The sequence below is a fragment of the Scomber scombrus genome, chromosome 1, assembly GCF_963691925.1.
Source record: "Scomber scombrus chromosome 1, fScoSco1.1, whole genome shotgun sequence".
Lineage (NCBI taxonomy): Eukaryota > Metazoa > Chordata > Actinopteri > Scombriformes > Scombridae > Scomber > Scomber scombrus.
In genome coordinates, this window is record NC_084970.1 from 13074226 (window position 1) to 13197457 (window position 123232).

At 39.2% G+C, this 123232-nt stretch overlaps 12 protein-coding genes across 12 annotated transcripts; 5 read left to right on the plus strand and 7 right to left on the minus strand.

Moving 5' to 3' along the window:
• The first annotated feature begins 5750 nt into the window (after positions 1–5750).
• On the plus strand, positions 5751–16553 carry znf710b (zinc finger protein 710b). The gene is made up of 5 exons (XM_062420761.1): positions 5751–5874; positions 7961–9535; positions 12797–12988; positions 13105–13276; positions 14851–16553. Exons 1-5 carry the CDS (start codon positions 5830–5832, stop codon positions 15030–15032), a joined length of 2166 nt encoding a protein of 721 aa, XP_062276745.1. The 5' UTR covers positions 5751–5829; the 3' UTR covers positions 15033–16553.
• A 2005-nt stretch (positions 16554–18558) lies between these two features.
• On the minus strand, positions 18559–24297 carry LOC133981901 (isocitrate dehydrogenase [NADP], mitochondrial-like). The gene is made up of 11 exons (XM_062420773.1): positions 24160–24297; positions 22887–22978; positions 22397–22562; positions 22001–22161; positions 21762–21905; positions 21499–21635; positions 21164–21315; positions 20916–21028; positions 19358–19455; positions 19172–19264; positions 18559–19036 (listed from the first exon to the last, which is right to left on the minus strand). Exons 1-11 carry the CDS (start codon positions 24260–24262, stop codon positions 18952–18954), a joined length of 1344 nt encoding a protein of 447 aa, XP_062276757.1. The 5' UTR covers positions 24263–24297; the 3' UTR covers positions 18559–18951.
• Positions 24298–25431: 1134 nt separating this feature from the next.
• tmed3 (transmembrane p24 trafficking protein 3) lies at positions 25432–28476 on the minus strand. The gene is made up of 3 exons (XM_062420786.1): positions 28288–28476; positions 27689–27934; positions 25432–26433 (listed from the first exon to the last, which is right to left on the minus strand). The coding sequence occupies exons 1-3, from the start codon at positions 28429–28431 to the stop codon at positions 26200–26202; spliced, it is 624 nt and encodes a 207-aa protein (XP_062276770.1). The 5' UTR covers positions 28432–28476; the 3' UTR covers positions 25432–26199.
• A 1101-nt stretch (positions 28477–29577) lies between these two features.
• Positions 29578–35223, minus strand: ddias (DNA damage-induced apoptosis suppressor). Its single transcript, XM_062417226.1, has 5 exons — positions 34970–35223; positions 34610–34771; positions 33155–33263; positions 32300–32613; positions 29578–32180 (listed from the first exon to the last, which is right to left on the minus strand). The coding sequence occupies exons 1-5, from the start codon at positions 35089–35091 to the stop codon at positions 30227–30229; spliced, it is 2661 nt and encodes an 886-aa protein (XP_062273210.1). The 5' UTR covers positions 35092–35223; the 3' UTR covers positions 29578–30226.
• An 8736-nt stretch (positions 35224–43959) lies between these two features.
• Positions 43960–56164, plus strand: LOC133979670 (uncharacterized). Its single transcript, XM_062418241.1, has 21 exons — positions 43960–44005; positions 44545–44618; positions 44708–44837; positions 45193–45338; positions 45582–45721; positions 45820–45967; positions 46261–46354; positions 46479–46557; positions 46829–46902; positions 46990–47383; positions 49382–49434; positions 50426–50493; positions 50591–50717; positions 50889–51034; positions 51239–51384; positions 51695–51857; positions 52608–52640; positions 52744–52837; positions 52980–53058; positions 53824–53897; positions 54002–56164. The coding sequence occupies exons 1-21, from the start codon at positions 43992–43994 to the stop codon at positions 55008–55010; spliced, it is 3285 nt and encodes a 1094-aa protein (XP_062274225.1). The 5' UTR covers positions 43960–43991; the 3' UTR covers positions 55011–56164.
• Positions 56165–57467: 1303 nt separating this feature from the next.
• On the plus strand, positions 57468–61585 carry irf1a (interferon regulatory factor 1a). Its single transcript, XM_062417628.1, has 7 exons — positions 57468–57598; positions 57780–57879; positions 60082–60261; positions 60338–60508; positions 60591–60643; positions 60892–60982; positions 61299–61585. Exons 1-7 carry the CDS (start codon positions 57509–57511, stop codon positions 61415–61417), a joined length of 804 nt encoding a protein of 267 aa, XP_062273612.1. The 5' UTR covers positions 57468–57508; the 3' UTR covers positions 61418–61585.
• Positions 61586–62960: 1375 nt separating this feature from the next.
• On the minus strand, positions 62961–70859 carry cdc42se2 (CDC42 small effector 2). The gene is made up of 5 exons (XM_062420797.1): positions 70795–70859; positions 68648–68894; positions 67926–68027; positions 67766–67844; positions 62961–65593 (listed from the first exon to the last, which is right to left on the minus strand). The coding sequence occupies exons 2-4, from the start codon at positions 68699–68701 to the stop codon at positions 67770–67772; spliced, it is 231 nt and encodes a 76-aa protein (XP_062276781.1). The 5' UTR covers positions 68702–68894; positions 70795–70859; the 3' UTR covers positions 62961–65593; positions 67766–67769.
• A 48-nt stretch (positions 70860–70907) lies between these two features.
• On the plus strand, positions 70908–73761 carry nip7 (NIP7 nucleolar pre-rRNA processing protein). Its single transcript, XM_062420885.1, has 5 exons — positions 70908–71039; positions 71764–71850; positions 71943–72081; positions 72951–73091; positions 73308–73761. Exons 1-5 carry the CDS (start codon positions 70984–70986, stop codon positions 73425–73427), a joined length of 543 nt encoding a protein of 180 aa, XP_062276869.1. The 5' UTR covers positions 70908–70983; the 3' UTR covers positions 73428–73761.
• Positions 73762–73873: 112 nt separating this feature from the next.
• terfa (telomeric repeat binding factor a) lies at positions 73874–80646 on the minus strand. Its single transcript, XM_062420873.1, has 12 exons — positions 80493–80646; positions 79818–79913; positions 79494–79624; positions 79154–79240; positions 78185–78325; positions 77266–77378; positions 76531–77070; positions 75820–75939; positions 75021–75167; positions 74508–74584; positions 74373–74416; positions 73874–74032 (listed from the first exon to the last, which is right to left on the minus strand). Exons 1-12 carry the CDS (start codon positions 80644–80646, stop codon positions 73874–73876), a joined length of 1809 nt encoding a protein of 602 aa, XP_062276857.1.
• A 1058-nt stretch (positions 80647–81704) lies between these two features.
• On the minus strand, positions 81705–95851 carry zdhhc7 (zinc finger DHHC-type palmitoyltransferase 7). The gene is made up of 8 exons (XM_062420821.1): positions 95728–95851; positions 94459–94557; positions 88688–89038; positions 87195–87319; positions 86914–87010; positions 86097–86178; positions 85444–85574; positions 81705–85153 (listed from the first exon to the last, which is right to left on the minus strand). The coding sequence occupies exons 3-8, from the start codon at positions 89030–89032 to the stop codon at positions 84971–84973; spliced, it is 963 nt and encodes a 320-aa protein (XP_062276805.1). The 5' UTR covers positions 89033–89038; positions 94459–94557; positions 95728–95851; the 3' UTR covers positions 81705–84970.
• A 13854-nt stretch (positions 95852–109705) lies between these two features.
• si:ch73-167i17.6 (regulator of G-protein signaling 9-binding protein) lies at positions 109706–110449 on the plus strand. The gene has a single exon (XM_062420949.1). It carries the CDS (start codon positions 109706–109708, stop codon positions 110447–110449), a length of 744 nt encoding a protein of 247 aa, XP_062276933.1.
• Positions 110450–114791: 4342 nt separating this feature from the next.
• Positions 114792–118225, minus strand: nudt19 (nudix (nucleoside diphosphate linked moiety X)-type motif 19). The gene is made up of 3 exons (XM_062417063.1): positions 117375–118225; positions 116659–116866; positions 114792–116514 (listed from the first exon to the last, which is right to left on the minus strand). The coding sequence occupies exons 1-3, from the start codon at positions 118143–118145 to the stop codon at positions 116297–116299; spliced, it is 1197 nt and encodes a 398-aa protein (XP_062273047.1). The 5' UTR covers positions 118146–118225; the 3' UTR covers positions 114792–116296.
• Between the last annotated feature and the right edge of the window lie 5007 nt (positions 118226–123232).

Here is a 123232-nt window from a genome sequence, read left to right on the forward strand (position 1 = left end):
TCTCTCTCTCTCTCTCTCTCTCGCTTGCTCGCTCGCTCTCGCTCTCTCTCTCTCTCTTTCTTTCTCTCTTTTTTTTCCTCTTGCTCTCGGTTTCCATCACGCTTTACCCCTCCCTCTCCTCTCTTTCTCGCTCTCTCTTTCTTTCTGTCTTCCTCTCTCACGTTGCACACTGCCCCTCCCTCCCTCTCTCTGTCTTGCTCTCACGTTGCTCCCTGCCCCATCTCTCTCTCTCTCTCTCTCTCTTTCTATCTTTTTTCTGTCTAGCTCTCCGTCTCTCTCTCTCTCTCTCTCTTTCTCTTGCTTGTTCACTCTCTTGCTCTCTCTACATCGTCCCCTCCCCCACTGCTGCCTTTCATTTTCTCTCTCCCTCTCTCTCACTCCACCATTTCACTCACTCACTCCCTCCCTCCCTCACTCACTCACTCGCTCACTCACTCCCCCTCCCGTCCCTGTTCTCTTTATCTCCTCCCCTCCCTCCCCCTTCAATCCCTCTTTCATTCCATGCAATCATCTGTTCTCTCTCTCTCTCTCTCTCTCTCTCTCTCTCTCTCTTCTCTCTCTCTCTCTCTCTCTCTCTCTGCTTCCTCTATTACGCCCCCATTTTGTCCTCTGCCATTTCCCTCTCTTCTCTCTTTCCTCCATGTTCTCTCTATCCCGTTGTTTACCACACTCCCCCATGACATTTATGATACAAACTTTATTGGAAAAAAAATCCTTTTTGTATGACAGAAAAAATAAACATGTTGGTGAAAACATTTATATTTCTAGAATAAAGCTGTATCCTGAATAAAAGCCGTCACTGCATATTTGTTTCTCATTTAACCCTACTACAGTGCCATTCACTGGCCTCTGTTATTCACATTAACCCAAATATAATCTTTTGTCTCTATTAACAGTTTGCCCCAATCCTTGACGGTTGCTCGTATTCAACAAGTGGCAAACTTCCTCTGTGACAAAACAAGCACAAATGACAGTCCTCATCCTTAAGGGAATGTAAACTAGATGAACCAGGTGATTGCCTCACCTCTCTGTGTCACAGTCAGACGGGATGATAGCCTCACTGAGCCTCTCCTGCACAGCTGGAGGCTGCTACCACGTTTCACTGCTTTTTGCTTCTGCAGTAATGCCAAAAATATACTTTCCCCCACTAGCATATGCAACTGTGAGAAATGTAAACATGGTGTCTACAAAAACACTTTTCACAAAAGTAGCCAATGCTCTGATAAGGTAATTTCTGTTAGAGGGTAAGCAGCTTCAGAGGAACTCTGCCTCAGAAAATTAGGTCTGAAATTGTCATAATTAGGATTTAAATGAGAAACTCGCTGATTAATGAACAGGTGAAAGAGGTCAGAGCAAGCGTTGACGTGCCAGTTTTCTGATAACACATTTCGCTTGGTACCAAAATAAAAGTGCAGCTTTTACCAATTAGGGCTGCAGCTAATGATTATTTTAATTATTAATTCACTCTTTGTTTCTTAATAAATTGATTAATCACTTTGTCTGTAGAATGTCAGCAAATAATGAAAACTGCTCACCATGCTTCTTCTAATTTCTTGTTTTGTCCAACAACAACAGTCAAATTCTCAAATATATTAAATCTGTTAAATTAAATAAAACAGCAGTCCTCACATTTGAGAATCTGGAATTTTAAAAAAAGAACGTATGGTCACAAAGGACATAAATATGCATAACATAACATCATCGTCTTTGAATACAAAACAAATATCTGCAGAAGAAAAGTCCAAAATGAACAGCTACATATATCAAAGTTAAAGTTCCCCTCCTCTTACAGATGTGTTTTTCTTCTTGTTTCTACAGCTGGATGTTTGAGCTTCACTGTGCAGATTGATGAATGTGAAGTTTGACACCAGAAGGATGTTTTTATATTCATCTACTGAAAATGGAAAGTTTGGGGGGTTGGTCAACAAGCAGGATTTGTGACATCATGACATAGCTTTTAAGCCAATCCTCGTCCAATATTCAACTTACACAAGTGTGTAGTAAGAGACATCTTATGTCTATCAGTTAAGCTCCTGAAATTAAATATATTTACATATTTACAAATTCTGGTTTTAAATGGGTGAGGATCAGATTCAGTTTTGAGGATTTTAACAACTTTTTTTATCTATATCTATATCTTAAAACATGTCTGAAGGGAGCCTTTAACAAAGAAAATAAAACAAAAATTAAAAACCTAAATAGACACTAAACTGATACGATCATCAAAGCGATCACCCTAACCCGAAACCATTCATTTTCTGCCACTTGATTAATCGGTTGATCATTTCAGCACCATAACAAATATTTACCCCAATACTGCAGTGGTGAGAAACCTTGTGCTTTCAGAATGATCTGGCTAGATATCAAAAGTTAATGGAGCCACAGTTACAGAACAGGAATGTGGATCTAACATGTCACTATCAGAGACTCCACATCTGTCCGGACCGCATCAACCCCTGTTCTGCTTCAGGTGTCTTTTGTCAGGATTTGTCCTTTATGTCTGGATCCAGTTGAAACAGACTGCACTTCACCCCCGACATCAGACTGTATCTTGAGTAGCCACAGTTGGTCACATTTTATGTCCTTGGTCCCACTTGATGTTACTTGTAGGAAACTGTGACTTAAATGAAACAAAGATATCACACTTGTTTTCGAGCATATAGCCAGAGCAGTGCATTGACACATGCATCCATGCTATACTGTATGTAAATGGATCTCAATTAGTGTTACGTTTAGTTTTGAAATCTCATCAGATCAGCTCAGACACGTTTGTAATGCTAAGATTATGAACAGGACTTGAGAGAGCACCTGTTAATCCAGTTGTGAAATGTAAGTCACACCTCTTGGTCTGTTGTGTAGCTGAGCCGGTGAATCATTTATTTAACTTCCTGTTAATGGAGCTTTTTGCAACTATGGATAAAATGGATAAAAAAGGTTTAAGTAGTTTTAGATGAAGTAAATCTGACTGTTTTATGTGAGAATTTAAAGGAAATACAAAATAAAGCGATTAAAAGATCAGTAGGATTGTGTACTTGTGCTTTATCATGTTGTGAGATGTGTCTCGACTTGCTCGTAATATTGTCAAATCAAGCTGCTAGATATTTCCTGATTTTATGTTATAGAGACAGTGCGGAAGCTTGTTTTGTTTTGTGCTTGTCTGACTGGGTTGTGATTGACAGGAGGGGGGGGGGGGGGGGGGGGTTGTAGAATAGCTACAGAGAGCGTTAACTATTTGTGGAAAGTTGTATCCTCTAAATGAAAACATGGAAATCAGTGAGGCTGAAAGTAGAAGAACGACAACCCCAACTGTCACGTCTAAGCTTTTGCAGTGTGTCTATATGTGCTAACAGCACATAATATAAAAAAATGAATGATGTCTAGTTGATAATGTTTACAAGTGCTATCAGATGCAGCATGCAGGATCAGGTTGTCATCAACACAAAATGAGCAAATTAGTCAAAACAGCTGTTATAATTAATAATAGAGATACTTGAAATAAGCCTTGATCTATAGTTGGAGAACAGTGATTTGACTATTGTTACATTTGAGTAATAGTAAAGAGAGACACCTGGAAACAAAGTCCACAAATCACCCCAAACACACACCTTTTGTAAAACAACCACAAATTTAAACCAGGGCTCCAAAAAGATTATTCTCGTTATTGATTAATGTAATGCTTATTTACTGAAGTTATCAAATCCAAAACCCAAAGGTTATCAGTTTATTAAAATAGAGGAGACGCGTATGAAAAGCAAACCTTATTTACATCTGGGAACCTGTAACCAGTGAATTTTAGCTCAAAAACCAGTTAAAATTTGACTGCAGTGATTAGTTGATTGAATATCTAGTTTATACAAGAGACTGATTATACTAATTGGGCAAATTTAATTTTCAGGCTTTTAAAAAAAAACTGTATTCATGATTATGACGTATTCAACATTCACATTTTATTCTTGGGTTATTGTGAATTCACACTTTTTTACACTCCTAATGACAGTTAACCTCTTTTTTCTTTCCATCTTTTCAACATTTTGATGTCACTTTATCAGATCCCAAGTGATCAGTCCTTTTTCGCTTGTTGAACATCAGGCTGTTTTTCTTCAACAGCCCTGCACCATAAGTCAAAGTGCATTCATGTATTTATCTCTAACAGGAGCTGAAACTATGATATTACTGTACTTGTGTTCTGTAACATGGGGGGCGAGGGGTGGGTGGGTGTTGTTCGATCTGAAGGGTAGACGGTCAGTTTGTGGAAATTGATGTTGTGGCTATGCAACATGCCAGAGAAGAAACCTTCAACATACCATGCATAGGCTCACACACTCATTAATAATGCACACCAGCATCTACAGTTACGATCAACTGTCCGTTCAAAATCATATCGAAAGAAATAAGGCTTTGGTTTTGTTAATCTGCACCCATCCAACAATCCACATCTGCAAAATGTTGAGTGATTCTAGGTTTTGTATGTGTGGTATTTTTAAAACTAATGCATTACTTCTTGGGAGGTGTGATTTATTTCCAATTTCCCAGTTTCCCTCCATAATGTGCAGCTTCGTTGCTGTCTCAGTGTCATCATTGGCAGGATGTGCTTGACCTTTGTGGACTCCCAGGCCGCACTGTTGGTCTCTCCACACATACATGCTCGTCTGAAAGATGACATGAAAAGATATGTAAAGGAAAAAAAAAAGAAAAGTTTTTCACACTAGGACCTCAACGTTTTCCTGAGGCGTCAATCATCACCCTGATTTGTGTGTGTGATTGAGGCGAGGACGGAGGGATTCGCAGGCCTGTTTGATGCATCATTAGCAATAGTGTTATCCTTTCGTTCTCCCTCACTCTGTCTGTTTCTTCCCTTCATCCATCTTCCATTTCTTCTTATTCATTTACCGCATTCTGCTCTACTCTTCCCATCCCCCTCCGTCTCTTCCTCTCTCTCTTTTTCTCTCTATCGCTCTCTCTCTCTCTCTCTCCACCCCTCCTCCCCCTCCCCTCTCTTTTCCTACAGTATTCTTTCCTCCTCCTCTTTCTCTCTCCATCCTCTCTCTCCTCCATTCGCTCATCTCCTTGTCAGTCACCTTCCATCGCTTTCCTCTCCTTTCTCGCCCTCTCTCTCTTTTTCTCTCTTCTTCCTCTCTTCTATCACATATTTGCATCCAAGTCTGTGCACGAAACAATCTTCCAACACTTTTCTGTACTCATAAACCTTACTTGATAGATGAGAGAGTGAAAGATACAAAGAGAGAGAGAGAGAGAGGAGAGAGACACAGAGAAGGACTCAACAATAGATGGAGACATAGGAATAAACAGATAGAGGAAGAGAGACAGACAGGGATAGGCAGAAACAAAGAGAAAGAATGACAGACGGAGATAGAAGAAAGGAGGGTGAGTGAGGAAGTGAAACAGCCTGGTGGATCCATAATTTCAAACTGATATGTTGATTTTATTTTAGTTGTCGGTGTGTGTCTTGTGACTTTGAGGTGACTTAGTCCATTTATCACCAGACTATCAAGCAGCCTTGTGCGTCAGTAATATATGAGCTGCGCTTTTCTTTTCTTTTTTTCCTTTTCTTTTTTCTTTTAAACCTTCTGCCCACATGCTCATTGGTTGGCAGATTATTTGTTTGTTTGTTTGTGTCCGCTCTGTGTTTGCGCTGGTGTGACCAGAGTCACTACTGAAACTGTGTTGAAGGAGGAGGGAGGGGAGGATAGAGGATGTGTGTGTAGAGGGGGGGGGGGGGGGGGCAGTGTTAGCTCCGCCTCCCCCCGTCCCTCACATATAAATAGGAGCAGAACATAACCTATTCTCACTCAACACTCGCACAGAAGAATGAGATCCTTAAAGCACCTGAAGCCTCACAGCAGGAGGAGCGTGGTGAGTTTATTGGCTCTCGTTCGTAGCATGTTGAGTGGTAGTTTACTGAGGTGACGGGCAACATGGGTTGATCAGCTGGGAGACAGGTAGGAAGACTGCAACCAGGGATGTTTTGGATTAGGATTTTTTGTCTTTTTTTAAAGTTGCCACCAGTATATTTCTTTCTTGTTATTTTACCCCTTCTGTCACAAATTAACAATAGTCTTTAATTGTCATTAACTCATTACTCTCCTGCAGCTACCAGAAATAACCTCTTTGAGTTTTTATTCAAACTCTTCTCTGCTCCTGTTTCACTTCACAATTTTTTAAAAATATTTTATTCTGCCTGGCTTTCATTTTGTCATTTTTCTTTCTCCCTCTGTCTCTTGGTTTGCTCACTGCCTCTCCTCTCCTCTCCCTCCCTCCCTCCCTCTTGTCTCTACATATCTTTCTTTCTCTTTCTTCCTCTTGCTCTCTTTTGCCTGCTGCCTCACACTCACCCTCTCACTCTTTCACTTAGCTCTCCCCCTCCCTCCCTCCCTCCCTCCCTCTCCACTCTCTCCACTCTCTCTCTCTCTCTCTCTCTCTCTCTCTCTCTCTCTCTCTCTCTCTATCTCTCTCTCTCTCAGCCTTCTTCCTTCCCTCCTGTCCCCCTCCCCTCCTCTCCCACCCCCCCTTTCTCCTTATCTCTCCTTCACTCTCCCTTTACCTTTCATTTCTCTCTCTCTCTTTTCCTTTTTTCCTCTCCACCCTCCCCTCCTCTAGACTCTTGCCGGCTCTAAGCTCTCTCCTCCCTCCCTCCTTCCCTTCCTCCCTCTGTCTCTGACCCCCCCCCCCCCCCCCCATTCTCTTTCTGTTTTTGTCTCCTGCTTTTCCATTCTTTTTTGTGTCTTAATCTTGCTCAGTTTTTCTTCTTTTTTCCTCTCCCCCTTGCACTGTGTGTGTGTGTGTGTGTGTGTGTGTGTGTGTGTGTGTGTGTGTGTGTGTGTGTGTGTGTGTGTGTGTGTGTGTGTGTGTGTGTGTGTGTGTGTGTGTGTGTGTGTGTGTGTGTGTGTGTGTGTGTGTGTGTGTGTGTGTGTGTGTGGATCAGTAGGCCATCTAATCCCCCACAACACACACACACAAGCCAAACCATACATGGTTAGCATGCTGGATTAGGATGGTGTCTCAGTCACCAGATCTAAAAGGTTTGCTTTTGGACAGTCTTAATGACGGTTCACTACATGTACCAGAACCATTAATTGGGGAATAGGGTAGTCCATGTAGGAGGAAATCTCCTCTGGTTTTGTGTATCCTTCACAGTGATGCAATAACATGCTTTTTAAAATCAAACCTCCGTTTCCGTTTCTCTCTTTCCCCTTTTTTCTCTCTTGACAACCGGCTCAAATGGACACTGTGATTGGATGATGAGCCTCAACACCTTTTTGTCCGTATTGGATCACTATTGATGAAGGACTCATTCTTATTGGAGCACAGAGTGCTGTGGTTCAGTTTTTGTTCCTTTTTATAACAATTTAGTTTAAACTTCTTGAAAAGGGATGTTATATTCTCAGTTGTTTCCTTAGCTTCTCCAAGCCTATTGGTTCCCTGGTTTGGGGTCAGGAACAGGCCGCTGGATTAATATAAGGGGCTGTGAGATGATTGGACAGGATAGGGCAACAAAAACATATTTCTGACCCACAAAATTGTGTTTTTTTTGCAAGCTTTCTACTAATTTGTTATATCCTCAAGCCTAAATGTCAAATGAAACAAACTCAGTCCTCTTTGGTTTACCTTGTAGACAATGCAACATGTGATGAAGAGTTCCTGGTAGACTTTGCTTTATTGTAAGGTTCCACAAGCCAAAAAGGTTGGGAACAACTGTCCTAGCCAATAAGTTGGACCTCACAAATTGCCTGACAAGACAGACAGAAGACAGACATTTACCTGAATTCAGAGACAGAGAAGCAATCCATGTTTTAATTTATTCCCTGCTGCAATACTGTGCGATAGAATGAGTCATAACAAACTTGATTTGAAGTAAAGATGTGTGCTCAGATATATATTTGTTGATTGCTTCCTTGCAGTGCCGAGGTCTTGACCGTGTGCTTGTCTCTTTCTGTTTCAGGAGGAGGCGAGCCGGCGCCTGGGTAGATGTGAGCCCAAGGTAATGGCCAGGCTGGTGGACATAGGCACACAAACAGATCCAGTTGTTGTGCTGTCCTTGGCCCAGGCTGCCGTGCTAGGTCTCATCTCCCAGAATGAAGTGTTCGGAGCTACCATAGCACCTAACGGCTTCTACACCGGTGAACCCAAAGAATCCCCTGCGCCCCCAGTAGACGGAGTCGACTACGAGTACGCAGACCAGCTTATTGGAGCCAACGGAGATTACTTAGGAGACAACTTGGGAGAAGACGGACAGATGCAACCCAGCTGCAGTCAGAGGAGGTGGCAGCAGGGGCCGCCTCAACAACATCCAGACGGGAAAATGGTTGTCCCTGAACGCCACAGCCTCCAAGCTGGTGATGTGACCTCATCTCATGTGAAAGGGGAAGGGGTGGCCTCTGCAATGTCTTCCTGTGTCCACATGCTGAACAATATGGCTCCCAGAGGGGGTTTAGTTCAGGTGGATCCGGCCAGTCTCAGAGGCACCAACAAGAACTGTGTAGAGTGTGAGCGGGAGGTATCTACCCAGCAGCAACCCAACACACACGGACACCCTCCTCCCACCCAGGTGGGCCACAGACCAGGGGAGCAGGCCCACAGAGGATTGCAAGGCCAGCGCCCTATGGGGGGTCACAGTCGAGGTGTCCGGGAGGATGAAGAAGATGTAGAACACCAGGGGAATAACATGATGAAGCCCTCACAGCAAGACGAAGCCATCAGCACCTACTTCCAAACCAGTGAAGTGGGCAGCTATGATTCGGGAGAAATGGGTATGGCGAGCGAGTATGAAGACAGCAGCCAGAATATGATGTGGACAGATGGGAGCTGTGGAGGGCAGCACCAGCAGCCTCAGCAACCCCAGCCTCCTCGTCGGCATGGCGGCCGCAGAGTCGACCGGCTAGATATCAACATTCAAATTGACGAATCTTACTGTGTAGATGTGGGGGATGGTCTGAAGCGCTGGAAATGCCGCATGTGCGATAAATCGTACACCTCCAAGTACAACCTGGTCACACACATCCTGGGTCACAACGGCATCAAACCACATGCCTGTCCCCATTGCGGGAAGCTCTTCAAGCAGCCCAGTCATCTTCAAACTCATCTGTTAACCCACCAAGGTACACGGCCCCACAAGTGCACCGTCTGTAAGAAGGGGTTTACCCAGACCAGCCACCTGAAGCGGCACATGCTCCAACACACGGACGTCAAGCCCTACAGCTGTCGCTTCTGCCGCCGTGGCTTTGCCTATCCTAGTGAGCTGCGAGCGCACGAGGTGAAGCATGAGCGTGGCCGCTGCCATGTCTGCTCACAATGTGGCATGGAGTTCCCCACCTATGCCCACCTCAAACGCCACCAGACCAGCCACCAGGGCCCCCATACCTTCCAGTGCACAGAATGCAATAAGTCATTCGCCTATCGTAGCCAACTCCAGAATCACCTCCTGAAGCACCAGAGCCCAAGACCTTACACCTGCTCCCAGTGCGGCCTGGAGTTTGTTCAGCTTCACCACCTACGTCAGCACTCGCTCACTCATAAGGTACTGACACCGTAGCCGGACACTTCCGCTCCCACCCAAAATTCCTGACCACTCTAGATTCAGACACACATATATTACCTGAATAGTTCAGTAGACTGTTGAGAGTTTTCTTTTATCATGTAAAAGAAAATGATAGAGGAGGAAAAAAGCAAACAGGCACACAAAAAAAGAGACCATCGGATCAAAGGGAGGCTGCCACACCTCTGTTGTCCAAAGGCCTCACCTCAGTTCATCTACTGTCCTTTACCCAATAAGATCTGGGTAAAGTAGACAGGTAAGAGCACTTAGCTTGGCAGGCATCTATGCTCTGTGCTTCGTGCCTCTGTGTCTTTTTAGAGCAGCAATGATTAGTTGATTAGTCAAATAATTAATTAGTTGATCAAGAGAAACTAACTATTTTGATGATGATTTTAAAGCAAAAATGTCAAACATTCCCCAGTCCTAGTAGGTCGTTTGTGAGTATTTGCTGCTATTCTTAGTCGCATTTGAAAGTAACTTGAATATCTTTGGTTTTTGGACCATAGGTCTAAAACACCAAGCAATTAGAAGATGTCACCTTTGACTTTAGTGAACTGCAATGAACAAACAATAATGAAAATTAGTCGCAGGCAACTCTAGTGTCTTTATGTCAGAGTTTTGTTGTTTTGGAGTTTCAAATTAGGACTAGAAGCATCTACAAACAGCAAAATGATGTTATTGTATGATTTTATTATAATATTATAGCAAAACTAAACTGCAGCCAGCCTGAATGTTTGATAAAGTGACATAAGCAACACAAATAGAAGGTTAAGCCTTTGTTTAACAAACACCTAAGCCTTTAAAAATGATAACCCACTCTTGAAACATCAGAACACATGCACAGTCTTTGATATCACTAAAAGGCAAAAGCTGAAGCTATTTCATCAACTATACAGTAAGGAATTCTTGGCAGGGTTTTTCCATCCACACAAGGTTTTATCATCATGCTTACAGGTGAAGAACGGGGTACTTTGCATGCAGATCACCTCTGTGTGGTTATAGTTAGTTAGGTCATCCGCAAGAGGAATGCCTTCAGGCTGCATGTCTGGGTGAAACATCTTCACATCTGATGTATGCATTAGATGAAGCAAAGAAACTGCAGAATAGATATGTCTACTCAATGTTGCATTTTCATAAAGATCCGCTGCTCTGCGTCCACAATACCAGTTGTCTTCCTCATGGCCATCCTCTTGTGAATGAGATGTGTGTAGAACAGACAGTGGGGACTGAGCAATTACAGACATGCACACTGATTATTCTCACACACACACACACACACACACACACACACACACGCACACACACATACCAGTGAGGAACAGTGAGATGATGATGCTAAGATATCACAGTTCATTTTATATAAGCACAGCACCATCTTTTTCTATATTATTAATTCTCAATGGTTTGAAAATATACAACATATGACATCTTGGCCTTTCTCAGAGTCTGTTCATTTCACCTTTAGAATGAGGCCATGTTTGGAAAGTGGCAGAGTTTAACTTCATACAGATAGATGCAGGGATAGATAGATCTGCAGCCGTATTTATAAAGCTGCTTAGTACAAAGAGTTGTTCCTAGTGTTCTTCTTTGATTTATGACCTTTTCTAAGAATTTCCTCTTGTAGTTAAGACTAGATCCAGGTGAAGATAAAAGTTATTCACAAAGTATCTTAGCCCCTAAGAGAGCTTCTAAGGTGAAAAACGGTTAAGAGTACAGAGGAGGACTTTTAAAAGGCTTAGAAGTTTCTTAAGCAGAGGAGAAAAGGGCAGGAAGACAAAAAGGTAAGAGAAATATTCTCCAAATGCTGAATGTCACTGAGTTAATGAAATGCTTCAGATTAGATCATGCAGGGATAATGTTTGTGGTCGATCTTATTAGAGATGCCCTCACATCTCCCAACCAATGCAATAACTCTATAATGCCATGAATGAAAGTGATCACAACACTAGGATATTTGGCAACTGGAAAAATTTGGAATTTGCTGGCAGCTGGAAAAAAAGATTTACATGCCAACCAATGCTGCCACTTATATAGACTGGCCAGCAGTCACAGAATTTAATGAAAGCTGAGCCATTTCCCCCCCATTAATGTCAAATAGATTAAGCACTAAAATAATACCAGCATGGCAAATAAAGCAAATAAATACAACAACTATTTGCATGTGAATAGACTGCTGCAGAAGTAGGCCCGTGCTTTCAAATATTTCATAGGCTACTTTTAAAGTATGGCTCACAATTTATTCAATAGAGATGTTCATTGCATAAAATACTTTTTATAATTACAACATGTCTTAGAGCCAGTAGACACTAAACTCTATGATTAAGGCGTATTGATTTCCCTCTCCATTCTATGCCCATTATCATTAAGACTGCATTTATTTATTTTTAATCAACCAATCACACTTTTAAAAAGTGTTGTACCTAGTAACAGGTCAACCACACCTCCTCACTAAGGCAGAATTTTCTTTCCTTTCCTTGCTCAGAGTTGCTTTGAGAATTTTTATTATTCTTAACAGAACAAATATTCTGAAAATGGGGCAGATAAGATGGACATACAGCAGTATGTATTCTCAGAGGAGTGGGAATGTTCTCCTTTGTGGTTTGTGTTCACTGTCATTGAACCTGTTGACTGCTCCCCCTGGTGGCCAGCAGTATCACACCTTGTCTGTTGTGCAGACAGTGGGTGGACTGACAGCCTGCCAGTTTTATCTGGTTATACAAACACTGTCTCTCGACCTACTCGTGACCCGTAATACATATTTGTTCTTCTCAATAACCCAGAATCCAGTCATTCAGTCCCACTCTGTGTGATGACACGGACTGCAGAGCGTTGCAGCTCATTCATTTAGACAAGCCTCAAGGCTGTGGATGCTGTGAATTGTTTACTCTTGTGACCTAATTCTCAATGTTTGTACATATCCTGTGGCATGTGGCTGAGAATATTACAGGAGTAGAATCAGGACGGCTGGACAGGGCTTTTACTTTTGTACTGTAGAAATCTCTTTTGGGTCAGCTAAAATGGCTGCCGTTGAATTGTTATAAGTTATAATGTTTAACAAATGTGTCACCATTATTCCAGAGAAACAGTTGCTTTGCAAATATAACACATTATACATACATTGTATTGAGATATTGAGATGAAATGCTAAAAAAATCCACTGTTTTCTGCCTTTGAGTAGAAAACATGGCAAGGAAATGATGCATCTGTGCGGTTGACCCCCTTCCTTCTGTTTGGACTCTGCAGGGGATGAAAGGCCACAAGTGTGACGTGTGTTCCCGAGAGTTCACTCTGTCTGCCAACCTGAAGAGACACATGCTCATCCACAACAGTGTGCGGCCCTTCCAGTGTCACGTCTGCTTCAAGAGCTTCATCCAGAAACAGACCCTCAAGACCCACATGATTGTCCACCTGCCTGTGAAGCCATTCAAATGCAAGGTAATTGAACCTGATTCATTTCAAAAGTAGAAACTACTTAAAAGCCCATACTTGGCATTACTGTATGTCTGTGGTGATTGATGTCAACATTTTGTGTTGTTTTTGTTTTTATCCAGGTATGTGGCAAGTCTTTCAACAGAATGTACAACCTGCTGGGCCACATGCATCTCCATGCTGGCAGTAAGCCCTTCAAGTGTCCTTACTGCACCAGTAAGTTCAACCTGAAGGGAAACCTCAGCAGGCACATGAAAGTCAAACATGGAATGGACGTATCACCAGAAGGACAAGGTGAGGCTTGCCACACATATTTTCACTTTTTTTTCTCCTATGTTCTTCTTTTTTTCGGCATAGACGCCTTTATTTAGCAGTAGACAGGAAACATGGGAGGGGGGTGGGGGTGACATGCAGCAAAGGACCTCCGACCGGGATTGGAACAGGGGTCGGCTGCGTATATGGCATGCGCTCTAACCACTCGACCACCTGCGCGCCTCCTATTTAACTTTTATTTTTCCATGGAAAGCAATTTCCTCACTTATTTTCACCAACCACATTTTTCCTGTTTGTAGTCTAATGGTAATCATAAAGCTGGAGTGTTGGACTTTTGGTTCCCCCCTCCTGCAATGACAGTCAAGGGATGCACTCCGCAGTGATTGTCTGACACAGGCTTGGAGCACACTCTCATGTGCACACCGAATGACAGGCACACCGAGAGGGCCGGTAAAAACCGATATGTTGCAACGGTCCACCGGTCCAAACATTTATTCATTAATGATCTACTGACCTATTGGAATTTGTCCCAGTATGCCTGTTAGCCAGTGCACCACTGGCCGTAAGTACTGTGAAATATTTGTAAAACTGTGGATAAATTGTTTGAGCGTCACATATTCCTTGCAAAATTACTTTATTTACTATCAGAATTTGATACATTTGGTCCAGTAGATACTAGAAGACTAGAAGACCCACACAATTAATGGCCACATGGCCAGCATGGGAATATCACACCAGACATTAGATTTAAAATCTGCATATACTGTGAAATACAAAGAGATTTATCTGTTGGTGATAGGCTTAATCAGCATTGTGTGAACTTGTCTGGCAACGGTTTGAATGTAAAAGAAGTTCACTATTATTATGTAAAAGTTCCACACTGTAGGTTAAATGCCACAAGTAATATTTAACAGACTAATATTACACTAATATTTCTATTTAGGCCTAAACTGGACCTAGGTCCTCAGTATGGACACAAAAATGGGCCTGAATTTATCAATATCCTTGGGCGAGTCATGCTCCGCTCGGGTTTCAGACCTCAACCAAACCCTGTTTTATAATATATGCGATTATATTTCTTGGACATGATAGCAGAGCAAATTCAGCAGAGCAAACTCGTTTTTTATGAAAATAATATTTATTGGAAATTTCACGAAAGGTTTGAAGATATAATCAGCATGTGATTTTATTTTTGTTGTTGCTTTTTATATAGGCTACAGTCATGAAAAAAAGCTAGTTGTTTGCTGCATTTTTGTATTTTGGTTGCATTTTCTCTTGCTTGTTTGTGCTTTTCACTCATTGTAATTTCCACTCCATGTTATTGAAACTTACTGACTGATACGTTATTTACTGATGTATTATTTTTACATTTACTGCTATATAGCAGAAATTTCTTAAGGGTTTTGTAGTACAATTCTATGAATTATGTAATACCTTCAATGTTTTAACTCAAAGCAAGAACTCTTATAATATTAAAGAGTAAAACAATGTTAAATGTGATGAGCTACTTTGATGGGCACTGCTCCCAGGAATTTCCTTACATCATTGGCAGCTTTGGAAATGTGCTTTGTAACCCCGTTTGTTTTATTTTCCAGAAGTTCTTCCAGAAATGGATAGCCAGGGCGAGTATGAAGGACAGAACTTCAGCTTTACATCACCAGACAATATGGACAATGGTGGCTCCCAAAACCTCACTAAACTCACTACAGCAAATATGGAGGACATGGAGGAGTATTACAATTTTGGGAAGGATACAAGCAGCTACACTACACCTTGAGTGGTGATGGACCAGAGAACATGTTTAGTTTTTTTGTGAAGGCAGAAGGAAGTAACAGATTTGTTGTCAAAGCTTTGGAAGACATGAGGGAAGCGGGTTTTCTTTAAGTTTGACCTACTTCCAGAAGAGCCAGAACTGTCCGACTCTGATGGGAAGCCAGGAAGGAGACGCACCTCAAAGGAGAAGTTTCAGCTCTGTGGCTGATAGCAGAGACACTGAAACTGTTAACATGGTCTGGAGCTCCTTTTCTGGGATTACTATGCCACCGACTCAAAGACTCTCTCTGGCAGACAGTCAAATCTGTATGTTGTGTGTATGTATCAGCTATTTGGGGGAAAAAAAGAAAAAAGTTGCAGTTGCAGAGCCATCAGTTACATTTGATGTGATAGAAATCTGTTTACCATTATGCCATTTTTTTCATTCACGACCAATGTATGCCCTTATATTTTTGACTGAAAGTGCCAGCTAGATACATTTGCAACTAAGCTTCCACCGTGTCAGCTATTTACTCACTGTATATCGAACTTTTGATACATAGTCACAACATATTCATAGGTTTGAATGCTCTTACTTAATGATTCCTAATTGTATTTACCCTTTCCTGCCCAGTCCTCAGTTCAAACAAGCCGGTCTGTCAATGCTTGTGTGTGCTTTTGCACAGGACATCGTAGCCTCTTTCATGCCAGGGCATTTACTACCAAAGTTGCTACTGTTCCATGTCGGCTGATACCAGAAAACAATGTACCTGACATGTAAAGCCCTCTCACTGTACAAATGATTCTGCAACATGCAGTATGTTTACCCATCATTTTGTTTCACAAGGTTTAGCTTTACATGAATAATCTATCCCGTGTAGTGAATATACTACTCTAGTTTTTGAATTACTGAGTGAACAATACAAAGCACTTTTTTCATTGAGACCTGTCATTTTTCTGTGAAAGCTGTCTTCAGTAAGAGTGAACTCAATTCGCCTCAAGCAGAAGAGCTGGGGGAAACATACAGATGGTAGAATCTTCCAGACCCCCCAAATGGCAATATTATCAAAAACAAATATGCTTTCTCAGTAGGTTTTTTTGTAAACTGCAGTTTTTTTGATATGGATATTTGACAGTAGTCAGTTCAAATGCGAATTGAAGAATGAGCAGTTTGTGAGGAGAATCAGCAGTTTGGGTTGTTTGTAGTTTCAGCACTCTTAAATCCAGGACTGTTTTCATTTCACCTTCAATTCAAATCATTCAGATGTCAGATATTTCCCCCCCTCATGGGAAAAAACAAACAAACATTGAAAATGGATTTAAAATCCATTCTGGAGATTAAAAAAAGATGAGTGCGCTGTCACTAGCAAATTATTTGGAGGTTGCGGTTACATTTTGAAATGACTGAATTGAAAATGGACTGATGATGGTCCTGCTATTCATAATTCTGTTTTGGGGAAGACAGTCAGCTCCCCCTGTCCTGCCATGCAGGTCAGCCTTGATATGCACACTAAACCAGAGGAATGGTCTACTAGTTCTTTTTTGAGATGAGGAATATTAAACGGAGACCTCATGGAAATTGACCATGAATTATTTAATAAAGGTTCTCTAGTTTAAATGATGGAGACTGGTGTTTTAATCTGTCACTGTGTGGGGGGTTATTAATTGGATGTTTTTTTATTCTTTAGCCACACTAGAGGCATATGGCAAAATCTTTCCATACACCGCATTGGTTCAGACTATTGGGTGGATTGGAATGAGGATGAGGATGATCACCAGTGAAGGAATCCTGCTGACTTTTCCTCTAGTGCCACCATGAGGTTCACATTCATGGGTTTTAAAGAAATGTCAAAAATTACTGAGTGTATTGGCATGAAATGTGGTTCAGAAATTCATGTTCCTTTCGGAGTATACTGTTATCTTTGATGACCCTTAGCTTTTCATTTAACATCATCATGAAGTCAAGAACTAATTACATTACCCATCAGCATTATTTGCATTAAGCATGCTTTCATGACAAACTAGGTTGTAAACATGATAAATATTATATGTAGCTAAACATCAGCATGCTAACATTATCATTTAGTTCAAAGTGCCTTTAGTCTCATAGAGCCACTAGCATGACTGTAGTCTGTGAGTCTATGTATGCAGTCAGCTGACAGTGTCTTGGGTGAAAACACACTGGCTGTTGTGGGACTTTGGGGTTGCTGCTGTCCCTCTGAACAGCTAAGTGTAAACATGAACTCATGGATTGGTCCTACACTGCTTCACAGATGCTTTGCATTGTGTCTGGCTTATACTTTAATTGGAAATCATTTCTCAGGACCTGATTGATCATTTTGCACAGAGATATGACTCTTTTATGGCTGCAGATCATATTTAGTGGGGGGTTCTTTAGCATTTAGAAGTTCCAGCAAAATGTTCATCCAGGAGGTTTAAAAAAAAAAAGAAAAAAAGGTAATCTAAATGCTAATTTCTGGTCATTTTTGATAGAGGCACCTTGTTCATTTTCTTAGACGTTTTAATGATTGGGAGAGGGAGACATATTCCCTGTTATAAAGTTAATCAATCTGTCAAGACTTCTTAGTCCTGTAAGTTTTAGACAGAGTGAACAGTAAAATAACGAGACACTAAGCATTGTTCCAGCCACATCTATGCTAAATTCACATACATTTCCTCAAAATGTGTTTTCTTTTAATTTACATTGATTTTGTTGTTTCATGAGACAACATAATGAAAGTCAGGTTAGTTAGATTAATATTGCTGGAAGTTCAATTCAGGTAACCTGTGATAGGAGCTTACTTGACATTATCTGAATTGTCTATAGCAACCTTCAGTTATTCTTCATTATACACAGACTGGAGCAGTAAATATATGCAGATACAATTTTCTCATTATAAATTTCTGACAAAAATTATGTAAAGTAAACTGGGGCATTTTTACAAAATAAGATATAATATACTGTACAGGACATGGCTTGCTGACTGTGATCATGTCGACATCTGCTGGTGATACGCTGTAGGTACTTCCACAGCAAAGAGCTTCAACAAACCTCCCATCAGGTCTGGCCCCATGCTGGTGCAAACACTGCTCCCTGTCATGCACTGTCAGGTTCATATGACGCCTCCTAAATGAGCAGACAGCACTGCATGAATGCTCTGCTGGACAGAAGCTCATATGAGCAAGTGTATGAAATTAAAACGTGAAATGAAATGTGTGTGTGGATGGCATTTACTATTAGTGACTCAGAGTGCCACATCTGGTTTGGCCAATGTGAGATTACCTCTTACAGCACCCCCTGGAGGAGTTGTGTATTTAATACTGGTTCAACAGAAAAGAGGTGCTCAATGCAGCATTCTTGTCAGCCAGCTTGTCAAACGGAAACCAAAATGTGTCACCACTCCTTTCACAAAAACACCGAGCAAATTGATTATCATAGTGGTTTTGAACGTTAATCTAACCACACTCAAAGTTATTCTGTGCAGCCTGTTTTGATATGTGTTGCACTGCAAACAGTGTTGCTGCAGAAAAAAGACAACTCCACACACTGCTTGTCTTTGAGTGATTAGCTTATACTGTTTAATATTCAAGCTTTTAGAGCAATACATGGCATTACGGCCCTTTTTTGTACATATAGATTCCTGAAGATATCTTTTAATTAAATGCAAAAGGGAGAAACTTCCTTGTAAGGACCACTATAAATTAATATTAGCAATAATATTAATTCATTACAATCACTCAGTTGTGCAATACAAAAAAGGACTGCTGGCAATAGCAAAGGCAGAGGAAGACAAGCTACATAAGGTGCTGTGCAAGTAATCTAAACAAATAGGAAAATGGCACAAGAAATAGTAAACTTGGTTCCTTCAAAAGTGGATACAAACAACACGTAAAAACGAGTTAAAAATCTATAGACATTGGCAGGTGCGTCTTCTGATTGTTCTTCATTTGCCCAGAGCTTTGTCCAGGTTGGTCTTGATTGCATCCAGGAAGTCTGATGTGTTGACATAATGTTCGTCCAGTTTGCAGCTGCAAGATCACAGAGCAGGGGTGAGTCATGTGATAAAATATACAATCTATCCTTTATAGAAAGTTTTCTAAAACCAACCATACACATACAACATACACATGGCATGACTTGGAGATCTGAATATGTAAACTCACTTAGCCAAACCGTGGATGCAGCCTGCGAGGTCTTTGGTCATCACACCATTTTCCACAGTTTCCACGCAGACTTTTTCTAACGTTTGGGAGAACCTAGGGAAAGAAAACGAAGGGTGGCAACTCAATATGATGTAACATTTCATATCAACAACAACATATCTCACATGCGTAAATGGCACAACATACTTTATCAAGTCAGGATTTCCATCTAGTTTGCCTCTGTGCTCCAGTCCTCTGGTCCAAGCAAAGATGCTAGCTATCGGGTTGGTACTGGTTGGTTTTCCCTACAACGCAAGAACACAGTTAGTGAAATTTAACATGACTTTTTGCATTCTGGTCTATTGAGCAGGGAGTCAGTCATAACTCTTACTCTTCTACAGTGGATTTCTTTGTGTGACTGTTTAACATTGGTGTAAAATTAGTCTAAAAAAAGTCTTAGGGCGCACTCACACTAGGTCCAGTTGTTCCGTACCGTGCTGAAGCACGGATGTCCCCCCTCCCCTGTCCCCCGCTGGCCTGCACTCACATTACTCAAACCCAACTGTACTCAAGCACGGTTACCTCCCACACATTGCGCAAAAACATAACAGACAGACTCTCATAAAACATGTGCGCCGGTAAAACACAACACAGCTGATCAATTAACACAACGCATTATGATTAAAAAGTGCAAGCTTGTTCTTCTGAGTCATGCCTGTGTAGTATTCAGTACTAGATACTTGTAAAAAAGACTAGTAAAAGCAGACGTACCTACTGATTCAACTCTTTACGCCAGTAAAAGTAAGACTTAGTTTAATGACTTAGAAGTCGCCAAATGACTTACTTTAACGAATTTCGTTAGTTTATATAATGCAGATTTGTAAAATATTACTTTTATGAAGGTCACAGTCACAGACAATAAACTTACCATTTCATAATTGTGGTAGCAGCGGTGCAACAGATGTAATGAAGTCCACGCAGCACGCTGGATGAAAACTAATATTAAGCCTATTCATTATTATGTCGATGGACATAAATTGAGTTCTTTTGCCTTAATAATGATACAATAATACACAAAAAATGGTTGGATTGGGAACCCATATATGCATAATGTCTCCACATTGCATTTAGTGTTGCTTGTGAAATAACCAGGGCTCAGCTGGTATTGCCAAATCGTCGATTTCCTGGAAAATTGGCTTCTTTTCCAGGCATTTAAAATGTCTTATTTTCGGGAAAAATATTAATCCCTAGTGCGCATGCGTTACCAAGTGTACCGTGCCTAAGCACACCTCTTCCAACCGTACCGTACCAGGGAAGTGTACCGTACTCAAGCACGGTACACTTGCACTCACACTAGCCAAATAATCTGGATTTTAGCGGGCAAACGTGCTTGGGCACGGTACGATTGCCTAGTGTGAGTACGCCCTTATTGCTTGATGCCTGCAAAACAAAAAGTGAAGATTCCCACAAAACTGAGTAGAGAGAAAATGCCTGAATAAGCGGATTTGAGTGACAGTTGGCATTTGGGGTATTAATTGCAATTTACAGCTCTTAATCCTCACAACTGAAGCCCTGATTCTACACAACCTGAACAACAAGTCTTAGCCCTGGAACAGTCCTTTGAAAAAGCAGGGTGTGACTAAGATGTCCCTCATTTTGCAAATATTTGCACACTCAAATGATGTCTATTAAAAAGGACACGTAAACATGATTCTTTCATCATAGAGTAAACACACTTCCAGCAGTGTGATTTGGTGACCCTTACCCTCTGGTGTTCACGGTAGTGCCTGGTGACAGTGCCATGGGCAGCCTCAGCCTCAATGGTCTTACCATCAGGACACACCAGGACTGATGCCATGAGACCCAGAGAGCCAAAACCTGAACACAACACAGACAAGCGAGCCATTAAAGGGCAACTCGTGACCAGAATAAGCCAAAACAAAGCAATACTTTATACTGCAATCACTTCTTGACATTTTGTCATGGTGAGAACATGCAGTAAAAGTCTCTTACCCTGAGCCAGAATGTCTGATTGCACATCTCCATCATAATTCTTGCAGGCCCAAACAAATCCTCCTGAAGACTTCAGGACTTGGGCCACCATGTCGTCAATGAGACGATGCTCATACCAGATCTTCAGTTTGTCAAACTGTGGTTTGTACTCCCTGATGGAGACGGAAGAATGAAACTGTCACCATAACGTTGTTTTCATACATTATAACTGGACACAGTGGACTGTCATGTTCATCTGGTTTTATCATGTTGAAATTTTAATGAGCCTGCTGAAAAGTGCTTTTTCTAATAAAACAGTTAACTTCACAATGAGTCGTCCTTGTTCAGTATCTTACTTCTCAAAGATCTCCTCGAAGATGTCTTTGAATCGCCCGTCGTAGGCCTTGAGGATGGTGTTCTTGGTGCTCATGTACAGAGGCCACTTCTTCTGAATGGCAAACTGGAAACAGCTGTGAGCAAACCCACAGATGGACTGTGTGACGAAAAAATGACGGTCCAGATTTTAAAAACAGAAGAAATCACATCACAGAAACCAAAATTATCTTTAACAAATGATCATTATATTATATCATTTAAATAAATTGACAAACTTATTTACCTCGTCAGTGTTGTACATTCCCATCCCACAGCCCCCAGCAGTAAAGTCAAACACATCCCACTCCTTCGGCTTGCTTCCATCAGTTGGGGAAAAGACAATCCTGAACTTGCCAGGCCGGTCAACAACAAAGTCTGTGGCTTTGTACTGTGAGATTAAACATCAAACCTGGTGAGTGACAATGTTTTTCGGTAAATTTGGCTACATCAAAAACGCTACATTTGCTGCTTTTTTTTGTTCACCTGATCGCCAAAAGCATGTCTGCCAATTGTTATGGGCTGTGTCCAACCGGGAACAAGACGGGGAATGTTTTTACAAAGGATTGGCTCACGGAAAACTGTGCCGCCCAGGATGTTCCTGATCGTTCCATTCGGACTCTTCCACATCTTCTTTAGGTTAAACTCTGAGAAAAACAACAAAGGCTTTTGCTGGCTGAAGACTCCAAACAGTTTAAGCCTTTAACTATAATTAAGAAACTAACTCATACAGAACCAAAGTGATCATCATTATATGTGCCACTATTTACATGCTCACATACATACAGCTGACCTTGTTGCTGCTTATATTGGTTGAAAAGGAAATATTACATAATGCAAAACGTTTGAATCTGCTGCTTAAATTCAATACATCAAACTTACCCTCAACTCTGGCCTCATCAGGGGTGATGGTGGCACACTTGACAGCCACGTTGTATTTCTTAGTTGCCAGTGCAGAGTCAATGGTGACCTGGTCATCTGTCTGGTCACGGTAGGGCAGACCCAGGTCAAAGTACTTCAGCTCCACTTCCACGTTGGGCAGGATGAGCTGCATATTAATAAAATGTTCATGATTTGGAGCGCTTGGGTAGTGGAGTGGTTAGAGCGAATGCCACATAAAGGCAGCATCCCTGGTTCAAATCTGGCCACGGACCTACAGTATCAGTCAAAAGTTTGGACACACTTTTTCATTCAAATGAATGGGAAGGTGTGTCCAAACTTTTGACTGGTACTGTATGCTGCAGGTCTTTCCCCTCTCTCATGTTGGCCTCTCTGCCAGCTACTGTACTTACAAATTTAAAAAAAGGAATAAATTATTAAATTTCTGTAATTTACAATCTGTAAAGGCTATCTATTGTTTTCAGGCATGTACCTTCTCTTTGATGAACTCCCATATGATGCGTGTCATCTCATCTCCGTCCATCTCCACCACCGGCTGGTCCACCTTGATCCTCTTTGTAGCATCTGAAACGTTTACATTCATTTTCATGCCTTGACGGGTTTGTCAGTTTGTACTTCAAAAATCAAAATCATTTAGCTGAATTTTCTAACGGTCATAATTTGCATATTGCCCTTGGTTTAGACTGAATATGCGTCACTTTAATACACTTTGTGTCACTGGAGTAAAGTTCATCACTAAATCAAACAAAACTCTAAAATTACGACACAGTGTACAAATCTTACCTGTGACACCTGTCTGATGAAGCACAATTCAATATGTCTTTCACCACGTGGTTAAGCAGGGTTCATTCTTAATGAGATAGTGAATGCTGCCAGGTTTTATGACCTTAGGATTATAGGACGGATTTGATAGCAGTTATTACCTGTCAAGCCCTTTTTTGACCTGACAGCACGTGGACTCACATGTCAAGACAGGCTGGCACCAGCTCCTATTATCAACTTCATCAGATTACTTTGTCTTATTTATGTCGTTCATATCTGCAGTACTGTATTAATGCTTTCACTTGTGATAGGTTTTCTTTCATTAAACTTTATTCAGTAGTGATCATGATATAAATCTTTTTTGTCAACTTTACATTTTTGTGGTTTAAACTTTTTTTGTCTCAGGGTTTGGTACATCTGTCATTTTACTCTAACTTTGTCTGCCAGCAGAGTGGATTGTCACTTCTATTTTCAGGATATTGTAAATATACAACCTATGATGTGAATCATTCAATAAAATAAGGAGCATTTTCTTTAAGATGTTCAGACGTCAAAGAACTTAATGACCGCCCAGGAGAATGATACCTAACATGTGTCAACATGCCACAACCTGAGGGACAGTGAATGACCTAGACATATACACACAGACACAAATACATACACCCATAGACAGAAACACGTGCACACAATAAATACAATATATATTAATGTTGTGTTAGTGTTCATAGGCTATACACGTTGTATTTTGATGCTTTGGCAACATGGTTCTTACAGCCAATAAAGCGTTGAATTGAATTGAATTGAATTGAAGTGAATTGAATGAATGATTGAGTGATGGTCAGTTGTCAACCAGCAACAACAACCTCCTACTGTTACATAGCCTACTGCTTGTCATTAAACACAACACACAACCATGATTACCTTAATGTTACAAACCTCGCTCAAAATTGAAAGGATGTGTTGTTGATGGACGGCTGACTTACAGTTCCTCTGTTGCAGTCTGTGTTGATGGAAGCTGGCGGCCGGTGAGAGTGCTGCGGTTGCATTTCTCGACACGCTGGTCAGAGCTTTTAGGTAACCCGCCATGTTTACCGGGGATTGATTACGGTCTGTCTTTTCTTATCAATGTACTACAGGTCGGCATGGAGCCCGGGAAGTAGGCGCTAATAAATACCACCCACGTCAGCGTGGGTACAGCACGCTTAACTCTGATTGGTCCGCGGGAGCAGCGCTGGGCCAATCAGAATGAAGTATTCTTGTTAAGTAGCCTCCGGTGAGCTCCGTGTGGGTTCAAGTTCACAGCAACTTTCACTCATTTGTTAATGAATGAGAGTATTCTTATCTCTTTTATTTATTTGTATGTAACTTTCTTTCTTTCTTTTTCATGTGTTGTTTATGGCATTTTGTTCACCTTATTCCTTAATGCACTACATAAAGTTAAAAAAAAAAAAAACTCTCCTTCTTAATCCTAATGCCTGACTATATGACAGTCATATTGTATTCAGTGTTAAATTTGGGAAGTAAACAATCAGATTAATAAATTGTGAAAAATATATAAATCAAAACATTTGTTTAATTGTTTAAACTGGCCTCATCACAATGAAATGCTATTTTATCATTCTAATGCTCACAGGAACAGAGTTTTAAAGGACTTGCTATTTCAAAATGCCTTTTTCAAAAGTATTTATTCTATAATGGCATTTTCCACAATTTAATGTTAATTTCACTTTATGCTACACTATGTATTTTTAATTGACAAAACCAAATTTACATAAAGGATACAGAAAGCTATCTCATTCAGATATATAAAAATGTTGATACAGAAAATATGATAAAATCAAAAAATTGAAACTCAAGATGGTGCTTCAGGGTTTTGACTATTCAAGAGACAGTTTTTGGAATATGGATATACTATCATTCTGATGGCCTTACAGTTCTGACTAAGTTTCAGGGTGTCTAAACACATATTAAAAGGTGGCTTCGGATATACTGAAGTATGATTTTTGGTTTGGGGATATTATGGTGTGAGTATACTTCCAGATTTTTATTATTAAAACAAATAATGTATTAAGAAATAAATAAATGTGACAATAATAATTTATTTCTATTTCATATTTCATGACAGTAGTGTCATTACTCTCTCACCCTTCAGCCAATCACACGCCACCTACCTCTTAAACTAATCTTAAACAAACAATCTGTTAGCTAGAGCACCAACAATGTCAAAGTAATACATAAATACACACATAAATCAATGACTTTCCATCAAATTTTATTTAAATCTGTTGACATGTTTCAGAGATAAACAGACAAATAAACAAATGACTGAGGGACTGACAACATATCCATTAAACATTTCTTCTTATGAAATAACACGGACACAAGTTTACATCGAGATGTGCATGAATGAAAGCCAAGAATCCAATCAATCAGTAACAACAGGATGACACATAATAACAAAAACAGTAAACGTTCACTTTTGTAGGAAATTAGGGGGGAAAAAACTTGCTTAAGGCACTTTTTATAGGAGAGAAAAACCCTGCATGGATGGGAAAAACTTTTGCACATAAATTAAGATTAGAATTTTAAACTAAACACTATAAAACACATAAAACTAACAATCACAAACACCAGTTCTTTGGTTTCTGCTTGCGTGCCACAGCTTTCACTGTAAATGCTGGGCATCAAGATGAAAATCCAGTCCTAAGGCAATCTGGGTCATGAACAGACACTGTAGATGTATCTGAAACTGCTTTATCAGACCTCTATAAAAAATAAAATAAATAATCTGTGCAAGATTTAACAATGTGAATATCATTTTCAACAAAAAGTATGATGAGTGGTGTTTCTTTTCAATATAGCATGTCAAGAACAAAACAAAAATGATATTCACACTGAGTAAGCTAGAAGAAATAAGACAATTACTTGAAATATCCCTTTAACAAAGGATTCGCTGAAAATACTACAAGATGTGTGCTAATCTCCAGATGCACTGCTGCGTTCACATCAGGCTTCTACTGCCTTCAAGTCATTGCTGCCACAGAACCTTTCTTATCGGTGAAGAAGCTCCTAAGCAACATGACTTGACCGATGCCAATGACAAACAGCAGGACGGTTTCTCCAACTGACCAGAAGGTGACCCGCTCTAAGAGGTGCTCTGCCTTCGTGCGGTCATGTGCCTCTCGTAGCCTGTACCACGTCTGGGAATCAGCCACCACCTTCAGGATCTCATGAATGGAGACGCATGTCGACTCGAGCTGAAAGATGAAAGATCAACCCAAGTTAATCGAGAGCAAAGCAACAGCTTGGGGTAAAAGTTATGGTAGAAGGTGGGTCTAAGGCCAAAATGAAATGTACATGTACACATCATACTATCCACTATTAACTCTAGTATACCACATCCAGGTAAATATGGAGGTGGGTTGGTTTGGGAAAATATTTCAATTTTTTTTTTTCAAAGAATTTAGTTCTTATTTATGAAAATGGTAACTTTTTCTCACATGTGTTTTTGCAGAATTGAAATGGACTGGCCTTTCAAAAAGTGTTTCTTATCACATACAGATATGTGTGTTAAGGAGAATACTTTACACACTTCCTAATAACATTCAGTCATGGTTAAGACAATATTTCTGGTACATCATTAGGGTTGGGTATCAGTTCTCAATACCTTTAAGTTCCTTTAAGTAACCCAGTGCCAAGTAGTGTTGAAACTTCTCCAGTCAAATGATACCTGCATTTGATCCTTTTTTACCCAGATCTAGAAAAAAAAAAGTTTGGTGCAGCCAACCACTGCAAGCTGTCTTCAATTTAATGCCACATATGATTGGCCCACTTGCACTGCAGCTACAACCCATACAGTCTTTGGTAGTGTCAAGTCAAGTGTATTTACACTCTCAAAATATTTGTAGTGGAATTCCACACAACTGAATCCTTCCATTCACATGATGGGTGTCAAATGAAGTAGGAAAAAAAAGATTAAATGAAGAACTCAATGCATATTGGTATCACTTTAAAGTTACTGGTATTGGTACTGGAGATGAATTGTTTTAAGCGTTACCCACTTCTACACATCAGGTTTAGACACTTCATCATGTTGTGACTATGACTCAGAACAAGTCTGGTTCCACCTTGGGAGCTTAATTAAAAGCGGTCCCTCTTTTGAAATAATGATGGAATATCAACAGTGTTTGTGGACTTGCTATTACCTCATCCCCTGATTAATTAGCATAGTCAAGTAGTCACATTATCATCAGATCATTTTTATAGTTGGTTAGTATTTTGTAATAATCACAAATGGCATAATAAATAATCTATTCTGAGCAGAACCTGTATGAAAATGTTGTCCACTAACAGTTTTCCCCAGTGTCTCTTTAACCAGTCTTATCATGCATGTGCAAATATGTATACTGGTTTTCTTTTTGCCTGCCTACAAGATGTCCATTTTTAGTCAGTGCAGTAAGGCTGCAGAGTTTTTAACTCCTTGTTCCTCATACATAAGTTCCTCAGACTTGCCTGAGTCAGCGCTGTGGTTCTTGTCATGCCCGGCAGGAGAGGCTCCTCATCACCATGTCGGAACTCCAGGTACACAATTTTGTGTGTAAAAGTGGAGAATTCATTGCTAAAGCAGACTTTGTAGACTCCCTTCATAGCTGTGGTGTGAGAGAAGCTGTCGTACTGCTTCTTTTTCTCGTTATATAAGACGTTGTTTTGAGGATCTGTGACAAAACAGTCCACATCATAATTCCCTCCTGAAATCACCTAAAAGAGGAGAAAGTACAAAAACACAGATTTAAATATAAGGCTGTGTGTGAATAATATGAACAATGCATGCCAAAATAGTACAGTGCAGCTGTAACATATGTGCAGTTGTAACCAGGGGGGGGGTTTCCTCATAGTTTCCACATATAGCATGTGGGCAGTGAGGTTGACTAATCAAATGACCACCTAACTTAAACTGTATGCATTTAGAATAAAACATGCATTAACTTTAACTCTGCATGTGCTTACTTGTAAAACATTAGGAGACAGACAGTATTTGAGTAACAGAATAACTGAGGGCAGCGTCCTGTCAATACACGGACTGAAGTGATGAAGTCTTCAGAGTAACTTACTTGGAAGTCTATGTCAAACTTCACGTCTTTCTCTAGTTCCTCGTAGAAACACTGTTTATCGTTATCAGGGAGCTCAAACGTGAGCTCAGTCCCAAACACCACAAACACATGAAGCAGCAAACAGCTCAGTCCTAAATACAGCATAGTGATGGCTGAAGCGTCTTCCTCAGATGTGGTTACAATAGTGACACTTTTGGTAGCTCTGACGTGGCATGAGCGTGAAGAGCTTCCGGGGCACGTTTTTTTTCTTTTTTTCTTTTTAAATTTTTGTTAAAAAATTAGCCCAGTTACAAAACCTGAAATGCCATCATACAAGACTCTCTATAACATTTATGACGCTATTTTCTGACCTGTTAACTTTTACAGTGATGAAGCGATAAGTTACTGCAGCGCGTTAATTTGAACAAATGACACCAAAGGTCACCTGCGCCCTCATTCCTTTTCCTACAAATCCCAAATGCTATATCAGGCTAAATACCATATAACATGGAAATAATAGTGTAATATTAATGTTGTTTCTATTGCAAATGTTTTCTTAATATCTACATTTTCTTTATTTTGTTTAATGAAGTGGAATGACTGTATATTATGTTCAATATTTAAAAAAAATAATCATATAACAAATTAAAGGCATACTCATCAGAAATCATGAGCACTGGGACGACAACATGTATCTGTAAGAAGAATGTGTTTGATGTGCGCTTTAGTTTGGCTCATGCCCCGTCTGCTAACATAGAGGGGGCTGGATTTATGGAATATTCTGCAGTCAGCCACCAGGGGGCGATCCAGATGTGTAGGCTTCACTGTTGAGGAGCCGTCATGACGTTACATTTATATACGGTATAAATGGATTGATGCCCCCAGGCTAATTTTTACAGAACTGACTAATTTGAGAACACAAAAACATTCAAATGAGCCTATATTTTTGGATGGTTGATTTTTTAGTTTTTCTCTTGTATTGTTCCAGATCAATTAATCACAGTTTTCTTTTCTGCAACTCTACACGAAAGGGACCCAAATCGAAGATGGCAACACTAAACCCCACCTGGTCAAGGCAGATGGCCGCCCACCTAGAGCCGAGTTGAAAAGTGCCCTCAGATAAAAATATAAATAAAATATTACACAATATACATTGGTGTAATCCTAATGCCTCAGGGGGCCTATTTTGACAAGTAGGCTAGAGATCAGAATATAAATACACACACACACACACACACACACACACACACACACACACACACACACACACACACACACACACACACACACACACACACACACACACACACACACACACACACACACACACACACACACAAACACACACACACACAAAGACAGACCTGAATATATTTAAAAGTTCATCTGACGAAGCTTTTACTAGCTACATGACACATTTCCAATAAAAGCTTAATACATTTAAAAGTGGACAGTGTGCAGGAGTTTCTTCTTTTTGAAATATATCTCTAAAATTATTAGGACACCCAGAATATAAATAAATTAATAAATAAATGATTGTTGTACATCTCACCCACCGCTGCAACAGAAGGCTCTTGGAAGGCATTCAACAGTATTTTAGATTAATTCCCATTTACCAACAAGAGCATTAGTGAGGTCCAACACAGAGGCTACTGTCAATGTTTGTTAAAGGAGATTGTGTGGCTGAAATCTTGACTTAATGCACCTATTAGCAATGACTTGCTGGTGCAGCTGAACCAACAAAATATAAGAGGTGTCTACATATGCTTAGAGATTTTGTGCATATAACAGAAAACAGAGCAAGTAAGGCGTTTCCTGCCATACAGTACATTTCAACAGCCCCTCTCCCATCTTTAGTATTTAATATATGTGCTCTATTCCTAGATCATTCCACACAGTAATGGAGTAGTATTGGTGGTAGCAGCAGCAGTAGTACTCAACACAAATGTAGGGCCTATCACTATGTCAGAGAGTCAGAGAACAGATCTCTGGACCAATCACATGCCTCGTTCTCATCATCAAGCAGGTAACCATTAGATCCATCCAAATTCTTTTCATCAACTCTTATGATTTTATCACAGCATTCTGCCTCACTGTCACAAGGCTGACTAAAGACATGATATCCTGTTTGTGCCGGACCTGTCGATGAGGACATGAGAGTTTGGTCCAACAGAGTTCTTTTACAGCTAACTTCATCTGCCTGCTGCCCCTCCAACGTACAACCCAAATTACTGCTGTTATTATTAGTCTTCCTTCTTCTGGGCTTCATGCTCCGTTGTGTTTTAGCAGCAGGAGTAGGAGGAACAATTATGTCATTGCCCTCATAATCACCCACAGTCAAATCACAAACACTTGTGTCACATTTGTGGTTTGTCTTTCCTCTTGACGCCATGTTTAAAGCCCCTCTCTGGATTCTCGGGTGCTGCAGGGCCAGCAGATGGTGTTTCTGCTTGTCAGGTTTCCAGAACTTCCTTTTTTTGGTGAATCTGTAACTGTGTCTGCTGGGTGTCATGCCACATACCAAGTTTTCTTTTGTAGACTCTCTGCCATGCTGGTCAGCACTGACACTGTTTAATTTATGAGGAAAAGAGGGGACCATAGCTGGCTTTTTACTGACCAATGCAGGCAGATTTCTGTAAAGAAAAGAAGAATCTCGCCCATCAGTTTGTGAACTAAATCCACCTAATTTCCAGGTCCTGTGCGAAGAGGTAGGTGATCCTGACTCAACAGGTACTTTTATAGTGGGGGTGGACTGAGAGGAAGGGATGAAGTCAAGAGTCTGTGAATACTCACACTGGATCATATCTGCAGTAGCTGTTTTATCCTTGTTCTGATCTTGACTGTCTTGTGGAACTAAACTGTCATAACTATCTCTGCTGATGCATTTGTTCCTCTTTAGTTCCTGCTTGTCTGGTGTTAAATGTTGGCCTTTAGCCCACCTTTCACCTCTCAGGTACTGTTTATCTGACCTGTAAACAGGTGTGCATACTTCTGTGGTTGTCCTGACAGTTTCTGAATGCACATTACGCATCGTTGTGTTCGGATCTGTTGGTGAGCTACTGAATAGGTCTGCTGAACAATTGTAAACATCCCCTTCAAACTGCTCCTCTTTATTGTTTTCAAGAAAAAGAGAAATGGGTTTCTCGTCCTCCTGATTACACTCATCAGAAAAAAAGTTGCTGGCTTGGTCCTGATATGCCCGGTCAGATAAATCATGTCTGGTACTACTGTTACTCTGTGCAGTTGTATTAGTGATATCCAGTACTGTTTGTGAGTGACTTTCTGTCATATGCGTGTTACTCTGACAAACAGAAATGGATTCAATTGATGAGTTCTTGTCTTGAGTTCCTGAGCTCAGGTTGTTTCTTGTTGTTTCTCTTTGACATTTCACATTTAGAGGCACATGGGTTTCACTAACTCTGTCAAAATCTTTGTTTTCCTCACACAAAAACTCTGAGAGACTCTCAGAAAAAGGTAAATCCTCCCAAGCCACAGAGCCTGACAAAAATATTTTGGTGAGTGTTTCAGTAGAAAATCGCTTTGCCTCGGAGGTGAGTGGTAGATCCTTTTTGTGGCTAACTGGGGAGGGACTGAACCAAGTGTTCAGGATGGGGGTGTTTCCAACAGCATTTTCAATAGATGAGTATGAGCATTTGGCAAATGATTGACTGTTGCAATAACTGCTGTCTAAAGGAAGAAGGGATGATGGCACTTTTTCTTCTTTGACATTATGATTATCCAGGCAGCCTCTCTGTGCATGACGTGGTGTTTTTTTGTTGTCTGTTTGTTTGCTGCTCTCATCTCCACTGTCCTGAGTACTGCAGCCTTCCTCCTGCTCTGCTGATGAAGTAACTAGTCCTAGTGATTGATCCCATGGTGAGGTGGGAGTAAGGGTGCAGTCTTTGTGCTGTGATCTAGAATGAAAACAAAAGCAAATGTAACCATATGTAATAACAGTGAACAATTCATCCAATATTGCAGTGAAGCATCTAACTTGTCTAAATGTCTAACTTATTGTTCTTAAATTCATTACCTTTGCAGTGACCAGAAAAGAAGACCTGAGTCAGAGAGTGTGGCATTATTGAAGCTGCTGGTTGAAGAATGATGAGGAATCATCAGGGGGGTCGTTGATGGGGGTCTGTAGGTTTTGCTGGGATCAGTGGATTCCTGCTCATATTCAGCAGCTTTCTGAAGAAGGATCCGATAATAACTAACTACCGAGCAGCCTCCCAGGCCTGTAGCTTTTGGGAGAATCATCTGACTAGCAATAAACTGAGCTGGGTCTGTATTGTTGGAGCCATTCAGAGCATGCCCTCCTAACCATGGCCCACTTTCTGTTCCTGCTACCTGTATGGGAAAGACAAGACCAGCAAGGGTTGAGATCAAGCAGCCTGAAATGCAAATAAAATTTAACAGAATACACATTTTGCACATGTTGTTGAGTCTCTCTGACGGCTTTACACTATTCTTGACTCGACTTGATTTGTTACTGTGTGGAACAGCTACCCTGATGATATAGATCAGGGTTACTTACTCAAGGTGTAATTGTATTATTGTTACAACTGACAACCGGTTTTGAAGCTACAACAGGTTAGACATCTCATCAAATATAACATTACATTTAAAGGGGTAAGTCAATTAGATGCCACTATGTTGGACTAAAAAATAAATGAGGAATTTAAAAATCTTAGTGAGACCAAAGATCATCAGCACATTAATGTACTTTGCGAACATTACCTGATGTTTGTTGACCTGTCAGACAAAACTTGGGGGAACAATTTTGACAAATAATTTAAGCCTGGTATCAATCTGATTTTAAAATATTTTCAGTATTGGTACATGCCTATTATGACCAATTAGGATAATCCAATACCCAGTGTAATTGTACCTGTATTCCAAAGATAAAATGTCTGCCAATAAAACAGTCTTTGACAGCCTTCACCAACAAAGCGGATCTGGTTGATGGATCAGCTGGTCTGTCCAAGTTCTCCACCAACCTACAAAATGACAGACACAACAAAAATGCAAACTGTTAACAAGCTGATCACATTAAACATTGGTAAAATGTATTCTCTCTGAAATCGCTTGAATCGAAAGCTAATATCAGAAAAATTTACAAAATATAAACTTTTCTGACATTAAACATTAACCTCCTTTTTAAGCACTGTGGCTAAAAAAATAACCAAGGTGCTATTTCACACAGCTAATGTCACATATTTAGTAAGTTTCACTGTGGTTGAGGCCACAGTCTACAAACTAAACTGACTCAAGAGACTAGATGGGTCAAGTTGTTAGTTGTTTGTCAAGATCTAGTTAATCTCTGCTTAACCTTTTTCTGGTGGTAGTTTACACAGAGACATGTAAAAGAGTAAGGTTAGAAACAACTCAGAGAATAATGTCATGCTTCAGATACAGAGCAAGAGGACTTTATGACTACATTAAAAGACTACATTACAAACTAAAGAGTCAAATTCAATTCAAACAACAAAAAAACACATATGAAATACATAAAACAAGGAATGCTGGTGCATCTTAACATCGTAAACTATCATTCAACACACTTTTAGACAACACCTTCAAACTATGGTCTTAACTCTCCTCCTGCTACTTTTCTCCAAAATCTTCTCTAATGAACTACAAGTCAACCTAGCCACAGAACCACCAGCATTTTCATTTAATAGCTTGTTCTGCTCCTGTCAGTGGCAGCCATGCTACCTCAGCATATGTGAGCATCAAACAAGGCACACAGAACTCTACACTACATATCTACATGCATATAAACTCACACACAGTTTTGTCACCACAGTTGTTTTTAACCCAAATCTGTTTTGTGTCTAATTGTTTTGTGCTTGATTTCAAAGCCTGACCAGGGACAGAGACTTTATATGTGTTAAACAAACAAATGCATGAATAAATTAGATGTTTATAACTATACATAATTAAACAGAGATAGTCCACTTTTAAAGATCTGCTTACAGTATCTGGTTTGCCAACAATTGATTAAATTTGGCTCTACTTTGTTATGATACTTTTATAAGTTAAATGGAGAAAATAAAGATACCACACAAATAAAACCAATTCAAATCCTTCATAAAAAAGTGATGTTATTTTATGCCCATTCTCACAAATTTGGTCTCCATAAAAAGATTCCTCAAACAGTTGATAACAAGATCCTGCAAGAAAGCATCACTTCCTGCCTGCAAATATAAAATGTCAACAAGCTGGAAAACCCTCATCTCCTGTGTTTAGTAGTCTGCCAAAGAGATGAGTGAAATACAAATGCAAATGATACACTACAAACAGAAATATGAATGGGAGTTGCTTGACAGATTTTCATGCTCACCTCTGTAAACCACTTGCATGAATGCCAAAGAATGGGTTCAAGCTGTTGCCAAATACTGTTACTCCAAATACAGTGTTGTCCCGGGTCACCCTCAGAGACAGACGGTACCTGTAGTCCACCTGCTCCCTCAGACAGCTGTAACCACACCTGGAACATCTGTATCTGTGGTGGGCAGACAGAAAGGGTAGAGGAAAGAGTGTCCATGTAGCTTTAGTAACAGTTTGCTTTAATTAGCATTGTAGCGGAAGTTTAAGGTAATTTAATTCTAGCTACATCAATTCACTTCTGATACAGCCTCTATGTGAACTCGTCAGTGAGACATCATGAAATAACTTGTATTTTCAGGGTGTACATGTTTACCTCTTAGTGTCCTGCTGCTGAACATCAATCCTTGAGAAGCAGCCTTTACAACACGGATAAAACACACAGGAGTCCTGCAGAGACAGCACGGCACAGTCCACCAGAGCCCGTCTCACAGACATTTAGTCACGGACACTCGACTGCAGCTGGCACAGTTTTACATCAACTTCACTGTAAAGTAACAGCAGTGACTCCAGTGCTGTTACCAGTTCCAGTCATTATTTCTGTGGTTCAAAAGATGAACAACTAACACAAGTTTCTAATTGGCCACCAACCCTGCTCTTCTCCACGTTGTTTTGATTTGTGGGCGGGTAGCAGCCAGCTTGTAGGCGCATTGTAGCCCCCTGCTGGCCTGGAGGCTGCACTGCGCACTGCAGGGACCATAATAAAAATACTATACAAATAAGAAAATAAGAAGTAAACTACGGGAACGAGTACTGAAAAACAAAATACGAGCTGTTTTGTTTTTCGTGGTCATAAAGGGGTGAGCAGAAATTTTAAAATGGTTTGATTTTCTTTATATTTAGAATAATACAAAATAAAATCACTGGCAATTAGAAACAAAAAATGACCTGTTTTCTCATATTCTGAGACCGGATGTCATCGTAAAAGGCAAGAGCACAATCATGATCAATCTTGTCTTCTTCTTGCCCTCTTATTGTCCCATCCTTGTCTTGTTGCATATTCTTGTTGTCTTCTTGTTGTCTTCTTGTTGTCTTCTTCTTGCCTTCTCGCTTCTTCTTGTCTTCTTGTCTTCTTGGGTTTCTTCTATTGACTCGTCATTCCTTGTCGATCTGCCTGTCTTTGGTGGATAATAGTAGTTAGTTGTAGAGTTGGTTAAAGCATCCCCAACTCTGTCACTGTCCCCACAGCTGTAATCCTCCCTCGACTTGCCTTATCATTCAATAAAAATGTCCTGACTCCTCTTTCAAGAGAGCTCATAAAATCAATCCCACCATGTTGGATGCACAGGCCAGCATAAAGAAATAAAGAAAGGTGCAGGACGCACCGTGCAAGATGCACCACAAACACTGAACTATGAACCACACATGTGAACAGTGGCCATCTCTAAATACTGGGCCAGAGGTCTCAAATAACCCTGAATGAGTTTCCGACTCATCTTGCATAGAAAAAATACAATGAAAATGTCCTGACACTTCTGTCAAGACAGCTCACAGAATCAATAAAGTTCCATCACGTCGGCTGCACAGGTACTGTACCTGTGATGTACCAACTGTATACAAACTATATACAAATGTGTGATATAAGACCACAGGTCATCCAATCACACTCGTAAGCTCCTCTTTGGTGCAGGCAGACTGCTCTCTTCCTCTCTGTGCTTCCTCTTCCTTTGTACCGAAGTCTTCGCACAAACTGCTGAGTCTTTGGAAAACTGACAGAGGACTGACCTCAGAACCAGGCCATCTGTGCTGCATTTAGTTACACATATTCAACAATAATGTTGCTGTACTGTTGTGTTAGTGCAGTAAAAGTGTGTTTAAGTCAGTTGATTACAAAAACAGTGTTTCCCTACATGCAATTGACTAAAGACAATCACATTCTGCTACCATATACCAGTAAATATGCATTATTATATATATGCTATAAATTAGAGGTTTTGTTTTTCTTGTTGTAACTAACCAGTTAGATCTGCACATAAACTATGAATATAACTTAAAATCGAACCTCAGCAACACTGATCTTCTGCAGCCTCTCTGATCAGGCTTCATCATATACTTTAATCATAATTCCTAATATCACTCTAGCTTTGGATGAATTTTGTGCTCTTACACTTTTTCAATCCAAACAAAAATGTAAAAAAGGGTTCCAGGTTACTCTGACGTCAGACGTCTGTCTCTGGTTAGTTCCAACACCTGACGTCGTTTCTATGGCAGTATATTATACACAACTTCTGGCATTTTATGAAAAATGGCCCAATCACCATCTTTCAGTCATTCAAACATGGTGTAGTACAGAAAAGTGTTAACTTTAATCATGTTTCAATGTCTTTGTGCAGGAGCCACTAGACATTGAGCCATACAGCACCTTAACACAAAGAAAGTCTGGGCTTTAGTCAAAGTACACAGCCCTAACACCAGTAATTCAAACACTTTAACAAGAAATGACACAAATCGAGGAACTTTTTAGCACAGCAAGAATGAAACTAAACTGTTTTATTGTTGAATAATAAGTGAAGTAGCCCAAGATGTTCACATGATGGCGCACATTTTTGCTAAATATATGCATTTATATTTCATTCTAACTGCAAACATTTTACAAAGCAGTGTATTCTTTTTGAATATTTATTCTATCAAAATGAACACAGTCATAAGTGCCACTTCTGGATGTTGCAGCCAGTCATTAAAAGACAAGACCATCTCCATTTCTTTCCTTTATTTCATTGATTCCATGGTACAGAGAAATGATGGTTACATTACATGCCATTTGTCAATCTTTATCTGCAAGTCAAACCACTGGCTGGCTACAGTTACACTAAATCTGCTGGGTCCCAACACAAACGTGTCAGAAATATACTGCTCCTTACACTAAATTCCTTTCTTTCTTTCTTTCTAGGTGGAAAAATATGCAAAGTCTACTTTCATATACCATAAACTGCTGAATATCGTCTGTGACAAGATTTATCATGTATCTCTTAAGTTTACAATCGACATGTGTGGTATTAGCTGTGATAGCTTAAATGACCATTTCTGGCAAACACAAACTGTAAAAGTATTTTTGTTGCAGAGAAGCAGAACAGAACTGGTCGGTGGAGTTATTTGTACAATCACCATTTTGCAACCTGTAATTGGACACGGCATGAAGACATTTATCTATGTAGGTGTGACATTTAAAAGTGTGTGTTTAATCTATATTTGGGGTCAGTCAAAAGAGATAGAGAAATGAGTTTGTGATCAATATATTCAAAGCCCTTACATTCAGATTCTGCTCAGACTGATGATTTGTTTAAAATCTCAACATAATGATGGATGCAGCTGGTTTACCACAGAGGCGCTCTGGTCAGCACCCCCTTCCAGCTGTGAGACTCTGCCACCTGCAACAGAGCAGGACAGTGTGTGTGTGTCTGTCTGTCTGTCTGTCTGTCTGTGTGTGTGTGTGTGTGTGTGTGTGTGTGTGTGTGTGTGTGTGTGTGTGTGTGTGTGTGTGTGTGTGTGTGTGTGTGTGTGTGTGTGTGTGTGTGTGTGTGTGCGAACATGACACTGAAATAAACAGCATACAGCAAGAAACACGAAGACGTGAAGAATAAATTGAAACATCGCTATAAGTTCTGAAAAAATAGGAACATTAGGCTTATTAATGAGGTTATAATTCAAATTAAAAGTGGTGTTTGGAGGACGTCAGCTTAGACAAGTAAACTCTTTGGCAAGGTTGCAGCTGTGTGGAAGATGTGCTTGCCCAGGTATCAATCATCTCATCTAATCCAAAATAAGCTGTTTTCTTTTAATTCTTGATATTGTTTTTGTTTTGTTTTTTCTAGTATTTACTCTGCTTTCATTTTTAATTTCAACTAAACTGTGGTACTCATCTCCCAGTTGATTGTCATGATGGAGGTTATTTCTGCTTAAGCTTTCATATCACTTTCACTTTTGGGATTCAGCTGTTGCTTATACGTGCACGTGTGATTTGATCTCATTGGAACACTTTTAGCTCTCTTGCTTTGTGTCAAGTTGCTTTTACATTTATGGCTAACAAATGCTGTTAAATATGTTCTAACATTTAACCCTTGTCATATAGCAGTGTCTGTAATTGTGATTAAATAACTCTGTTACTGTGTGTATCCTACGGAGCCCGTAAAGGATCATGGTAAAAAAAATGTTTTTTTATTGTGGCCACAATATAGCTATAACGTGCGCACGAAGTACTAATTCGTGGCCACGAGATACTAATGCGTGCGCACGTTATAGCTTACTACTTATTTCGTGGCCACGAAATAGGTATAACGTGCGCACGAAATACTAGTTAATAATGTTAATATTAATATCATTCCTGGGTGCTTGGTGCACTCTCAATGCCTCCCGTATTTCTGGTGACAGCCACACATTATAGAGCTCTGAAACTTTAAACTTGATGCAGCTGATTTAAACATTATGCTCAAGCTCTGACACTGTCCTATGAAATCACTTTAGTCTTTGGCAGATCAAAGTGGAATGATTTTTATTGATCAGATATTATCTGTGGTAATAAAGGACTGCACACTTTTCTAATCAGGGTTGTATTAGCTGTAATATAGCAGTGTAAAACGGACTTCAGCAACTCAGGACCGAGCATAAAACATCATCAAAGTGTTAACATAATGGTTTAAAGGAATTATAGCACATTTCATCAGACTGATCAATAATATAGTGAACTTTTTATCTTCTGTGATTTTATTGAAGGACAAATGTCCAGAGAACACTACAGACACATTCAGTAGTTCAGTCAGAGCAACAACAACCTGCAAATCAATACAAACTACATTCTGATCACTGATAGGCTATAGGTTCCCTTGGCAACGTGATACATACAGTGAGCGCTACTGTAACTGCACGGCTTCGTCCGGTGGCATCATTAAACACTGCGGTTCATATAACCTATGTATTCCCTCAGCTGAGAGTCTGACACACATGATGCTACTTTCAAAGGAGATGATCAGGGAAAAAGGCTTTTTAAGATCATTTCAAGCTGAAACTGTGAACAGAATTTGGTCCGGACGTAGGCTATTGCAGGTTCTAGAGAAGGTGCGCTCCATTTGCTTACCCAGCTGTCCAGGAATGATATTAATATTATTAATTAGTATTTCGTGCGCACGTTATACCTATTTCGTGGCCACAAATTAGTATTTTGTGCGCACGTTATAGCTATATTGTGGCCACAATTTAATTAAACGTGCACATGAGTTAATAAAACGTGCGCTCGATTCTGTCAACATAAAAAAAATATATTGCATGATCCTTTACGGGCTCCGTAGTATCCCCTGTGTATCGATCTAAGATATCTGACTGATTACTATGTCTGAGTAGAATGACTCACCTGCATTCTCTTATGAAGAAACCTCAACTTCTGATTCAGACATTCAATCTCCTGAAACAATACAGTCATGGTCAGGTGGATAAAAAGATGCATATGAATCAATTACCTCTTTATGGTAATCTAATCATAGCACAAATTATACACAAATTCATATTATCACCTTTTCAACAAAAAAAATGCAGGAAAGTAGGAAGAGCCTCAAATACCATTTATATATTTGTGCCTCAGTGAGCATGTGTAGGGACATTTTGAGCACAAAAAAAGAAATAATTACAAAATATTGCAAAAAATCTTTTTCTGTGATCAAAATGCTTTATTGTGTGCTCAGGAATGAGACACAAATGTGACTCCACAGATATGTTACGGTTAAGACTTTATTCACTGTACTGTAGAAGGCCTGCAATAAAGTTCAAATACCTGGTTTAGTTTTTCATTGTGCCTGAGTTTGATCTGAGGCAGAAGATCTTCCAGTCTCTGAATCTGAAAGGAAATCAAGAATCCAAATGACTTGACTTTTTTGTTCTTTTTAAATTAAATTGCAAACTTCTGTCATTGTCATCTCTTTCTTTCGTCAGCTCATACAGACTTCCACTGTGCCAGAGGGAGTCTACAGTATTTATGTTGTTCCCACTGGAGATTGTCTGAAGTAGATCATCTCCTCTTTGACATTTTAAAACATACCAAATTGCTATTTCTAAGGAGTGTGCACATTTGTTTCACTGCCAAAAGATGATAATTTTACAGCACAGCTGAATTACTGAACCATTACCACACCACTAACAATGTTTTAGTATCATTGCAATATGTTGTGTCATACCCTCCTGTCAATAGTTTGTAGCCTGGTCTTCATGGTCTTGTTGATCACAGTCATGGGGATGGTCTTGGGCTTGGGACACACTAGGAACAGAAAAATCACAATCATCACAGAAACAAAAAACAAACCTTTTCTTCAGGCTGAATTAGTGTTTTACTATACAGTATATGAAGCCATAGAAATGAGTACTACTAATGAAGGGAAACATGGCTGACAAAGACACAGCGCTTCAACAGCACCACATTTCTCCTGCAACTACTCTGTGTATTTTAGCAGTACTTCATACACAGGAGAGTACAATATACTAGTGTCGACAATAACAGGTGTTAGTGAACATCTGAACTTAGGACAGATTTATAGCAGTTTGCCAGGAACTATGCTTTGTTATACTGTGTTGCTTTTCCCCCCCCTGTCACCTCAAAATATATCTATTTCAGGTTGTACCTTAACTAGAATTTATTATTCTTATTTGCAGGCTGCACATTTAATGGGGAAAATGTGTGATCTTCTCATATATATAAATGGGAGAAATGGGATGATCCTGTAATTATAATATAGCATATAAAACTGTATTTTAGTGATCCCGTGTTGATCAAGTTGAGTCCACTCTTACCATGCTGAAAGATCTTGGCTACCTCGAGCACATAAGGCCTGTGATGAAAAAGACATGTTTCCAGAAAACACAAATGCTTAATAATGAATGCACTGAATAGTTCTATAACAGATAATGAATCATAAAACAAGAATGGAAGACCTGAACCACATCTGTAAATACAACAAACAACTCATGCAAATTATGGTAAAATAAAATCAAATACAGATTTGACATTTTAGAGTTGGTTCTGAGTTCATTATTGGTGGATAACGCTGGGAGTTTCACATGACTTACATATGTTTGCTGTTAGTCGGAATCGAGCTGTTCAGAGGGATCAGGCAGCCACGGTGGTTTCTTATCTAGAAACAGACAAAAACAACTTATGATCCAGCTCACTGCAGTTTTTAAGGATTCAACCTGTTAATTATATTCTGTAGACATGCAGTATGCGTCCCCTTTAAGCATTCAGATACAGGCCTACAACTTAAACATGAGGGCAAATGACTACCTTGAATATAACATCAGAGGAGATCAGCCCAAAGGTATTGGTGATGATCTGAAAATAGATTATGTAAAAGGATTACAATCAAAATATATGGCTCAAAAAAGATTCTGTGATAAATAAGATGGCGAAACAATCACAATAACTAGCAATAATAACGACAATAAATCCAACTGAAAATAGATTTGTGTTTAATAAGGGTAAATACTAATTCTAATAGACTGACAATTTTCATAAGCCACCATAGCAGCCAAATAGACTTCTGGTATGGCTAAAGCTCAAAACTCAATATTCTGCACAGGTACAACGACAAAAACAACACATGCACACCTGTATGATCATGGTGATCTCAGCTGCAGGAGGAATGGACACTTCTCGAAGAGCCACCACTCTGTCATCTGCAACAGATACAACATGAGGTGGTCCCACTTGCTAATAAGTCACAGTATTATAAATGATATCTGTTAATAAATAGTTTCCAAATGATTTTTAGATCAGTAATAAGCCATCATTGATAGCTAATTTTAGGTAGCCATGTTCTGAAAAATCCTTCTACACTTGGTTTGCCTTTTGATCAGACAGTTTGTGCCAATGGACGATTTGACCTCTGACCTTCTGGAAAAGAGCAGCATCTGGACAAAAATGTAAACAATCGATAGTAATGACTAATGTTTACATTTATATCGCAGATTTGAGCATTTATTAATGACCTCAGTTGAGTTGTTGTTATTTTTGGGTTATATCTGATCTATTCAGCATTAGAAGCCTAAATTAGGCCTATGTATTAACCAGTAAAAAAACATTAGTTACTAAACTCTTCACAAGTATGTATGTCTTAAGTGATGTGTTTAATCTCAGTGTCATGAACTGGAAAGTTTCTACTTCAAACACGCACAGTCAATGAACAGCCAGAAATAATGTGTTACTGCAAGCAGCAATCCCATCATCCTTTTCATCCCCTGTTTGACTCTCTTTACAAAATCTGAGAGGTGGGCGGCGATTCTGCAACTAATAACACTCAGCAGTCAAATGCAGCTGCTGCTGTCCTTTGGGGGTACATGGATATAATCTTTACAGCCAACACATGACCATTGTCTGTGGTAGAAAGTAAAGAAAAAAGTGTGTATAACGTGTTTTGAATTTATGGTCTGAGACAAAGACGAGCGCATAATCTCAGTCCTCAGTGGGTTAAAGAGGCCGGTTGCCATAGAAACAGACGCTCGCACAGAGCACATCATTGGCTGAGGATTAATATATCAGTCATTGAAAACACGAAAAATGTATAGAAACCGACGAACCGTTTTTGTCAAGTCGTCTCAGAGCGATCCAGGTCTTTGATAAACGTGGTGATTTGTAACTGACGTTAGCCATTGTACTCATACACAGCAGCAGCTCACTTTATACATCCATGCAGCAGCCAGACAACACAGTTACGCTGCATCCGGTCAGTCACTTTCAAAACAAGTCTTTAAATCTGCAATTTAAGATGCAGAGAATGGACATACTCAAGTAGAGCAAGTAGCGCAGAAGTGGCAGTGTATCTCTGCTGTATCACATTACAGCTGGACTGTTTGCTCACAGACATCTGCGTAAGACTCCAGTAAAAGTTTTGAAAGGTTGTCTAACCTAACTAAACAATATCTCATGTAATCATAGTCAATTCGCTGACGTGTCTCTGAATGTCATGTGCACACTAACATAACATTTAAAAGTCCTCTGCTTTAAAATGTCTTGATTAAAAAGACATAAAAAAGTGAGAGCATATTATAGGGTTGTAGTATAATTGTGTACAACTCTGTTTTCTATTTTGAACTTGTATAAAAGTTCTCAAACAAAACTTATTCTGGTTATTTCCATTCGGATTGCTATTTGCTAGCCTATTTAATCTGATGTTGGCTGAATTGCGTCATACTGTTTTTTTTTGTGGAGAACAAATGTACTTATTGTGAATTAGTAGCGCAACATTTTCAGGAACATGCGCACTCGCACACCCCAGGAAGACTGGTGTAATATGTTCAGCAAATGTCATTCGACAGTTTGTATCCATATGAGAAGTGGCACGGCTGAATCGTATTCGAAGAAAATGGTGTTGAAGAGGTAATTTTTTATATTGTTTATACCAGGGGCGATTCTAGGATCAGACCTTTAGGGGGGCTCAGCTCCTAATGATAATTTGACATACAATAACTTGCAAGTGTTCAACCCCCCTGCTAAATTACTAATTTCACTGGATAACGTTATTATTATAACAAGAAATATTAATACATAGTAGAGTGGTCTACTATAGTGTATAATAATAATGGTTCAGAACAAACAATCACAGATTTCTACATAGAGGATTCTAAGATAGTTAATGAACCCTGAGGGAAAGACAATAGTACTGTCAGAACTATCTAAAGTACATTAAACCTGTTAAAATGAAACCATTTGAACCTGTATCATAATTGCTTGTCCCATCTCTAACAGACGGGCTCCAAAAATAAAGAAAAAAATACAATGATCATTTATTTATTTTTAGGGGTGCTGAGAGATAATTTAGGGTCTAAAATCGCCACTGGTTTATACTTAGACAAACTTCTCTGTTTGTGGTATCGCAGCATTAAAGACGCAAACATACTGAATCACTTTGATTTCAGGCGACTCTACCCTTGGATGTATTTCTTCCTGCCTCTTATTTGGGGAAACATTTCGACTGCAGAACATCTCTCTGGTTCGTATGGATATTTAATTTGAATAGTATACATATCCTAATCTATCAAGACGATGATGATGCTGGGTACTCATTTCTGTTTCATGCAGGGGTTGTGAATGAAACCATGAATCTTGTCTGCACAAATGACTTGGACTCTTGGATTAATTGCCAATGCAAGCCACCATTTGAAGAGCAAAACTGCACTGTCTATACTTTGACTATTGATGAAGGATATGAGTGAGTTAGGCTCTTTTCTTTATTGTCTCACTGCCAACAGTATACAGTGTATATTGTGAATACTTTGTGAGCATGTCAGCTGTGGTTGCCAAATTTAAATTGCAAAGTGAATCAACATGCTTGGAAAGCCAGAAAGATAGATATCCATTATAAGCCCATGTTGTTTATGATGTTTCTTTCTTTCTTTCTTTCTTTCTTTCTTTCTTTCTTTCTTTCTTTCTTTCTTTCTTTCTTTCTTTCTTTTTAAATTATTTTTTAAAATCATGCATGTGGCATTTGAAATAATGTCTGAATCAGTCTGAGAAGCCAGAAATACACATATTTGAGTTATTCAAAGCTGGTTGTTTATTCACAGGAAGAAGAGTTGCATTTTCCAGCAGTGTGACTCTGTATGTTGTTGCCGTGTGAACATGGGACTTATCATTGCAAGCATCTATACAGCAGACGTTTTGAAAGGGGGAACAACTATGATGTCCAAAAACATCAGCACCTCAGAAAGCAGTGAGTTGACTTCCGACTGTCCAACTTGGGACAGCTCCAATCTTCATGGATATTGACATAAGATCTTTTAGTACTTTTTAGTCTCTTTGAGGGCAAAAACACAGTGACAGCATTCTTTAAACCTCTATACTGCCTGTAAATGTGTTTGTGAGTTAACCGTGAGGACTGGTCCAGACTCTGAGTAACTGGATGGAGGTTATGAGACATTTACTCTTACTTTTTCTCGACTCTGTTTCTCTACAGTAAAACCTAAAGCCCCAACAATCTCAGTGAAGGAAGTCAACGGAAATTTTGAAGTCACGTGGGAGACAAACATGAAACAAAGTGTCAGAGAATCTTTGCATGCTGAAGTGACTTATCGTAAAAAAGGAGACACAAAAGAGGTAGAAGTGTGGAATCAGAGTAATATTCTCCTCCACTCTTCTTTTTGTGGAAAGTTTTGATTGCACAACTCTCTTTAATTCTTGTTTCTCCTCACCAGGAACCTCATATAATTAATGCCTCGAATTCCTATGACATACGTGGTCAAGACTTGGAGCCAAGTACAACATATGTGGTCAGCGTGAGAAACTATTTCAATTGGAGTGGCTTGTACAGTGACAGTAGCCAAGAGTTGGAATTTACAACCTGTAAGTATCATCTTTACAGTCTTTTCATAATTTTTAAGCATTAAACTGTATATTTTTTCTATTGTTGTTATAAAAAAAGACACGTAAAATATACACTTTAAAACTGTATTTATACTTCAGCCTTTGTCCATTAATACTTAAAAATTTGAAACATCTTCAGGCTTTTAGATGCATATAAAAAAAACAGAAATCCGTTTTCAGTATCGCTGTTTACAGAAGCTAAAAAGTAACATTGTGGATGCTGTTATAATAACTCAATTCTGGTTCAATATTTAAATCTACACACACCACAGCTGCGCCTCCACATATGCTGCTCTTGTCTGTCTTCGTCAGCCTTACTTTTGTTGCAGTTATCATCACCAGTGTTGTAATGGGCTGTTTTCAAAAGTGAGTAATTTTGTCTGCTACTTGTTTCCATCTTAGTACAGTACTATAAAGCTCTGTTTTGTAATGTTTATATATGTCCTGTCTGTTTGCCATTTTTGCTGATTTATTGTGCATTTGGTTTTAGATTAAAAGCTAAGTGGTGGGATACCGTTGCCAAATGTCCAAATCCAGAACTTTTAGAAATGCGTCCAGGTGAGCAAATGGTAAGACACCTTGTGAAGTTGAGCAAAGAAAAAGTTAACATGTTGCTACATGAAAAACACACATGTTGCATGTCTTTTTAATTTCTTTAGGCTCTCCACGTTAACATTAACATTCAGCAAATCCTTCAAACATGAAGATGTCAATTTAAATCCAAGGGTGTCCATTTTCCCAACGATGTTTACCACTTAATGCAGTATTTTTAAACCGGTCCATTTAACTAAAATGTTTCATATCTGAAGATTTTAATCCAGTATGTACTTGTTGTTTCAGTTCTTAAAGCCAATACAAACCAACCTCTCCTCTGTCTCCATTGACACTGCTGTTGTAAATAACAGTAAACCATGGTTAGTACGGTTGCCCTGGTGCATCATCAACTCAAAACATGTCCAGAAAGAGTCGTGATTTAAACATTTTTGATTCTCTGTCTTCAGGTTAAAGGGGTCACTGACAGAAAGCAGCATTGAGATGAGTATCAGCTCATCTTCTGCAAACATAGAACCTGCTAACATCAAGGCTGGCGTTCAGGAAGCCCTCAGTATAGCCTTCGCCCATGTTGGTCCAAAATCATCAATGGAATCAAACAAAGACAGTGGTTTGCTCTCTGCTTCCTTCAATCCTTGTACTACAGCTGATGACTTGAAAAATTCTCCTGAATTCACTAACTTTGACAACATGACCTATCTGATAGGCACTCCCAGCTGCGAGATAATGAATAGTTCTGAGAATCGAACGCAGGCTGAGATGCTCTGTGACTCTGCACACCATCCCAGTGAGGGTGATGGGATGACCTTTCTTGACAAGCAAGCACCATCTTGTGAGGATCCTGTACAATGAGATATCATTTTACCTCCAGTAGTTTGTATCTCTGATGCCAACAGACATGTCATATCAGTGCAGTGTGAATTCTGGGAGGTTTTCTGACAAGCAAGCACCAGTCCAGGGTGGTCAGTGTCTCTCTTTCATCTCTGCTGACCAATCATCACATGACTGTTTTCATGGCTGTTTATGTATTCAATACTCAATACTCAGTACTCTGCTTTGCACCTTATGAATGGTTAATTTTGTAACTGTGTTCAATGTTTTGACATCTTTTATGTGAAAAGTGCCCAATGTTCTTGTATGAAATATTATATAATAAAAAAATATCCTATGATAGAAACTGAATTCACTTCATTTGTGTTCTGGGTCATGAAACTTTATAATCCTTTCAGGCCTCCAACATTAGACCATAGCATTAGATAAAAATCACTTCAGTGATCTATGAGTTAAAAGGATATGTTCACCATTTTTCAGGTCTGTCTAAAAACAATAGCCGACAGCTCCAACAGCTTTTTCTCGCTGTAATCATTCCTCCTGTTCATACTGACCAATAGAAGATCCTCTCCAAATGTGCTCAACAATGTAAGTGATGGGGGACAAATCCATTCCTTGTTTTGAGCATACATGTATTTTAAAATTGATCTAAAGATAATATGGGGGTTCAGTCATCCAAATAAAGTGGATATCTGCCACAGTTAGAATCTTTTAAGTAAAAAAATTCAATGAAGAAAATCCCTGTTCAGGTGCAGTGGGAGGATCATCATTTTCAAAAAACGGGAATTTGGCTCTAAAAAGACAGAAATACAAGAGTTAAACTCTATTTTGCATCAAATAAGATAGCTTACTAAAAATAATGGAAAAGATGGGAGACAGGGGATGCCTGCAGATAAAGACCAGAAGAGTCAAGTTATTGATTCTGATCTTGTGTAAGAAATTACATCAAAAATGACTCAGCTGTCATGCAAAGTTGGTCTTGAAAATGACTTCCTCATACCAATCTTCTTTGGAACTAATGCACAGCCTAATACATTTACTTCAAAGGAATTACATTTCATTGTGTTTGTAAAGAAACTGGTATTTTGAAAAACAGTAAGGCAAATTGTGTTCATTTGATTGTGGCAGCGGCAGATACTTCCAAACTCAGCACATTAAAGCAAAATGACCTGCCTAGCCAGATACAATAGCAGAAGTAGTATTTTCTTTTAACATGCTAAATGACTGGATTTTGACCTCAGTACTGTGACGCCAACAGTTCAGCTTTTGATTCTCACAAACACAATATGTTTACAGCCTCAGTGGTAGAAAGTTGTGAAAGACTGCATTTTAAAAAAGTATTGCTCTGTATTTTGACATAATACTGTTGAAACAGGATATCCGGTATGGGGGGGAGGTGGGGGTTAGATTATTCAGAACTGTAAACAAAAAGAAAAGTGCGTGTCAATTTTATCAGCTTGTACTGACTGATACACAGTGACCAATAAAGCTTTTCAAGTTGAGATACTGAATAAAAACGTGAAAACGAGAAAGTTGTCATTTTTTTTATTTCACTGACAATATGTGCATCTGAAATAAAGCCTGAAGACGTTTGTGCACATATGAAAAAAACATCAGGCGCACTCCTAAATGTTAAATATGTACTGTGACAAATAGATTTTTATGGTGAGATTAATGCAGTATATCGATGTTTAATTCAGCAGTGTATACAGTGCACAGTGACATTATCAGACAGGCCTTCATATTACAAGTCATGTGAAAAATGTGTACGTGTCACATACTGTACATCCTCTGTCCGCAGAGGAGCTTTTGCAACAGAAATCTTTTGTGAAATGCACCTCTTCTGCATTTGTTACTGAGAACACTGTTCATAGGAGGAACACAAGTTTGTAAAGATTATAATGATAATAGTTTGATATAATATAATAGATTAGCTTTAAATATAATATAAAAAATGTAATGGCAACATGACAACATGTGAAGCAGTTAATCTGACACATTTTACTGTAGCTCTGCTTCCACCTGATGGTCAGAAAAGCACACTGGGGCCACAGTAACCACAGGTCAGTCTTCATTACAGGGAGAGTATGAACTGTGGGCTTTTAAGTAATATTCAGAGAATTCATAAATGATTGTCTGTAAATAATTGTCTAAATTGCTAAAAAAAAAAATATATATATTTCAAGCTATGAGATGGTAGAAATCCCGCAGTACACATTACACAGATGAAATCAGCTGTTAACATAGTATCATGACACAAGCATTTATTTTTTATACATCGATTATATGTTAAGATAAATTCATGTTTAATGTCATGAATATGTAACTGAGACTAAATCTATGAAGGCCTAACAAAGATTTTAGCCTCGCCTAAAGGAAGTGCAAAGACAATGTACCTGCTTTCACTGGACAATACTTTCGTTTTGTTTTGCCAGAGAGACATGCATAATGTTTTTATCTTTTTAAAAACATGTTTTATTATTATTATTATTATTATTATTATTATTATTATTATTGTTTCTAAATAAGAGAACAAGACCATAAATATATAGTATAATATTAAAATAAAAAAAGAGAAATAAATAAATGGATAATCAATTAAAGCTAATTCTCAGTGAGTGAAGAGTTTATATATTGACCTGTGAGTTTGTGGTGCTATGCACATTTTGGACTCAACATCATTTTCATATATGGTGGATACAGGGCTCATGCAAATTTACAATACCTTACTCTAGTGTCGGCTGACGTGCGTACCAAGTTCTCATGTTGAGGAAATGGGAGTGTGAGTGGGACGAACTTCCCTTGAATCTGTGGCGCAACATTTCCAGTAACAGCTTTCCATATCAGGAAGACTGCGCAGCAAACTGTACGCCTGCTGCCACAATAAGTGTTGCTCCTGAACTGGAGTGCTGTTTTCGAAGGAAATAAAATAAATAAATCGTTTCAGCATGGAGTTTAACAGGTGATCATGTTATTTAATTAGTAGTGTCACTTATATGATCCATTCTTCTGGATTAAAAAGAAGAAAATGTGTGCTTTTTTGTTTGTTTTCAGGCGACTTCGCGATAGGATGTCTGTTATCCTGTTTCTACTAGGAAACATCGCCACTGTGGCTCTCTCTGGTACGTATAATATAGACGTGGACTGTTTTAAATCGTATTTTTAGGCAATAGGTCGTTCTTATGATCAATCTTGTCGCGTCACGTCTGTTTCATGCAGGGCTTAATTGTACAACAGGCCTACATCTGGATTGTAACAACAACTTCGAGGATACGATGTATTGCCACTTCGATGCACAAAACTGCTCTGAATACAAACTGTCTATCCAGAGCAACGAGGGCTATGGGTGAGTTGATTTCTCTTTTTTCTAGATCAGATCAATCAATTACAATTAGATCAATATCTCTGTCGATTCAGTGGATTTTTCAGTATTAGATACTTATTTCAAACAAGTAGCCTGAGAAGTCAGAAATATAAGTAGCCTGTAGTCAAAGCATGTTCATGATCTTGTATTCAGCAGGGTGAATTGCACTGTGGAGCAGTGTGCTAGACGGTGTTGTTGCTCTGTCGGTTTGTATCTTGTACACGGGGAGACTCACACAGCAAGAGTTCAGAAAGGGGACCAAAGTTTGGGGTGCAAAAACATCGACGTCTCATTCACCGGTGAGCTGACTTGTTTTTTAAAACAAAAAAACCTGTCCAACCCACACATTTTATTATAGGAGTCATTTGTAAACGGTGAACTGACAGAAGCAAACGTAATTTAAGTTATATTTCTCATATGCTGCATTGAGTTACTATTGAAGTCCATGAATCTACAGCTGCCATGAACACACTGGATGAACTTTTCTCATCTATTTTCTACAGGAAGGCCCAACAAACCAACAATCATCCAGGTGGATGAATCCAACGGGAACTTCATAGTTATTTGGAGGTCAAACGTTCAAAGGAAAAGTACCAAAGACAGCTTGTGGGCTGAAGTGACTTACCACAAAAAAGGAGACACAAACAAGGTAGGAAAAGCGTAATACTCTTCAGATCTTTATGTCTTTCAGTCTGCTCGTTGAACACTTAAAAAACAAGCAGATAAAATATTTGTGCTGTACAAATGTGAATTCATGAAAAAGATGCATCGATATTGATGCACTGAGTGTGGGGAGGGTTTTAAAAAGTTATTTGCACCAAACTGCTTGGTAGCAAAGTCATAATGGACATTTTGACTATTTTTAATTTTTAATTTCTATTATTATTAAACTATGATTAGGAAGTTAAACAAACCATGATTGTAGAATTCTCTTTTTATTTTGTTTTTGTCCATATCAGACACTTGTCCTTGTCAAACCATACGAAGTTAATGGACAGAATACCTTTGAAATATCCGGTAAAGACTTGGAACCAATAACGACATACGTGGTCAGAGTGAGAAGCAAATCGAACATAAGTGACCTGTACAGTGACAGCAGTGAAGAGTATGAATTCACAACTCGTGAGTGTTTTCTTTACAGTCTTTTTGTCACTTTTAAAATACTACACTGTATATTTATATTCCTTCATTGTAGTCATGCTCAACATACTGTCCATCACACTACTGTTCTTCACAAACATATAAAAGACAGAATTGAATCCTTAATCCTTAAACTGGGGTCCCTAGAGGACTCCTAATTATTCTGTCATTCCAATTTTAATGACTTTGCCGATCAATATGTTCATGTAATGACTTCATATGATTGTTGTCTGTTTCTGTTTTAATTTGGGCTTTTTATTATTGGGGTCCCGGGGAGCACCCAGTTCCACCTGTGCAGGTTTAAAAGTTGTTGTTAATTAGGGGTTAATCATGTATTGACCCCTGAAAAGGTTTTTTTTTGTATTTTTCTATAGGATACTGTAAATTCTATTTTCAGACATCTGTTAGCTATATTTGTTGCCTGCTGTGGTATTAACATTGCCTTACACTGTCTAATGCCTGAGTCACTTACATGTATGTTCACACAGTTTACAGACTGTTACATATGCTGATGTCTTTTGTTTGCCAATGTTAGCTTGGTAATCTTTTTTGGCGTATTCTAGCTTTCCTTGTTTAGCATGATATTGAAATGTAGCGGGCTGACCCTTAATTGCATCTAATTCATCTGTGTAGTATGTGAACATCACCGGTACATATTATTCACATATTGAACTTCTGTAAAGATGCATTTTTATTTGAATTAAAGAAAATCTTTCATCTCACTTTTTAAAGACATTACAATGCAAACAGCTGCTGATACAACAGGTAACACGTTTAAACAAAACACCATTCACTTCTCTCTATTGTATGTTAATCGCACAAAAGAAGAACTTATTTTAAAATGTATTTCATACATGTTACTTCACAGCTATCTCCCGCAACATCCTGTTATGGGCTCTCATCATATTCCTCAGTATTTTTGCAGCCATCCTCAGCGGTGCGATATACTTCTGTTATGTAAAGTAAGTCAAAAAATAGATATTATCTTTGCTTGGTTTCTTGTTTGTTAAAAGAAAAGCATTCCCCTGAAATACTGTTACTGGTGTGTTGTGTTTACATGTCTTGTTTTTCATCTTTATGATTTATATGTGTATTTGATTTTAGGTTTAAAGCTAAGTTGTGGGACTCAGTTTCTGATACTCAAAATCCCAAAGTTCTTCTTATGCATTCAAGCGAGCAGGAGGTGAGTGAGAAATGTAAAAAACTTGTCGCTTTAAATGTTGTGCTCTATTCATTGAACCCCTTTTCAAATGATCTTTAAACAAAGGGTTCACAATTTTTCAAGAATGTTTTAAAACAATAGCCGGGTACCCAAATGGACATTGAAATAGGTTTTTCTTGCCATAATAATTTCTCCTGTTCACTATTAGAAGATCCCCTCATGCACTCACAGTGTCAGTGATGGGGAACAAAATCCACAGTCCTCCTTATGTTGTTAGTGCAAATGTATCAAATCAAGTATCTTTCAATGTTACAGTCTTTTTAGTGCCAAAGTCCCTCTTTTTGTTACTATACTTCCACCACAGTTCATCAGGGAAACACTGTCTGAGGAAACACAAAGAGGTTTGATGCTAAAAAGACTGTAAATGTGGCAGATATCTACTTGATATGACAAACTCAGCATGCTGAAGCCTCATATAAGCTTCATATAAACTTTTAATTGCATTTTTGTACAAAATGACTGTGTGGAGAAAATGGATTTTGTCCTCCATAACTTACATTGAAAGCACATTTGGATGAGATCTTTTAATAGTCAGTATGAACAGGAGGAACGATTGCAGTGAGGAAAACCTTTCACTGTTCATATGGACTGTTGTTTTAAGACAGACTTGGAACAATTGTTAACCTATCCTTTAAACCTCTCCATACATTTTTAGAACTGAATAATTCATGCTAAATATTTTGTAAAGTAACATATAACAGATCATTTCTGTCCTCCTTGTTGCAGATGTTGAAGCCCAAACCACCCATCATCTCCTCTATCTGTGTTGAGCCTTTCATTCCAGTTGACAGCAAACCATGGTTAGCTACTACAAGACCACAACAACAACACAACACATTTCTTCAAGGATTTGTCTCTACATGATTGTATTTCCACTTTGAGTAACCCATTTCTCTGTATTCAGGTCAAAGGGGTCACTGACAGACATCTGCAGCAACAGCCTTCATCAAAGCAGTGGGATCAGTACCGGCTCCTCTGCGCTCAGTTATGCTCACACAGAACCTGCTGACATTATAGCTTGTGTTCAGGATGCCCTCGGTAAAGCCTTTCCCAATATCAGCCCGATATCACCTGTCACCTCCAATCTGCTTACAGAATCAACCAAAGGCAGTGGTTCATTCTCCACTCCCTACAATAATTGTAGTGTTAAAGCTTATGACTCGAGTTCTGGGTCATCTGGATTTGACAATAAAACCTATTCCATCCTCATTCCCGCCTGTCAGACAGTGACAGACAGCTCTGAGAATCAAACACAGGCTGAGATGCTCTGTGACTCAGCATACCATCCCAGCGAGGGTGACATGATGACCTGTCTTGACAAGCAAGCACCAGCTTGTTTAGTTCCTGTACAAGATATCATTTTTCCACCAGTGGCTTCATCTCTTATACAAACAGACATGTCGTATCAGGGCAATGCCGACTCTGGGAGATTTTCCTATGCAGAAGACTCCAGTTTGTCTTCCATCTCTAGCAGCACCAACACAACCGCGTCTTGTGATCTCTTGTCCAGAGTTGAGAACTTTGACGAGTGTGTGGTTGCGACAAAGCCCGATGGCCAAAGTGAAGAGGTCACTGTATGTGATGAAAATCCCTGCTACAACTGTGTGCCCCCAAACTCCTGCAACTTTCTTCCAGTGGATGACAACTACCAGGCATTTCAAAGTCTTGTGAAGCCACCTGATGTTTTGATTTCAGAGCAGAGAAGTGGGGAGGAAGAGGAAGATTTTGACAGATATCCAGAGAAAGCATCCACAAACATCCTGCAAAGCTTCTTAAGCCCAGTGTTTCCGGATTTCACTAATGGTGTGCAGGGTGGTCGGTGTTTCTCTGAGCTCCAAAATCCTTTTCTCACTGTGATCTCTGCTGGCCAGTCTGTGCCGATAATCACAGACAGTGGCTATCAAAGTGTGTAGAGCTGATTTTATTTGTTTTATTTTTGTGTGTGTGTATTATTTCTGAAATATCCGCCTCTTTTCACTATTATTATGGTTGATACATTTTAAAAGATGAGGGAGAAGATGATGATATGATAAGCATTCACATCATTAACATGATGATTTCTGAGTTTATTCTTGAACTTGGAAAGAGCAGGAACACAGTCTCACCTCAGGGGCCATTCAGCAGTTTTTCTGTATCTTTTTGATCATGTCACATGACCTTCATCAGCAGATGGAGTTTGACCAGTTGTCATGGGAATGTACAAACATTTTTAATAACTTAACTCCACTTTAATAACTCCTTTCCATATTCTACATTTCTGTGACACTTGGGTGCCTGCTGATGAAGATCACGTGATATGATGGAAAACCCCAACACAGCAACTTAATTAACTTTTGGGCATTAACTGTAACATCTGTGGTACAAATTATTTATGTTTAGTTTTGTTGAACCAAAGTGAGCACATTTTGCACTTTGCATCTTTAAAAATGAAAATGTGTAAAGTTCTTAGATGATTGTCGATATGTATGTATCTATATATACATAGATACATACATATCTATTTATATATATATGAAACTGATTGAACGCACTAGTTTTACTTATGCTTTGAATGCTTACTTGCCACAAACTTATAGAACACAGCTGCAGTTAGCTCATGTGTCTCATGTGTGATATTCAAATGTCATTTGTTTTTCATATCTAAATGAATGTAGCTCATGGAAATGTATTCCTTAAATGTTTTACTGTATAAAGGCTGTGAAGACCACGGTAAGACTTCAGTGATATATCTAAGTGAACTATAGAACAGTTTGTGGTACACTATTCAGCCATGAATTGACTGAATGTAGTGTCTGAAACAAACCACAACAATAAGCATTAAGGCGGAGCCGACGCTGTTCAGGGTTGGGAAATGACTTCCTCATTTCTGTTCTCTGGAACTGCTGAGACATTTCCACAGAAACACGTCAGCTGCACACAGCAGTTTTTCCCAGCTTGTACGTGTTACTCAGAGGACCTTTTTACTTTTTACCATATGAATGTCAAGTTTAAGGGAATAAGTCAATGAAAATGTTACTGTTAATGAATACTTCTATGGTTCCAATAAAAGATATTTACACTGAGAAAACTGGAGTGAGTTGTGTTTGCTGGAAAGAGAATGGTTTCTAATACTGAGATATCTATCTGCAGATACTGTAAAAAAGTTATCGGCATGATTAGATATAAGATACTATCTATGGTTTGCTTTATTGTGATGGATGAACTGACCCTTTAAGTCACATACACACTGTAGAGCCTCAGTGGAGGTAGCTTGTGAGAGATACACGGGGGAAAAAGCCAAACATTTCTTGTCTCCTAATTTGACATATTTCCTGATTAAAAAGATCAATTCAACACATGCCATTAACTTTATTTTTTAAATAGAATACAATTATAACGTATTTATTATATCATGTATTGTAAAATGTAGAATTAAAATACTCATACTCATATAATAAACTATATTAATGTTACATTATACTGTATAATAATGTTGTGGTAATATAATTTCTATATTAATATAATAAATATATACTTTAATTTATAATTATTTAAGTCATGATAAATATAACAATTAAATCTAGAGTCATATTAATATAAAATGGTAAGAAATGTATCATTTTGACACATTTGACATGTTGACAAATGTACACATATAAATAATACATGTGTAGTTTTTACATGAGAATGAATAAAGGTGAAATGTTTAACTGACAACAGTATTATATAATGCCTGTAGTGCTGACAAGTCGTAACATGTAGTTAGTTATGCATTGTACATTACCAGTGTTAATCTAACAATGTAACAACTAAACAACTAAAATGCTGCTCTTGCTTGATTGAAGTCACAATTTATTTTTTAGTTTTTTGTATAAACTTAAAGTCACAATTGCAACATATGAGGTGGCTCATCTGATAGATATTAACTCTGCTTCCACCTGGTGGTCTTAAAATAATTCACTGTTTTATTGCCTCCGCATTAAATAATCCACATGATAATCTAAGTATTTTGGAACCAAAAACACTCTAATATACAATTTATATAAACACAGTGAACTGTATATTTGAAGGATCTGCAATTTTGTCCACACTCAGCATGTAGAATTGCAAGAAAAGCACGGAAATCTGTACAAGGATTTTCACTCCTCACTCCATCACAGTCCACACAACAACACACAGTACAGTTTGGCTATTTCCTGTAATTTGAGGAGCCACTTAAACAGTGGGGAAGGTTATTGGAGGAGGAAAAGGATTGTCATAACTGTGAAGTACTTGATTGGAAGAGTGCCGCAGAGGAGGAAGGGTGTCCCAGAGTAACCTTTGATTTAATCTGAGCTCCTGAGAAATGTTCTGTTATTGCTAAAACTCTTGTGTACGCTGTGACACAACCATAAAGATCACCTTTCTGGATACCTGAGGCTCAGACTGCAGCATGCAACAACCAGGCCGGCTGAGGCTGAGGCCGTGGCTGGAGGAGCAGATTCATTCTGGGAAGTATCCAGGAGTCAGCTGGCTGGACCAGGTACACTCCCTTCCACCTCACCTGCATCTCTACACACACAAATACACATGCACACATGGCTGGTTGCAAAAAGTTTTGGTGGTAGACCAAATTGCTGGCACAGCAGGAACACAAAAAAAAAAGAAGAAGAATCACAAAACACTCAACATTGAAACCTTTTCTCTTGTATTTTATTTTACAGTCAGCAAGAATTTTCCAAATCCCGTGGAAACACGCAGCTCGTCATGGCTGGAGTATTGACCGAGATGCTACACTCTTTAGGAGTTGGGCCATGCACACTGGTAGGAGCCACACACACACACACACACACACACACACACACACACACACACACACACACACACACACACACACACACACACACACACACACACACACATATATATGTATTTACACCAAATGTATTTATCAATACTACTTCATGTCGGACTGCACTGTGACACGTTCACGTGTATGAACAGAAACAGTTTTTTTAGTATGAAATTTGTGTGGAATCATTCATTTGACAGAATTCTTTTAACAGGATAACAGGATACCATATAATCTCAACATTATTCTAAGCCAGATAAATGAAAAGACAAATTAATTAAAAAGAGTTAAATGTATAAGAGCTCTGCCTTATAGCAAAGTCACTTGTCATCTCTATGTCAAACATAAGAATTCTTTTATTTTTTTAAAATTTGCTTCATTAACTTCATTAAAGTGAAAAATGGTCTTAAGTCAAAAGAATAAACCTCAGCACAGCATGATATAGAAGGAAAATAGCACACATTTGGCCTGTACTGCAATTGTACAGCATTTGGGACAAGATAGCAATTAGAAATGATTTCAACCTTCCTATGAGATTTTAATGCACGGCCGTTTCCTTTTTCCAGTGAAAAGCAGCCCTGCTTTGTACAGTCCATGTCTTTCGAGATCTACCACATTCCTGCCATGATGGAAACCGTTTAATCCACTAATGAGTTTAAAGGCATCATCAAAAATGTGGTGATGATGGTGACAATGGAGGCATGTAGCTGTTCTTCTTGAGAGGCCACTTAGCTGTGCTTCTGTTTTACTGTGAATTTTTGGATATCATGCTGTATATGTTGTGATTTTGTACACCTGGGCCACGTCTCTATTGTTAAAGAGATTTTTTATCTCAATGGGCACTTCCTGGTCCCATTGACCAGAAACTCACCAAAGCCCCGGTTTCTAGCTGAGTGATGAGAAATTCTACGAAACCTTAAATAACACCACTGTGCAGCAATTTTATGTGTAAATCATCTTGAAATTGGTAGTTTCTTGAAACTGTTTTCTGTAAAGATTTAGGAATCTCAATCCAATCTATGAAACTTACTACAATGCCAAATGAAACTCAAAGGAATACATGTAGGAAAATACATAAAATAAATCTACCCTAGTCGGATTTTAGTGTGTGCGCACAGCTCTTTTTAAGCTTTTCACGCATGGATTTCTTTTGCATAAAATCCACAAAATATTAAACGTTTACAATTGAGTGTAATTACAGAATTTAATACAATAAATGTGTACATTTCTCTGAGTTAATAACCTTATAACCTGATGTTTTTGGAACTGTAGTCAAATTTCTGCATGCACTGCATCTTGAAACCCATCACCCTCCAGTCTTGGGAATGTCATGCTTTGTGATTGTAGAACAGCTGCATCACATCATGGGAAAGCTTCAGTTGCTGTCAAAGTGCAGGGCGATCGTGTTGCTGTCAAAGTACAACAAGACTTCTCTTCACTAGTCCCAGAGAACACATCTTAGCTGAGCTGTAGAATCAGCACATTTCTAAACATTCAAGAGATTTCATTGAACAAAAAGATACATAAATAATAATAACATAACATACAGTACATGTTATACATAACTGAGCCATTCAAAAAATACATGACTGAAACATTTAGATGATGTGTGACTTGTCTGCTGTAAATGATCCACAGTGGATTTTTTTAAGCTCCAGTGATTTTATGAATGAGGCTGGCTATTATCCAAATCATACTGCAATCGCGCTCATTTCTAGTTTGAACTCTTTTGCTTTTCCAGGTTTGGTTAGATTACAGATCAGACAGAGTGGGCAACTGCACAAACACTAAATGTGCTAATTGTGGTTAATAGATTAGTCGTTTGGTCTTTAAAATGTCAGAAAATGTTGAGAAATCTTGATCATTGTTTCCCAAAGCCCAAGATGCAACCTACAAAGGTCTTCTTTTGTCCCAGATTATAGTCCACAACCCACAGTTCAGTTTACTATCATAGCTGACTTAATCATAGACGAAATCAGAAAATACTCACATTTAAGAAGCTGGATTAGGGAGAAACTTGGCATTGTTTCTTTAAAATGACTCAAAATGATGAATCAATTATCAAAATAGTGAAACTACCACAGAACAAATGTGAGGTCAGGTAGTATTTCAGCATTAAAAAAACTGCACACACATATAAACACCATGTTTGTCTCTATGCTTCTTCACTTCAGGACGATACCAGCCCGGCAAAGACAAGCCGGATCCCAAGACGTGGAAGGCAAATTTCCGGTGTGCCTTGAATTCTCTGCCTGACATCTGTGAGCTGCGGGAGCACAGCAGGAAACGAGGCAGCAATGCCTACAGAGTCTACAGGATGCTGCCCAGCACACAAACACACAGACGCAGGAGAGGTCAGACGCTAACATAAAATGTTCTTATCACTTCAAAGGGCAAACATATTCTGACTCCGGTTTCCTCTCCTCTCAGGGCTTCGGTTGTTCAGCAGGCCCCGAGAGAGACAGGCGAGTTTAGGAGGGTGCACACCTGATGATACCTGCACCGTGCACACTTGGCAACCCACCACAAGACCCATTTCAGACATACTGCCAAAGGTGGAAACACCTGCAGAAGACGCATTACACAGCACTCAAACACATGGTGAGAGGAAGCAGTTTATTGTCGTTCAGGATGTTGATAATGATTAAAACTGGTGAGGATGATAGTTGGTGTCTTTGTGCAGGGATGTGGGAAGCCAAACCAGAGGACCAGGAACAAAACGAGGCTGTCTTTAAGGTATCACAACTTTGTGTTAAATGTGATGAATCCTGGTTTTCTGACTGGACATTGTGTGTGACAGTCTGACAGTCTTTCTGGATGCACTTCAACCAACAGTGACATTGGATAGATCTCCCCCCCAAATTTCATAACAAATGAAGTACAGCTGAAGTGTTTTAGACATATTCTCTGCTCAAATTGAAAGTATGATGGAAAATAAACAAAGTGGCTCTCTAGATGTCAGAATGTGTTTTGTGTTCTTGTAGCTGATGGACCACTTAAGCAATGCTGACCTGTGGAACCAGACTGGGGAGCAAAGAGGATGGAGAACACACACACTGTGGGACCACTGGCACTGTAGGACACCATATATGTTTATGTGATCGTGTGTATGAGGACTGTTGAGATGTTTTTCGTATTTTTAGTCCTAGAATTTGTCGTTAAGTGACTCAGATTTATTGTCTGGCGGCAGGTAAAAGCAGAAAGATCCTCTGCAGATTAAAGCATATCTAATTGTTTGGGACTAAAAGTAATGAATATTTGGCCAAAACAAAGTCCTTAATGACTGAGTAGCTGAAGGGTGTTTTTCCATTTTCATGTGCGTGTGTGTTAATAATCACATACTTGAGTGTTTTTGTCTCTCCGTGTTTTCATGGTGTTTTGTGCTCCTCAGGTCCTGGTGATGATAGCCTGTACTCCCTCCATACAGATAACTACAGTGATCTGTTTGGCCCAAACTACATCAAGGAGCTCACTGATTGGTCCACACATCAGCAAACACTGATGCCGTAGAGTCATGATGCAGCCAACAGTACCTAAAAGTGCAAACCTACTAAATAAACAGCTCGTCCTCTTCCTGTTTGTGTACAGCACATACTTGATTAAAAATGTTTTTCTTGCTAAGCTGTTTTCCTCCTGGCGTCCATCTGCTGAGCTGACCTCTGAGGAGAGAGAAGTATAAAAGAGAGCCATAGAGGACAGAGAATATCGCTCTGTCAGTGAATCTGTCTGTCGGTCATCCTCTCTGCTGAGATGAAGATCTTGTTCCAAGCCAAGCTGTAGCTCCGTCATCATCACTTCTTCAGTTCATTATGGTTCAGTGCTTCACACTCACTGAAACGACACCAAGCTCACACCACAGCTGACAGCGTAAACAGATCTCATTTCGCTTCAGTGCGGGATGAGTTATTGCTCTGCTGTTTCTTCATGTTTAACCAACACAGTGTAAATGAAGAGCAGCACACAGAAGCAGCACATGTGGCTTTTACAGTTTGTCCCATGCTTTGCCATCATATTATACAGAAAGTTAAGTTTCAATGTATGTTTTTTGTCTGTATGCATTTGATTTGTATATTTTTTACTTTTTGTGAGGATTTGTTTAGTGTGACAGTACTGTACAATGTGTTCAGTGTTTTTTTAAATAATGCATCTTTAAAATCATCCAGCATTTATAAAGTGTGCAAAAGCTACTATTTGTGTTTGATTTTCTGTTTGTTTCCATTTTGCAAGTAGTACAGGCCCAAGCAATAATTACTGTGTAGTAGGAGCTTGGATTGTTTGTTCTCAGATTTATTTCACTAGTGTCTCCACTCTATAAAAAGATTATGGAAACTGACAGCACAGCACAGGAACGTGGAACGCTGAAGAGAGAGAGAGAGTTCAAGGCTCAGTTCAAGGCTTTGATTGGCTGCTGTTTGTATCATTTTACCTGGGAGTCATCAGCTCTTATCTTCACACACTGACGGTCAATCCTCCCCTGTAGGCTGCTGTTTTGTAAGATATTAATAAAAAAAGAACCAGATGTGATGTGTTTCCTTTAACCTGCATTGACTTTGCGAAACTTGTTCTGCTTTAACATTTTCAGACTTTATTTGCAGACTCGTCATTGCTCAGCATGTGTGTGTCAGTATACGTAACACATTTTCAATTGTGTAAAACTGAGGATTTCTAAACCTAAATGTAAGTTCTTACACTGGTTATTTTGGTAGATATTTTGATATGCTTCAGCAGGAGAGACACAAATGCAAATAATGACGCTAATTATGTCCCTTTGAAGCATCACAGTCCTGCTCTAGTGTGTCGGCATGCACTCGGGCAAGGCTCTGAAACTGGCACGCCTAAATGCAACGCAGCCTTTAAAAATCTATTTACATAGTTTAATAGTAACCTGTTCAAAAACCTGATATTTGATATAGTTAAACATGTATGAGGACAACCAGTATTGTTGTTGTTTAAAAGAAGTGCTTCATGTACTTTTAGTGTTTCAGGTGTTTAAACCACTCATAAATTCAGGGTTTAGGCAGTGAAAACACAGGAAGACACAGTTGGTGAAACATCAACAGATGACATTTATTTTTCATTGCTTATTCTGAAAAATGCAGATAAAAGACAGATGGATTTCCCTAAAAGTGGGAACTACATGTCAGGCAGATCCTCAGAGAAACAAATGACACAAAAACAAACCACTGCTCCAATTCTGCCTTTCCAGCAATGTTATACAAAAAAGTAACCAAAAATATGTTTAAACCTGAATACATATAAACCATGGATTCATTAATTTTTTTTTTTTGCTATGTATTTACACCATCATACAATAAGTCCTATCACAGAGTGTTGTGATGAGGAAACATTTTTTTAAACCACATTCAATCACTCCACTAGCACAGCCTGCTGGTCACACAATATACTGCAACCCCAGTAGGTCTTGACAATATAGCGTTGATCTCAGAGGGGAAACAAAACAAACAAATGGAGGATCACTTTTCACACAGAAATTACTCCAAAAACTTTTAACAGGAATGAATGAGTTACAATAATGTCGCCTGATGAATGATAACGTCTGTCAGTGAATGTTTTACAGTTTCAAGGGGTCCCTTTGCGCGATGCTGGGAGGAGTGACAACACAATCAATGCAATGCTGGTCAATTTTCCTCTTACAGAGCATTATAGGAAGTAGCTGTCACCACAAAGAGGGTGTAAAGCTTCCGTCTGGTGAATCAAACCCTAATGTCTGCACTCACTGAGAAACCTTTTCAGTTTTAAATGATCTGATTAAACCTCTCTCCACTCTGAACTGCTTATTAATTGTTAGATATTACATGCCTATAAGGTATACTCTATCAGGTATATCACATTGCCTTGGTAACACCAATGATTTCATTTTTGTATCATAAAAAGCTCTTTTAACATTAATCTACATACTTTTATTGTTGACTTTGTAATACAAACACATTCTGTTGTAGACATACTCACACACAGGATGCACATGGAGGAAACACAATCACATGCAATAACAGATCCAGGCCCGCTCATCAATATTCACTGTTAGTGGCGATGAGCAGTGTGTACACGGTAAACACCCCAATTAAGTGAGGCCATACATTATATGTAACATTCATACTGCTGCTGCTGCTGTCACTGCCTGCAAAGATTTGAGTAAGGCCTTCTTCCACCGGGCCTGGTTGAGAAATTTGGACAACGTGCGACAATACTGAGGGACGAAAACGTACCAGTCGGTCAGGTTTCTGCTGTCATTTCAGCAGCATTCAATAACAAGGAGAACGTGAGCTTGAGTCTGACGAGACTGATAACAGCAGAAAACAGCCAATAAGAAAGAACTGCATTTGCTTTTCCCTAAGAGAGGAAACATGTATAAAATGTAAAATATAAAATCTGCTGTGAGAAGGTGGATACATTTTACATAAAAACAGGAAACGGAGGAATAGTTGGGTTTAATGTCCATTTTGTTGGTTTTTGGCAAAATAATGTATAATATTAATCTTTTTAACACTGATACAAAAGGTGGGTCAGATTAGGTTGAATCCCATTTAGTGGCATTTTTCTAACTTTAAGAAGTCCGACAGTCAATGATGCGAGTTTTCAAAGAAACGTCAAACTACCAAGACCTCTGGAAGGACCAAATCATCTCTGCTTTTACTGTGAGTGTACAAACAAACCAGCCAAAACAACAAAAATAACCTTGAAATGATTGAATGCCAAGACAAATAGTCTTAAAAAGTCATGACAAGTGAACATTAGGTAACAACAAATCAACAATGACAAGTTGGATCTAACCGCTAAGACAACCCCTAACTCTACACAACCTGACCCACGTTTGTTTGCAGTGTTGATTTGGTTACTTCCAATTTTATTTCTTGGTCTCTAGTTGGTATACGAGATTTTGAAAAAAAGAAGAAGAAAAAATCTTCTTTAAACTACAAAGCTCAGCGTTTGCAGTAGCAGCTGCTAAAATCACACTATGAGGAAAATTAACAAACATGACGTCAAAAGGCAGATTAGGAGGTTCATAGTTTATTAAAATTCTATTATGGTTCAAATCTAAATGAGTATTAAAAAAAACAGTTGAAATCAATGCGAAATTCCTAAGCAAGTGTGAGTGTACAATGTATGGTCCAGTGTACTCTACTCATTTCAAGTTTATTACAACAGCAATCTTCAACCCTGAAAGCAACTCAGAGAATAATGAGTATTTCTCAGAATAAAACAATGAACATTTTGCTTTTTTTGCCTTGCTACCTCTACCTGTCCTTTGATAAACCTCTGAGAATAAAAGAAGGAAACTGAATGTTCCAAATCTCCAGCGTGGCCCAGCCACCATGAGGTCCGTTAACAAATCAGATAATAAATACAGGCATCCAAATGGGCTACGACAGCAAATATTTTTGAAAATATTCTCATGCATACACACAAGCATCCGTCTGACTGAGATTATGAGCTTTCTAAACCCTCTTCTCTACTTTTAACAGTTACTCTTTACAGTGCAACAGTATGGCAGCAAATGGATAGCAGTGCTTTCATAAAAAAAAGGAATGGAAAATAAAAATATATATACAACATTATGGAAAAGCAGTAGTTTTCATCTTTTGGTCCTGTGTCCGTTACAGACAGAACTGCTTTTTGAAAATGCTTCCTCATATCAACAACAGTAGTTTCCACAAGACTGACGGGCTGTGAGGAGAAAAAAAAGTGAAACACAGGTTAGGATATGAAATGCTGGCTGGTTTTGGTCATATGAGCAAAACCAGAGTCGCAACAAATTTCACATCAAACCTAAGCCTGATCGAAAGTTTGGGGAGGAGTTCACTTTTCAAGAGAATGACTGAAAAGCCTTAAGAGTGTTGCCTCTGGCTCATTTTTCTGTCATTTCTTTCCAAATCACATTTGTTGGGCTTAATCTATTCAGGCAGATGTAGAAAAAGAAGTAAAGTGACCATGATGTGGGTTTCTAAACAAGTCAGGCTGCAACATTAACAGTTAACCATTAACAGTCATGTCAGGTAGGTAAACTCACTCAACGTCACATTCAGGCTACAGCTGACAAAAAAACAACAACATACACACCAACAAACAAACTAATGGCTGAGTCACTATCACAAGGAAAACAGACACAATTATTAACGTGACAAAGCTAATCAAGAGGAAAAATGGGGCAGTCCTTCCTTCATGGAAGGACGAATTCCTCCTCCATACAACGCAAACTGTAAACAAATACGTGTGGTGTGGCATTTGCACCAGTTCCTTTCAAAGCCACATCAGACACGTTTGCTGTTGTGTGTTAACATGAAACGCCCTCATCTGTTATGACACAGTATGGGTGCAGGGTTTCCCACAGAAAATGTGTTAGTTAAGGTGGTGGGGAGCAGTGAGACGGAAAGGGGGGGGGGGGGGGGGGGGGGGTTATACATTTTTAGTTTTTGTTGACATTGTCAAAAATGTGATAATTCCACTTAGTTTATTACTGAGGTTGTACTAAGAGGTGGTGGTGTACTTGGGTGCATTATATTGAAAGATGTTCCTAATATTTTGCCCTCCTCATGTATGTTGATGGAATGGACAAAATATTAAGAACACCATTCAATATAATGCATCCTAATACACCACAATCACTCAATAATGAACATAAAGCAGAATGTTCACCTTCTTGTTAAAAAATGTAGTATAAGCTTCATAAATGTAGAATTTATAGCAGAGCTGCTGTATTGGATTAAACTAGATTGCACAGGTTAGGCCAGTGAGTCTATCTTATATAGTTAATTTATTCTCTGAACTATATTTTATAGTAATTACAAGTTATATAGTATTATACAGTTAAGTAGTGATATTCAGCTTCAGTAGCATCACGTTTTTGTTGAATCTGCCTCACTCTCTCTTCAGGACTGCTGAATGAGAAAGCCTGAAACGTGTTGCTATAGTAACGTCACAGTTACCTGTCTGAGGATTAACGTTGTTAATGATGACATCACATGGCGCTGTTTTCGTTAGTTTTTCTGAGCAGGTTCTGCCTCAGATGATGTAGATTTATGTTTTAACCAGCGGTCTGTGTTTGTTCCCTTAAACTTAATATCACTGTTAGCTTGTCTGTGTTATGCTAGCGGGAGGTACAGCGAGAGCTACAGGTGTGTTCAGGGTCGAAGTCAGACAGTCGGACATAGCGGTTCCGGCCAGTCGTCCTGCAGTAAACACCGCTGCAGACGTTGGTTGAACATTAATATACATCGCTGTAAATGTGTGCGGGAATATAAGTGTTGGATTTGCGGGAATCAATTAAATTGTGCGCAATACCTGCAATCCCGCGCTGAAATTCAGGCCCTGATCATATATATATATTTATTTTTGTTTTTTATTTTTTTAAGACGTTAGTTAAGGCGGCAGGCGTGTGTTGCTAAGGCGGCCGCCTTAACTGTAAAGTGCTGTGGGAAACCCTGGGGTGGAGTCATGACATGACATGAACATTTAGTCACTGATGTTAACCGGAAAGTGCCCTTTTCAATATATGTGTTGTTTCTCAGTAGTAACAAAGTGTGTAATCTTCATGCCAGCATGTGACACAGAGGAGCAACTTTTTTTTGGGAAATGATCTTTTCACATACAGCAGGCTGCTTATCAGTGTTTACCAACAAAGCTGCACTACTCTGTTATATACTACTCCAAAGTATTTTTACATTATTAGACCCTAGTTTTACATGTAAAAATCAAGTTTTGCTTAAATACCGGGGTATATAACTATTTGCATAAAACATGTTGGAGCTGGTGCTGGGTAGTGTGGGTAGTGAAATCCTGTGGCTGAATATCGGTTCCACAAAGGGATATATATATAAAAAAAAAAAAAGCATCTCTCACCTTGTTACAACTGAGAACCTTCGGACCCTCCGTGCACGTAGCCTCCTTTGGATTTCATCTGGGCCTGAACGAGGTCCACCTGTAAATGTCGAAAAGTACGTTTTAACTGAATGAAAGCTGCCAAACACTGTCAGATTCTGAAAAGAAAACCAAAACCTACTGATGCCAGTCCCAGACCCATGTCCCCTGAGCCTACGTGTGTGGTGTGAACAAAGTTTGTCGGCTCCCCGATCATGGAGCGATCGATCCGTCGCCGCCGCTTCTGAAATCAAAGCATCAAACATGAGCTTATATTTATAAAATAACATATATTAAAATGAGATCGCTGCTTTTGTCATCCTAAAACATTTGAAAGTAAGATGACTAGTCAGTAAGGATTGAGTCAACAAAGCCTCCTCATCCCACTCCTGGTTTCCTGAGCTGCAGGGCTAAAACTAAGCCAGAGGTCGACAATCATGACAACCGTGTATCTAATCTGTAGGGACAACAACTGGTTGTTCCTTGTCACAAATATTGGATCATATTGAATGTATGTGTTGTGCAGAGAGTGGGATGTGGTTAGGTGAAGTCCCAGCTGGTGTGTTCTTTAATATATAATTGCAACAGGATGTGATATACATTTTGTTATCACGCATATCCACAACGTTTTAAAGAAACTTCAGGTATAGTGACTGCTCATGATTTTCATGAGCAGTTGTCTTGCTATAAAATGCAAGATAATCGAGCCAGGACACTACGTAACACTAAAGTATGATGGTGTATTTCATAAACCTTTTCCATCACCTAAAAAACACCTTTCACAGCATTTTCCACTTTAAACAATGCAGCTACATTAAAGATTGAGTCAATCAATTGGTTTCTGGAGGTTAATTTGATACTCACAGGCTGTGGCTGCTCTGCAATGCAGCAGCTGAAACAAACCCAGAACTCAGTCATTCTGAGGCCAACGAAGAAGCCACAGCAGTTTCCTCTCTCACTTCAGACGTCTCTCTCCGTCTGTCTTCCTGTTCTGTCTCACCAGAGCCACAAACACACGGCGGAAGCTGATGACAGACACACAGTGCTGGTTTCTCTGGGGGAGTAAACCGTTGGCACAAGAACTGCTTTCCCAACGCTAGGCAGCACACTCCTGTCGACATGCGAAAGTTACAGAAAAACAAATTCTTAAGTAAATCCTTACATGTTCTGTCACATCAGTCATTACTGTGATGGTTAAACATCACATCTAAACTTTGTTTTTCCTGTCAAGCCATCATAGATCTGGATTAACGATTTGCTTTCTTAAAGAAAAAATGGAATACCATCTAGTGGAAATATTTCTGAGGTTAACAGTATTATCCTGTTGATTTAGTAGCCAGTTTTGTGCTTAGTGTACCCCTGCCTTCACTTCAACAGACTCGTCCTCAGACAAAACTCAATGAAGTCAAACTGACGCAGGTTTACTAATGAAACATACTTCTCTTTCCCATTTCCATATTTGTATTAGCTCTCACATAAATGCACGTATCATGTGACCGATTTGGAAAGTTTGAGGTTTGTCCGGCTACTTTGAACTGCCATTAAAGGCAGGCTACAGTATGTATATTTCAAGTACTCTGACTTCCTTGTACAAAGTTAAAGGTTGAGCAACAGTAATCTAAAGAAATACGCTGTACGAAAGCAAACTTGTGTGTTTTCTTTGTCTTGATGTGGAATCTTTAAAAGAAATAAATGGAGCCAGTGTGAAGCATACGTGCCAGCGTGGGAACAGTCACTCGCTGTGAACGACACTGGTTGTCTTATTGATCCATATCTTTCACTTTTCATTTTGTGGATAATCTCTTGTGTTTCAGATTATAACCTTGGACTTCCCCAGTCAGTGCTATTATATATATATATATATATATATATATATATACATATATATATATGACGTATATATCAGCTATTATATTTCAGCTCAGAGCTGAAATGATCTACAGGATTATTTCACAATCGGGGCAGACAAGGAAGCAGAACAGAAAATTTGAGCAGAATTTTACAAATAGCCGATGCTGTAATCATTTAACGTGTTATGTTGCATGTCCGCTCCATGTCCAATTTTGTAGGTGAGAAACAATTGTTTAGGAGCACAGGATCACACACTGTAGACTATGATGTCATTATTTATATATAGGATGATGCATCTGCCTATAAGGAGGCAGAAGCAGGAAAAAGATGGACAATAAGTGCTGAGAAATTTGAAGGGCCTTGCGTTGAGGTTAAATTTATATGATTAAATCCAATTATTTTTAATTTTTATTAAAGAGCAGCGGGGTCAGCTATTTTTTTGCGATGTGTCACGTCTGAATATAATGAATATAATAGTTCTGCTGTGTGTACAGTGGCTTGGCAGAATCAAAAAGACAGTATCAGGGGTTTTCATGCCAATGATTGCTGTCAGTCAGGAGGTGACAGGAGGATTAAGTGATGTCGCTGACAGAGTAGATTTCCTGATGTGCAGCTCTTACACTTACACTGCAGCTGACATTCAGCTGTTCAACACAGCTCAACAATACAATCAGATGGAAAAGGAGCCTAATGATGGTCTTAATGACTGTTGACATATTTAAAGGTTTAGTTACTCTGATCTCAGATTACACCTACTCGGTATTTACAAACAAATGAATGTTATGTAACTTGGCGGCGCTGCGTCAAAGACAATCTCTACACACGGAGAGTACGACCTAAACCCACATCAGTAGGAACATACATGTAACGACTGATGAAATTCAGTGTTTCAGGATTGATTCAAAGTGTTGCTTGAGCAGAGCGGGGTCGTTAGCGTCATCGGCTGCTAGCAGAGTTAGCTTGCCGTGTTTTTTTTTTTTCCGCTGACAGCTAGCTAACCCAGATGAGCTAACCAGGCTAACTCAACCCGTTTTCGAAAGCATGACCTCAATGTGCGACAAAAAACGAGAGGTGACATACAATAATGTTCACAGAGCTCCTTGTCAGCTAAACAATGCGTCTATTAGGGAGGAATGTTCATTTTAAGAGCATTAACTTACCAGATGTCGGCCGGGTTTGCCGGAGATCGACTGAAAGCTCAAATTGCCCAAAAAAGTACTCCAGGAACTACGCTCCCCGTGACGTCAAACCACTTCCGCTCAGAAGGGTGTCTGTTTCCGCGTTGACCCACGTTTCTCACAGTTAAGACACGTTTATTCTCTGATCACGACTATTATTAAATACTCAAGATGAGGCCACTAACAGACGAAGAGACGACAACGATGTTTGAGAAGCTGTCGAAGTAGTAAGTGAGCTTCCTTCAGAGTGGAGCAGAAATTGTTAGCCTGTGTGTGATCCAGTTCGTCATGTGGGACAATTTCTGCCATTTGGGCTTCAGCAGCACATTTTGTTATGAAGCCAATACATTTTATCCGCACCTGATGCATTTCTCTAATCATAATAGAAAAGACACTGCACTGTGTGTTTCCTAATGTGAATAGTTTCAGGCTGAAATCTGGTCCACTCAGTGGGAGGCTGAAACGTTTGAATTACCTTAATTCATATTATAAAACCTGTGGTCAGTAACATGCGAGACTAAAGTACATGCTCATATTTTGTTAATTAACAGATAGTGTAGTAATGTATGAATATAAGTAATAATATATTATGCAACCTGCCTAACTATTGATATTGCACATTTAATGTTCTGTAAATGTATATTCCACCAATTTAATGACATACGACTGTCCCACTTTAGTAAAACCAGGCTGTGCCACATTTCAAACCTCATTTTCTAAACTGGTAATTTCACATGAAGTTATTCAAAATTCGTTGTCACTTCACTTTGACTGAACTTCACAGCCTAATCTATGGCATCACCTGTGGAGTCATGATTTTGATTACATGTCACCCCAGGTTTAATTTGACAGCAGTCTTAATCATTACCACTTGGTAGAAAAAGAGAAACATGCATTTGAACTTTTGTGTCACACATTAAACTAATTTCACTCTATTTTCTTCCACTACAGCATCGGAGAAAACATAAAACTTCTAGTGGACCGACCTGACGGCACTTTCTGCTTCAGGCTTCATGATGACCGTGTGTACTACATGAGGTAACCCAGTGCAAGTAAACACAAGGGTGTCTTGGTATCTATTGGTACTTTTGAAAAGGAATCATTCGTGTATCATCATTTTCTGTCCACAGTGAGAAAATTCTCAAGCTGGCCACAAACATCTCCCGGGACAAACTTGTGTCAGTGGGAACTTGTTTTGGGAAGTTTACTAAGACCACAAAGTTTCGCCTGCACATTACAGCTCTGGATTTCCTGGCTCCCTATGCAAAGGTGACTGCAGCAGCTGCATCTAATTTCTGTTATTTGTGTATTTGCTTCCATCATTTGCATGCCTGTGTCTCTCACTAATGGACAGAGATGCAATACTGAAGTAAAGTTAGTAGGCAATAAACATATCTTGTAATATCTAGTGAAGTGAGATGTCCTTTCCAGGCAGTATGGACACATGTTGGCATTCATGAAGCAGAATACAGTCCCCTTAAATACTGAACACCGGACTGACTGAAGTGAAAAGTTTGTTCAGGTTTTCACTAAGCAAACAGATAACTTAATCAGTTGTATGAGCCCTTATGTTTACACCTCTATAAACACACAAGTTCATTTATCCTGCCACACACCATATGTTATTATTTATTGGTAGTTTTTAACTTTGATGGAGTGTTTGGCAAAGTTAAACATGGAAATACTGTTACGATATTTTACAATGTGTTAACTCTAGAAAAAACCCTTACATGCTGACTTTTCTTTCTTTGAGTTTTGGAAAAAAATGCTTAAAATAAATGTTACAAATGATCTGATATTATGACATTGCAGTATTATAACTATGTATCTTTCTATTACTACAACTAAATATAGTGAACATTTTAAACTGTGACAGCCCTACTTTTATTTGAACAATTAGGTCCATTATATTTTAAAAGCCACCAAGAGCTGCATGAAGAAATATTTCCACATCATCTGTCTGGGCCATGAATATATTAAAGGCTGCTCATATACCAAAATCCCTACAATCCATTTCTGTGCTGAGATCTCGTCAATCCTTACTCTCTTTAAATATTTCTGTTAAGTTGGTTAGGTAAATACATTTGATTGTACTTGTGCAAGTATGAATAACTCAAAGCTTTGTGGCACGTCTCCAGTTCAAGGTGTGGGTGAAACCTGGAGCTGAGCAGTCTTTCCTTTACGGCAACCACGTGCTAAAATCTGGGCTGGGCAGAATCACTGAGAACACAAATCAGTACCAGGGAGTTGTGGTCTACTCAATGGCTGACGTGCCTCTGGTAAGTCATAATCTATGATGATGTACTCCTACTGAGACCACTGATGCTGAAAAATAACACTGTACGAGTCCTGGATTGAACCTACTCTCTGTTGTCAGAGGTTTAGAGCACCTTGTTTGTATCAGTTTAATTTTAGATCACATGTTAAACATATTTAGATATTTGTTCTTTTTCACAGATGAGGGTAATGAAGCAATTGTGTGTCTTGTTTCTCAGGGTTTTGGAGTGGCAGCCAAGTCTACCCAGGAGTGCCGGCGAGTGGACCCCATGGCCATTGTTGTGTTCCACCAGACAGATGTAGGAGAGTTCATTAGGAATGAAGACACATTAACATAGATCAAGATGCCCTTTTCATACCCAGTAACATTCACCGAAGTTCAGTTGCTGTTTGCTTCCAACAGTGAAGTGGTTGTATTGAAAAACTCGGCTGAAGGCCACCTCGATAGCAGACGTTAAAACTGGCCCACATTTCCCTGCACAGTCCAGGGACTGAAATAAGGACTTCTTTATTCGTTCACCTTGGGATACTGCTAATCCGTCATCTACAGGATTCCTTTGTAACAGAGCCTCCTGAGGCAGGCAACATTATCATACTCCCCATCGGCTTTGTGTTAAATTTTAGTTCTTTTGTAAATGTCAGTTTCAAATAAATCCATGTCTTTGTAAAAAATAAAAAGGGGGAAAAGCAACCAACTTGAAGAAAAAAAACAACCGAACATTTATTGAAAATAGGTAACATTCAGTCAAACATTTCACAAACTTATGAACTTAAACTTGATTCCTCAGACCAATTTTGACTTCTTCATGGTTCTCCATCTGTCCTTAAGGTTAACATTCGTACGACTATCTAAGGAGTAGTGCGCTCTTATTTTGCCCCAGGCTCCCTCTCCAAATCTTTTAACTCCGTCTCTCAGCTTCTGTGACTCACTTTCAGTCCACTTCTGCAACACAACAAGAACATGGTGTTACTCAGCTTTTCGTTGCTGTGACACACGTACAAAACAGAAGTTTTTTTTCTTCATTTATAGAGCAATCATTAATGTTGTATGTTACTGCAAGTGACCTGAACTTAGAAGTCTACTTGTGTGGTGCTTTCATTTAATGTGGGGGATGACCAAATCCATTTCAGCCTTTTCACATCAATGTATTTCCTAGTAGTTGTTACTGAGGTTTGATATTCCCTCAGTTTACTCTGTGAATATGGTGTACTTGGCATCTAAATGACAGTAATAGGCCATGTTTTTTTTGAAAAAGGTACAGATAAGTGAAGTGAGTGCTCACCCTCCTCTGGCCTGAGTTTGAAACGGTGCTCTTGTTGGGTGATTCTTTAAAGAAAAAATAATCACTGCATTAACAACACTGACACAACAAGATGAACACAGGCTTAATTAGAAGCATATATCTGAAGAATATTACCGCTTTTCTTTGTGAAGAGCATATCTTCATCATTCCAGGTATCCTTACTCTCCTTTGCGTTGTTGAACAGCTGTTTCCTGTCATCAAGAGCAGAGTTTTTGTTAATGCTTGGCCCCCTGATCCATAATAATTGATAAACAAAATAGTAACTTTAGATTTGTTGATTAACTATGCTGGATTGTGTTACTGAGGTTTGCAGTGGAGCCAATATGAAACCTTTTAAAATGAAAAAAAAAAATTAATTCAAATATCACACACTGAATCTTTTTCTTTGAATTCTTTTTTCTTAAGTCATAAAAATCACCATCTAAAGCAGATGAAGGAAACTTATCAACCTTAAGCCTTAGAAAAAGTGCACTAATTGAAATGATAAAGTAAATCAATAATTTCTTAAGACCATAGTTAGTTACTAGTTACAACTTAAGACCTAGTTTGAATGTTTTGCTTGGATTCATTCATAACAGCTGAGTCAAATGACTGTCAGCTAAAGCTGCTGGTGTACTCTTTACTAACCATTTTGAACCTGAGGGGCCTGGCTCTTCAACAGGGTCCTTTTGAGGAGTGGAGCTCGTTCGAGGGAGGGGGTGACGAGGGAACAGATTGGGCGAGCTGTCCAATGAATAATCTGTGATGGAAAATTCATCTGTATTACCTTTGTCCCTGCAAAAACAAAGAGTGTTTGTCAGATGTAATCAATTCTTGTATCATAAACTAATTTACTGCCATCAAATGGATGTTGCAGTATTTGGACTTGCTGAAAGGATCACTGGCCAGTTTTATACCAGGCTTCTACAGTGGAGTTTTGAAATAGTGCTTTTTGTCTTCCTCACTGTCAGCCATATAATGTTTACTTAAGTGGAGTGGAGATAGTGTGACCGCGCCTCTCAAGTGTAGATGGTGTGACGTGACTGGAGGGTAAAAGTTCAGAGGAGGGAGAGAGAAATAAATGAATGAATGGGAAACCCTGGTGTTAACAATTAGGCACTACATCTGTTAGTATAGAAGTGCTGTGTCAGTACAACTGTCAGTGTGCATACTTTGTTGCACAGAGAAAACTAACAAAAAACCTTCCTGGGTTTCTAACAGGTTTCTGTGGTTTAAGAGGCAAAATAAAAAATACCCATCAGAGTCCAGTTTTTATGAGACTGACTCCATCCTTACAGGCCTGTGGTGTCACTAGCATGACTCGTCATTATGATATAATATGTGAGGTAATTAATTAATTAAACCTAAGTAAAGCAATCACACACAGGCAATTGTTACTGAGAATTATCTCAGCTACAGAGAAGCAAACATGTTTTTTTGCATTTACCTGCTCTGTGAACTGTTGGTTTGGTTGTGGTGTTTTCGTACACGTACACTCTCACTAGTCACAGAGCGACGAGTTTCCTCCTCACTGTCTGCTGACAACTCCTCCAAACTAGATGAGGCTCTGCGTGACAAAACAAGCACTGTTGGTGGAGATGGTTTTGACTCAACATGCAGTCAGGAGCACTCACGAGATTTATAGGAACACAAGCAGATCCTAACCAGTATTTTTAATGACACACTATCTTATTGATATATATATATATATATATGTGATTTTTTTTTTTTTTTTTTTTTTTTTACACCTGTGAGGAAAGTGGTCTGTAGTATGAAGATTCTCTCTGATAGTTCACTTAATTGCTATTCTTAATCCTGCTCCTGCAATGTGTTACTTCTGTAACCCTCAGTTAGTTTGTGTTTACTCAAGACAGGCCTCCGGCCCACAAGTGATCACACCTCAGAGATACTGACTGCATCTTGAGTCAAAACCATCTCCTCTGACTGTAAGGCTGAACAGCGACAGGTAGGTGTGGTGGAGACAGAGCAGCTTTGGGCAGTTAAAACTCAGTTTGAGAGTGTAAAGACTATTGATCAGGTCAACTGTAATAAATATCTGTAAAGGTATTCTGATTGCCATTTGATTGATCAGAGCATTTCTAACTGTAGGCAGTCTGTGATCACAGCCAAAAAAGTATGTGTGAAAAAACATATTTACCTGTTTACCCTGTTGATGGCTGTTCTGGAGCGTTTCTTGGTGGCTATGGAAACCTCACTGTCTGTTTCTGGGCTCTGCAGGTGTCTTTTATGTGATATATCCAGTGTCTGTTCTGGTTCTTCTGTTGTGACTTCAGCCTCCAGTTCCTGAGAAGCTGAAGTGCACTGCGAGCTCCCTTGACTGTCTGGCTCTATGACCAGTTGTGCCACAGTGTAAAGCCGCCTGTTTCTAAGTGTTATAGGTGCCTTTGAGCGCGGTGTCTTTGAAAGCGACCCTGCCTGTGTTGGAGGAACAGTATCCGTTTGCGGTGGTTGGTCTGCTGGTGAACCCTCCATGGGGCTGCCTGAGTCTCTCTCTGAGTCCAAGATAACGGATTTCCTGTGAGGAGGTGATAGGCGAAGAGAAATCTCCTTTTCTGTTCTGACCTGCTCCTCGCTTTCAACCTCCTCCTCGAGCTGAGTGAAGGTTCTCTTGTCTGAACCTGCAGCCAAAGCCTTGTAGGTGGCCTCCAGCCTGGACCTCTGGATAATTGTGTGTTTACTGGAAGATCAGTTAGAAACAAGAAAAAGAAACAGAACAGGACATTTAAGCAGGAGCATTGTATTTGTCGTGTGTCACATGACTACACAGAAACCATATTGAAATGCTTTGGGAAGTTTTTTAACAGTAATGATAATTAAACTGGTTTGAAATGATCTGAACTGAGAGGGAGAGAGTGTGTACTATGTTACTGACTGGTCTGTGTTTATTTGTGGAGTAGAGGACGGGCCAGGTTCGTCTTGCTCATCAGGTCCAACAGCTCCGTTGTCTTCCTCCATCTGTCTTTTATCAATAAGCTGTCGTGCAGCCTGGTACACATAAACAAACCAAAAAGACAAGAATTGATATAAAGACTTGTACTTAAACATAAACATTCGATTAGTTGATTGGATGAACAAATGTTGTCAGAGGCTGGTAGCCTTCAGGCTGTTTTATTAAGACATTTACACACCAAGGATGATTAATTGATTTGTTGATATCAGGTCAACACAAATTGAAAATTGAAGGTTTGCATTTAGTAAAGTGTGATCTGCACAAATAGCTGTTTCACAAAAATGTGCCGCTGTATGTGTATGTGAACTTATTCATAGTTTTTATTGATCAGCTCTCAGTCTGTCTGAGTGGCCTGTTTGACTACAGGCATCCGAAATTGACAGAAATCGAACCAGCTGTGGGAAAAAGTGTTCTGCACCGTGAAGAGAGATAGACAAATTCAATTCTTTAACCCAAGTGCGATTTATTCACACTAAATATTCGTATTTCTCTATGTACCGTAATTGTACAGTAACTGTGATAGTACATGACGTAGTAAAGGATGACAAAAAGTTACTAAAATGCAAACAAAATCACTGCCATTTTCTTATAAAACTCTTATGGGAACATTTTCAAAGTCTTAGGAAGATTCATGATTGGTTAACAATTGAATAAGCTTTTAAAAACATTTTGTTGTATTTACAAACTTGGCACTCTTGACCCATCAGCTTCAAAGTGCAATTAAAACCCAAACTTTGAATATTCTGTCACAAAATATCTCAGTCAACAGAAAAAAAGCTGAAAAATTTTATTTTTTATTATAGTGAGCATTAATATTGTGCTTACCACTGAACAATCATACCTTTTGGAGAAAAGGAACAGTGAACGGGCAAAGTCTTTGACAGAAGGCATACACCTCCGCCTTGAACCGTTGAAAGTTGATCTGCTCAATGACTTCATGCGTATTACTTTTCTGGCTGATGAGACCCATGAATATCGCTTTCTACAGAGGAGACAGATGATCATCACCATGTTAAACACAAAGGCATACACCCAATAAAAGTCAAAACTGCTAAATGTAATAACAAGACTGAACAATAATCAACTTCACAATGTTTACACATACAAGTCACAGTGAAAATTATTTGATTTAATAAAACAAATTATGCCTAACATTGTACACTGTAAAAATATTTTCCTGAGAGAGAAAATGAAAACTAGCTAACTTAGTGGTATCATGATCAATTTAAATACAATCTATCCCATCAGCTTTGCAAACATCATCTGCCTTTTTCATTCTCAGATAGGACACACATGTTTATCACAAACCATCAGCAAAGCAAGCTAACGAGTGTATTTTGCATCGAACACTTACATTTGTGAAGACAAAGACACCCTGAAAAGGTTCACCTATTTGACCGTATAGAGGGGACATATTATACTGTACGGGGGTCTGTAACATTAACTCAAAAGCTCATAGCCCTGAGAATTAAACATTTAACAAAATCTAAATATTTTTACAAACCCCTACGAACAACCTGAATATCCTTTAACGCCTTTATGATATAGGTTAGAATGACCTACTATTATTTCAAATTAAGGGTTTGATTAGTGTAACATTACTTATGTTACATTGAGTGACTTTTACATAAACACATACTGTGCACACAGACCTTTGAGCATTTTTGTTATACAGATTGTTGTTGAGTAAGATGCTTAACTGTTAAAAAAATGATTTAAATGGTTTAATCTGAATGCAGCAACCACAAAAGAAAGATGCTGATAACAGGCAATTATTTAGTGAACATGCTGTTTTAGTTACTGAACTCACCTTGCCAACCATTGGTTTGGGAAAGTGTTTGTTGAGCAACTCTTTTGCTCTCTCAAATCTGTTGTCTTTAATAAAAATCCCAACAATCTAAGGACAGAGAAAAAAATAAAATCTGATTAAAAGTTAAAAAAGCAAATATCATGGAACAAGCATTCTAGTTTTGTATTAGGCAATGTAGTATAGTATAGCTGCTGTATTCATTGTTGACATCATACTTTAAACTCTAGCTTTCACAAAGAACATGTCTTTGTGTAAAGCTGTCATGATTAAATCAGTGCAGAAAATGAATATTAAAAATAACAACAAACATTTAAATGAAATAAGATTGAAGAACACGTACCATCTCTTTCAATGAAGTAGATACACTCTCGAAATCCTGCTGCGGAATATTATATTCCTCGCTTATATTTTCCAGCAACATTAAGGCTGATTCCAGCGGAGATACCGAATCATCAGAGTCAAACGTCAGGTCTGTAATAATGACAGGCAAAGCAATGCTTGCTGTAGTGAAGTGTGTAAGGTTTTTATTTACTGGTGGACAAGTAAATATGACACTTGACATGGAGCTTATCTTAATCAATTGTACACATGGATGTAAATAAATTAAATCTCCAACAAAGTTACTGCGATGTACAAAGAATAAATACATGAATCTTGACCTCACCAAGTCTATCTCCATCATTTATCCGGGAAAGTAACTGCAATACTTGAATCTTTAACCGCATGCTGTCTGTGGACTCCAAAGGACGAGCCAAAACACCTGAAACAATGAATAAACTGGTTATTTCCACTCAAAACACGTCTTTAAATATCAAGTACATAATTCAAACCCATGCTGGCTGCACACTTTTTTTATTTATTTATTCACTCACTCACAGGAGAAAATGTACTTATGAGATAACTTATGGTCTGTGTCCAGGATTTTACTGCCATGCAAACTGATGATATGAAGATACTGGATAACTTTGCTGGATATTTATATTTAAAATAGTAATAATGTTTGTCCATTAACACAATGTTTACACGTCTACATGTTTAGAAAAAGCCCGTGTTTACAGTTTATCTTCTCTTTTTGTCAGGCAGGCAGCAGGTTAACTAACTACTGACACATTTTATGACGCCAAGATCACATACATGAAAGTACTGCATACCAACATGTTAACAAACAACTAACTGAACACTGACTATTGCAGCACATCACTGTAGTGAGATAATGTGCTATTTGTTGGTTTAATATTCAAACACGTATTGGAGGTGATTAAGACTAGACTGAGATTAAGTTCATCAAAGTTAGCTTAGCGGACAAAAAGCGAGCTCTTGGAGACAGTTTCTTACTTACTCTGGAGTACATCTCTAATTTCACAGAAATCCGAGTATTCCTCATTTTTAAACAACTCTGTCGCCAGAAACAGATAATAGTCAACAAGCCAGCGATTGACTATCGACTCGACATCAGACCTCAGGACGCTGTTTACAGTTTCTGTTGCCGCCATATTCAGGCTGTGTGGAGGAAACAGGAGAGAGCTGTTACTCCCAGTGAAGGCGGGAACTATAGCCAGGATTTCTACCCTGAGTTCAGCCCTCTCAGGCACAGCTTCGTCCCGTTTATATGGCGAGTAACCGGTCAAAAGCGTATATTATACACCAATAATTGTGATTGAGGACCAAACTAAGGGTTGTATTTTAGGATTCCCATCAATCCTCTTCATAAATACAATTTGTTGGCCATGAATAAGACAGTAAATGCTGCCTTCAAGACCAAAATCAGGGCGTATTTTTCTTTTTATAAGGTAATTAGCGGATCGCACACCAGCAGAAAGCACAATACTCCCATCTACTGGATTGGAGTGAATCGACAACACATTGTCGCCTCTTTTCTTAAAATGTCTTCATTATTTCATAACATTTTACTCACCATAGCTAATTCAGCATTCAGAAACGCATTTTATGTTTTCACTTTTTTCACTGTGGTTGTTTCCTATTTCTATAATTAGGCTACATTTAACCAATTATACTTGTTTTTCTTTTTTTAAAAATGTGCCACTCCTTAGCATGACCTGTGCATGTATGTTGTTTAAGTTCAGAAGTATTTACAGGAAATTACAAATAACCATAATAACACACTTAAAATAATTCAGCATTTTATCATTAATTTTTGCTCAGAGGGTTACATACGAGATGTGAAATCTTCCCCTTGTTTTGTACTGGGTCGCTCTTTTACTCTTTGGTGCTGCAGCAACACTACTGTCCACAGGCCATTAAATCTCTACTGCATCTTCAGGGAAAGTTGACAACAATCTTAATGTTGCCTTAATGTCATTTGTTTCATTGACTTGTCATGCTTTGGCAATATTATCGTTGTGACATAAATGCCAATAAAGCAAATTTGAATTTGAATGTAATTTAATCAGCTGTCCTTCGCTCCTAGCAGATCTGCAGCAACTTATTTCTTTAATTTAATGTAAAACGCACAAGTTCTGTGTCATCCACAAACAATGTACAAAACCCAGAAATAGAGAACAGTAGTTTTAATTTATTCAAGTTTATTATGTAAAAGAATGACATTAAAGATATGACATTAGATTATGACACATTAATTAAAAAAATTCAAATAAAACATTCCATTTATACTTTGTTAATAGTAACTTTTATACTTTGTTTATAAAGCTGGAGGACTTTTGTTCTTGATAAACATTCTCTCAAGAGTAGGAAACAAAACATTTATCAATGTTCATGACAATGTCGATGGTAATTCTGTAATCAGACATTCATCATAAATTGTTCTTTATCCTCGATTTCCTGTGCAAATCCCCTTTATCGCTGACAGAATAGTGTTGTATTGGTTTACACAATTTTGCACATCGTCACAGAATCCACTCCCCATGGCGATGGCGCATTTTTTCTTCTTTCTAAGTAATAAAGCAGAAGGTGGAGGAAGGCTCAAAATACCAGTGTAATCCTTTAAAATAATCATTCACTGATTCTATTACTGGACATGACGGTCAAACTACCCATCCTGTAACAGAATCCCAGTTTCAGACATTATGATTACAGCATCTAAATTTGGTCATGAAAACGGGACTACTCCTACTGTGGGTTACTTGTGTTACATCAACCAGGCGATACCAGTCAACATTAAATATTTCTACCCAGTCAACAAAGTCAAATTTGTCAATCAATAATTAGATCTGACGTTCGGCTACTTTCTAAAGATAGATATCAAAGTTTAGCAGTGCATTAGTCCTGCCTCGGATATGTACTTCTATTCTAATAACATTGTGTGTTTATTGGACACTAGGCCTCTCATTGGCTCTGAATGCATTTTTGCTGTTAACACCCCACAACTAGTTTTAATGACAGCTGTTGCTTAATTAGCAAGATATTTTTTGCATCTGCAAAATTTAAACAGCATGAATGTTCCTGTTGTATTCTCAGACGTCTGATATATTCTTTAGTCTTTCATTTATACAGTATTTATAGACATGCCATGTGTATTGGCTTAACTTTATTCATATTCATTTTGCACCACATTAAATAAAAAGTACACTGAGCATGTTAGGATAAGGGACTTGCTGAATGAACAAAAATGAAAATAAAGAATGTATGTCATTGTTACATATAAGATATGTAGATAAAAGTGATCTTCCAGCATTTAATAAGAAAACAGTTGCTGAGTTGATGCAGTCCAGCAGAATAAAAGGAGAAACGAAATAATAAATTCCCCTGATATCAGTTAGCTTTCAGTGCTGTGTCCCTCACACCCAACATAGATACATTTTACATTCTAATGACAGCTTGTTCTTGAAGTTTAGCCTTAGCATCATATATCATTTAGTGTAAACAGTGGAGAAAGACTTACTTCTCCTGACGACCACAGATGAGAACAAATATTGTCTGACACGCGATAAAAATGAGACTTTGAGAATCTAGATTTGACAATATCAGCTGATGAGTCAGAACCTGACTTTAAATCCTGAACTCTAGATTCAAAAAGCCACATTCATCCAGTGCAAAACGCCCATAATTACACAGAGTAAAAATTGGAGACTAGTTGTCACAAATTGAGAAAACACTTTCATAAATATGGCAATAATGATAAAATCTTGCAAGCTGATAAATTCACTTGACTGAACGATTTAAAAAAAGGCATGGATACGTGTTCTAGTAACACTGGAAACGTTTTTGCTACTGTCCTGCCGCTAGCTGTTACGGGCCTGACATTTCTGGAGTGAAGTGGGAAAGGCCTCCACAAGCATCTGCTGAGCTCCCCAAGACTTTGTTCAGCTTGTATAATGAGTCTTGTCCCACAGCCTCTTTTAGCAAAAGCAGCTCCTTTTTAATTCTACAGGCTGACAGCACAATGGAGCTTGGCCCAGAACAGACTCAGAGCTTGCCAAAGGAGGTTGTGCTAGTGTTTTAAGTTCTCCTTTTCAAAAACATCACACCACACGATGGGCAAAGAGCAGGCAAAGCCACCGTGTCTGAAACTTGGCTCGGTCTCAGGGAGTTTGTAAGGTTTTGCTTTTCAGGTTTAAATGCTATGGAGTCGTATCCAGCTGTATATGCATATGGGTTCCAGCTACACACAGACGCAGCCTCCAGTTTTTTTCCACACAAAGAACAGCTGATGTATCGGTGTAACAAAACAAACTTAATGACAATAAGTCTCGCTCAACCAATCACTTCATTATGGAAACTCAGGGAGGCATATCAGTGGTCTGAGGATCACTGCAGGTTTGTGGAGAATGAGCTGTGGAGCAGCATGTAGGAGTGGTGAAATGGACATTTATGTACCACCAATACAAAAATGTTTTTGTCAAAATAAAGATTCAGATTAACAGTAGTCATCTCCAGTGAGTCATTAGGATAACCTGTTGAGGATTGGTCACTGTGATGAAAGTTAACACACACGTTTCAGCAGTTATTTAATAAAAAGGGAAAATGCATTTCTACTGGTCAGAGTAACCAAAAGAATATAAGATTTCAACCCACGGAAGGGAAAACATGACACATGATAGGAGAAGCCAATCAGTCCTGCTGAATAAGCATGAGGCTTGTGTTCACAGTCGCCTGTTCGTTCATTTAAAAGATAGTGAAAGCCTCATTTCCTGGCTGAGATACTGACTGATTGGGCTGTTATACATGCAAATCAAGGCAGCACAGATCCATTTCTGATGTCCACTCTGCTCCATATAAAGGCTTTCTCGAGTGCCGTATAAGTAGTGCATGTCCTTGACTGTGATTCCCTTGTCTGGATTCAGTGCAACAGTTTCACGCTTTTCCCTCCATTTAGATCTGGGTCCAGTGATGATCAAAGATTTGCTGCCGGTCCTTCTCCCAAAACCCCCCCAAAAAACCCCAAATCAAACAGTAAACTTGAATCTCATCTGCGCAGCAAAGAAAACAAACTGCTGAAGTTGTGTACTGAAGGTGCATGAGTTGAATTTGAACAGCACCTTGGACGGCCTCACAAGGAATAAAAGACTCACTTGAGTTACATACTGCATGCGTTACTTTAAAACACATAAACTAACCGAAAAGCTGCTCATGTTTGAACCATATCCCAGCTGTTTACCATACTTGTGCAGACCGAAGGTGTTGGGTCTACATCAGCATGTGAGAGTGAGAATACAAACTTTCAGTGTTGGTTGTGATGCACTGGAGTCCCACTGGAGCAGCCTGTCTCCCTGTCACCCACACATGAAGGACAACTCCAGGGAGCAGATATCCATCCTGGCCCCATCCGAGGAGGGCATGTAAGAGATTTTGCTTTAGAGATGACCAAGTGTTGGTGAGCTGCATCAGTCTGCCCTTCTCTCAGACAGAAAACTCAGACCCGCCGCGGCGACTGTGGGTCAACAGCATCAGACGCCGCAGACGCAGGCCTGTGAATGGATTGCACCACAGCAGAGAGGGCGGACCCCCGAACACAGCTTTCATTCCATCCCATCTCATGCGACGCTCCCATGTGGGCTTCTCATTTTTAAGACGTTCAATCTCCTGCAAGACATTCAAACCTGTCTGTTAGTAAAAGTTAATTTAGTTAGTAATTTGGCTTACTAGCATTCTAAGACATTCAACTATAGTAGGACAGGAAAAAGCATCATCATTTTAATACTTCCTTTCCTCATCCGAGAAAACAAAGTATTAAAAATAAACAATTAGAGCCATTTATCTCGACTTAGGTTTACTTTCTCCCTAGACTCACACATCTTACAGTGACCCCCCCCCCCCCCCCCCCACACACACACACACACACACACACACAGCAAAGTGTAGTGGATACCAACCGTCTCGTCGTTGCAGATGGAGTGGAGTTGCGTACCAAACATTACAGCAGTGAAAGTGAGGAAGAGGATGGCTTCGAGACAGAGGAAGATCAGCAGCAGCACAGACACCCCTGGGGAGAATTCACTGCACTCTGGTCGCCAGCAGAGATGAAGAAAGGTTGAGTTTTTATTTTGCATGTAACAAAAGAAATGTCAGATTTCAAAAGCTTATACAGCTTGTCTTAAAGGATTTAAAAGACCAAAATAAAAAAAATTTAAAAGGGTAAAATGCTGAATAATGGGCCTCTCACAGTAGCTTAGATCATGGGAAACAAACTATATTCCAGTGGAGGGCAACAGAGGCTGATGGTATAAGAATGAAATATTATGTTCATCTTATATCTGTCCTGGTTCAGTTCTACAGAGAAACCCACAAGGGAGCGGGAAAAAATCGATGGCGGCTTCAACGACCTGTGCAGAGCAGTTGTTCTTACAACAGAGTAACTATCTCTGTCCTTTTTCCACTCTGTCTGTCTCTCTTTATGTCTCTAAGCTGTTTACATATTGTGTATAAATATCCTTGACACATAAAACTTCATCCCTTTGACATTCTGTGTTTGACTTTTTTGTCTCAAACACGTTATAGTCAATCCTGTCAGAGAGAGAGGCCTCACCGTTCCACTGGACTTTGATACAGGTAAAGAAGTGCATCCCACTGAGGCCCAGGGCATGAGCAGATATCAAGGATATGTACATCTGTGGAGGGATGAACAAAAACAAGGGGAAGAGATATTGAGAAAAAGTGACAGAGGAAAGGGAAAAAATAGTCATTCATGTGTAACCTCCTTAATTTTTGCTCCGTTGTCAAACTTTAAAATCTATTTTTTTACTATGTCTATGGTAAGCTGTAAGGAGAGCAAACCAAGAGTCTCATGACATAAGTGACCTTGTACTGCTCAGCCAGACATGGCAGCTTTATGTTTCTGTCATCCAAAGTTCCTGTCAGCGTATGAAGCCATAAAAAAGTGCTGATGCTGTAAAGAGAGTCACAAATGGTTATGAGAGCACATCTCATGTAGGCCTATGTGTGTGATGTTGTGCACAGCATCACTGCTGAGCTAGTTATTTCACCCTGAAATACGAGTAGGTGGGACAATTTTCTGCAAGGGATTTGACTAATTGTTCCTTAAATACAACCAAGGATAAAGCCACTTTGAAAAGAAAAGAGCCATTTGAAGGTCTCTGTAATGATGCACTTTGATTGTTGGTGAAAATGTTCTTGGACATCAGCGTAGAGGATATGTTTTAGCCACTTGGATTTTTATTGCTGTGCTGTAATGAAAATATACTTAACATTTATTGATAATATATTTATCATAATTGGCATTAACTTATCAAAGAAACTACTGTGTGTAAAATGTGCATCTCTAAAACTCCATTGTTAAATAAAAAAAGCTGACTATGACTATATGAGTACATCTGTGTACTTACAGTGAAAAGTACAAAGAACCGCTGATTCTTTTCTCCCACGCAGTTATTGACCCAGGGACAGTGATGATCCATCTTCCGGATGCATCTTTTACAAATACTGCAGGCAGCAGAGAAAAAAGATGTTATTGCTGACTCTGTTAATGAGATCAACTTTACTGCTGCAACACAAAATGGGTATATAAAGTAGTTTTCTAAAACCCATTTTGAACACTGTAAGTTGGGGTAAAAGAACATTTCTGTAAATTGTTTTGTCTAAACTTGTTTATGACAACTCGACCAACCTGCAGTGGTGAGCCCTTTCAGGCTTGATGCTGCAGCACTTTGGGCACTTGTAGATGACCTCTCCTGGCTTCAGCTGCAGGCTCTCCATGTACTCCTTGGTTGCGTTGCCCTTGGGGACTGCGCCCTTAGGATGGGGCAGACAGAAGACAAAACCTTACAGTTACAAAAGGTCCAAATACATGCAATTTGCCTCAAGCTTTGAGAAATCAAGCTGTGTGTCTCTGTGTATGCAGCAATTAAACTGTTCCATTTATATTTCTAGGTTTATGAAAAATATGTCCACTACCTGGATGGATGTTTTCTTTTGACTGAATATGCAGGAAACACCGACCCTACTGTTTATTTTCAACCTGACACAATGCAGGGTATGATACCAACTAGAGGAATCTCTTTAGTCTGAGGAACTACGACAGAGCAATTACCTGTGTGAATCACAACCAGGTGTAACTGTCAGTTAAGGTCAAATGCACAAATAAACCTAAGACTTTTAAAGCTTCGATGAACCCAGAGTTTGAGAAACTACTGCACAACCTTTTGTGTAAAGGCTAGGCTGTTGGTCTGGAAAGCACTAGCAGAGCTGTCATCAAACATCTAGCTCCTCTGAGTAAACATGAGTTGACGATGCAGCAGCAGCACCGACAGTATTTGACCCACAAACCCCCCCAAGCACGAATTGGTTGAATTCACCAAGACAAGTCACAATGTATCAAAACAAATTGAAGAATAACACCTTTGGCATTTCGTTTTGCCCGTGTCATCATACACTCCCAGAGGAAAAGGCACTGCATTTATTTACTATTTGTAAATATCACAATACTTCATATTATACAGGAGAATTAAAAACAGCTGTCAATGAAGCAATCTGTATCAAAATAATTTGACTTTCTGGGAAAAAAATTAATTTATTTTACAGGATTTCAGCTGTTTAATAAGACCTTTAAATCCTGTTGGGTAACAAAACAGTACATATTGTTTCTTAAAAGCTCTGAGAGAATTCACAGTTTTCAGATGAGGTTGAAATGAAAACAACAAATCCCAGTGTTTGTTCCTGTGTGGCTTTACTGCTCTTATGTTAGCAGATTACATTGTTGTGTCAGAAGACATCTACAATTTAATAGGATGTGGTATACTGCTTTACCAACCAGCATCTCCTCACACACTGTCCCTCAGCTCACTGTCCAAGTATCAGTGAGTGACAGCGTCTGGTAGGAGTTTGGCAGCTGTCCTTGCTCGAGCAACTGCTGTCAGAATCTCTTGCTACAATTCCTGCACAACCCTGTCCTGATCCTGAGCACTACTTTGATGAATTTGAACACCTCCTTAAACAAATGTTTTTTTGAAATGCACCACATTATTGTTATTCTAAACTGTAGCCATGATACTTAATATGTAAACACGAAAACTGTTTTCACACTATCTTCTTTTCTTTTAAACCTTGCTTTCCTCCTCGTACACTCCCCCGAAGTTCTCTTTCTCTCCTATACATCCTTACCGGGTCAGTCAACATGGTGCGCAGATGTGAGGCCAATGCAAGCACGGCCAGGGAGTTGAAGGTGGCCCCGTTCAGCAGCGAGTACCAGAAGTTCTTGGCGGGCAGCAGCATGACGAAGTTTACTACGAATTCAGCGTACAGCACCAGGAACCAGGTCATGGTTGCACACACCATACCACAGCTGTCCTGAATGAACCACAGTGTGCGGTTTCCTGCTGTGTGGCCCGCGTGGGGACCCCCAACCATCACTCCGGCTGCCAGGCTCCCCGTCTCGACATCTGCACCTGCCGACAGCAGTGGGTGGTGCTGCTCCATGTCTCGCAGTCGGTGGTTTGAAGACTGCATCCTGCCCTGGAGGAGGGGGGTTAAAAGCAAAATTTAATGTGTTAATATTGTTTCTCTCTTCCCCCAATAAAAAAGGTCGAAATACAATCAAGCTACTTTAAAAATGACATTAATACATTTAAATGACTAAATAAACTGTTATGAGCTGCGTTTCCATTCAGAGAGCATTAAAGTGTTGATCAGGGGAAATTTGTGTGTGTGCGTGTGCGTGTGTGTGTGTGTGGATGGGGGTTTGTTCTTCTTCCAGTATCAACAGTTTGATCATAAGACAGCTACATGCTTTAAAAATTGCATTTAAAAAAGCATACGCGTGAGCAGATATAATGCCTAAACAGAAGTTCATGAGCTGCACTGATGAATAAGAGAAATTATCTACACTTGTATCTGACACTTCATGACTCATGAATGGGATTGGTGGTGGTCAGATGATCAACGGACCGGCTATTATCATCCTTATAGTTCGTCTGTGATCGGGTGACTCAACTTGGACCAAAGTATTCAAGTTCAGTTGTTGTTACGACACGAGACGTGAGACATTGAAGGTTTCTTCTTCTTCTATATTTGTGTCAAGGTCACGAGAGAACATTCAGGACCAACCGGAGAGACTGTGTCGGCAGCTTCAAGATAAATCAATGGCCGCTCTGCTCCCTTTAGGAAACTGATCCTGCAGCTGAGGTAAATGTGCATGAGGAATACAGGCTAATAATAATCTGTAGACCCAGATACTTTCAGCTCAAAGGGAATCACTGCAATTCACTGAGACAAAGTAAACCAATGAAACAAGGCAGTGCAAAAACAAACTTCAGGCTTCTTTGGTGCAAAAAGAAAACTCAGAGGACAATTAGAGGAAGTCCAATCTAAAAAATCCATATTGAGCTTATGGAGCTAAATATATAAGTGAAATGCAAAGTTTTAAATTATTATTACACAAAAAACAATTCTTCTTTTATTGACCCACTTTAGTCAGATATCATTTTAATACAATAAATCATGCTCATTCATTAGATAAACCATGGATTTAGTGTGAAATTGTATATTTGATCTTTAAGCACCAAGAACAGATCAAGATGAATGCCGTCTGAGATCAAAATTTCCCTGATCACTGAAGACGACTGACGAAAGAATTCAGATTCATGTGTTTCAACGAAGTGATTTTAACAGCTTTTATTAATGACAATAACATTATGGTGGCTACTGATGATATCAGCATAGTAGATGTGAATCTATTTAAGATGAAAAATATGTATTTAAGTCACTAAATAAAACTGACACAGCAGAACAATTCCTCTCCCACTCTCCTGTCATCTTCTGAGAAAAAAAGGCTAGAAGAGCTTGATTTAAACGGACTTACATGCTGCCTGTCTCATTTCAACAAATCCATAAAGTAGCCTCACATTATATGTCTGCAATTCAAGTTTTTCATTATATGCAGCTGTCTTTTATTGATATTATTGACGTTTAAATGCTCAAAATGTGTTCTTACTTGGTCAAAATAATCACTGAAACTCATTCAATGTATTTTCTGATTGCCAGATAGTCTATCTGAAAAAAAAGAAATGAATAGTCAAATCTCCATATTAAAAACAGCTAAATCCGATTAGCTAAATTCTGAGTCAAAGCAAGAGAATAAACATGTTCTCCATTTCTGAAATGAAAGCTCGAGCCAATGCTGAGAGAACAACCTCTTATTGGAGAATCCCATTTAACATGTTTTTACAGCTTATCAGCCATATGTAGTTTAATCCTAACTAAACTACTAAGCTAGTAAACTACTAAGTAGTTAGGCACTTACTGTATTTGTTGATATGTTGTTTTTCAGTAGAATCAGATGTAATGCTCTGAATAAAATGATTGCTTCCTTTTGCTCTGTGTTTAAATCAAATTAGACATTTCCACTAAGAATGAGATTATTGGTACAACGCAAAGCTGTCAATCTCGAGCTGACCAGCCAGCCAGGCTGCCGCTCAAACGCCACACTGCTGTTTGTTTCTGCTTGCATCCAAAAACTTTGCCTGTCAGTGGGCGTCATTGGAATCGTTCGCGAAATGGGAGTGCCCACAAGGATGCAGAGCCCAAACCAGCAGAGATGTCTTCCAGACTGTCAGAAAATAGACTTAGGACCTGTGCTGTCACAACTGTTATAATACTACACAAAGACAAACAAGCTAATAACAGGCTGGTATTGCAGTAGGTCTGTGCAAACAGATTAAGAGCACACTGTGGATCAATCATTACATTACAATATATTAATTTTGGGAACTTTTACTGACATAGAAAAACAGCTTCTCTGAGGCTAAACCGTCTGCACACTCAGAGGTACGAGGCTTTAAATTCAAATGAGAAAAAATCCCTACAATAACACATGGAGTCAGTTTCTAAAAGATAATACAAAACCAAAAAGAAATGCTGAATAATACTGTAGGTCAACATCTCTGCCTAGATGTGTGTCTGTATATCTGTGGTGATCACTCTACAGGTTTTAACATTATTTGTTGGCAGTATTTCACATTCAAGGTCATTGTTGGGTCATTGTTTCAAACTAACTCAGGGCCCCGTCTCAAAGTCACGTCAAGTATAATTGTACAGTCAGTTTGACAGAGTGTGCTGACTTTCATTCCCTTCAGGGGCTGACGAGAATTTGTTTGGGTGCAATGAGTATCTCTAAAGCTTTATTCAGATATGACAGAGCCACTCTCTGGAAAAAGTGACACCTAATCCTGCAAAACTAACAGTTTATTTTATATTTACATCAGTTTATTGGCATTTTTGCCTTTATTAGACAGGTAGTCTAGACGAAAGCAGTTAACATGAGGCGAGAGTTGGGGGGTATGATAACAAAGGTCCCTAGCCAAAATCAAACCGTCTTAATAACAAGGCCAACAGGACCTGTCGATATGATCAGTTTTTAAGGGAAAGAGGATCAATGACTTGTGTAAAATTATGCTGTTTCAGAGATAGACTATCTGATATGTTGTGACTGCTGGCTGGTTTATAAAGTTCACATTTTGGAAACCAACCCTGAGTTTCAGTGAGGACTGAAACACATTGTCCACCCACACAAGCATTTACTTACGTTGTCTGATTCAGTGCTTTTCTCAAGACTGTGTCCAAACTACACTTGACTGAAATCTCTCTCACCTGTTACGACGGGACAGCTTACACTAAACAGAGTGTGGAGCACACGCACATCTAAAAAACCTCTACAAGTGCTGGATCAAATAAGCAGAAACAACAAATCAGACAACAGCGACCTTCAAATTCAATTTAATTGAGAAACATTTGGTGATCTTCATCAGCCATTGAGGATCACTGTCAAAGATCACTTTTTATAAAAACATTTAGACAAGTTGAATTTGCTCCCAGTATATTACATTTGAGCTACCAGGACAACTCACAACACAATGAATCAGACTAGTACATAGACATGACAAGACATGACTTAGTTCATACCATAACTCCACCCAACGTCCACTTGAACAGCCTTTAGGCCTTGTCCACACTATTACAGGAATTTTGCAAATCGAACATTTTCTTCTACGTTGTGGCATCTCATCCACACACAAACTGCGTTTTAGGTCACTAAAACAGATATTTTTAAAACGTTTTTCAAAGTGCTTATTTTGTGTATGTGAACTTAATAAATAAATAAAGCACTTGGGAAATGATGACTTCATACCTCAACTCATGCATGCCTGTTGTTGGTTTGTGTAATGAGCATGCGTCTAAAACAACAACTACCGCCGAAGGAAAATAAACACACTACACACTCTTCTCTGGTATTTGACGTTCCGTTGATGTAGAATTTCTCACCAAACATAACAAACATAACAGCAGCTGGGTTGTTCTTCATTGTGGATACTACAAGAGGACAGATGTCCCGAGATGATTGGGATCAGGGCTGATCCAGGCATATTTTAATGAATAGGTGTTGGCTCAATAAAGCCTCATTAACCCCCAATCCTTAGATTTTTTATTGTAGGTACAGCAGCCATCAAAAATATCCCTCTGAAAATCAAGGGCAAAAATGCAGAAGGTTGGTCAGCAAGTGAACGCTGTGTGAACCATGAAGTGAACAAAATAAACAGGAGCCATAGTTTCAATTAATGATATGACAGCATGCATCGCTGAGTGATGTCAGCAAAGCTGCATTGAGTAGCAAAAAAATGAGACTGGATGAAAGGACTGCCTGAGTTGACAGCACAGCAAAAAGACTGAAGCTGTTGTTTAAAGCACTGAATAAATAGATGAGAAAAGATGAGCTGCATCAGGATTTGAAAAAGTCAGCTCAGAAGATGATGGTGAATGATTGATTACTTTGTAACTGCTCAGAGCATGTCACAGTAACAACTGGAAAATATTGGTGACAAGTGGCTGAATCTGTCACAATCAAATAAAGATGTATGGGGAATAAACCATAGTACATGATGCATGAAGGCTCAGGCAGTGCTACAGGTTATACTGAAGTTGGATTTTCACTAAGCTGATGACACCAAGAACCAAAGAAACTGAGGAGAAATGCTGGAAAATGCTAGAAACACCAGCATTTCTGGCATTTGGACAACTTCAGTTCCAGTACACAACCTCTGATTATCTCCTGATAATGTCCAGTCAGAAACTGGACAACTAAAAACTAAAATTATAGTAATACAGGTCACACAGGTCTGCAAGTGTGTTCGAACAGTTTTGTTTACTTCACTAGCATTGAATACCATGTAATTTTGCTGTTAAACAAAAACTATTAGCATAGTCTTTAAGAGGACAGAAAACACTGCGGGCCGTTTTGGACATATTGATTTTTCCTGTGGTCAATGAAAAGGAGGTCCATTAAAGCAACGCCAGCTGCTCATTCAGCTGTCTGCCCTTCCCAGTCAGAGGGCACAACACAAGATCCACCAATATCTCTCTGTCCCCCTCTGCTTCTCCTCATCTATCTTCTGACATACCCAACCAGCCTTCACCCCAGTATCACCCTGCTCAGATCACTCTGCAGGGTGACTCCATTGCAGAGTCATTGCATACAAAGTCATAGCAAGTGTTCTGTCAAAGAAATCTAGATGAAACAATAGTTGAAGCCTAAAATGTCAGAGAAATGGGTTTCGATTTACTAAGTGATTTTACGATTCACTGTCACATTTCCAAATTGCCAAACAGCTCAAAAGCCAACCTAATGTAATTTGTTACAACACATTAAGAACCAAAATAAAATCACACATGGTTGTCTGTTGGAATAACCCCCCAGGAAAACTCCTTTCTATCAGTGAAAGCCAAACTGAGGAATGCTGCTCTTCAAGTGTTTACACAAGAGTTAAACAGGTGATATGAGCTTAGCTGCTTTGGCCTGTTTGCTGATGTTACAAATGTGACTGTAAAAAAACCTCTGTAACACAAAAGACATGCAAGTTGAGGAAAAATGTGGGACAACCTACCTAATAAGTTCCCTCTTCACAATGACATGCTGTGATGTGAACCTCCTGAACCAGCATTCAGGATGGGATACATATGTAGCATGACATGAAGGCTTACACCTGAAAAAAGACACACAAAAATGTGTTAAAACTTGACAATACAACTTCTTATTAACATATAAACTCTTAACTATCAGTTCAGTTCCTTGTTGCTTTTTCGCCTGGTTGAATGAGACTGTGTGGTGTGCAGGATTTTGGTTCCCCTTTTTGTTACTCAAAGGAAACACACCCATCACGATAGCTATTCATAGCAGTGTGATGACACTGCAAGTATTATTTAGTAAGTACAGATCCAGATTTTCTCCAGTGAACTGACTCTGTGGAGGTAAATCAATCAAAAGTGTTTGACCACCTACATGTTTCCAATGTCTCTGTCCAAATCACCAAATTAAAGATGTAATACTTTAATGACTTGCCACAATCAGTGAGATATACTCAGACCTAGACTCTCTTTATTGTCATACCATCCATATACAAGTATACATTTGGGATTCCCCAAACCTAAGGACGTATAAACTGAACAATATGCGCACAACATATTTGTGCGAAGACTATAGTGCAAAAACAATAAAAACCATAAGACAGGACAGTAGTGTAAGACAATAATGTAAAGTATTATTACTCTTTTAGCAGCAGGTAGTCATTGTAAACAATAAAATAAAAACAGACAAATACTATCGTCCCCCTCTCTGACGCCTACAGGAGCACGCCTGTTTGTTTGTGTTAGATTCAGATGATATTTCATCATTTTCAGTAGTTGGATGAGACAACTTTGGTTTGCCGGCTGTTCAACCTTGAACCCAGCCAGCTAATACTTTGTTATGGCTAGATAAACCACAAACTATGGCATCTCCCACAGATTAGTTGTAGATGTGTGACTGAGATTACAGCTCCTCTTTACTTCGATCAACCTATGAATCACCATTTATCAGCCTCCATATGTGTATCTGACCATCTCGTAAAGCCTCGCTGAGCACCAGCAAAGCTAAGGGTAACAACCTGTGTTTTCCTCCCTGCTAAGATAATACCCGCAAAGGTCGTGACTGAACCTGAACCTAACAACACACACAGACAGCAGCGTGCTAGCTGGACACCTCTCATGCTACCTATCGGACTGCCTTCGCTTTGCTAACTAGCCAATAGCGGAAGCTAACCGCTACGATGCTAACACTGTATGCGTGTGGCGAGCGCAAAAAGCAACGCCTCTCGAGTGACAGTTAAATTACAAACCTTAATGCTCCTTATTTCTTATGTTAGGAACTCCTTTTCAATGCCTTTTGATGTTTCATTTAGGCTAAGCTCCAGCTCCAGTGGAACACGTCGCTTCAACAACGGGCTGACTGACAGCAGCGACCAGTAGCGGCAGAGCTTCCGGGCATCGCTTCGGGTTCTTCCGTTACCGTTCGCGAGTTTTCGGAGAAAGGCTCGACACATACAGACCATCAGAGCTGTATAGAATTCATCATCGGCTCTTGTTCTTTTGGTTATGCGGCGCCATCTGGCGGTCAAATCAGTAACTCACAGTCTGAGTTAAGACGATATCTAAAACAAAAGGTTGTGTCTACAGAAATACATCAATGACAGGACCATCGGTGTGCGAAAGATAAATTCAGAGATGTGTATCCCTGCGTGAGAAAGAGAGAGAGGTTTATAAGTTATTCCTGAGACACACTCAAGTAGTAGCCTATCAGGCTAAATCAGTGAGATATACGTTAGAAGTTAAGACAATTATTTGAGCAAGTATTCCTTCAGTTCATTCTTCAGTTTAGAGGCCCCTCAACATACAAAATGACGTGTCACAGTACACATGTGAAGATGCACTCAGGCTTTAAAGAATCAACAAGTGTTCACTCTCTCTTTTATCTCAGTAGATCTCCCTCAATCAGATGTTTAAAATGAGCACAATTCAATATTTTTTTTCTCTGTCTCAGACTCCTTAAATTCTTCCGTCACCTGTGGTTCACCTGACCAGATACATCATCAAATAATCCACATAATCATATACATGACATTAAAGGTGCTACAGTAGGTGTGTTTTTTAAACATTTCAATCCATGTTGGACTAGAGGTAGCCTATTATATTTCAAACAGATTTCACTGAAACAGCTCTATTTCATGAAATTTCATTCAGTGATATCCACAATGGACGCCTCGCACCTATCACTGTCCATGCATTAAGTCATGGCCTTATGAAGTCTCCTGCTAGTTGCTGCCGCCTCCTGGCCTTTCATCTAGAACCAGCTCTTTGCCCAGTCCAGATATGCAGTATCATCCATATCATCCCAGACTATTATTGCATTGAATTGGTTTCTTTTACTTTTTTTCTATGAATGAATACACCTTGTGCAAAAATGTAATAAGGTATTTTTAAAAACTCAAGGTAGGCCTACAGTGTATACCTTTTTGTGCCCCTGGTACTCCATACTACTTGAAGCCACCAAGGTTGGATAAAACAACAATGTCGCTTAAGCGCAGGTCACCAGCAGATAGCATAGGATAAATGATTGACATTGCTGTAACGCCATACAGTTCCATATCAACCTCATAGTTTAAAATTTAAAAGAGTATTTATTGTTAGTTTTCACATTAATTATTAATAGTGAGAGTCAAAATCAAGTAAGTTTTTTGTCTTCAGATCCACAGGAGGTTTGTGTCCTTCCTGAATTCTCCATAAGTCTTGCATAAGCATTTCAAGTGTACCACACCAACCAACCACCCGCCATGGCCTCGGAGCATGGCGAGGGGCCACCCATATAAGTTATCGATCTGATAAGCACACACACCATAACTATAACAATTTTGCTACTCTCAGGAATCAATCAAGTAGCTCTCAGTCACCGGTCGGAGCGGGAATGCCAGCCCAACCTGCGCCTTGGGAGAGAGAAGACTGCAGCCATCAGCAGGAGTCTTAGGGTGGGTGGTTGTCCTGCTGAAACTACGCTAATCCACCCTCTTGAAAGAATGGATTTCGCCACCAATCCGGATAACACCCCTGCAGTGCTTAATTTTGCTCAATTTTCATTCAGCCCACCCCCATGTCTCATTTTAGCAGGTTTCGGCACAATCCGGACCACCACCCTTTGTCGTTTCGCCCATTTTTCGTCAGCTCCGGACCTGTCGCGTTTTACCCATTTTTGGGCCTTATACCCAATTTTGGGATAACACCCCTACGGGGCTTAAAGCGATGGTTCGGCGTAATTTCGACCTAGCGTCATATGCACCATGAGGTCTATCTAATCACCGCCTCAGCCCTTTTTTTTCATTTGGTCGCAAAATAGTGCAGTTAGAGCCATCAGCCAAATGGCTTAGTACAGTTGCTAACGGAACCGTGTGGTCGCGTGAGATCCCGCACAGATCTCTAGATGGGCTGTGCGGGATCTCGCGCGACCACACGGTATTTCAGTGCAGTAGCAGCAGAGTAAAAGCCATCAGGTAAGTGTTTATTTTAATAAACTTCTGGTGTACTTACAAACTTTCCAATGCATCGATTTATGAGTAAAGACCCTATTTGTACTACTGTAGAAGTTTGAAAACAATCCAGGCATTATTAGTGGGGTAATTTACGAGATAAACTGGTGGTTCCGTTAGCGCCTGTACTAAGCCATTCGGCTGATGGCTCTAACTCCACTATTTTGCGACCAAATGAAAAAAAAGGGCTGAGGCGGGGATTAGATAGACCTCATGGTGTATATAATTTGTAATGAAAGCCTAAAGTGTCAGGTAGGAATAGAGTGGTCTTACTCTCCTTCAGCTGATTCTGTTCAAAAGATATGGGCCGTCAAATATGTCTTGTGCGCTTGTGACAACCAACCCCACAATGGGGATGGTTGTCACACACTATGGGGTTGGTTGTCCCTGTGTTATTTTAATGGAGAAAAATTAAAAAATGTAGACAATCTTAAAAAAATATTTCAAATGTTTAGTTTCATTGAAATACAACAACCTAACACATCTCCTGCACAAAGACAACATAAATAGGAAAAATCATTCCTTTAAGTGCATTTTTTGTCCTTATATGACAATATTGTGCATTTTCACCTCTCTGACTGCTCTGAGCTTTAAATCTGGAGGAGTCTGGCTCTTGTTTGTCTTCCTGACAAAGTTGCTGGTCATTTTGGTATATTAAAAGAAAGAAAGAACACACACTCACACCATATATGTATATACCAACATGTGATAACCAATCCCAAAGAGAATGTGACAAGCATCCCCAACTGGGATTTTTTGCTACCATCAAAGCTACCAACCACATGTTTTGGCGTAGCAAAGAAAAAAACCTACCTTACTATCGCTCTCTCTTCATACTTTGTAATGGTAATGCTTTTTTTAAATTATAAACTCATTGTATAAAAGCCTAGAAGAGAAACACTGAAGAGTTTGATATTTACATTTTCACATGAAAAACACAACATTTCCTCTCAATGTCAAGCAGTTTACTCCAGAAATGACTTCTGAAGTGACATCTCACCTAAATTCTGAAACTTTCAGTGCCAAAACTTTTTAACTGCGCGTTCTAGGGCCCGAGATCTGATGAATGTGACAACCAACCCGTGTGACAACCAACCCCTGTTGTACCTCACATTGTATTTCTGGATGTGCTTTTCATAGTATTCAAATTCAATGTGTTGATTTTAATTCATTTCCATATAATATGAAACTCCATGATGATCAAACTCCTAAAACCTGAATGATGTAAACATTAACAGTGAATATTAGATCCACATTTCTGTCTGTTTCTGACTTTACTTTTCAAATCAGTTTGCACTTGAACCACTCTAGCCCCCAACCTTGAACAGGATAGGCAGGTATAGAAAATGGATGAATATTGACTGTGCTCTTACTTGCCTGATCTGACCCAGTCTCTCTCAGAAGCCCAAACTCACTTAATTTGAACACTGCTATACTTAAAATGCAACATTGAAATGTGAACACATATCCATGAACTTCACCTAAATCCATGAATGAGTGCGACACTAAACCGTTAGTGTCCTGCTCTAGGGTTAAAGCTTTCATGCATGCTACACTTCTGGTCCAGTCAATGATGTTATGAGAGATATTTTTAGGATTGAGAGCTAAAGAAAAACAGATGCTGTAACTAAGTGAAATATTTAGCTTCTCTTTAGGTCTCTTGTGGTCAGCTGAGGACATATGTATCATTTGTAGCAGCGCTTCCCCAGTAGGGAGCAGCAGGACCTTCCTGGCAGCAGTCTCTGCTGTCACGTGTCTCCCAAGAGTAGATTATAAAGCCAAGACAAAGCAGCTTGGCCCTTCCCTTCCCTGTGTCTGCAGCTGCGCAGTGACAGCTCATGGCTTCTGCCCTCTTCTGTTCTGGTTCAGAGCAAATATCAGCTGTCTGTTTTAGAGAGAGGGAGAGAAAAAATACCCAGCAATCCTCTAAAGCAGCTTAAAGGCTGAATCAGGGGACTGAAGCCATTTCCATTTCCAGGACTGCTTCTCTCTATCTCTGTCTCTCTCTCTCTCTCTCCATTATGACTAAATGAGAATCTGACTGACTGCCAAAGGAGCAGCTACAGGCTATGTAAGCTGTCTACTCGATCCTCCACCCATACCTGCACAGATATACATCCCCTGAAACATCTCCTACTTATACCAGAATAGACATTAGAGGCTGTGAATAGCAACTCAGACAAGCAGGGTATTTGATTGTAACTGTTAATGTAATCAGGAGTCTTGTATCCGATTAAATAATGAATGCTAAGTGCTCATGTAACAAATAAAATCTCTCGCTGGGGACCTTGAGTTCCCATGTGCATTATTATTTTGGCGCAGTACGTCCCCACCATACTTTGTTGACATGCTGGCTTGTGGAGTGAAATGAAGTGAAGCAAAGTGGAGTGGAGAGCAGAGTGGTTTGGAGTGAGTGTGTGATGTGACTTTTGCTGGTCCCCTCATATGTGTGTGTATGTTTGTGTGGGTTTTGCTTCATGAATGAAAGGAGAACGGAAGCTGTAGGATTTGGCTTTCATCAAAGGGGATGAGAGGTGGACAGAGAAAAATACATTTGGAGAATGAGAGAGAAAGTAAACTCAAGCAGAAGATGAGTAAAAAGACATGACAGGACAGCACATCCTCAGAATGATGTCAGCGTCACTGTCACATTAATCTTTCTGTCAGTAAAGCCTGTCTTATTATGATTTGGCCAGGGAACAAAGCCACAGCTTGCAGTCTACCTGATAAACCAGGATGACAAATGAAGATGTTTAAAGAATGTATTATAATTAACTCACATATTAACACCACGGCAAACGATGCATTGTATTCTGCTGGTAATAATGTGAATCAATTAGTTGTTTATATGCAAGCAATAAAAACAGATGCTGTGTTGTGTTTCAGAGAAATACAAGTATTTAAAATTATGATAAGGTAAAGTTAAACTGAACATCCATCCATCCATTTTCTGCTGCCTATCTGGGACCGGGTTGAGATGGTGTTAGGCTGAGTGAGGAAAGCCAGATATCATTCTCCCCAGCAATGCCCTCCAGCTCCTCCTTGGGGATCTTAAGGCATTCCCAGGCCAGGAGAGATATGTAGTCCTTCCAGCATGTTATGGGTCTGCCCCTGGGTTTCCTATCAGTGTCCTACCAGTCGGAAAGTCTCTAGTGGGAGGTGTCCAGGAGGCATCCTAACCAAGTGCCCAGACCAACTCAGCTGGCTCCTTTTGATGTGAAGGAGCAGCAGAAGGAGAGCGAGTCTACTCCTCCCCCGGATGTCTGAACCCTATCTCTCAGGCTGAGCCCAGACACTGTCCAGAGGAAAGTCATTTCGGCTGGAAAGTCTGTAAATTATTTTCACTTTAAGCACCAGTGTTTTCTTAATTAACTCCTCACCCTTGCCTTGCATGCACATTACACCCTTCTTAAGCCATATCATATTATATGCAATGACATACAACCCAACCTGAGCTGCAATGAGAAAAGACAGAGAGTATGAAGGCCTGTTGAAACTTACAACTTGAGGGTAATTTCTTATTCAAACATAAACAAGACAAAGCAACAATGTCTTCATTAATTGTTAAAGAATGAAACACCTCAAGAGAAATGATCTTGGTGTTTTGAATTATATGCAGTTATCTGGCATCAGTGTATGTGGTAAAAATAGAGAGAGAAAGAAGAAGAAAGAAGGTCAGGAAGAGAAATGGTAGTTGTAGTAGTTGCAGTCAAATGCAATGCATGATGGTCATGCAGTTTGTAGAATGAGGAATGACAGTATAGGCCAAAAACTGACTAATAGTTACGTTTGAGTGACAGATACCATCTATTGGCCATAGTAATTATGAGCCGGAGAAATGACATAGATTACATCTATATAAATTGACAAATTTCCATATTTAGAAGTGGTGGGTTAGGTGGTTGACTAGATAGATATGTGGCAAAAAGTGTCATGCTTCCAACTGCGAGTCACGACAGTTCTTTGAAAACCATAATTATGATTGTCGTGGTGTTTACTGTTGCCATGACAATGAAGTCTGCCTAACATTAAGGTAGAGGTAACTTTGATCCAGACCACGTTTCAAGTGAACATTTGAACCCAAACTATGATCTTTTCCTAGCCCTAACCAAGTGGTTTTTGTGCCTAAACCTAACCAGCCCCTAACAACAGCATGGCCACATCATAAAACATAATTATGTTTTAGCAGTAATTTGTAATGGTTTTGAAAAGCATTCTGGAGTGCATGGTACAATCAGCCTCTGTGGTCATTTAATTATGAGGACGTGTTGGTTTAAACAGGTCCCTATTACAATAACTACATGATATTTGGTCGGTTTCTAGGTGACTAGATGGTCAATTTGATCAAGATTATTACCATGAAAGAAACTGAAAGTGAGCGTGACCTTTTCTTCCTCATTTATTTATTTATAAATGTATATTTATATAGAATTATTAGAAGTCTTTATGGTAAGCCATGACCTACTAATGGTCACATGACCCTTAGTAGGTCATGTGATGTTTGAGTTCAAACATCACATGACCTACTAATGCATATTTCACACAACTGACCTGATCATACAATACCATTTGTCTATGATGAAAACATCAAGAAAAATGCATGCATGGCAATTCTCCCTCAGACACACAAGCAAGAGACTGGGAGATGGCAGACTGACAGAAAACCAGAGCACAGGTATTAGAGTCTTGACTATTGACACTGTTGTCTACAGAGGCATGAAGAATGCCACAGACCCAAGCCATGATACCCTCTAACCTTGCACAGGCTTATCTCTGCTGTATCCACCTTCGCCTCGCCCACACAAATCCAACCTAGAAGCTTTTTAGAAGGGATTTTCTGAGAAGGGCAATCTGTTGACTAAAACTGCAGGAGTAAAACAGAGGATGGCCAAGACCTTTTGCAATCCGAACATCAGCTCTCCTTGCATGGTTGGATGCACTATTCACCCAACAAAAACCGCTTGGTTGAAGTACAATGAGCTTGAGAAATAAGTAATCGACAACAGCTTAAGATCATTAAAGGTTACTAATATATGTCTCTGATTTACTATAGAAAGCTCCTGAAGTATATTGTGATGGGGTTGAACGTCTTTTCAGAGCCCCATTCATTGTTTCCTCCTTTCACTGCACTGTTCAGTTTTCTACAGAAAGGGTAAAGTACAAAGGATTACATTAAGGCCTTGGTGAGAGGAGCCAATGGACAAACAAGTACCTCCTTCACACACTCCACTAAATGACAAGCTGGGCAGAATATATCTGTTTTTACATATTTTTATTAGACACTATGAAGTAGAGAGTAAAGGGAATGATGGATGACAGAAAAGGGTCTTTAAATAAATGTTATGAGGCTGATTAAAACCTGCAACATGAGGGCAAATGTCATGCATTTTAGCCTGATGTAATGACATTATTCCCCAAACACCTCTTTTGCCCAACCTCCCTTGGGTTCTCCAGAGTTTACCTCGATGTGATGGGATTAGAACTAAGCCTTGACCCAGAAGAGACCATAGATCCTTTTGGATCATCTCAGTTTAGCATGGAAAGCATACTATATTCTGTAGCACACTAGAGAGGCTTACGATACTGTCAGTAAAGCACATACGTATATCTTTAAAAAAAAAAAAAAAAGGTGTAGGCTTTATTGACATGCTAATTATTAAGCCTTCTGGTTCAGGAAATTTAGGTCAATTTAAAAAATAAAATAAAAACAATATTCTATAATGGTGGCCAGTGCTTGCCACTTCCCAGACTGAAAAATGGTTTAGTTTAATATAATTATTTAATAGATTTATTTATATATATAGAAATATCACAAATATCACTCCAGTATTGGACAGTTTTAAGTAACCAAGGAGCAAAAGACTGCTTTAATCATGAGTTCAGTCTACCCCACCCTCAGACACACACACACGTGCACGCACATGCATCCCATTCTTTCTGAGTGCTACATCACATTTGCCACGATCAATACAAAGTTTATATGAGGGCTTTTAAGGTAAGCTTAGCTTTCCTTTTCATAGGCAGTTGAGAGAAGAGCATTAATGTGTGTGTGTGTGTGTGTGTGTGTGTGTGTGTGTGTGTGTGTGTGTCTCAAGGTTGAGTGGAGATCCTCCTCAGTCCAGACCTTCATGGAGTTGAGGCGTGAGTCATGGTTCACCCTGCTGCGCCGTGTCCACATAGTGGACGAGGTCCATCAATAATTCAACAAAGACAGACTTCCTCTCTCTCTCTCTCTCTCTCTCTCTCTCTCTCTCTCTCTCTCTCTCTCTCTCTCTCTCTCTCTCTCTCTCTCTCTCTCTCTCTCTCTCTCTCTCTCTCTCTCTCTCTCTCTCTCTCTATCTCTCTCTCTCCTTCATGCCTCTGTTTCTGACTGACTGAATCTTCCTCATACTACCACAAACAGCGTCGATCTCTGTGCTCTCTCGCCTGCCTGCCTCTCTGCCAACCCAACCGTCCCAAACCACTTAAAACAAGCTGTTACACACTACCAAATTTAAATGTGAGGCACAGCCAAGTAATTGTTGGCTTTTAGGATTTTTTTTCCCACATTAGTAACAAGACATCAAGTCAGCTTTCCATGATCATGTAAGATTAGTGCTACACGCTGTGCTAATCCTGTTCCGGACACTTTCGCTCAAATGTGGGCACTGTTAAGTAAAATGTCAAACTTAGAGGAGTCAAAGGACGGGATTTTAGCAAATTATGTTGACCACAGAGTGGCTAAATGGTTCGCAGTTATTACTTCCTCACAGCCAGAAGTTCTTGTGTTCAAACCACACTGACTGAGGAGCTGAGGATCACTATTTCTGATCACTATTCCTGACCATTTAAAAAAAACATAAAGGAGGAAGGTATGATAACACAATTAAAAAAAGATCTGCATGATATAATAATGTGACATCATAAAACATGTTTAGTGTACAAAAAGTGTTGTACAGTTGTTAAATTTATCTAGCTGCTGTGCTGTGGTTGTCAGTTGGATGTTATGACAGTGGTTGTCAGGACATCTCTGATGCCTTTTATCAAATAACACATGGATATGTATACATACACACAAGTATATACTGTAACAAAAACAGCACATCATGGTGACTGCATTAGACTAAACTTGGGGTGAGGCCTTATCTAGAAAGCATATTTGCATGTTAGCGGAAAGGGCAGTGCACACGCTTTTTACTGGGATTATTAAGGCAGATGACAGAGGTTATTCAAGAGTTTTCTAATGTGTTTGCGCACAGTATTATTGCGCTCTGATGCAAAACATCTTTATGTCTGTCCTCTTTTGACCATTACCTCACACAAAGTGTAGTGAGTGCCAGCATGCTCTATTTCCTGCCTAAACCATCAATTCCATATGATGAAAATATATGAGCAAGAGACGACAGCCTCCATTAAAAGATACATTAGTGAGCATTATACTGCTAATCCCATGACCTTTAGGAACCTGCTAATCTGGATTACAGTTTGTAGATCATTTTATAGCATTAGTTGTTAACCTCCCTATACCAAGTTATTCTCATCTTTGGTTTCCTTGTCATCTTAACCTCTTGAACCTGAGAGTATCTTGGTCATGTTTCATTTTATCTCTCTGCTTTAGGTATTACCATGTCATGTCTAAGCCGTATATACTGTATGTTGCCTATTTATATTTTCAGGACAGTTTAGGCTCTTATAAAATGCCGTCATTTGTGTGAGTGGTATCATATGTGTTTTAGGATCTTTTTTATGAAAAAATAATCATAACACAATTTGCGTCCAGCGGGTTGGGCTTGGGGGTTAATGTCCGGCTCAGTTCAGTGAGCTAGGGCTCTGTTTGTAAATTCAAAAGGCACTCCCTAAGTAGACACCACTTTAAGTTGCAACGCATGTCCAGGGGTCTGCTGTGAACACAAACAAATCTGAGCCCATATTCAGATGTCACAGGAAAAGACAACAAAAACTGCCATGTCAACCCAACAGTCTGGATAGTCACACTCAATTAAGTATACTTCTCTCATAACTGACATTTATCTACAGTTTAAATATTATCAAAATATTATATTTTCTTCTTTTGTTTGCAATTAAATTCACATGATGTTGCAAATCATGTCCAACAAAAATCTAATATTCAAAAGGTTGTTGTTTAGCTACTGAGGCGAAATTTCATTTGGTTGTGCACTGTATAGTGTATAATATGAATGACAAATAAAATATGGTTGGTCCACCAATTTGGTCCAAACTGAAATGTCTCAACAACTACTTATAGATTGCCATGAAATTTTGTACAGATATTCATGGTGCCCAGAGGATGAAGCCCTGACATTTCCTCTTGTGCCACCATACGTTTTTGTGTGTGAGGTCTTTACAACTATTGGATGAATAACCATGAAATTGATCACAGACATTAATGTCCTTTGGTGAGCCCTTAACTTTTCATCTAGTGTCTTACATTGCAAGGCAGCTGGATTCATGAGATGAAAACATCACAAGATCATGCAAGAAAAAACATCTTGTCAGGCTTCATTATGCGCTTGTGTCTGAACCAACAGTGGTTTGGACCAATCAGTGTCCCATGATGATTCTTCTGTGATCTTGTGAATCCAGTCGCCTTCCAAGGTAAGATAGTGAGAGACTGATGGTTCATCCAGTCACTTACTTGGTATTTTTTGAAAGTGTCTTTTTCCAACAGTCTCCAAGGATGACTACTCAGATGATTTTGTGCAACAAACCATCTGATACGTTAGGGTATCAAGTGCCATTATAAGGGTCATTAGAAAATATTGGAAAATTAAAATGTTTATTATTATAATAATATAATATATAACCAAATACCCACAAAACTGATGACACTCTATGCTAACATGCTAAACTATGATGCTTGACATTGTCATTGTGAACATTGTTAGCCCGCTGATGTTAGCATTTTGTTGTTAAGTACAGCCTGATACAGACACTGGTGTAGCTGTTTGAAACATCTGTTTCAGTTGTTCAATCCATGAACATGTCAATCATTGTTTTGGCACAGTCACATTGTAGACACCTTTCACTTGTGCTTTGGTGTACTAAATGCTTTAAAATACTGCTAGCTGGTGTTATTATGACAACAGATATTTGCCCATCATTATGGTTTTGTCTTAAATATAAAATGAATATTACTCTTGATCCAGCCAGATTTTGCATCTTGTTTATAATCTAGCTCATACATACAAAATCTGACCAAAAACCAAACAATGGATGGTTCATCTTTGACAATTTTATTTATATTAAGGAAATGTTGCTCAAAAATATACAGACAAAAACAAAAATATGTGCCATTCACTAACAATTCACAATCAGAAATTTTGATTAAAAAAACACTTTTTGGGGGGCTTTACTTGTCTTTTCGTGAGTCAGTGTGATGTATACATCAGTGTTAAGAGAATAATAACATCTTAAACTTGTTTCTGCATTGTTACTCATCTCTGTGTAACAGCAAACCACAGGAAATCACATTCACGTCAGTTTTCCATGATGTGTTCACTCTGAGAGCAATTTGGCCACAGCATGTCTGACTCATCCCAACACTTGAATCTAACAGACCGGCTTATTGGCAGTCTTATTATAGGAATGCAGAGGGAGACAGCACAGCCAATTTTACTATGTAACCTTGCAATTCTGCCTTTATACTGTCTGTGGTTCCATGCAAAGGTGATTAAGAGGAGACTGAACAGATTTACCTAAGTTTTGAAGTTTGGAGTTGCGTGCCAAATGTGTTGTTTGTATCACTAAATCTAACTGTGCTCCTGTATTTGTTCATTCAGGTTTGCAATTCAAAGATTTTGCTATTCACAAATCTTTATTTGACATGTTTTTTCTAAATACAATATGGTAAAATGACTGTTGACAATTTACTGTGCTGTCAGTAATTGAATACCTTGTGAAAAATAACTGGAGTGATTGTCAAGAGGTGATAGGTTGCCATGGAAACAGATTCAAAGGAAAGAAGATGCATTTGTCAAGATCTTAACAAAACATCTGACTCACCCGAGATATTTGTTATTAGTCGGACATCACCGGCTTCAATGGCAGAAGTTAAGACATGTCAAACAGAACAGTTTACAGTACAAACAGAATTAGATTCAATTGAATGAAATTCGGAGTTCTAGATATTGGTGCATAGTGAAAATGCAAGAAGAAAAATGTGAAACTTTCCATAATGTGCATCAACAAAAAGACTGACATGAGCAAATATGTTAAATATATATTTACAAAGTAGGGAAAGAAGAGAATAGAAGACATAAATCCCTGTGCTACAGCAGACGTCATTTTATGCAAAGAAAACAATGAGCCTCGCCCTTGGTTCCTCAAGCATCCTCTGATCTCCAGTCCATTAGCTTTACGCTCCAGTCGCTGGATCATTAGGCCCCATCTGCTTTAATAATGCAAAAAGAGCAAACCATGCAAACACCTCACAGCCTTATCTGCCTCTCATCTCTCAACACAGCAGGAGCCAACTATGCAAACAACACATTATCCAACCAATACTATGTGTGACAACTGGCATTCTCTATGGCCATAGACTGTGTGCAGGCAGGTATGTGTCTAAATGACTCTAAGGCATGCAACTACACAACCTAGAAAGAGACAAATATGTGGGTTATTGCACATGACAGTGATCACTCATTTTCTACAGAACTGTACATCTATTTATTTTTTATCAAGAGGTATAAAATGACAACAGAAATGTTGTTGGAATGCAAAGATTATCATAAATTAAGCTGAATAACCTCATTCATAAATCTGAAGCTGCCTCTGGGTATAGTAGGCCTGTATCTCATGATCACATCATATAGGTAAGATCTCGTCAGTCATCAGCCATTTCTTCACTGGCTTCACGGAAATGTAGCTGACAATATACAGTATGCGGGATCCTGATGACAAATAGCAGATAGTGGCAGATAGTTTAGGACTTTGTGATTTGACATCCACTCGGATGGGCACCACAGTCCTGCCCACCGGAGGGACTGAACAGCCAATGACGGGATACATTTAGACTAAACAACTACATGACCAAACCAATGGGAGTGAAGCAGCTGTGTTTCAATGCCAGCCTCTCCGCCTGTCGCTGAATGGCTCTGTTTTGTGCTCACATGTGACCACAGAAGGCGCTTACTGGTATTTAAACATCATCGAATGGGTGCTGAAGTGGACAGCTCCCCGTGCAGATAAACAAACCAATAGCTTGTGTTTACCATGTTTTGGAGGCTCTGAAGCTCTTTTTTTCCTCAAATTAAGATCTCCATCTCCCAGCCGCGCGTCATCTGTGAACATTAATGGACTTATTTTAAGCTGATGACGAGATTGTCAGCAGTCATAGGCGGATGTTGTGACACCTGTAGCTGAATCTGGACAGACATTTGCAGTCTCATAAAAAGGGAGGTTGCATTGTTTTACATCCATTCTCATCCGTCCTGCAACAGAGGCGCTCCGGCGCTGTTTGATCTCGAGTGAGGACGCGCAAAGGTAGTCTAAAGCCATTTACGCATTAATTTCTAAGCCGCTCTCTGTGCTTGCTTGCAGACAGGAAGGAGCATGGATAGAGAGGAATTTGCTCTTACTAGTGCGTTGAGGGGATTTGTAGAGCTGGGGGTGTGCTCCTGTGGAAACTAAACTAAGGACAGTGGCTAAACCTCCGTCATAAACAGTTCGCCATTTCTCTCCAAGCCTCTTTTGTTTATTGTTTCATATCATTTTTTTGGCGAGGAGATTTTTTTAATCAGTCATGGGGAAAGAGGAGTGCAAAACAATGCTGGATGCTTTGAACAAAGTGACCGCCTGCTACAGGCATTTGGTGATCGCTCTGGGAAGCACCTCGGACTCGCAGAACCTGCGAGAGGAGCTGAAGAGGACCCGCAAAAAGGCCCAGGAGCTGGCCGTGGCCAACAGGACTAAACTGACCTCTCTGCTCAAAGATAAGACCATCAGCAAAGAGGACCGGGCCGAGTACGAGCGCCTATGGGTGCTGTTCTCCAGCAGCATGGACCTCCTGGAGGTAGACATGAAAAGGTCCCTGGAGATAGGGCAGGATTTCCCACTGAAGGTGCCGACGAGGCACCTCATTCAGACGGGGATGACCGGCAGCACCACCACCGTGGCGGCCCGGGCCATGAGCGTGCAGAACATGAAGTACGAGGCGGACAGCAACATCGACACGGCGGACCTCAGGGACCTGCAGACCGAGATCACCCAGGTGACCCAGATGGTGGAAGAGATGGAGATGAAGGTGCAGGTGGCGCCGTGGGCCGTCGAGGCGAAGCAGGAGGCAGGCGCGGAGCTCAAATCCAACATGAGCGTGGGGAATTCCTCGGTGGGTGTCATCTCCATGTGCGAAGAGGAGCCAAAAGAAGAAGAAGGAGGAGGAGGCAGTGGGGGCTCAAGTTTGGCGCCGGTCTGCGCTGTGTTTGTATTCTTGGTCATTATTATGGTCGCTGCGGTTCTAGGATACTTGGTAATCAATATGTCATGAACTAGATAACCACCAGCCCACCCTGACGGACACCCTGCCAGACTGCCCACAGGAGCGCCACCGTGGGTAAGAGCCAGCAGCTCCACAAGAGAGAAAAGCTTTTGTGGGCTTGAAGGGGAAAATATTGTGGACACACGAAGTTATTAATCTTTTCGGATTTGTGAATGTATCCGGTGGAGTTGAGGAGATGCACTAGATATACAAATGTAGAACAACATAGCTGTCATTCGGAGATTAGGCTATGGACGAATGGAGAATATTGAGGTTAAGTAGGCCTATTTTGAGGGGCCAAGGAGTCCTGTATTTTTGGAGAGAGGAAAAAAAAAGTCATAAAATTACGTGACAGTGTCTGGCCATCAGGATGATATAAACTACACGTAATCCAAGTGGATTAGTGGAAAAGCTCAAGCATAAATGTAGCCTACTGTTAAGTATTCCCCTTGATGTTCTGCTGATTGATGCTTTAAATTTATGAATTTAAACCAGCAAAGTCAGATGTGTTCAGACGAAAAAGGGGACCCTGTAGTCTGAGAAGTAGGGTAATGTTATTTGGAAAACAACAGAGCCAGTATAAAGATTTGCTCTTCACATCACGCAGCTTGGATGTGATTAAATCTGCACTGTTCTTACACTCCTGTTAGCACAGCTTTAACACATGATAAAATCTGTACAGCCAGATTGTAATAGTCCTGCATCTTCATTGCATCGAATCACAATGTACTTCTTGAGAGCCTTGGGACTTAAGAGACGTCCACAGTCTTTTAATAATGCACCCCACTCAAGCTCCTTTTCAGGGTTTTTCTTGCAAACAGTGATGAATGTTGCAACATGTGAATAGAGGGGTTTGTACATACTGTCTCTGCTGTGTCAGATAATGTACATACAATCGAGTATATTTATTATAATAAAACATTTTTGAACACACATCTAGCACTTGTAGTTTTGGAGAAGTTACTCCCAGGTGCTTTAAAAGGAACACACAGTGCCAAACCAACATGGATTGAATGTCACATTTCTATTAGGAGCAAGGCTTTGGGATATATTTATCCCTGCTTTTGAGATAAGCCTAATGGTTTTAGATGAGCCAAAAGTCAGGCCTAGTTTGTAATCACTGCAAAGTTTGAGATACATACATCAGATGTATGCAGAGGTATTTTAAGATAAGGATTATTACCTCAGACGTAATCATGATGGTGTTAGATTCAATTGAACAGGAAAGGCGACTAAGGAAGATGCTTTATCTCCCTCCCTAATGGTTTTAGTTGTAAGAGTCTTTGAGGGTATTCCTGGAATGGCACATAGGTTAACTGAAGACAGATGGGAAAAGCCTCTAAGGCTAATGGCTGGCACCAGAAACAAAAAGGACTTAGTAATTGATATACTTCTGCGTTATAGCTTATCTTTTTTATGGGGTTTTGTAAACTAAAAATCAAGATGCAAATTCAGAAAAGTAAATTTTGTTTCAAATTCACTTTATTTTGTGTGTTCACTCCCATATCATATTTATTTTTTCAAATCACAATTTTAGGGAGACCATTATTCAAATTCAAAATATTCACATATTGACCCAAAATAATTATGCTTATTCATAGTTTAACAAAGTTCCACATTTAATAAAAAAAAAATGAAAACACATCTCTCTGTTGGTCTTGCAGTTCAGGATAAACAAGGTACAAAGGATGATAAACCAGTGAGTTCTCTATAACTGATAATGGTAAAGAGAGGTGTTTGATTATCAATGCTGAGACTTTTCCCCACAGTTTCTGCAAGGATCCATAAATCCATACGCTCCCCTGCATAGATCCACAATATAGCTGAAGGAATATATCAGCCGCTCCTTTCTCTCATCATCTTTTTATGTGTTTGTTGAATATTTGCTCTGATGTGAATTCTAATGAAAAGTCTGCTGTAACTGCTCAACAGTTGCACATTAAATGAGGCCTAATTTAATTGACTGGAGTGATCACCTCCCCCATTCTTGAGGAGGTTCTCCAATAATTGTAAAGGGTAAATAGATCCCTGGCATTTAAGAAACATTCAGTCTTAGTTGCACCCTGTTAGAAGTATGTAATAATCTCAAAGGAGCACATTTAATAACTGCCCTCCACTTGTACACAGAGGCCTGATTCCCCATAGGAGTAATGGATTGCACACAAGAAAATTGTATTTTGTAACTTTTACTGTTTATTCAGCAGACAAATGCCTTTTTCTGCTTTCCACTGTGCTCTGTCTCTCTTATCCCTTTGTATAATTCGGCCCCTGGCTGTCTGTCTCTTGGGGCTGGAAACCTGTGGAGAAACATTAATAGGACATTCTACTAAAAAGTGGAAATGCAAAATAATCCGACTCCTAAAAGCACTGGGGCCGCAGAGTCGAGAGCATCCCTTTTTGGCAGGGCTTTGCGTGAATGAAATCAGTGGCATGATAAGCTCACACCAGATTCACAGTAGATTTTCTGACATCTTGTTTATCCTTATTGTCATTTCACAGTGGCACTACTGTAAGCTCTGCTAACAGTGAGTCACTGTCTACTTGAAATTCCTGACAGACTTTGTCATCCAGAGATCCAAAAATACAAAGGTGATTAATTAAACATGGGGAGGAGAGGGAAGGGATTTAAATAGTGAACGAGATAAAGCCTCCTAAAACACTGCACTTTAAAATTTGTCCCTCATAGTTCCAGAGGAAGAGGAATGCCTAAAGTCTACTTTTATGCCACTTTGAGACTGTTTCAGGCATGCTGAAATGATTTTGTTGCAATATGTTATGCAAGCAGATCCTCAAAATAGTCACAGCATCAAAGTTTTATATGTGCTTCATTAGGTATAAAAAATGACCTTCGTGGGCCCTTCACAGGTGAGTAAATCGACTTTCTCCATAGTTTGGAGGCATTTTATTTTAACTTATGACAGCACCATTTATTTGTCTCACTCTGTTGCTTGGAAACAAATAAACTACGCAGACTGGTTCGCAGAGAGGCTACCTACACACTTGGCAGAGACAGACCACAGTATCATCGCCTCATCTGGACAAAGATGGAGGGTTTCCAAGGCTGTGGGTTGCCATAGAAACCCTCAACGGACTCTCCACCACAAACAGCACAGACGGTTGAGCTGTGTTATTTCAACTCACCCCCTTCTGCCACTGCCATCCTACACACACACACACTTCAAGCTGACAGATGAAATGTGTCAAAATTATGAAATTCAGATAGAAGGAGTGCTGACCTGTTACAGTCTTCATCATCAACAAAATGCTTCATTCAGGTCAGACAGACATGAAGATAAAACAGTCAGCCCCATACAGGGACAGACTCTCTCTATATACTGTATATACAAAATATATATGTTTTTTTGTCACCGTTTACTCAATCCTCTAAAGATATTTCCTGATATTTCCTTGTGCATCTAAGAAGCCAACTGGGTTGTCACATGTAAAGTGCAGTGTTTGAGAGAGCTGATGTCAAAAAGATGAGGATTGATGACCAGAAACTGTGATCCTTAAATATATACCCCATATTTAGTTAGCTTTTTTGTTTTCTTGCATGAGGTTATTTTATAGGAACATGAACATGAAATGTATAATAATATATTAACATTTGAAGTATACAGAAGCACAGATATTATACAATAAAGACCTGGTCATGATTACTATAAATTATACTATAAATTGATATGGTGTGTGTAGTTGTGATAATATTACATATTTGGACTAATAGGTGGGAGAAAAACAAATCCAGTTACTTTACATAAATTGCCTTATGAGCATGTATTGGGAGGATAGATGTAAAAATTTGTCAAGCACCCATTAGACTCAATATTCTGCCTATTTCAATGAGCTTGTTTGCTCTGTGTTTTTACCATTGTACATCACAAACCTTCATAAAACACTGTAGAAGAAATCAGCTTAAAGCAGTTTGAGACAGCATTGTTAAAAATATCAAATTAATAATGAATTAATTGATTGTCTTTAATAATACATTAATTTGTAAATGGCAGACACAGGGTACAACCCATTTGACAGAGATGATTTCTTATGAGTTATTAATTTGCCATGAAAGACACTGCTGTGAGCAGGAAAGACACCCAAAGGAGAGAGGGTGGAAACCCCACAGGGCCTCCACCACTGACATGTGCACTCCTACTGAGAGTGTCTCTCTCTCTCTCTCACACACACACACACACACATCACCTATTAACCGCAGGTGTTGTCTCTGAATCCTGTTGATATATTTGGTAGTCAGATTGTTTCTATGGTTACAAACTAAATTTGATCAAAAATTAAATGGTTACATAATAATTTTCTTTACATTATGGAGGAAACTAAAATTCAAAGACTGGCAAAAAGAGGGAAACAGCTTTATGCAATCAACACCAACAAAGTCAGACACATTTGTTGTCATTCTTTTTAGATCATAAGACATGACCTCATGGCTCCTGTTTGATTTCAAACCTGTGTAAACATGAATGAGCACCATTGATGAGACAAAACCCAAAAGCTTACACTAAAGACACAGATGCACTCCATGTCTGATCCTCTTAATGTACTGCTGTAAATTAAAAATGAGTCCATGTCAAAACTGTGAGTCCTGTATAAAACCAGGCCATTAGTTAAAATTGCAGATTTCACAAAAACAGATTTACTACGGAAAAAATATGGAAACTGTCAAGATCTGATGGCCCTGATTATGAGATGCAGCCCAGCCTCACATCAAAATGTGCAATAGCTACATTGGTCCAAAACACAAAATGTATTAGTTTCACAAAAATGTTTTTTTCCCCGGCCTATTATTTTCTATTGACCTGCGTCCACTCATGTGTCTGTGAAAAAAGGGCTGACATTCCTTTCATTCTCAGGGGAAAATGTAGTAATTAAGATGTTTTCCTGACTGTCACCTTGTAAAGGTTTACTTTTAATATCTTTAATATTTCTCAACACAAAAACACAAATGTATCCTTGACAACTCAACAGTATGATTATTATTAAGGCCATCAGTTTTAATTGTTTCTCCTTCGATTCAGTGACACAAAGTTGTATCCGAAATAATAAATTCAAATCTTTACTTTTTCTCAACATAAATCACCTTCACGCTTTGCAATTACTAGTTTATTCAGTAAATATATCTTTTTCCCACCCTACCTTGCAAACCTGATGAACTACAACTGTGGTGCTGATTTGTATAAAGCTGCATGGTGTGGCTGTAGCAAAATGTAGTTTCAAAAAAATATTAGTGTTTTTCCAAGAATTAGATGTTATAAATACTGATAATTAGAGTGCATGAAAATTAAGTTCATGTACTGTAAGCCTAAAGTTGATACACACTCCTCCCTTGAGTGTCTAGCAGCAATTACAGCATAACTATCGACATCTTTTTTTGTACTCCGCGTAGATCATAAACTCTTACATATAAAGAAGACAGTGTTAGTGTTTTTTATCCAGAAAAAATGCAGCTCCCCATTTACTTGTATTTGTTAACAGGCATTCTTGCCTAGTCCAAAATAGCGATGACACTGATGTATCGCAGCAATGGGTTGAAACAGTCGATGCAGCATCTATGTATATAAGTCTATGACTGAGTGAGCATGCACAGTACCAGAACCATCAAACTAGCCCACAAATGGAGTGCAGCCTTGTTAGTGTTATCGGTGACATGTGCACTTTTCTTTCTCTACAACATGTCAAAACGTCTGCAATGAAAGAGGCATCTCTGATACGATCAAACTAATTCAGACAGTGCTGTAAATATGAATGTTTAATAATAATAAAATAAAATTGTATTGTTTTAAGAGTTTTTTTCTTCATGTGTGCACAGTGAAGTTGAGGAGCTCGTACAGCACATGGAGCAAATCAAAGCTCACTTTTTGAGTCAGGTGGTGCGGCTGACCCGACAACAGGCAGCAGGTGGTTGTACTTGGGTGTGATGGTGATCTGTAAAGTCACAGTGTATGGATCTGAGATACGGATGCGGTGCAGTGCAGAATCATCCTGACGATCCTCCACCTGAGGGTCTGTGCTTTTACCTACGACAGTTTCTCCTGAACTGTTCAACGGGTAAAGTTTGTCACCTGCAGAGAGTAGTGATAGTAGTGTTATTATTCAGAACACCACTTCATATTCATATTTTAAAACAGCATCATATATAATCTGACTTAGTGAACATCTGTTTGGCATGCTTCATTGGTGGATTGAATGAGACAGGCGATCAGCACCTGGCAGCAGTGATATGTACTGTTCATCTTTTGTTAAAACAACAGGCAGCCAGTGCTCGCAGCCCTCTCTTGCTCGCTGGCTGGCAAACTTGTGGAGGTCACTCAGCAAAGGGTAGCGGCACATGCGGCTGAGCTCGTAGAACTGCGGAGGGGCAATCCACAACTCTCGTGCCTCGTAGCTTTGCAGGATTTCTGAAGGTGTGGACCACTGAAAAACACACACACACACACACACACACACACACACACACACACACACACACACACACACACACACACACACACACACACACACACACACACACAGAGGTAGTGGTTATATAATCATCAACCAAGATTTAGTATTTTCAGAGACTGATAGAGCATCACTGATAAGTCGATGAATTGATCGACAGAAAATGAATCACCATCTATTCTGACAATTGATCAATGGTTCTGAGTACTCTTTTAAAGAAAAATTATCCAAATTTTGTGACTCCAACTTCTCAAATGTGAATATTTTCTGGTTTACTGAGTCTTGTAAGATAGTAAAATCAATAGATGCCACTTCCACATCTGTTTGAAGAACTACAAATATACAACTGCTTCTTAGTTCCCTCAACGATTAAAATAACAAGCCTGCATACATGTCATTTATCTTTTTTGCTTACCTATTTTAAGATTCTTTAAAGCACAAGTTTTAAGGATCCTCCATGTATAAAGTGACAATATATCACCTGAAAGCGCACTATTTCCCTCTGGTCCTGCAGTGTGTGGGGGGTCTCCTGCAGGCAGCAGATGAAGAAAGCTGTGTCAAACCTCGTCACTCCGTATCGGCCGGCAGGAGTCAGCCAGTTGCCCCACTCATGTAAAGCCCAGATGTTGGGCAACACCTGCAATTCTCTGCACATCCTGATGAAGTTGGAGGGGTTCTGATTCACCAAAGCCCTCCACTTGGTAAGTTCATTACTGCACAGATCGTTTACCTTGTAGTGGAGGATTTGATCAGTGGCACATCTGTCTTCTGTGCTTTTTAACAAACTTTCCTCCTCCGTTTGGGGCACAACCATGAGCACACCGGACTCCTCAAACGTCTCCCTCAGGGCGCAGATCCGGAAGGCGACCTCTCCCGGGATCGGGGAGCCCAGTTTCAGCCGATCGGTGGCGAAGATGGGAGGTCTGGTCTCCGCAGACTGTTTGACGCCCCTCAACCCGAAATTAGGTGAGTCGCTGAAAGATTTGAATATGTCCAACCATTCACTGGAAAAGTCCGAAGAGTCCACCATACCACCGGGAAACACATACGCATTGGGCATGAATCCACTTTTACTGCTTCGTTTTAGCAGTAAAACGTCGTAATCAAAGCGGGACTTGTGCGGCAGGTGTGACCGTCCGTAGCAGCCGCTGACAGGTGGTGTCCTCGACGATAAAGCGTCCACGCCGAGTCTGTTACCGGCGGCTAAGATGAGAGTGGCCGCCTCCTTCCAGTGCTTCAGAGCGGTGTTCATCCTGTATCTACGAGCTTGTCTCCTTAATTTTCATTCATTTGATTTTTAAAGAGCCTCAGCAAGTTAAGGTCACGCTGGACAGCTGTTTCCCCACATTGTTTTGGTGGAAGTGATCAGAGACAGAGTCTCATCTGAGCCGCTTCTGCCACCTACAGGCTGGATGACTCATGAGCTGCACAGAAACAAGATCAGACGGTTTTAAAGCGTCTCCTCTGACTATCACTGTAATATTATTTCACTTGAATATTTTTGATCAAAATATGTTCATAATTGTATTTTGCACAAACTATTAAATTAATCAGGGAACCCAGAAAAACTATTTTAATAACAGAAGTGACTGACCTCGGTCAATATCACATTTTCTTTCTTTCTTTTGAAAAGATATTTCTTCATTTTTATTTTACAAAATCTATTGCAATCAAATACCAAAGCCCATAGAACCCACCAGTTTTTCCAACCTTGTAACATTGCAAACCTTTAAATGAGGGAGGCGTGTTGGATACACTCCCTTGATAATCTAATTCCCAGTGGGTTGAATAAAGAAATTTCATTTACTTGTTTATTATAAAGTAAAACTTGTGTTGTTTTTTTGTTTGAATCTTTTTTTTCTTTAAAAAAAATCTTTTATATATTTTTTTTCTATCATATAATTGTGGCTCCCCCTGCTGGGATAGATTTGTACCAGTTGTGGACATGTATAATTAACCTTGGTCTATTGCTCGCCAAATTGTCAATACACAAGCTGAAAGAGGGTGTAATGCCCAAGACATCTATGTAGCAATACAAAAAAAAGTAAATTCGGAGTGCTCTCCAAGTTTTTGTTTTTCACAATTTTTAATGACCCTGAAAACATAAACTGTGCTTCGTTTTTCTATTAATCAAAGAACAGCCTACATTGTCTCATAATATAATTGATTTCTTCTTGACACTATTTTTGTTGTTTACCTGCTGGGTCTAGAGGCATTGGTGTGAGTAAATTGGCATGAGTGTGTTATTACAGAAAATGCCTTCCTGTTCATCCCCGGTTGCTTAAATGACAAAGGTGTAAAATTATTACAGGCTTATAATAATACAAAAGGTAAATTCAAATAGAACATGCAACATATTGTTTACTATTATTATATATGATCTTATTTGTAATTTCAGGAATAACACAATATGGGGTAAAATTTGACAATGTACATGTGGTAAAATGTCCATGGTTATCACCAGATCAGCAGAATGTTCGACCACCTGAATTTGCACAGGTAGCAACAAAAATTCAAGAGTTATACATTTGGAGACAAAAAATCTAATATGCAGCACTCTAAGTACAAAGGCTTAACAAGACTGAGTTTGTTGCTGTGCAGAAATACCCCCAGTCCTCAGATCCTAAGCCCCAGTGACCGTGTCCGAAACATGCAGTCTGTTATTAGTCATAAATTCTTTTTGTCAGGGTTACTGGGTTCATGTGCCAATGTGTTCTTGTGGTAGTAGATTACCATGAGCAGGCAAGGCTGTCTGTCTGCGGCAACTGTGTCTGCAGCAACTGTTCAAGTTCCACAGTATTACAGGCTTTACAAACACATGTTCTGTATGTTGCAGCAAGAGCTGCCATACCTATGGTATATACACATTGTAGTGTCTTTCAGTAGGTATTCATCAATTTTTTTTATCCCAGCAGTCTGTATGAAAGATTCCACCTTGTACCTAAACCAATGAAACAATTCTTAACTTGGTTTGAAATGTTAAGAAATCGAATCTTATGTTGAACATGCCGAAAAGATATGTCACAGTTCATGCTCAAAATGCATGTATATGCTACAGAAAACAATCCACTAGTTTTAATTAACATCTATACTTTTCATTGTTTTTGGTCAAGCAAATTCTTTTCATATTTAGACCACCCCCCCTATTTCAGAGTCTAGACTAGTCTGCAACTTAAGCTGGAGCTTACATAGATAAGTAAAGGGGAGCCCGAGTCAACATCGCAGGGGTCTGACTTTTCAACACAAAACTTATGCTGAAGTGGAGATATGTGTGTAATAAAATCTATGATGCATATATGATTAAATAGCTTTATTAACTTAACATCTTACAAGCAGTAGTTTACAATATCAATGTAATTTGAATTTCTGATATTATTTTAGATTCAGACTCAACCATCAATATTGACTCTTAGTTGAAGTGAAATTAAAGAAGTTGGAAATGCTCAGAAGTTAAATAGGAACTTAAATACACACACAAAAACACAGGAGCACTTTTGAAGAGAAGAAAGGATAATGAGGAACAGATTGGAGAGGGAATGTAAAAACACACACACACGCGCACACACACACACGCACACACACACATTGGTGTCATGTATCCTTATCAAAGAGGCATTGTGAAGGAAGTTAGGCTAAGCAAGCTTACAGCAGAAGGAGTATATCAGAGTTTCTATTGAAAACTGAACTGCCTTGAAAGCATGGACAATATAATAAAAACTAGTAAAAACAACAAAACAACAACTATAAAATATCCCTTCATGGATCAGTGACCCCTTGTAGTATCTCCATGGGATTGCTGGACAATGTATTACCTTAGCAACACATAAACTGATAACAGATAACAGATAACAGATAAACTGATCTGTCACAAAACACTGCTGATAATGAGCAATGCCACTATCTGTTTTTCTTACTGAAACTTGGCATTATGTCTGTTATAACGCCACAACCATATAATATTATATGAGTGTGGCTCGTTTTGATTGTTGTATATTGAAAAAAAGAAAGAAACAAAATAATAGTGATGTAATAATAAAGAAAATATTAGTGCACTGTAATTTAAAAAAAAAAGTGATCTGAAAAAACAAAAACAAGAAGCAATCATTTCCCTTTGAGAATGTTTTTGATGACTGGATTTCATTCACTCTCAGTGTCCACCTCCTTTTTCCTCCAGTGCCATCTGGCATGTCCAATCAGGTCTAGGAACCTCCCACAGCAGTAGTGTGCTTGGTTACAGGGAGCCCCAGGTTTTCATCTGCATCAGACATTCCTGCATTCCCTTGCTTAACTGGGCTCAGTATAATTTGTGGGTTCACATCACTGCACCTGGATTTGAAAACAGCTTAACTGAAGGATCATAGAGCATCTCTGAGACTGTTTTAGTGCGGGTCATATGTAAGTGAAACATTTAAAGGAAGAATGTTCTTATGTTTGTTAGACATTAACATAACGTTTGGTAGTTAGACATTATGGTGTGGACTGTGTAGTATATTTACAGTTTGTCCAACATCTCATCTTGCATGTGTTGGAGGTGTAAAAAATGAATTTGACTGGATAAAATGAATGCGAAGAAAGAATAGGTTATTCCACTTGGGCATGATAAAAACTTGCTCTTACAAACCTATTTTCAACCACCTCTGTCCTTAAAATATGCCATTAGTCTGTTTGTCTTAAGATACTGCAGAGCACTCACTCATAATTTTAATACTTACAAAAAGTACATCAACCTTTCTTATTTTATTTTATTTTCTAAATTTACACAGCAAACAGCAACAATGTTTTTTATAAGGTGTGTGACTTTTTGGAATGAATTAAATCCTGAACTAGACCCAAACTAAATAATTAAGCCTTGCTTTTTGGTTAGATTAAATTTTCTCGAAACCATGATCATCAAGTCTCCGAATGCTAATATTTTGCTATCATTTTCTTGAGTGGCCCTGCTGACAGTGCTGTAAGATACCACTTAATGCATTTGTGGCTCAGACCTACTATCAGTCATCATCTAGGAATTTAAAGAAAAAATAAAAACAAAATCTGTGCAATAGATCAGGATTATCACCTTTTAATACGATGAGTAAAATCACAAGATTAACATTGTGAAAAAAATGTTTTGGGTGGACTTTGAAGAAGTTGTTTTTTCTTGTGTGAGCCTCATTGTTTAACTAGTGAGGAAAGTCTACCGCTGGGCTCGGTAACAGACCAATGTGTTTGTGTAACTGTGCTATCCTGCCTGTAATGATTGAGACAAATAAGTAAACTTTAACTTAAAGTTAGGTGAAAGGTGTAACAGATGTGAAATCTCTTTCACACCTTGATTTGAAAGAGATTTCAAAGAGATCAACCTAATAACTTTTACAAACCAGATTAAATTTCAAATAAAATTATTTTTTAAATAAAATAAGGAAACCCTGTCTCTACTGGTTACACCCACCCCCTTTTAAATATCATACACGTCCTGGTGCATATTACTATGTCTGTAGTGGGAATGGTGTCACAAAAGCTTTATCATCATTAATCAGAAAATCAATAAAGGATTAACTTAAGCCCTGGAACAATGACTTCACTACAGCAATTAAGGGATTTCCAATATCTGAATAGTCAAGTCTTTGTGGTGGTTGTCGGTTTCTCTCTGACCTTCTCAATGGTTGAGATGTGATGGGATCATCATCTTGTAGAATCTCAGGTTGCTTGATGATCTGAGTTCCCTTATCCATTAGAGATATGTCAGAGGATTAATCTTGACTCTTAAGTAGACTGTTTGAGTTTTCATCATGTTTGCCAGGTGTCCGTGGTGGATTTCTATCCAAAAGCTCTGCTGAAATAGCATGTACATTAGGTTAATTGTCTGAAAGAAGGAACAGAATCAGACTGTGGGCCAGTATTCTGGCAGTGTTGTCTTTTACAGGTATAGGATACTCAAAGACAATCTAGCAGTACTCTGTAATGGATACTCCTCAATCCAAGAGACTAAAATTTCTTCCTCAACTGTGATCTCAGTGGCTGATCCCTGTGGAGATCCCTATGCAATATATGGCTAGGGCCCTCTTTGCCTTCTGGTTTAACAGTGTAAACTGGCAGGTCTCTAGCACGTTTGATCACAACATGGATGACAGTATCTCACTTAAATCAAATTGGGCCTTGTTCTTCTCAGCGACTGTCTGTGCATTTCTGGAAGCTAATTGGTAGCTTTCTTTTTAGCTGGATCTGAGATTCTGCACATATTGAAAATTACATTTTTGCTGGTATCCTTTCAGGAGTAATCCAAAAGCTAGATCTACAGGCAATCTGGGCTTGCGTCCAAACATCAGCTCATAGGGAGTAAACCCTGTAACATTCTCA

Coding starts and splice junctions, on each gene's coding strand:
- terfa (XM_062420873.1), bottom strand. CDS start 80,646: ATGGCGGCAACAGAAACTGTAAACAGCGTCCTGAGGTCTGATGTCGAG. Junction 79,241..79,493: donor CTACTTCATTGAAAGAGATG/GTACGTGTTCTT, acceptor CTCTGTCCTTAG/ATTGTTGGGATTTTTATTAA. Junction 77,379..78,184: donor CTGTTCCTTTTCTCCAAAAG/GTATGATTGTTC, acceptor TATGTGTACCAG/GCTGCACGACAGCTTATTGA.
- ddias (XM_062417226.1), bottom strand. CDS start 35,091: ATGTCTGTGAGACGGGCTCTGGTGGACTGTGCCGTGCTGTCTCTGCAG. Junction 32,614..33,154: donor ATTTTATCTTTGGAATACAG/GTACAATTACAC, acceptor TTTCCCATACAG/GTAGCAGGAACAGAAAGTGG. Junction 32,181..32,299: donor CTTTTCTGGTCACTGCAAAG/GTAATGAATTTA, acceptor TTTTCATTCTAG/ATCACAGCACAAAGACTGCA.
- cdc42se2 (XM_062420797.1), bottom strand. CDS start 68,701: ATGACTGAGTTCTGGGTTTGTTTCAGCTGCTGCATTGCAGAGCAGCCA. Junction 68,028..68,647: donor TTGCAGAGCAGCCACAGCCT/GTGAGTATCAAA, acceptor CTTTGATTTCAG/AAGCGGCGGCGACGGATCGA. Junction 67,845..67,925: donor TGGGTCTGGGACTGGCATCA/GTAGGTTTTGGT, acceptor CGACATTTACAG/GTGGACCTCGTTCAGGCCCA.
- si:ch73-167i17.6 (XM_062420949.1), top strand. CDS start 109,706: ATGGGGAAAGAGGAGTGCAAAACAATGCTGGATGCTTTGAACAAAGTG.
- zdhhc7 (XM_062420821.1), bottom strand. CDS start 89,032: ATGCAGTCTTCAAACCACCGACTGCGAGACATGGAGCAGCACCACCCA. Junction 87,320..88,687: donor GCACCATGTTGACTGACCCG/GTAAGGATGTAT, acceptor CCCCATCCTAAG/GGCGCAGTCCCCAAGGGCAA. Junction 85,575..86,096: donor TATCAAAGTCCAGTGGAACG/GTGAGGCCTCTC, acceptor GCTGGCGACCAG/AGTGCAGTGAATTCTCCCCA.
- znf710b (XM_062420761.1), top strand. CDS start 5,830: ATGAGATCCTTAAAGCACCTGAAGCCTCACAGCAGGAGGAGCGTG. Junction 5,875..7,960: donor CTCACAGCAGGAGGAGCGTG/GTGAGTTTATTG, acceptor TTTCTGTTTCAG/GAGGAGGCGAGCCGGCGCCT. Junction 13,277..14,850: donor CGTATCACCAGAAGGACAAG/GTGAGGCTTGCC, acceptor TTTATTTTCCAG/AAGTTCTTCCAGAAATGGAT.
- tmed3 (XM_062420786.1), bottom strand. CDS start 28,431: ATGCTGTATTTAGGACTGAGCTGTTTGCTGCTTCATGTGTTTGTGGTG. Junction 27,935..28,287: donor AGTTTGACATAGACTTCCAA/GTAAGTTACTCT, acceptor CTCCTCTTTTAG/GTGATTTCAGGAGGGAATTA. Junction 26,434..27,688: donor GAACCACAGCGCTGACTCAG/GCAAGTCTGAGG, acceptor TTCATCTTTCAG/CTCGAGTCGACATGCGTCTC.
- LOC133979670 (XM_062418241.1), top strand. Junction 44,619..44,707: donor GACTGCAGAACATCTCTCTG/GTTCGTATGGAT, acceptor TGTTTCATGCAG/GGGTTGTGAATGAAACCATG. Junction 51,858..52,607: donor AGAGTATGAATTCACAACTC/GTGAGTGTTTTC, acceptor CACTTTTTAAAG/ACATTACAATGCAAACAGCT.
- nudt19 (XM_062417063.1), bottom strand. CDS start 118,145: ATGAACACCGCTCTGAAGCACTGGAAGGAGGCGGCCACTCTCATCTTA. Junction 116,867..117,374: donor GGGAAATAGTGCGCTTTCAG/GTGATATATTGT, acceptor TGTGTTTTTCAG/TGGTCCACACCTTCAGAAAT. Junction 116,515..116,658: donor GTACATATCACTGCTGCCAG/GTGCTGATCGCC, acceptor TACTCTCTGCAG/GTGACAAACTTTACCCGTTG.
- nip7 (XM_062420885.1), top strand. CDS start 70,984: ATGAGGCCACTAACAGACGAAGAGACGACAACGATGTTTGAGAAGCTG. Junction 71,851..71,942: donor GACCGTGTGTACTACATGAG/GTAACCCAGTGC, acceptor TTCTGTCCACAG/TGAGAAAATTCTCAAGCTGG. Junction 72,082..72,950: donor TCCTGGCTCCCTATGCAAAG/GTGACTGCAGCA, acceptor GCACGTCTCCAG/TTCAAGGTGTGGGTGAAACC.
- irf1a (XM_062417628.1), top strand. CDS start 57,509: ATGCAACAACCAGGCCGGCTGAGGCTGAGGCCGTGGCTGGAGGAGCAG. Junction 60,262..60,337: donor AACACACAGACGCAGGAGAG/GTCAGACGCTAA, acceptor CTCTCCTCTCAG/GGCTTCGGTTGTTCAGCAGG. Junction 60,644..60,891: donor AAAACGAGGCTGTCTTTAAG/GTATCACAACTT, acceptor GTGTTCTTGTAG/CTGATGGACCACTTAAGCAA.
- LOC133981901 (XM_062420773.1), bottom strand. CDS start 24,262: ATGGCGGGTTACCTAAAAGCTCTGACCAGCGTGTCGAGAAATGCAACC. Junction 22,979..24,159: donor CAGACTGCAACAGAGGAACT/GTAAGTCAGCCG, acceptor TAAACGTTTCAG/ATGCTACAAAGAGGATCAAG. Junction 22,162..22,396: donor TGATGAGGCCAGAGTTGAGG/GTAAGTTTGATG, acceptor TGTTTTTCTCAG/AGTTTAACCTAAAGAAGATG.